Source organism: Rhodamnia argentea, chromosome 2 (genome assembly GCF_020921035.1).
Source record: "Rhodamnia argentea isolate NSW1041297 chromosome 2, ASM2092103v1, whole genome shotgun sequence".
NCBI lineage: Eukaryota > Viridiplantae > Streptophyta > Magnoliopsida > Myrtales > Myrtaceae > Rhodamnia > Rhodamnia argentea.
In genome coordinates, this window is record NC_063151.1 from 21466782 (window position 1) to 21606868 (window position 140087).

Sequence of the window (140087 nt, forward strand, 5' to 3'; positions counted from 1 at the left end):
GTGAGCTTGCCCCATGGCTTTCATTTTTTTAACATGCTTGTATGGTCGGTTGGCTATTTGGTGCTTTTGATTATACATCATCCGATATTTTTCTCTGTTTCTAATCTTCATTTTTTGAGATATTTTCTTGATGTTCAGCTTTCTGTGACTTCTCACAGTTCAATTGGTTCTATACTAGTTTTTGGTGCTGTTATGTCCTTCACATTCTACTTGAAACATAATATTGTGAATGAACAGCCATGCTTCGCATCGCAAGATAAGCCTTGATTCTGATTAGATGAATGTGCTAAATACCTGATACACTAAAATAAATAGCTCTCTGATTTATTAAAAGCAAACCTACATATGGTTTTATATGTAAATGAACACTCTCCATCTGCAAACATGAAGTATCTTGATTTTGAGTGCATATTGCGTTGATGGCGTGGTATTGCACTTTAACAATAGTTTGCTTTCCTGTCTCTATTCAAATTGAGCTAGTAATGCTATCTAATCTTGACTCTATTTCTCCATCGAGTTTTTTGGCGTGCTCTTTCAATTGTTTGACATTTTCTTTAGAAGTTGAAGTTGATCAGTGGGGCAGGGAACAAGAGACTGAGCGAACTTCCTTCTAAAATCTCTATGCCAAATCCATCTCCAATTGAAACCAGCCCTTCTTGTTTGATTGCTCCACTCCATTACCGACCCCGCCTTCAGCTGAATTATGACAGGGATGAGTTATCAACATAGAGGGGCTTGTGTATTCTTACATCGTTAAGTACATGTACCAGCTTTATCTGGGGTCGAAATCTTTCATGTGCATCTGAAATGCGAGCTCATATTTAAGTTCAGCAAAATGGTGGGGTGAAGCTTGGATTGATTCTTTTCATATTTTTGGTTCTCATATTACAATCTCTATATTTATGTATCACGTTTTTCTCTTATTCCTGCACCTGTTGATTAAGTTAACAGCGAGATTGCTACCGTTTTATGAGATTGCCTACGTGTTCTTTTATGAGCTTTGGTTAATTTTACGCTTGCCTCCTTCACATGAATAGTGACCATTTCATGTTGAACTCATGTCTATCTTTTGTCTTCCTTAATGAACCGTGACTACTTGCTGTACCTTGTCTTCAAAGTCCCATTATCTTCCTAACAAATATTTTCACTCATGGGGAAGATCTCCTTCAAAAGGATGAAGGAAGGAGGAGAAGAAATCTTCTTTCTGCTTGGAGTATTCATGTCTAGACAAGTTCATATCTGGTTATATAGTGCATGGAAGCTTTGCTTTTATCTGATTTGAGTTGCTGTTAGTATTACAGATCAATTATGTTATGTTATGACGAGCTAGCAGATCTTACGTTTTCAATATGGCTTTCTCCAGTGGCCGGAATGTTTGGTGATGATGATTGTGCAGGGCTGTTTCCTTTTAAAAATGAATGGCCATTTCAATGTCCATTGGCAGACGGTGGCAAGAAATTTACTTTCAATTCAAAGCTCTAGATTTTGGTTCCCGGGAAAAGAAGAAAAGAAACCACAAAATTTCAAGGGAAGTTTGGCGGCTTAGGCTTAAAGATTTTATTCAATTATGTGACATGGGAGTTAGTTGTTGTTTGGGTTTAGAGAAAGATGATTATTATTATTTGTTAACAAAGGATTACACTTATATTTAAAAGACCAATTGACTCAAATGACTATTTTACCCTTATTCTAACACTCCCCCTCAAGTTGGGATGTAAATATCAAATAATCCCAACTTGTTACATAAAAAACTCACTCTACTCCCTCTAAGAGATTTAGTAAAGGCATTTGCAAGTTGATTTTCCGTTCTTGTATGTTGAAGAATAATCTCCCTTTTCTGAACTTTCCCTCGTACAAAGTGACAGTTAACTTCAATATGTTTAGTTCGCTCATGCAAGACAAGATTATTTGTAATATGAATAGCCGATTGATTATCACAATATAATACCGATGGATCCGATGTAGGCAAACCCATTTCTAATAATAACATCCTCAACCAGAGCAATTCACACGTCACATGTGCCATAGCTCTATATTCCGCTTCAACAATTGATCGAGAAACCACATGTTGTTTCTTACTTTTCCAGGAAATTATATTACCTCCAAGGAACACACAATAACCCGATGTTGATCTCCTATCGGTAGGACATCCAGCCCGGTCTGCATCGGAGAAACCTATAGTGCCTAGATGTTCGTAATTCTTGAAAAGTAGCCCTTTACCTGACGCTCCCTTTAAGTACTTGATAATTCCAAGTACAACATCCCGATGAGTAGTATGGGGAGAACTCATGAACCGACTAACTACACTGACAGCAAATGATATGTCAAGCTTTGTGACAAGAAGATAGTTCAACTTTCCCACTAATCTTCTATACTTCCACGAATCACATAACAAATCTCCATGTTTTGGATCAAGTTTCACATTGGGTTCCATAGGAGTATCTACCGGCTTTGCTCCAAGAAATCCAACCTCATCAAGAATATCAAATACATATTTTTTTTGTGATAAATTGATACCGCCTTGTGAATATACAACTTCAATACCAAGAAAATAACGTAGATGTCCCAAATCCTTGGCATTAAATTCTGTATGCAGAAACTACTTAAGTCGTTGAATACTATCTGAATCACTGCGTGTAATGATAATATCATCCACATATACCACCAGAAGAATACAACCGGTTGGGGAGATAAAACTAAAAACCGAATGATCTATTTGACACCGTTTTGATCCGAACCCGATAACAGCATCACTAAATTTGCCAAACCAAGCATGAGGAGATTTCTTGAGTCCATACAAAGCTTTATGTAAGCGACAAACCAAATTCTCCCCCCGAGCAACGAACCCCGGTGGTTGCTCCATGTACACTTCCTCGGACAAGTCACCATGAAGGAAGGCATTTTTTACATTTAGCTGATGAAGAAGCCAACCAAAACGTGCTGCAAGGGAAATAAAGACACGAACAGATGTAATTTTGACAACGGGTGAAAAAGTGTCATCATAATTAACACCGTATGTCCGAGTATATCCCTTTGCAACCAATCAAGCCTTCAATCGATCAAGAGTGCCATCAAGATGAACTTTAACAGTGAATACCCAACGACAACCGACGGTTTGTTTCTCCGGAGGTAATGAAGTGAGTTCCCAAGTGCGGTTATCAATGAGCGCCTTCATTTCATCTTCCACGGCTTGTCGCTATCCAAGATGAGCAAGAGCTTCAGCAACACCTGCTAGGCACGAAACAAAAGACAAGGATGATACAAATGTAGATAAACTAGGAGATAAACGGTCATATGACAAGAAATTTGAAATAGGATGACGAGTGCGAAGACAATTAGAAAGATTAGAATAAGGAGTATAACGATCCATAGGGCGATCAACATAAGAATGTGTACCTTTTCGAGCAACTATGGTCACATCGGGATCGGAGGATGGTGCAGCAACCGATGAGGGAACAGAGGAATCATGTGTTGGTGAAGTTTGTACCACTGTAGTAGGAGCTGCACCACACCGATGATATGTGCGGTCAGCAAATTGAAATTCTATTGATGGTTCCGAAGGAAGTAGGAGTAGGGGAAGTATCGGTGGGACACATTCATTGCTCTCGGGAGTAGCTATAGGTTCCATCTGAGTAATATAATATGGCTGATCTTCAAAAAATGTTACATCTGCCAACACGAGCACAAGACGGCGTCTACGACTATAACATTTATAGCCTTTCTAAGTTCGAGAGTATCCTACAAAGATACATTTCTCCGCACGAGGATCCAACTTATCAAGACCTGGAGTAAATTATGCACAAAACAAATACAGCCAAGACACGTAGAGGTAATGCAAAGGAAGAATGATTTGGATGTAATATAGAAAACGGTGTAGCCCCAAAAGACAAAAGTAGGAAGCCGATTAATCAAAAAATAGGCTGTAAGAACAGCATGTCCCCAAAAGGTTTTAGGTAGATGCATGTGAAACATGATGCAACGGGCAATGTCAAGAAGATGGCGATTTTTACGCTCAGCAACACCATTTTGCTGAGGAGTATATGAACAAGAAGTCTGATGGATAATGCCATGAGAATCAAGAAAAGACTCAAAACCTGAAGTGACAGCAATATGCTCTTTAGCATTATCTGAATGTAAAGTTTTAATAGAAGTATCGTACTGATTTAGTTTTCAAAATAGAACAAGCGAAAGTAGTGAAAAATCTCAGTACAATCTTTTATTAAGAATAACCAAGTCATTCAGGAAAATCATCTACGAATGTGACAAAATATTTGAAACCAGAAATATCAGAAACACGACACGAACCCCAAACATCCGAGTGTACCAACTCAAAAGGACTTAACACTCGACTCTAAATACAAGAAGGAAAAGAAACCCTATGATATTTACCAAACCGACAAGCCTCACACTGAAAAGAACTCATAGACTCAAAGTCAGGAAACAAATGCCGAAGGGAGTTCGGGTGATGATTATGATAACACTTTTTCACTTTTTGCCAAAATTCCATATGTTCGTGTCTTTATTTCCCTTGCAGCACGTTTTGGTTGGCTTCTTCATCAGCTAGATGTAAAAAATGTCTTCTTTCATGGTGACATGCCCGAATAAGTGTACATGGAGCAACCATCGGGGTTTGTTGCTCGGGGGGAGAATTTGGTATGTTGCTTACATAAAGCTTTGTATTGACTTAAACAATCTCCTCGTGCTTGGTTTGGCAAATTTAGTGATGTTATTATCGGGTTCGGATTAAAACAGTGTCAAATAAATCATTCAGTTTTTAGTTCTATCTCCCCAGTCAATTGTATTCTTCTAGTGGTATATGTGGATGATATTATCATTATTGGCAGTGATTCATATGGTATCCAACGACGTAAAACGTTTACGCATACGAAATTTAACACCAAGGATCCGGAACGTCTACGTTATTTTCTTGGTATTGAAGTTGCATATTCACAGGCACGTATCAATTTATCATAGCAAAAATATGTACTTGACATTCTTGATGATGTTGGATTTCTTGGAGCAAAGCTAGTAGATATTCCTATGGAACCCAATGTGAAACTTGATCCAGAACATGGAGAATTGTTATGTGATCCAGGGAAGTATAGAAGATTAGTAGGAAAATTGAACTATCTTACTGTCACAAGGCCCGACATATCATTTGCTATCGGTGTAGTTAGTCGGTTCATGAGTTCTCCCCGTACTACTCATTGGGATGCCGTATTTAGAATTATTGAGTACTTAAAGGGAGCGCCGGGTAAAGGGCTACTTTTCAAGAATTACGAACATCCGGACACTATAGGTTTCTCCGATGCGGATCGGGCTGGATGTCCTACCGATAGGAGATCTACATCGGGTTATTGTGTGTTCCTTGGAGGTAATTTAATTTCCTTGAAAAGTAAGAAACATGTGGTTTCTCGATCAAGCTTTGAAGCAAAATATAGAGCTATGACACATGTGACATGTGAATTACTGCGGTTGAGGATGTTATTATCAAAAATGGGTTTGCCTACATCGGATCCATCGGTATTATATTGTGATAATCAATCGGCTATTCACATTACAAATAATCTTGTCTTGCATGAGCGAACTAAACATATTGAAGTTGATTGTCACTTTGTACGGGAGAAAGTTCGGAAAGGGGTGATTATTCTTTAACATACAAGAACGGAGAATCAGCTTGCGGATGTCTTTACTAAATCTCTTAGAGGGAGTAGAGTGAGTTTTTTATGTAACAAATTGGGATTATTTGATATTTACATCCCAGCTTGAGGGGAAGTGCTAGAATAAGGGTAAAATAGTCATTTGAGTCAATTGGTCCTTTATATATAAGTGTAATCCTTTGTTAATGAATATTAATCATCTTTCTCTAAACCTAAACATGCTATCAGAGCTCTAAACACCTTACTACGCCTGCGTCAGTAAATCACCCATCCTTGGTCACCCAAAATCTGACTTCATCGGCCATCATCTTGACCAAGCGACCAAGAGTTGGCGTCGTCTGACGTCGCCCGAGGCCGGTGAGCCCGGATCCAAGGTCGGGCGAAGTTATCTATTTAATGTAAAATGTTTTCTAGATATCATGTAAAAAAGAGCTCATTCTTAGAGCATATTGCCCATTAATGATTTCACTTAGTCATTTTATTAAATCGTTCTTTCGTTATGACAGGTACAATTTGTTAGGAAATGTAAAAACCTGGTGATGGTTTATTTAGTTTTTATTGCAATAACCTTTTCAAATGTAGCGTCTTATCCCATCACCATGGTGGTCGGTCAAGTGATCCAAGTCGCAAGCCAAGATTACAGGTTCGATTCCCCAAGCTATTATCAATATCAGAAAACCTCGATCAGTCTGCGAAGAAAGAACTTGGGCTTGGTACATCGCCGATCTTGGGCTTCCTACTTGCATTGGTGCGGCATGGATGACAAGCTCGCTCGGTAGCGGGACGTGAGCAAAATTTGTGGGGTCTTAAACTAAACCTTCCCCTGCTGGTGATTTTTTTGCCTTTTGTCTCACAAAATGTAGTATCTTATCGCGATTAAAAAAAAAACTCCACGTTAAATTACTTTAAAGGAAAGTTTTAAGTATATTTCTAAGTTTTGATTCACTTGAGATTGAATCTAGGATTAACCTTTTTCATGGTTGGAGTAGGACGCGAAGTTCCTTTTTTTTGTGCTTTATCTTTGGTTAACATTTAGATATGATACAAAGATAAACATGTTTTATGTTTCATCATACTTCTAACAAATGTACCTTTTCCATATATTTTTTTTTAACGAAAAGTACTTACTAGAAGTTTCTAATCTTCTAAATGGCTTTTGTGATTGAGAATATGGGACCATAAATTAAGATGACAACCTCCTCTTAAGTAAAGTGATAAGAGAATGCAGAATAAGATGAATCTTGTGGGGGTGAAATGAGGCATTTCTACTGTGAAACTGATGAGAGAGGGAACAACAAATTGAAGGGAGAGAAGCGTATATCAGTAAGTTAACCGAAGAAAATGAGCGTCTCAACCAAAATGGTGGTGTGGAAGACTGGAAGTAACCCCGCCATTGATCAGATCATAAAAGGAGAAAGGAATTTCATAGAAGTGTTGGTGAGTTTCTACACGAGTTACGGATAGAAAACTCACTGGTTTCTTTTTCTTTGTGACAAATTTTTCTTGACACATCAAAGAAATTGACGTCTTTTAACAAAGAACGGTAAAATTAATTCTGCTTAGTCCTGGAACTAGGAAATTGAGTCCCACTAAGGCACCCAAGAACCCGAAGTAGGCATACTACGTTTCACGGAAAACATTACTTGAAGTCTTCCTTTTCTTTTTGGATCACTACTGTCTACTGGTGCCCACAGAGTATGCTTGTTTTCATCTCCAGATTTAGTTGGAGCTAAATCTCCCGGTCCAGGGTTCAAAATCGCAATTCTGGCTTGGAACAAGATCGAGTACATTAACAATGTACAACAAATCATTACTTTCGTTAGGTGAAAAATAAATGATTCGATAACAGTTATGGAACAGCAATTACAATGACTCGGCGATTACATTCCCGCTATGATGGCCCGATACAATACATGCGCTTCTGCCATCTAGTACCTGACGAACTAATGAAGGTGCTAAACAATGGACTTATACGGAGTTCCATCTATTCCGGTTTATTAGATAGAAATCACCGGCAAATTCGATGCATCTTAAACCCCCTTGCTGTTGGTCCAAAAAAAAACCCCCTTGTTGACTGAATAAACTTCATATTAGCCACTTCAAATCTCTGTCGCTTCAAGGGCAATAAGATCCAGATAGAGAAGCAAACTATCATGCTCCATGGGTGAGAGTGAAGCGGGAACAATTTCAAACACTTCCCCGCCCCCCAACCCCACCCACCGCCCCCGCCCCGGGGTTGCAAATTACATAGTGACCGACTGCATAGATACAGATACATTTCCACGTACGCAGCATATGACAAAATTATAGAACAATATGTTGAACCTATCAGCATCCCCTCACCCGATGCTTTGTGGACATGATTCTTTCGGAATGGGACACCTCGTAAACCCTAAAAAAATTTCAAAAGATAAACTATAGAGTCCGAGAAACTAAGCAACCTCGGTCCAAAACGGCCACTGCTGCATCAGCATCTGCAGAAAGACTCGAGGTTGATATTCACATGTACTGGACTTCGACTAGCTTCTTCAGTTCCTCTAACTTCTCAATGATTTTTGGGTTCATCAACTCCCTAGCTTCCTTTATAAGAGTACCTTCCCGACTGAAACGGTATGCGTCTATCACCGTCCTTATCCATGTGTGAAGCTTCTCTGGAGTCCTGCAGATTGGAAATTAAACAATTATGACGTATCTAACGCAAAATAACTACTTCAAATAGTTGGAATATGCCACAACACAATGCCACTCAAGGAGTTTACGATGGTCCATTCCTCATATGATTTATTTTGTATAGTTCCCTCTCCTCTTTCTAGATGTTTCTGTAGGTCATATTAACATCAGATAAAACTCCCGCCTAACGCATTTCCTATTTGAAACTCACAATGCCCGTGCAATGCAATGGCAAACATGCAATTCCTGACTTGTTCCTGTACGTACGTGTAGAGGCAGTCTACATCATTCCCTTCAAGTTCTTCTCCCGGTGTAAATGCATCTTTCAAGGCAGAAACTTTCTCCTCAGGATCCTCAATGGTAAGGAGATATTTCAGTATCCTTATCTCTTTTGGCATCAGTCTTTGAAGGTTGCCTCTTGCAGTCATATACAAATGATACAGTATATCCTTGACCTGGAAAGAACAAGAAACCATGAACAACTAAAACAAGCATTTTAGAAAATTCCACTAAACTCATTCCCAATTCGACGAGACAGGATTTGGAGGTAGCATTTCATAAACTTGAAGCTGAGGGACTGCAGCTTTATTCCATAGCAAAATATGAAGAAGTAAATTCAACTGTGAGACACCCATTTGCATATACAAATTCAGTGAAATATAGCAGGAAAACAAAGAGAGACTTTCCCTGGTTTTCCCCCAAAAAGAAGGGGAGCGCATTGACCCATCAAAATGCATAGTAAAAGAACACTATGAACAAGAATTTAAACTGCCATTACCATAGTACCGTGAAATGTTAACTAAAAAACTGCTATATTGAGATTGAGATAGTCGAATTTAGTATTACTAATTACCATGAGGTTCTAGTACCATAGATTAAAAGAACTACAATAAGTGAACTCATCATGGAAAAGATCCTCTGGTCTCCCCTAGTTCATAGAATCAATTTTCCTTTCATCACCCCTTCCTCCTAAATGCCACTTTTGACACACAAACGCATTCCCAATCAAGCGACAGTAAATAAAAGTTAGATAATCGACCCAAAAGAAAAAAAAAAGTTAGACTAAGAACTGTTGTACCTCATCTTTCATCATGTTTGATTCCTTGGCTGCTGACCATGCTTTTGTAATCATCAACACCAATGCCGAATCAAGTTCATTTTTGGCTGCTAGATTGTCTATTTTTCTACAAGCAGCATCTATCGAGGGAGAGTTGATAATATCTTGAAACTTCAACTCTGCCGTATTCAATGCTTCAATGCTTTCAGTTGCAGTATCATAAGCTTGTACCGCAGCCAAACACATGTTCCCAAGCTTCGCAACAGCTATGATACAGAAATCAAAAGAGATCTTGTCAATGCTCAAAGTGGAACAAAGGTCTGCTCCAGGGCTTAAAATCATGAAATTTCCATATGATTAAGTCACCATGAAGATACTTTTATTACATAGCACAGTGTACACCAATTACTAGATTTGCCTACCAGTAGGTGCATCACAATAGCACAGAAAACAACTTGGCACGCATAAAATTAGGGTTGCCCTGTTGGCAGTTCGCTGAAACTGACCGCTGTTGCTTCTTATTGTATACATTGAGCAAGGGAGATTACAATCCACCACATTAATCCATTACAAGCAGGTTAGAGAAAATATACTAAGTCTCACCATTTTGCTCAGATGGGTTGTCATAGTAGGATTCAGCTACAGTGTGAACATGTACGAAAAATTCTTTAGTAAAATCTTTCCGGCGTCTTGCAACTACCTCATTTATCTCTGATGGAGCACTTTTTATCAATTCAAGAAGCTCGTTGTGCCTTTGCACATCTTCATCTACCTGCAGAAAAAAACCAAAGGGAATCCACCAAATAAAGTCCGAAATAGTACACTTTGACTTTTCTTTTAATCTCAAGCACCTGAAATTTCATAATGCATGATAGGGACAAAGAGATTGACATATAAGATCTTCATAATTTCTTAAAATTTGAATAATACTAAATTTTGGCGAGAAAGCAAAAAAGTTACCTTTTACTTTTGAGAAGTCTAAACAAACAAGTAATAACATTTTTTTCAGAGAAGGCTATAATTTATAAAGACGGACCATAGCAAAGTAATCAAGAGATGCAACAATTCATCAGAATGACATTTGAAGCTGCAATACAAAGGATACAGGTGCAGGCTACCTTTCATTCCTTCAAAATCGTTAATATACTGAACCTGTATAACCTATTGATAAGTAAAATCTCATATCCAATGTAGTATTCAGAGAATGAATTGCAAACGCCACCTCTTTGAGCTTCCGACCAAGCCGAAGCAGCTTGTGTTTCATGCCCGGGTTGTCTTCGTTATCAGCTCGCTCTTGACAATGCCTGAAGAAATGAGGACGGATATGGCTCCATTCCTTGCTAAAAGCTAATAATCTTCTCCAGTCAGTAGGAGTGGGCTTATCAACTAAGAAAACCTCTATCAGCTTGTCACATACGCGAACCATTTTATCCTCATCCAGGCTCAGATCACTACTTTTATCTTTTTCATTTCCATCAGTAGCTGGGGGGTTATCGTGACTACATTCAGATTCAGGCATATCATGCGCTGTTGATCTTTCCGGTACAACAGTTGTATCATCAGTCATAGCAGCAAGGAAGAAGTTCTGGCATCTGACGTGATTGGCTAGCATTTGGCTTCCTGAGAACTTTTTCAAAAGATTTGAGTCACAAAATAGTAAATAATTCTTCCTTTTTCTCTATCTGCAACTGAATCTCTGTTGCAACTTCAAAAAGAAGACCATCACAGATAATCAAGTGGAAGTTACATGTAAAATGAAAAACAATGAGGAATTAAAGAGAAAGGACAAAGAAGGTGACTCAAGCTTTCACTACATTATCAAGGAAATTAATCATGGGAAAACAGTTGTTGATGGGAAAGCAGAACTTTCATCTGTTGTTTGTTGGCTAGCCATAAGTGACGACACGCATCAACAGAAGATACAAATGAAGAGATTTAAAATGATTTTGTACTCAAACGGGAGCTTTGCGCTTTAGAAGTGGCACTTTATATGTTGGGAGTATTGCAATTTTATTTCGCTTCAAATGCTCTCACTTTAAGATACAACTATTAAATTAGTCATGAGGGAAGCACTTCCCTCCTACAACCATAAATTTCTCTACATCTAAAAAGCAATTTTCCATCAAAAGTTGAGAATTTGAGGCATCTCAAATGATGTGCGAGTGTCAAACTGGAAGCAGAAGTACACAAGTAAAGACAGCTAGTTTCATAGGTAGACTGATAGCCATTCCAAATGATCGCCACAGATATATCAAATTGAAGAAAACAAAACAAGAGCTGTGAATGTAGGAAACCATCCCAAGAATTGGCCAGTTTGAGAAAATTCTCCACAGTAAAGTTCCATATTAATTATAGTACCATACAGGCACAGACCATTTTTCATATCAAGTTCCTCTAAAGAGATGGCAATTCCATCTTGAAGCAACTATAAGTTTTTCAATATTTAGAACAACGTTATTCTGATTTTTTAGTTTGTTTGACTCCTGCATGTTTCACAAACTAGAGCTAAAACAGAGCAGCATATTGTGATCATGTGGACTACCCCACTACATTTTAATCTTAAATGAGTATGGCAGCATAACATACAAGCACCAGCTTCAGCGTTGAATATAACTTCTCAGAACTCATGCCTTGAACATTGATATATTGATCAAATAAAACAGAAGTGCAAATCCTTATTGCACCACACTCAAGCCTTGTACCTGGAGGAGGCCAACTAAACCTACCGCCCACTAGTTTTGATGATTTTCGAGGCACAATGGTTAGACATCCCAACATCCCATACCATAACCCCTAACACTTTCGAAGAACAGAGTGTCGTCCTTCTATGAACCTCTGTCTTGTTTAATAGAACCATTACGACACTTCTTGAGACTTAAAACATCACATACCCGATATTCAAATGCTTAGGGAGAACAACCGACAGAACTGATATAAATTCAGATGTACTGGAGCTGACAGCTCATCGCATAAAAAGCAGGGCAAAGAGAAGAAGCATACGAACGATTTCGGGGCGTCGCGGGAAGAAGCGAGAGAAAACCCGACACGCTGCCTGCTCTTGCTCGCTCGAATTGGGCGCAACTTGGGAGACGAAAAGCCCGCGCGCGCGCACTCTCCGCCGAGGGTTGAACTGCCTCGGAACGTGCGGAGGGAGCCGGAATCCATAGCTTTGGAGGGTACCGAAGCAGAGAGGTGAGGAAGAGGAAGGAAGAGAGCGTAGTTGCCGTAGCTGGAGACGGAGATGGAAGCCGCCATGGCTTGCTGTCGAAAGGCTTCGAACCCAAAGAGCAAAAACGCTCCGTAGCTGCACTAGTACTAGCAGTCGCTGAATGGAATGGAAGCCAGCGGAAGGAAAGCTGAGAAGAGGCCTCAAAAAATAGCCCGGACCCGGAGGCCCCAAAACCCGAACCGGCCTTATAGAACCGGCCCGATCCTTTTGGTTAGCCATGGGACCGCTTCGTTCTTCAGGAAGCGTTTCGGACACCGGATCGGACCGGCCGGTTGAATCAATTTTAATAACTAGCTATATCGTTTAGCCTCTGCCTCTGGTTGGGTTTTTGAACCGGCTCGTCGCGCACTCCTCGGAAATCATGTTCAGTCTCGAATACGATTTTCAAATCACTAATTTCAGCCGATTGATTCCAGGGGGGATTGAAAATAGGCTAAACATTTGATTCGTGAGCGAAAATAGATTTTTCTTCTAATAAAAAGAACTCTCAAGACAAGCTCTGGTTTACTCAATTATTATGTTGATAGAAAAACAGAGTAATTCTTAGAAGTGCTTTTCAAAGAGTTCAATTAAGAGATTTTCAAGAAGCTATTGCCAACGAAGAGGCTGAATTGTAAACTTAAAGCGCGTTTGTTTTGCAAAAACATAAATATTTTTTAAAATATTTTTCTAAAAATAATCGATGATATTGCTTGCAAAAGATTATATTCCTACATAAATCGTGACCGATTATGAAAATAATTTCTTATTAACTAATTAGATGCTAGTGATCATTTAAAAAAAAAATATTTTTCGAATCATTCATTTTTCGTGAAACAAATGAATCTTTAATCAACTTTAATGCCTATTTTGTAATGAGACCAACTTTAGAAAAGTCTTCTAATCTTATGTCTTTTATCGAACAGCCAATGAAGCGTCGAACAAGTTGATGAGACACCCGAACCTTAGACAGTTAAACTAATAAGATCCCGGGTTCGACTCCCAACGATCACGTCTTGAGAAACTTACCTAGTGGTATTGGCAAAAACTCCCACCACCTTGTTTCATCCAGTGGACAATAGTCCGTTGCACATGGAAAACCTCGGTTAAAATTAAATAAATAAATAAATAAACATTTGAGGAATTTGCCCATCCCAGGAAGGAGTAAGGACAGCTTCACCTTGTTTCATCTTTATTTTTTCTTCCTTACCTTTATGATAAATAGTTTTTACGATATCTTTCTTTTCCTCTCAACTCCCAAGGTCTATGCAATATTTTTTTCTTCACGAGTTACCCCGACGGCAGATCGAAATTTATGAGTACAGCGGAAGAACAAGCTACATCTACTTTTTCTTGGGAAAGTCACGTACAAAAAACCGGAGGGGGTTTCTTTGCAGAGATCCTCAAGGAACCGATTCCCTGCTGCACTGCATTGTACCCAAGTTCATTCTTATGGTATTCCAACATAAGGTTTAGTACCCAAATGAACACATACCCGTCGATTGAGAGACCATAGAAATGCCTCAGTTTGCAAATCCATGCTCGACAACTACTGTAAAGAACACAGCAAAAAGGAGATTATAGTAGCAAACAATGCAAATGGCAGCTTTGAACAGTTGATTGGAAAACATCAAACATCAGTCTATCAGCACTTCTAAAATGTCTGAAAACCGACACTACCACACTGGGCTTTACACTAATACTTTGCACTCATCGGATGAGAGTGCCATGGAGTTTTTTCACTACCTAAAGCAAGAGGATGGGCTTCTGCTTCCCCGTGACAAAACTCGTTGGTCGAGTCAAGTTCCTGAAAAAAGATCCACCTGCCAAAAAGCAAAAGGAGTCACAGAAACTTGAATGAAGTGGAGATGATCAACTGTAAACTCACAATGATGACACAAAGCAATATACGAGGCCTATCACCTGAAATTGTTAGTTCAACAACCGTTTTCCCACACAAAATAAAAGGCGTATGCACGAGGTCAAAAACCTACACACTTTGAATAAATTCGATGCTGCTGCCTATTCAGTTGCTTGTACACTAGTCGCACTGATAAACATGACCCCAGGCTCCAGATTTTCTTTATTTCATCTTTAGCTTATTGCCGATACCAAGCTACAGAATAAGAAGCCAATATGTCATTCTTGTCGTCTACGTTCATTTCAATGGAGAATCTTGTCCACAGTGCAGTTCCGGTAATTTCACAGTGATAGTTCGCCGTGGGCTTTGTGCAAAATGACATCTAGGGTGTAAACATGAAGGAATAATCACCAATAAACAGAAAATAGGTACTTGTTTAAATGTGGCATCCAGAGCGCCATTGCAATTGGTTAAGAGGATACACATTCTTAACTCATCAGATGTAGAATAGTACAGGTGGCCAAAGTGAACTTTGCTGCCTAAAAAGAAAATAGCTACCAGCTCTAGCCAAACTTCCAGTTCATTTCCAATCTCCTCTTAAGATATTGGGAAAATTAATATAAGAACTCTAAATCTTTTAACAATCAGCGGGGGTGCCATATCAATCATTCAGCCACATAAATTTCTCAGTTGCTGAATGAAATAAGAAGGGTGTATATATTGGAGAGAACATACCTGTACACCTACATATCTGCAAGCCATAGCCTGAACCTCACACTCACAGAAGAAAAGTTTTAACAACTGAGGCTCTGACACTGGTCACCGTGCCTTCAGGCAGGTCAAAGAAAGATCCGGTGGTATGCTCACATATCCAGCTTCACCAGGCCTTTTGGAGCCATCATCCGGTGGGCTAACAACACTGTTTAAATTGCTATCGGCAGGATTCTTTGCATGAATAGTCTTACCAAATAGCTGGATTGAAGAAACACCGCCAATCTTTGAAGTATTGCAGAGTTGATTTCCAGAAATTTCTAGGCCAAAGGAATGCCCACTACTCGGGCTATCAGTTGATAAGGTTTCAGAGGCTGAACTACCAATATTGAGATCAGTGCAGATAGCTTTTGGCTTTGGCACCATATTGTCGCCAAAGATATTACAGGTGTACATAGGGGCATTTTCATCCACGTAGTTCACTAAACTAAATGCTCTAGACGCATCTTGCCTGGCTCCCTGTATGCCAATGGGAGTGTTATAGTTGAAAAATGGTGAACTGTAGGGCACCATAGAATTAGTAAATCCAGCCATATCGAAAAAGTGACTGGTTTCTCCTTCAGTTCCCAAAGCAGATCTGAGAGGAACTCTCAATTTCTTAACTGGAGGATACACAGAATCAAGGGGCGATCCAGGTCCAATGGATTCGACCTGCCAAGGGCTCACAGACCTCTTGTCCTGCATAGCTTCAGGTTCATCCCATGTAACCTGTAACAGAATAATCGGTAACTTTACAGACTTCTTTTCTGGATAGTACCCCCATAGTTTGTTGAATAAGAATAGCACTTGTGTCTAGTGCTACTTTTTCTGCTATGATGCTCGTCAGCAATAGCGAAGAAACCACTACAGAGCTTTATTAACCAATGACACTAATACTAACTACATTTCCGCATGCAAAGGACCGAAAGCTTGACCCCATATTCATTTTAGTTTGTGTTGTCAATATCTGCGCGATTTAAGACAAACTAGAGACAGGCCAAACCAGATATGCAACTCAGTGAGAAGTAGTTTCAGTGGTCTGACCAGTTTCAAAGAAGATCCAATACTACCATCAAAGCAGAGATATAACATAAAAAACCACTAATCATACCATAGCCCATTCAAGGCAACGCTAGCAATTAAACTATCATACTACTTTAACAGAACATACCTATTTCAACATGTTTTATGGGGAAAAAATCTACAGAGTACGGCTGTTGTGATTTGGTAGCAGAAGATAATGCAGAATCAAGGATGACCCTAATTAAGTAGATACAGAAGAGTCTGGAGTTCAAAGAAGGCAAGCCCATGACTATAAAAGACCAATTTCCAGAACCTTAAAGTCGTAGCATTCCAATCTAAAACATAACACATCATGTTTTAATGCGTTCCAATCTCAAAAGTTAACACATCATGTTTTAATGAGAAGTTCAGATGTGTACATTAAATGCCTTACCAATTTTAAGGCATATCACGGCACAACTCAAAAGCAAGGCAGGTCATGCGGACAAATGGCCTGAAAGAACAGGTGATACCGAAGAGTACATAAAAACAACGGGGTTGACCATACATACACACCTGAAGCATTCGCCATGGCGAACCCCGCCACAGCCCATTCTCATTAACACCGACGGAGGAAACCACCCCGTGGTGCCACGTCATCCTAGAGCAGTCCTCGGCCTCTACTGCCATCTTAATTCTCATCCCAGCCGTCCAAAGTGACTTCAGCGCCTCCTCCACCCTCTCTGCCTTCACAACAAAGTCCGAGCACTCTGTCCTCGGATAATAAACCACCTCAAATGGCAGTCCCCGAGCCGCCGTCTCAACTGCATTCACCACCACCTCCATCGACACCCTCCCTCGGCCATTCCTTGAGAATCCATCTCTCGGAGCACTCTCTTCCTCTACCTTCAGCCTTCCACCACCAATCTGCTCCCTCCACCTGGCGCATTCCACGCCGGTGTTCCTCACCGCCCTCCGTATCCCAACGAACATTTCTCCCTTCGAGTTCTTCATGAACACCACCGAATCGCCGGCCACGAGTTTCTTATTGTTGACGAACTTGCTCCACCCGGTGGTCAGCAAATGCCGCCGCGGTGTGCCCCTGTAGATGTGCCGGAAGTTCCACACGCAGCCGTGGACGTCCCTCACCGATAGCTGCTGCACCGGGGGATCCACGTTGAAATTCAACGGAGGAAATATCGTATCCGCACAGAACCTGGGGACCGAAAAGCCTCCCCCGTTGTTCGCATCCGACGGCGTCAGCGTCTTGGCGAAGGACACAATCTTCTCCTCCGGCTCATTGCCAGCAGAAGCCAGGTTCTCCGGCTGCAGAGGAGCGCTAGGGTTCACCACAGGCCGGAGGAGGAACTTGGCGGTGACTTCATCGGTGAGAGGGTCGGCGAAGTAGTGGACCGCCCCAACGAGGCACGGCACGAAGGTCCTCGAGATGGCGAGAGGGGAGAGGATAGGCGGGGATTGGGCCGGCGAATGCTCGAGGTGGCCCTGGGGGAAGTAGTAAACCCTAGAGTGGACGGAGGGGATCTGGACGCACGCGCCGGCGCACGCGCGCCAGATGCTAGGGTCCACCGAGCGGAGCTCTCGCGCGGGAGCACCAGTGGCAGCAGAAGACGACGAAGAGGAAGAAGACATCTAGGGTTTCAGCGGAGAGCGAGGAGGATTCGGAGAGGCGAGGGCGAGGGCCGAGGGTTTTGCCTTGACATGTAAGAGAGAAGTTTCGAATTCGAAGCTCTCTCTCTCTCTCTCTCTCTCTCTCTCTCCCTATTCGAGCTCAATCGGACACTGCTCGGTTTAGTGAGAGAAACAGAAAAGAGAGGAATAGAAAGAGAGAGAGAGACGTATGGGGGGCGGAGGACAGGCAAAGCGAAGTGGGCCAGATAGGTACCCTCCAATTCCCCCAGAAATTACATCATTTGCCACTGACAGCATAACTTCCCTCCCGTCAGAATCTGATAGTGCAGGGGAGGACTACTTCCCGGGTTACGGCGCGTGTGATGCAACTCCCCCTCGAATTTCGCTCGCTAAAAGCTAATCCTTCTTACTTACTTTCGTTCGTTCAAGCCTTCTCTTTAACATTCATATCCGTTCAAGATTTATGACATGTCATTTGCAATTTAAAAAAAAAAAAAAACCTTATCCGATTGTGTAATGTCAAATAACTAAGATTTTTCTTGGATATTTTTTTTATTTCCCGAGTTTTCACAACAAGAAGATATTTTCGCTATTTTTTCGATTTACTAGTTGGTCTTAATAAAGTTATACGGATAAAACTCTAACGTTTTATAGCACATTTGTCGTTTTTCTTTTTTGGATTTGGGTACAGACACATCCGAATAAAGCGTTCCTTTTTATGAATTCAACAGTGTCATGACAAGGAACGGTAAACCCAACAAATGATTGGAGAAAATCAAGTGTACTTACGTAGGAATGTGTTTCCTTATTGTCGGAGATCGATTACATCTAGAACTCCAGCAATCGAGAATGTCCGGAGATTTATGTGACCGAGGTCACACGTGCCGAACAATCCGTTCATCGGTTACCCAATACGATCAAAGTTAAACCACATATGCATCGATCAATTAAAGCCAATAGGTAAAAAATTCATGTCTTGGATTATCTAAACCACCATTAAAATCCGAACAAAGCATGGATCTAGCAAAACTGCAAAGAAACCCGTGCAGTAACTAACGAACAGATGTGCTAAAATTTAGAATTTGAACTTGTTAGGAAATCAAATGTTATCCATTCAAATCTCTCCGGGTCTAATCACAAAAAAAATAAAAATAAAAAATCTCCTCAGCTACATTCAAACTATACTCTCAGTAAATGTTTATTTGAATCACCCAGATTATCTACATTTTCACATGTGAGATAAATACTACATATTCAATATGCTAGCATAATTAACTATACCAATTGTTCTTTTTTTCCTAATTAATCGTTGATTAATGATAGTTACTTTCTTTTAGAAGCAGGAGAGAGAGGAGGAGACATGACGGATCCGTGGCAGGCACTGCACTGTTCGCACTATGCCAAAATCATAACTGCCCCCCCAGGCCCAGGGCAAAGTCAGATTCTGACTGCCTACCTCCCAGGGAACACCCGCGAAATGACCCAATCGCCCCTGGGAGTCAAACCGATCTAGAGCCGTTAAATGGGCGGATCGAATTGAAATCGGCCAAATCATATTGACTCATTTAACTTATTTTGATCTATTTCATGCTATACAAATTTAGCGACCCGATTCGTATTGTTAAATCGCTTCAATATTAAAATTCAGTCTATAGAAATTTATTTTTTTATACATTTTCCAAGATATATACACATATGTATTGCTAAAAGTAAAATTTTATAGTTTTAAAAAAATCTGATTTTTTTTTTATTTTTTTAATTCTATGACCGGTGAGGGTCGCCGGTCGTTGCACCTGCGGCAAGATCGGCGAAAAAAATTATCAAATTAATTTTATATTTAATCCAATTTTGGAAAATTTACTTCTTATAAATTCTTAGAAAATATATTACTAATGTATTGCGGGCAAATTTTATAATTTTAACAAAAACAGAATTTCTTACTTTTTTATTTTATTTTCTATTTTTTTTTTTTTCGTTCTTCATCCCTCGCTAGTCGGTCATCGGGCCACGGCAAAAGCAAGCATCTTAGCAACCGGGTGTGTGGCGAGCACGAGCTCGCTCAAGGCCGGTGAACTCGAGGCTCTCCGGTGGTCGCTACCAGCCACTCGCGATGGAGGTAGGGGGAAAAAAGAAGAAAGAAAAAGGATGTATAAAATAAATAAAATAATAAATTATTTAAAAAATAAATTTTTATTTACGACTCACTTGAGATAGTTATCTTAACCGACCCACTTATAATTTATTTAGAACCTATTAAGTTTTTGAATAATCTATTTATGATCAATTTAGTTTGTTTTTAACTATCCATTTATGACATTCGACAAAAAAGAAACACTCATTTATGATCAACTACCGTTAAATATAAATCAAATAAGATTTTAGACCTTTATAGCTACCTCCAGAAAATTTTTTTTTTTTTTTGGTCGAAAGCTACCTCTAGTCTCTAGTCTCTAGATCAATCGGGCGATTATGGGAAGGATTTCTTGCCAGCGCCACGCGCATGAGGGCGCGTGCTGGAGAGCCGAGAAACTTGATTTACAACCCCAATTTCCCTCTTTGAGGATTTTATAGTAAATAATAAATATCAACACTGCTTTGCACAATTTATCAAAGGCGGGGTGCTTGTTAAACCGTCAAGAATCTCCAAATATAACCCCCGTAACATATTTATCTTAAAAATAAAAAAGTTTTGACACTAAAACTTTCAAACCCGATATATTTATCTTCTGTCAAAATTCCGTCAACGAGGATCGTTACAAATCAATCTACACGAACGACGAAAAGGCAAATGACGTTGGCATAGCGCCAACGTGTTTCTAAAGTAAAATGAGAATAACCGTCGTTTTCGCTGGAATATCATCTGACAAAACTTTAACGAATTTCGGGAAAAAAAAAAACTTTAACGAATGATAAATGGATCACATCGATACAAATTTTGGGTGTTCAATATTACAAGAAAAAGCTTAAGAGTAAATTGTCATAATGAGCATGATTTAAGGTTTTTGATTTCAAAAAAAAAATTAAGATAAATGTGTTATAATAGACATTTTTCGAATATCTTTGTGTATGATATCTAATTTTTCGGATTTAAAATTCGAATTTTACCTGTTCGAAGAACCTAAATTTTTTTTTTTTTGTTTTTAAAGCATGCGAACTAATAGTCTAATACCACTTGACCTGTCGCGCCATTAAATTTTCTCGTAATATCTTCTCCAAAAGCCGATAATATCTGCAATGATTTTCCCTTGAGCATGAAACCACCCCGAGAAAACATGCTGAAACCGTACGGAAACGACGAGAATGTGCCCCTTTGAATCGGATCGTCGATCGGCGAACCAGCGACGTCGGACGATCGGTGCCTCCTCAAGTCGCGCCTTGTCGAGTTGTCCATGGAAAGCGTCGTCGTTTCTCGCGATTATTATTTTTTTTTCACTCTCTTTTTTCTGAAATAAGAGTTCGGAAGAAAGACAAATTAAAGGAAAGATGCGACGGAGAATTTGTGACGTGGAAAAGAAAATAAAGAAAATGAAAAAGGAAAAAAAAATATAGGGAGTTTGTTAGAGCGAATTCCTAGAAAAGAGGGGTTGGAACAGGTTGGAGTGGAGCTAGTGTCGGGATCGGTTGAGTGCAGACAACGACCGTCTTCGTTTTGGTGTTTTTTTCTGTTTAGTGGTCCGTCTATCACCGACTTTCATCAATTTTCCGAAAATAATAAGTGGCAACACGAAAAAATAAATTAAAAAAAAGTCTCGTTCAAAATGATTGACTGTCGTGTCAATTCATTCGTAAAAAAAAGAATGAACGAAAGATATTTCCATTGCCCACGAAATTGTTTAGACGTAAATTATTGTAGACGATGGAGATTCTTTTCATTGGCCGGTTATTTCGAGCGATAGACGTGATTATTTGTTAGGAAAAATGTATTTCAAACCGTGCATTTCCCTGTGAAGAAAATTATAAAAAAAAAACTGTACATTTGCCGAGGCACAAACGGACGAAACTATAGGAATTCGATTTGAAGATGAGAGATGGTTAGCGCCCTCATTAAAATAACCACGATCACGAGGCGAACGGTCTTTCTGGATTGTGTAATCTCTCGGGGACCTACCGATACACACGCGACTAGAAGACGACTGGGTGAAATAATTACGGACTTTGGTCGATTGGGATGTTTCGATGAATGACAAGAAAAAGGTGAGATGACCGCCTTCTGCCGACAAGACGACCGCCGACTCTCCCTCTCTCATTTCGTCCAGAATGTTCCTTGCCCCCTCTAGATTTTTTTTTTTTTCCCTTAGAAGGCATAGAAAAATCTGCCAGCTTGAGCAAGTTGGCAACTTGCCTTGGAAAAAACAAACGTAGAAGGGCGTGTGGGGAGGAGACTTTCCTCTACCGAGTCAGCACTAAGCATTAAGATAAGACCAGCCCCTCTCTCATTTGTTCCGCGTTGCGAGTGGCATTGAGTGTCATATAAAATAGTATCTGGTTGGTGTTCCGTACGGGGTTAATATCACGAAAAATTTCGAATTGATATGCTTGCGGCTCTTGGATGCTTATATTGTTGTAGCCGCGAAAATCTGCCGGATTCATGCGAGCATTTGCGAGTGGCGTGGAGTGTAGAGAAAAGAGTGTGGAGAGAAAAGTAGAATTAGCATCCGTCTTTTGTTACCCCGCGAAGGAGCGGGGTACGCGTGTCGTCATTTCTCGTGATTTTTTTTTTTTTTTTGCTCTCTTCTTTCGAAATAAGAGTTGGAAAAAAGACGAAGTATAAAGATAAAGATGCGATCGAGAATTTGTGACGTGGAAAAGAAAATGAAGAAAATGAAAAATAAAAATAAATTGGGGTGGTTTGTTAGAGCGAATTTCTAGAAAAGAGGGGTTGGAATAAGTTGGGGTGGAGCTACTATCGGGGATTGGTTGCGTGCAGACAACGACTATCTTCGATTGCAGGATTTTTTTTTTTTTTTAATGTTGTGGTGTGTTTGTCACTGACTTTTATCGTTTTTTCCGAAAATGATAAATGGCAACAAGAAAAATAAATAAAAAAATCTCATTCAAAATGAATGACTGAGGAGTCGATTAATTCGAAACAAACCCAATCACAAAAGTGGAAAAGCAAAAAAAAAATTGAAAATTAGTACTATAAAAAAACTCAAATTGATACATGTGTTACAAATTCACCCAAAATTATTTTCTAGACCACAAAAATCTCAAATTGATACACCTAAGCTAATTTTTTTGCCATAAAAAATCTCAAACCAGTAAACTTGTGACAAATTCACCCTCTGTTTGTTTTCAATGAATTTTATAGTCGAATTGCTGAGTTAAATAGCACGTGACAGTTGACGGATGTACAAGTTTAGGATTTTTACTTTCAATTTGTCACGGATGCATTAGTTTAGAAATTTTCGTGGTATAAACTCAATTTAATGGCAACTAACGAAAGGTAAATTTGTTATAAGTGTACCGGTTTAGATTTTTTTGTAGTAAAAAAAATAGTTTGGGGTAAATTTGTCATAGGTGTACCAATTTGAGGCTTTTTATGATAAAAAAATAGTTTGAGAAAAATTTATCATATATATATCGATTTGGAGCTTTGTGTGATCAAACAATTAGTTTGGAGTATCATAGGTATATCAGTTTGAGATTTTTATAATAATAAAAGATAAGTGTTTATCGAACTCAACAAGTGGCACCAGAGACGCGTCTTCGAAGTTCAACATCTTCCCACCATTTTCGAACCAGTTAACCCATCATGGATTGCTTTCAACTTACTTGCAGATATATGAAGCTATACTTTCGAATTATAGATGAAATGGTTTAGGAAGATATCACTTCATTATTAGGATTTCAAGCAAAAGAAATGTAGGGAGATAATATTTTGGCTAGATGTTGTAGATGTAAAAGTATTTTGAAATGCTTGGCCCAGAAAATGAACAGACTCGATATTCTTGTCTTACCTTTCCAGTTGAAAACCCACTTTCGCCCATTCGAATGTCAAATCGCCGAAGCATTCCGGAATAATCTACGCCACAATCCTAACTGGGATTTTGTTTTTCTGAATAATCTACTCCACATTAGCAAGGCTCAACACAACTCAAGAATACCTAGACTTGTCCTGCAAATTTCTCAGGGAAATGCGTCGGTACATGATTTGGGAATAGACAAGTGATACTTCGGTATAGGACGTGATAATGGCGCTGATCTGCTTCCATACTTGACTAAGAAAGCGTAATAATGCACATAAGCAATCACATGTCATCGCAATTAGATCGAGTCGTAAGATCTTCCGATCGTCCTCAATGATGTCCTTAATGATTTGATGGGAAGAAGAGTGGATCAAAAGGAAGGAACCAAATGAGAACTGAGAAACTGAAAAAAGCAAAGAAAAAGGGAAGACCAATGATATTAGGAAAATTACGCCTGCTTTGCAATTTTAGAAAAGTAAGCAAATTCCAAGCACATCAAACAAATCGAGGCCCCCGCAACCTGATGATAGACAAGATTATTCGCGTAGTAAAGCCGAGACTTTGTTGCACAAGTTCCAGCAACGTCTCTGATACAAAATAAAGCTGAGAAGACAAATGCCATGAGATACTACAGCCTACAGCTAACTTAGAAATAAACCTGAGCGCATTTCTATCAAGCAGAATTCTTGAAGACACTAGGAAGTAGGAATTCAACAGGAAACAATGGTTCCTGCCGATCACTGACAAACCCACTGAATACAAATGAGTACGACCATCGGTCTAGTCGATGATATTCCACAAAACTACTAAATCAAACGCCAGAGGTATTAGACCGTGAGGTCAGCTACTTCAGAAACATGGGCTTATTTGACTTAGATACTAAAAACTGCATTTTGTACAAACTGTGTAATGATACAAGCCAAAGGAAATACCTATCCTAACTCGCCAGTTATTATCAACCTTGTTCTCTGTATGGAGTCCAGATCAGTTTGCTGACATCAACCTCAAGGCCACCTCGTCCAGCAGCTTTCAGATGACGATCCAAGACTTTCGGGTCGGCACATATGACGTGCTGCCCTTTTCTATACTGAATTAAGTCTAAGCTCTGAAGGGTGTTCAAAATATCATCAGCCTTTATCGCCGTCATGTCACTGAGCTCCTGCAGAGGCAGGGTAAACACAGAAGAATTGATGACTATTAGTCCACCCAACTGGAGCTTTTGTCACTTAGATCCTAATGGCTGCTCCTACATTACATGAAATAGCAGGAAAGACTAACCGACTACTCTAATACCTACTTTCCCCGTCTTCAGGAGTTTTAAAGGACAATAAGAGACAATTTTGAATATGAAATCCCCGTAACAAGAAAATAAGAGAATTGCAAAATAAACGTACTACATAGTGGAACTATATATTATACGAAAACGGAAGCACATGGAGTAATATTAGTACTCCACACCACTTTTTTGGTCAATTGATAAGATGGCAACATTAGAGTTCTTTTCTCCTTTCACATTAATGAGCACATAGTTATCTTTTCCTTCTTCAACTATCTTCATTATTTCATATCTTTATTTGTAACTCCTCACTTTAACATTTTTTTTTTTTTTGTATATGAAAAATTATAAAGGACTCAAGTAGTGGAGGAAGCAAACGTACTTGAGGTATACAAAAGAGTATTCAAAACATTGCTAGAAAATATAAACAAAATGAAATATCACTTAACATTCATTTATACACTGGTTTCTCTAAACACTAAGCAGTAAATCTATATTATATGTAATGTCGTATTATATTTTGTAGAAAAGCCTGCGCTAGTGCCTATACGAATTTCCAAGTGTAGCATTTCTCTAGTGACATCTCATGATTACAATTGATCTTCCATCCCAAAAGCAAACAATGTTTCCATGAACACAAACATTAAGTAAAAGAATGCCCTGACCAGTACACAGAACCTTACCTTGATAGAAATATTTCCTTTATGCTTTTTTAAAATGTCCAAGAGAACCCTTGTCCAGTATCCTTTGTAGCTCAACAGCCCAAGATCAGAGAGAGGCCTCTCTGGCGTGCCGACTTTACCTTCTTTTTTGGAAAGTTCATATGCTGTTCCACAGAGAAAATTACATTTTAAAACAGCATTCCTGAATATCACAATCAACAATGTTGAAAGCTCAACTTTCCCTAACAACACCCCAACCCCCCTTCTTTTCAATCAAATAGAAAGAACCATAAGAGAAGGTAAGAAAATATATGAAATGAAAAGCACATAAACAAAAGAACAACTTACAAAAAGCTATTAAGAACTTTCCATAGCCTTTCCTCTGATATGGTGGGAGTGTGAGGATGCATGCCAAATTGTAGGATTCCTCAGAATGCTTCTCCTGAACATGGAAACATAGTCATATTCCACTATGAATAAATCCGAGCTCAGTACGCCAAAAAGTGCAGAACTCAAAGCTATATGACACTTATAATCAAGACACGTACAAGTGAGCTAAGTAAAAGCGAGGATAAACATCAATGCTGATTAGTGACCGCCACGAAACCGCTTGCTAAGAGTTCTCATATTTGATAGACTGTGTCTATTGTATCTAGTTTCGCACATGGACACTAAACTCTTTGTACCCTTTCAGTGAACTCTCTTTTCAATATTGGAAAAACATTCTCTGTCCAGCATTTTTCCAACACTCATATACCCCGAAAGCGTTAGTTAGAAACTATGAATTAAGAAAGTCAGCATCAAGGAAATTTAGGAAATAGCTGATAAGAGGCTCACATATCACAACTCCAAGAGACCCCGACAACCTAAATTTCTACTTTTTACTAGAACAGGAGCTTTTAGATGCATTAAAGTAATTCTTAAATCACAGGAAGGACCACGTGCAATTAGATGCACAATATACCCTCAGTCTTTTCACAGCATATGCGCCAACATACCAAAATCCAAATAATAATTAGCAATCCTACATACAACTAACATCACAGTCAAGTGTATCCAAAGATATGTAACATAAATCTTAAATCAGCTTCAAACATCATGTTGTTGCATTGCAGTACTAAATAAGCTGACTAAACTATAACTAGTACCTTGGAGAAATATCCAACCATGTGGCAACCTCGATCATCACATTCACACAAGACATAAAATAGAAAAAGATCCACATCATAATAGAGAGTCTTGTGATCTAGAAAGAGCTTTGCCAAATAGCAAAGATTCTGCCCGTAAACCTTATTCTTCTTGCCATCAACCTGCATCGAAACCATATATTCAAGGTAGGGTGAGTAATCATAACTAAGAAACAAAAAATGCACAGACAAGATTTCAGGAAAGAGAAGAATTACAATAACGATCTCATCTAAACAAGAAAGCATTCTTCAAAAAACTTATCATGAAAGGCACTTGGGGACTTTAAACAATCAATAAGATAGTGAAAATAATATCTCTCATAAGAACTATGACCGCAAAAGGGAAAAAAAAAGTTTTCAAACAAATCAAATTATGGCAAAAATGTTTCAAGAAACCAAAAGAAAATTAACAAATATACGGGGGCCAAGCTAAATGCAATAGAATCCGATGGGTGATAATATGCCTCAAACATATACAACTACGTTGAGATAATTTCCAACAATTGAACGACTGTGCACCTCAAACATCGATAATGTACCGCTCCTGTATATCTCATCTCCAGGAGGATGTTTTAGATCACACTTCTTCTGCAAATAGTTCAAATGAAGAGACAAAATCATTCAGAGAGTTACACTAATCTTGGAAATTAGAGAGAGCCAAAAATGTAGACTTTTGAATGATTAAGCTTGCAAAGACACCTATCCATTAAAAACGTAAAAGCAGAGGCCCAGGAGATATTTGCACTTCGACAGTGATTAAAGACAAAGTTAAACACGTTGTAGTCTTCTGAAGAGAACTAAGCAATCCAAACAATGAGCTGAACACATACCGTAGAGTCGATTCAACTGAGAAACCAACAGATTCCAAACGATGCAACGCCAAAAAATCAGCCAATAATCCAGTCACATACACAATTACTGCTGCCTCTAACTGCAGTCACCTCAATAAAGCTCCAGCACAAATATTTAATTTTTTTCACTTTCCTTATTTATGTTTTTTGTGACATCCTTTTCTTTCTTTTATTTCTTCTTACTTCCTTTTTTCAAAGATTTCTGATTTCTTTTTGCTGGGAGCAGAGGAAGGGGAGGAAGGAGGAGGGAGAGGGGAAAAGAGAGAAGGGAGAATGAGGTTGATAACTAAAAACAATTGTCCCCCACCCACCAGTACACCTAATTGCTTATCCCAGTATCACATAACTAACATTACTTCACTCTCCTCACTAGTTCAAGCACAGATTAAAGAGGTTTTCCTTTGATTGCTAATAGCATACAGATTAAAACAAATTCAACAACTACAGCTCTGAAGTGCTTGCTCAAATATGCTTTCAGCACACACGAAACCAATATCAGGCCTTCCTTGCTTAACTACCTCGGGTACAAAAATGCAAAGAAAGTTACAGAAATGAAGCACTACGATCAAATAAATGCTCACCATGTGCCTTTGAAGCTGTTCCTTGCGCTTCATGAAATTGAGGCAAAACTCACAAAAGTAGAGCTTCGAACAATCATTGTATTCTGGTGGAAATGGAGAGAAGTACCATGTCTCGATCTCGTATCTTCCAAGCTCAATGGTTGCGATATTCTTCACTTTGGTGAATTCTTCATGTTCACGCAAACTGGCAGCATCAAGCTCCTCATGCCCCTATTCGTTGTAAATATCTTTGGATTACAATCCAATAGTGAGGTAGTTACCCATGTATTAAGCCCATTGCAGATTTGCCAAGAGCCCATCAAATGCAATTTTTTAACTTCAATTGCTTGTTCCATAAATTAAAGCAGATGTTCAAGTCTCTATCATTTCTGTTGCACTATTTATTTTAACATACTCTATATAAAGTCTATGGTTTGTACAAGTAGGCTCCATTTGGACATACAATAGACTGACTTTCCTGTTGTATTATAAAATATCCCCTACTGACAGCAGATATACCCTTCAGCAAGGCAGCAGGGTATCTATACGGACAAGCTGCCCTGCAGTACCTTCTTTCTTTTCCAATCCTAGTTGGAAGAAAAAAGCCTATGTCAAAGAAACATGATAAGAAAGGCCAGATCAAGCTTACCTCTACATGCGTCTCATCAATCTTCCGCTTTTGGTGACGTGTCATTTTTAATCCCGTCACCTGGTAAATCGTAGGAAACTAAGGTTGTCAGTGAAAGCAGAAGGGAAACCTCTCCCAATTTAAGCAAACTTACACATTACCTTGTCCTCCACTTTCTCATCTACAACAGTCTCTACAGAATCAAGATCAAGCTGTTCAAGTTTCACCCATTCATCGAGCCTCCTGTTGACTGTCAGAAAGAATAACAATCAAACTGAAGAAGCAATAAGTAGACAAGCAGCATCAAAGTTCCATAATTTTTTAGAATAGCTGGCTCCAATATCGCAAACATAAGGTGTCAGTCCTCCATTCCCTTTCTACTAAATTTTCATTCGATAGTTCTTCCAAAATAAGATTGGCATGCAAGAGAAACCGAGACTAACACAGCCTTTTAACAAAGAAGCAGTTCCTTCCACAATTTTAAGGTGTTGTCCACCTCGGTATCCACAACCACTCATACCAACTATAACGGGAGAAAGAATTCTCTTAAAATGATTCATCTCCATTATTGCATACGCTGCTCTTAACTAGCAGTCACATAGCTACAGCCACAATTTCCTCGTTAATTGTCACTCCTACGCTATCTGAGCACCTTGGAAAGGACTTCTTAATACAAGGATCGACTTTTTTTCAGCATTATTAGATACAACAGGATCAAAGTAGATTAAACTAGCAAACCCTAATTTTGCTCCACGACTCTCGTCCTTCAACGACAACAGTTTCTCGCTACAGTGCTCCAAACACGAATATCAAACTCAAAACACGGAATTAAACCGTCAATTCACAGCAGAAACCCTAAAAACGGAGAGGAGACTGGGAATTCTCACATTCGGTGTAATGAACATAGTACTCGTAGTCGTTAGGATCTCCGGGATTCAACTTCCGTCGCTCGATGACCTTCACGGGGTGATACTTCCCGTCTCGCCAACGACACATCACGCGCGTGCCCACCTCGAGAGGAAGCACGCTCATCCTCCTCCTCTTCGTCGGGGCGTCGGGCTCCGCCGCGGTTCCATTGGAGTGTTTAACCGCCGCCGGCGGTGGCATGGCGCCTCCTGCGGCGGGCTTCTGGTCGGGGTCGGCGACGACGGCGGACGCAGTGCCGTTCTGTTCGGCTCTTGGCGGGTCAATCGAACCCATGGGTTTGGCTGAGAGAGAGAGCTCCGACACGGTCGGGTCTTGACGAGGACGAAAATGGGATAAATAATTTAGGAACTGCTTTTCCCCTCGCACTTTTGGGGTCACTTGCTAATAGGCCCTAATAATTCTGATATTTCCACATACGCCACAACTAGTAAGTTTCTTTGCAAATAAGCCCCTTTTCTTAATGTTCTTTTGAAACCGTATTTCAATACTTTCACACAACCCGCTGAAATAATTCGAGAGTTTCTTTTTTAACCATTCATTAAAAGGGAAAATGACTGGTAAAATCATGTGAAAAATTAAAAAGCGTCTACTATTCCATTGATGATAAAACATTGAAAAAACATTCTCGTCGAATTATTGCCCCATTATTGTCAAGCATTGAGTTCGTAAAATTGGTTTATTTAGTGATTAAGGAATGGGTCGATTTGTATCGATTATAGATTTGATTTCCATATAATCAAACACTTAATTTTCATATAATCCCCAAATAGCATAGAACACTTCTTGGACAAACTTAAGCTCGAGCAAAGCTCAAATAAACCCGGACATCTTAATATACATCTTCATGTAAAAATCAATAGTACGTCCCCGATAAGTCGGTTTAAAGATATTATGCGAAGCACAAGTCGACGATGCAAAAGCCCAAGCTCCTATGATTCATCCCAAGCGCGGGACGTTATTATACGATCCTACTCGGCGGTAGCCATCCAAAGATGAGGTGGAATCTGCCATCCCCACCATTTTCCCTTTTAAGTTGAGAAAAAATACTTTTTTTCCACTCATCCTAAGGAGTGCTCTCGAATTTTAAGTCCCGAAGTTCAAACGAAACCGCTTAAAGACTTTAATCAAGTCCAAAACATCTTAATATACATGGGACAAAATATTAACCTGACTTTGAGACTTGCGCAAGATTGATCTCTAATTATCAACGTATTCAATCGTGGGGTTTTTCCCCCCTCAAAAGAGAGAATAATTAGCCATAGCCAATAACAATTTAAGTTTAGACATTTTCGTGGACGATTAACGTATCTTTTGTCTATACATTTTTGCATGATATATAAGCGATCAGTTGTATATAAAATGTTTTTTTAAATTATTAATTTTCTGCAGAACAAGAAGCGGCGCCTAAATATAAATTCAGATATCCTATCGTATCATAAACCCAATTAATTTTGACTTTTCTCGGTCTCGCCAATTAAAGACAAAGAGACTCAGTAAAAAAAAAAAAAATCACCCGCAGTAAAGTTCCAGACGGGAAGTTGTACAGAGCTCGTGTTCGTCTTTGTGTGCTGAAAACGTTAGCGCTACCATCTCGATTTCTCTCTTCCCCTCTCCCTCTCCCTCTCCCTTTTACCTAAGTTGGAATCAATCCGATTTCGCGTTCGATCTCTGAAATCCCCGGAGCCTTCGCATGGATTTGGCCGAACTGTGGGCGATCTTCGGGCCGGGCGTCGCCGGCGCCGTCTTCGGCGCCGGATGGTGGTTCTGGGTCGACGCCGTCGTGTGCAGCTCCGTCACAGTCTCCTTCGTCGACTATCTCCCCGGTACGTGTGCTCGCTTCATCTCTATGTGTGTATGAGCTTCCGGGGGATTTTGATTCCCTTTCGTGACTTCGATGTTTGGGGCTTTGCTTTCGCCGCGTGCGTGTGCATAGAGCGCGCGATTGACGGATTTGATTTGCCTTTTGAAGGTATCTTTGCTTCTCTCGCTGCGCTGATGTTCAATTGCGTGAGGAAGGATGATATCGACTACTCTCCTTACGATGAAGGCGAGTGGAGGTCAGCCTTCTGTTGTTCCTCCTTTTGTTTGCTTCAACGATGTGTTATTTCGCTCAGTGGTAGTTACTCTTTTCAGCTTTTGCAAGGAAATTAAGACTTGTTGGAGAATGTTGGAACCTCTGCAGGATTGTCTTTTAGACAGAGTCCGTGCGTATGTAGTGTTTTAGAAGGTCCGAAAATCGAACTTTGTCCTTTTGAGAACTACAACAAGTGGGATACTGGAACGTGATGCTACTTGGCTACCTTTGGATCTCAGAAATAGAGTAAGGGCGCTGACTGACGGCTCGACTGAAAGGGGAGGAGGGGAACGAGAGGGGAATAGCACCATCTTCTCTCTTTCATGACTTTCTTGATGATTGAGACCTCTATTGATTATTGACTGCCGACTTCCCTCCCTTTAGAGCTGTGAAAGAAAAATGTCCAGTTTCATTCGATCTAGAGTGAAGTAGCTCTTCTTCCTTGTTCACAAGAACCTTCTAAAGAGCAAGAGCAGCTTTTGTCACCAAGGGTCACTGTTTTCGACACTATTCTTCCTATCTCAAGTCGGTTGTTTGCTATTAGGGCTTTTTGAAGAGGCATGGCTGCACTATTTATTCGTTTTCATGACTGAAAGGCAACCCCCATTTTCTTGCTTCTTTCAAAGTTCTTGTCTTCTCGCGATGCTTGAGATAGTGTTACTGGGAGACTAGCATACAAGAAAAGCAATTTCTTTTTCCTTGGTGCAGTGCTGCTGTTGCCTGGATGATCGGTCTTTTGAATTTGCAATACTTGCTTGAAAAAATATATAGACTGGAGAGTGTTTGTCTGTGATAATGGAGGAGTTTACGAGGTTAAATTTAAGAAGTTCAAAATACCTTAGGATAGTCCAGGTTGAAGTACCAAAAATGGCTCCATTTAGTGGTCAATCTTGTGTATTCTCTGTTTTGATCATCGGGATAGCGAGGTCACTGTGCCATACTAAAGAGTGGACGGAGCTTTTGTTTCGCTGTTAGTATATGTTTGCAAAGGTTGGCTTTAGTGGAGTATATATCAGCAGATGAAAAATATACAAGAGCAACACAAGAGGGAACTTTTTCTGATCAATATGAGAATGACTTTCTAAGCCATTACATTGAATACTAAAAGAGAGTGGACGGAGCTTTTGTTCCGCTGTTAGTATAGGCTTGCAAAGGTTGGTGATCTTCTTGGAGCATATATCAGCAGATGAAAAATATACAAGAGCAGTGTAAAATGTCACTACTGCCATCTTGTTACCATTTACAGGCTCTAAAGATTGGTTTAAGGTGTTTATATATCAAATCACATAGTCATTTATTTATTGATGCTAGGTTGCATTCATGCCTGTGGAATCAAATTGGACTTTATAATCTCTCGACTTGGAATCTTGTCTTTATACTTTTTTGAGCAGTTATTCCTCGTCTCTTGTGATGAGTAGCTAGACCGGTTGGAGTCATTTGGTTCCTAAGAGATAAGTGCTCGGTGAGAGAGAGAGAGAGCCACAGATTTCTGCCATGCATGATGCACCCTCATTTTCTGGAGTAATCGCACATTTACCACATAAACCGTGCTGTGAGCTTTGAAAACATTCGGTAACCTTTAAGAGAATGCTGACATGCCCCTTTACATCAGCTATCTGGGCTTCCAGTGGAATTACTCTAAATTGATATCCATGATTCACTTGCTTTGGATGTATTATTATGTGGTTTATGCTTGAGCATCCAATGCCTGTCCCGTCACTGATTGCTTTTATTGCTATAAGCATTGTGAATGGTGCATTGTGCTGTTCTTAAAATTGGATCCTCATTCTGAGGTGACGATCCTATGCTCTAAAATTTTTATTCTTGCTATACCATGTTCTGCTGCTTCCAATGACGATGATACCAAATGATGGGGCTGAAAATTGGCCCTCTGCAGCTGTCGTAATAGTTACTATTGAACTTCACCAGCCTGCAGTTGCTTGTGTTTTCCTTGAGGATGACACTTTGCATGCGTTTGATGCTTTAAATAGCTGTAGCATTTGCATGTTCTCCTTCAAGTTGAAATAGATGAGGGGGTTCCTGGCTGATCCTCTTGGGCAATGATTGATAATTCTCTCCTCAATGTAACAGGTTGAAGCTTTGGCTTTTCTTTGCCTATGTTGTTTCATTTGTCTCTCTGGCAGCATCTGTGGGCCTTTTAATTCAAGATTCACTCGAGACCTCTGCACCTTCAGTCTGGACAGGAGTTGCGGGTGTCTTGCAATGCGTGTTTGTGTTGATCAGGTACCTCATGCATTCGACACTGAATTTTCTTTGATATACATTGGTTCTCTCTCTCGGCCTCATTGGATTGTGTGGTATCCATGATATAAGCATGGTGTTTGTTCTATTAAAGAAGAAGCACAATTTTACATGGAATCTGTTCATGATCAGGCAAAGCTTTCTATACATGGGCTTCTTTTAGCCTTAGTCTCTCTCACAAATGGAAAATTCAATTTCTATTCAACCTTCGCATACGAGTACAACAGTAGTACATGGCCGCATGATTATTAGTAATCAGTGACTTAAGATATTATCATTATTTGCTAAATTTAAGTGCAGTACACCACTGCAAATCTAATTCAACTAAAATTGGCTTTCTTGCAGTGGACTAATTTATTGGACATCACACTCGGAGTGAGGCCTTGATCTGCAGCGATGTACTTTGTAAACATATTGAGATGGAGCACTCTGTAGAGTGACTAAAATGATCATTTGGATGCAGGGAGCAAGCTTCGACATCGCGGAGAAGATACTGTATAACTGAGTTTTATTGTTCTCTGAGTAAGTAAAGGAGGGGCTGTTTAACTCAAAGCAATAGCTTTTGTGGGGAACCCATTCGACTAGGTCTATTTGCGGTGCGAGTGTTCAACTGAGTTTGATTTCCACTGTGCCACCGGTTTTCTGCTGCAAAACCATTGATACATCATAGGCAAAACCATTGATACATCATAACCGGCACGGTGCTTGTGGCCGTGCATTATAAACTTAGCATGTCTCTTGTGAATACAAATCGGAAAATGAGTATCAGCTGCAACGAGTAGGAAAATTTGGAACTGAAGGAGAGCGTAATTTCTTCTATGTTCTTTTTCGTGAGTGGGCTGAAATGGGGATCAAGTTCCTGGTGTGAGGAAGGCACGTCCTTACCCATAACGCTTAGGCCGAATCCCCAAAAACAGCCTAATCTTTTGGGCCTAAGCTAAGAAGCTAAGAATAACGCTAACCATTCCAATGTTTTCGAAAATGTGATTTTACGTCTGACTACAGGCGGGATTAGTAATGTTGCAAATTTTAGCCTTAGTCTTCAACACTCGGTATTGTTGGGACAGCCAGGTCAAGTTCTTCTACAGCGGTCGAGAGGCTCCGAGGAACTCCCTGCCGCTGGTCAGCAGCATGCGTTTGCTAGCCCACATTGCGGACACTTCATCGTCTGATGCGGTCCCCTGCAAAAAGCAGCGAGCTGAAGCATAGATGAGAAGGCCTCAGCTTGACTCGATTGAACAGATGGAATGTGTAGCTTGTCTTATTGTCTAGTCAAGGATTTCGTCTCCCTTTTCATTAAACCTTCGTCTTTTATGCCGACGACAGAGAAGCTTTGCACTAGAAAGTAGAAATGCGTTAATACAGGGCATTCGGCCAGGTGATGGGTGAACTAGTCCACACACGATTCGACCTGTCTAGCTAGTGAGATCCACCAAAAACCATGGTCGAAATATGAGAAAAGGAAGGCGAGAGGAAAGTGGTTTGGTCAGCTCTGCACTAGAAATGAGACTTTTGTTGCCGGTGGGCGGTCCTTCCACATCAGGGGTAGATTACTCGTCGAATCATCCCACGAGTAGGTCACCAATTACCATGAGGCAACAGTCTTGTCGACTTAAAACGATTATGGAATCAAATTTGTTAAGGGTACTGAAGAAGCAGATAGCCAAGTGTCTGCACTCCGATCTTGATAGGAGTTAGTCCAGATATCACGGGCTAGATTTTGCCTGCACTGGCAACGAGCAGAGAAACCGACCGAATCGAACAATTGCTACTACGGCGCTTGACCCAGACATCGTCCTATTTGCAACCAGTGGCCTCTTCCCTTTGGGCATTGCGCTAACTGTTTACGACTTCAAGATCAAAAGCGCATCTTTGCTTTGTCCCCTAAGTGGAAGGACAAGAAAGACATTGTTGGCCGAGCCAATGCCCCTAAATCCATCGTACGACAGCTAGCAATTGGGGATATTCTACCAGTTCAAGAGAAACGTCGATCTAAAACGGAGCTATAGAAAGGTAATATACAATCGAAAGGAGTAAAAAATCCTATAATCTAGTTGGTTTCGATCGTACACATCAATCACTACGAAGACAGCATGCGGAGAAGCTCTATTCATCGATAATATTTGCAATAGAAATCCTTACTTTCTCTGTCGAAAACCGCTCTATCAACTAGTGAAAAACCTACTAGATATTTTATATATATGATAGAAACAATGTGTGATGGGCATGTTTGAGCGGTATTAAGTTTCATTGATTTGATCAAACTATTTTCACACCCAAATGAACTATGGCAAATCATGTACACAAACGAGTCTCGTGTCAAATCATGTCAATATCAAGTCAACTATATCTGTTCCATGTCAAATTCAAGTTTCTCCCCACAAGCTGTGTTTTGAGCGCGCTATTGGCACGTGTTGGGAACTAATGCCCCGACTAGAACCTGCTCTCAACGGGCAAGGTGCATTCTCAAGAGAGGAAAGACCAAATTGGCTCGTAACCGAGGTAACATATACTACTTGGCCTATGTCGCTGGAGTCGGAGATAAACTCACAATATGAACCTGCGCAAGCAACAGAGGAACCAAAATGTTGAACTTCCTTTTTCTTTTTACCTTTTTCAGTCGAAAAATGAAAAGAAACACCAGAAGCATTTCTTCCTAAAGATCAGAACCCTCTTCAAGGGGAAGGAAAATAAAGGACCGAAATACCCCAAAAGATGCTAGCTCCCTCAGCACCTCCTCCGAAACAGTAAACCCTCTATCTATCCTGAAACAAAATTCCCTAAGATCCTCTTTCTTTTTCCACAAGCAAACATGAAAGCTCCAACTTATTGAACTATTTGTAAAATCCCCACAGGACCTATCCTCCTGCATACCCCAAGATTGGTGTCCCTTCAAAAACAAAGGACCGTCCGGCCAGCAAAATTTGGACTTCCAGAGCTGGTAAATCAAGCTTTGAATCCCGAATCAGATGGAATGATCTCCGCAGAGGCTCCACCAATACTACCTATGCGAGTTTCAGACAGTTTCGAGAGGATTGGCTCCACGCCTCGGCACATTCGAAGATGGCCCCAGATTTGTGTACTGCACCACAAATAATATCCACATGTTAAATAATTTCCACCAAAACCAGAAAAGTAAAATTGAATTCTCAATCCTCAATCGTAGGCACACTCACACTCTGTAAAACTCCTATTGAAACTTATAATTTACATCGTCAACAGATGATGCTTTTAGTTTAATTGAAAAAAAAATGAAATGATGACAAAGGTCCTCTATATTCGACATATCCATAGCCCCCCTCCGTCATCTTGTTTATCATTTACCCACAACTCTTCTCATGCCTCATTTGTGTGTGAGTATTCATGGAACACTCTGGACATCAGTCCCGAAGCACCACCTAAGTATACATGCTTGTGTTACTCATGAGAGAAAGAGTTGAAACAAAAATTTTACAAGGTCCAACCAGATCAACCCACCCCAGAAAAGCATACGAGCAACCCATTCCAGCCAAAACCAGCTACAGTATGCCACCAACTGTATACATGCATCCTCTAAATCTCCCAATTGAAGTTTCACACATGACTACTACCAAAGGTAAGTAGGCAAAATGCCTGCCAAAAGGAGAAAATTCGACTGGTATCCGATTTGCTCGCCGGCACCAGTGGAAAGCACTTTAGGTGGGTCTTGGCATGCATCTGATCTGGGGGTCCTGATTAGGGCTTATGACAGCTAGCTCAATTTCTCCCTTTCTTTCCTTTTCATGCGTGAGTAAGAAGAGATAGCATAACAGGGTTTAGCAGCCACAAGGGCAAAATGTACTTACAATTATTCTAATGCATCTCCATAAACATGTGCCACCTTATTTGGACATCCAACTATTGCTACAGATGAGGTCATTTGTCGTTAAAATGAAACATCAAGATTAAAAGTGAAAAGTTGGAAACATGGAGATGTAACATGTAATAACATCAAAGATGCAAGGTACAAAGAATAATTTTCCCATTTGGGAAGGTCTACCTGGCAACCGAAGAATACGTAATCATCATCACGCTAACATAACAAGACATCAAGAATTCAAACCAATTCTAACAGCACGTAAGCAGGCAGCAATTTACCTCTCGATAAAAAGCATTGATCTCCTCTTCTGTGAGACCTTCATCTTCACCAGCATTCTCATCCCAACCAAGGGAACGAAGAAAAGCAACCTCTTCCTCATTTGGATAAACTGCCGCTGTGAGACTCATATCACCATCGTCATCATTAGGAAGTCTCAGAGCTTCTAAAGAGCTGCCACCACTGCTACATATCTCACCACCATTGTCAGCAACAGGACTTCCAGGGGCATTGACTGATTGCTCAATCATTTGACAAGAATTTTCTCTGCTTGGAGATGAGATTACAGGGCCTGACTCTAAGAGAACAGAAGAACCTTTTGTTGAGTTTTTCCTTTTAATGAGATTGAAAAACTCACTTCGGCTTTGTGCATGAGATGAGGAAGGTCTCTTCTCCAAAACTGTAGCAGGGTTCAGAAAGGAGACAGCAGACTTGTCTTCCAAAGAGGAATGCGTCGGGTTGTTCGCATTCCTTGAAGGAGCAGGAGCTGCAGAACTAGCAACGGTCGGCTGGCTGCTTAATGATTTGCTGCCACTAACACTGGTTGGACTTCCCATATCCTTTGGAGCATGAGAAACACCATTCTCCCTGGTGGGCTTGAGAACTAAAAACTTCCCAGCATGAGGTGACTGTGGTGAATCTAATTTAGTATGTCCACCCCGAAGAAGCTGATTAGCAGATAAAGAGAGTTGCTGTTGCCCACTCCTGACAGCAGAAATTCTCTCCCCATTTCTTACAGCTGCTTTTGACTTGGATTTTTCAGATGAATTAAGCACCTTAAAACAAAATATAATAAACAATTGTCATACATATTTTCTAGACAGAGACAAAAAAAAAGTTTCTTCAAAAGTAGCACCCTACATTCAGTTTAACAGCACCCCACCATCATCCTCCACACGGAAAAAAAAAAAAAAAACTCATATGTTTTAGTTGTGTAAAATAAATGAAGTAGCAACAAAGTGAACTACAAGCTCAAGAATAAGCTGGGAAAACAACTAGCAATCATGCAGCCATTCGGAAAAAACTCGCGTGTCTCACCATGTCTTGATGCAGGACTGCTTTTTGGAAATGACCACATTAAAGGATACAAATTCCCCAGCACACCACAAAGATTGTGATATCGAAAAAAAGAAGCAGGAAAAAAAGAAAAAAGAAAACCTGGAAATCCAAAGTAGTCCAAGCAGCTACTTGAGGAGACAAATTGCTTTAAAAAAAAAAAAACCTGAAAAGGCATATAAGACCACTCCAAAGTACTGTCTAGTGTATTATCTAATAAAACTATAGTTTACCACACACAGGCACGAACGCAACAGAAAGATGTATCCAAAATCACCGGAAATCTCCAAAACAAATAATTTTAAAAACTGCTGCAACATGATACTCTGGTCAATCCCAAACATTGGAAGCTCCACTATCCTATACTTCAAAAACAAATCCCAGTTCTATGCAACCATATAATCCAATCTGTGCCCAATTAGCTATTTGATTATTCACATTCATACTGGAAAAAAGCATCACTTCATTGTTACAGTGTTGTTCACAAGCAGAAATAATAGAAACTTTCACGGCGGAGAATGTTGCTGCAAGTAGTTGATTTAAACACATGATGCGTACATCAAGGGAAAAGAAAAACCAAAATGAAGGTGCAGGATAGCAGAACAAGCTCATAAATCTTCTTACCGAAGTCTTAGGACCAGACGGGGTCACTGGTATAAGCTGCCTTGATTGCTTAATGGCCAACTCCTCAAGCCTCTGTGTCTTCACTGACAACTGCAAGAGAGAAGCAACAATTAGATTTGCCACGGAAATTATAGAAAAGTCTGGAAGATACCACAACAAGTGCTCCTACCTGGGGAGCAGTTTTTGCTCGCAGCGGAGCCTGTGCTAAAGCTTCAGCCATTTTAAGACCAGTCGTTGCCATTGCAGTCCCACATACCGGAGCAGCAACTGTATTTTGTTGATGAGATGACGATTGTAAGCCATTAGTAGGAGAGAGGCTCGGTACCTGTGCCAGGGCTGATGTCCATCCTTCACTGCTAGCTAAAGCTGAACTAGCACCTGGCAAACAATTGATGTTGGAAGGCAAACCAGGTGATGAGGCTCTTCCTTTATCTGCCATTCCTTGCCTTTCTTCAGCTCCAAGCAATGGGAAATCCTTCTCAGAAACAGCATGGTGAATGGTACTAACCCCAGAAATTGGACCATTCTTAGCAATGTTATTTTGTGCATCATTGCTTCCATTTTTTACCTCTGGAACCACACGACGGGGTAATAGTTCACCATGCCTTCTTGGAATCATGGAATGGGAATGCCTCAATGGATCTTTCTCAATCCGACTATTTAAGACACATCCCAGGGAATCAGAGCCATCAAGGTCCCAGTAGTCATCATAGTTCGACCGTCCTCTTTCCCTGTCGTGGTGACTCCTATTGAAACTACTGTACGCATTCTTTAAGAGACCATTATTACCAGAACTCCCCCGTAAATTAAGTGAAGATGTGCGATCTAATGCTGAGTGGCGGCCATCAAAGTCATTCCCGCCCTTGGAAGTTTTACTTCTCCTACGAGATCCCGATGAAGGAGGTTCTAGATAATAAAGGAACCCGGTTAACAAGAATACAAAACGTCACAATTAAAGCAGCACTCCAGTTCACATAAACAAAAATCGTCACAATTAAAGCAGCGCTAATACCAGCTACAAGTGCGTATCAACTGTGTATGCGGTGTGCATTATAGCCAATGCAAATCTCAGAATGACTGATCTGTTGACCAAAACAATATGGCATTACAAAAGTTAAAAAGGAGCAGAATTAGCAAGAGCAAACTACCTGAATGAGAAGAGTGGCTGGCTGAGCTACTGACTCCTGAAGTACCTCCGCCGCCAGAATTCCTCAGCCACTCTGGAACTAAAGTGGGTTCACTTCTTTCCATGGGGAGCAATGCACATCCTCAGAGAATATTAAGAGCACAAATCGAACAACTAAACTTCGCCACCCCTTCCCATCTGTTCAGAATCGCAGAAACCTTATCCGAAAAATGAACGTCTCTTCCTAATCAAAAGATGGCGCGTCGCAATCCCCTCAAAGGGCCATTAGCGGCTTCCAACTAGTAAAGCACCAGCAATTAACTAGGCAGGTCTATCAGAAGAACAGAATCCCAATGCAAGTGCGAAGCCAGAGTGCAAGCATGAAGGCAATGACAATCAGAAGACACGTTACCCCTAAACAAGCACAATGATGAGAAGCGGACTCCCTCTAGACCTCCATTCCCAATGAAAATGCGAATTTCACACAACAAAGCAAGGTCAGGCGACCCTCATTACGCAAAAGCACACACCCGAATTCCCACAAGCGGCCACTTCCGCGGCAGCCTTGGAATTCCGACTGCCCCAAAATTAAATCCAAATGAGAGCACTCAAATCAGAAACTCCGCACGGGTCCAATGCCCGAATAACCACCCCCAACCCAACCCTAAGACGCGAGAACCTGATAGGAGGAGCTCGTAACCAACTTCCGGCGCCTAGGGTTCGAAGAGGCGGCGGCGGCGAAGGAATTCCGTCCGAGGGATGAGGAGAAAGAACCCACCCCCACTACAATCGATTCCGGAGCGACAAAACCAAAGCTCCGCGAGCACGAGGCCCAAGAAACCGGCGTCCTCAATCCGAGCAACGAGTCCCAGCAACGAAACGGAAGCGCGCGTGCAATCTTGGGAGGATTCGGGAGGGAGGCACGGCAAAAGGGACGGAGAAGAGACACGAAGATTAGGGTTTCACAGTGGCGATTTTCAGGGGCAGAGAAGAGAGAGAGAGAGAGAGATTGTGTGAATTGCTAATATTAAGTTTGGGCGTTCAGTTTTTTTTTTTTTTTTTGGGGGGCGACACTTTGAATGAAACGTATGAAGAACAGACAGAGCCTCGCTTTCTCTCTCTCTCTCTCCCTCTCTTTCTTCTTCTTCTTCCCACACAGCAGAAGACAATCACCCAATTTCTCTCTCCTTCTCTTTCTCTTTCTCTCTCTAGCTTTGATTTTCAGTTTTATATCTCGACGCACGTGCTTTGCGCGTGTCGGAGGTTGGGTTGGGTACCACGCCTCGTGAGAGCCGCAAAGGACGGTTTCTACCCTCCCCGCTCCTCACGGCGACGGGATGTCGCCGTCGCCGTCGCCGCCGCCGCCGCCGCCGCCGCGTGCCGTGAGGAGCTGCTCCCGCCCCTGCATCTCACTCTCTCTCTCTCTCAAACCCGACCCGACTTTCCATTGGCACGAGCCGCATCTCCGAAGTCATGCCGTTTCCGTTTTGTATTTTGGAGATTCCCCATTTGATAACCTCATAAAAGCGTCGAAGTTAACTTCCGGTGCATTAACTCCTTCGAAATCTATCTAGAATTTCATAAGATCCAATTTATTAATTCCATAACGCATCTCCTTTTGTATGAGCACAAACTCTCTAAATCGGTGGCACTTCCATATTAAATCCACGTGTATCAAGCACAAGCTATCGAATCATCTAAGAATAGTGCTAAAGAAGGTAACTGCCGCGACATTAACTGCTATGAAATCTATCGAGAATTTCATAAGATCCAGTTAATTAATTCCGTAACGCATCTCCTTTTATACGAGCATAAACTATATGAATTGGTGGTATTTCCAAATAATATTCCCGAGTATTGAGCACAAGCCATCGAATCATCTAAGAGTTGTGGTAACTTGAACGTGCCTGGATCTAACCTAGATTGTTTTAGCACAAGCCATCGAATCATTTAGCGTATGACTTTCCCTCTATTAAGGCGATGTCAATGAGGTTTTTGTTCATTTATCAAACGTAATTGAATTGTCCACACATATTTCTCTAGGGTGGTTGGCGCATGATTCACATTTTTTGTCTTGTGTTAACCTTAGGCCATCCTATCAAATTCGCAAGAAACCATTTAATTATCCAATAACATATTTATCCAATGTTATGAAATTCTTGATAATTAGTGATAAAATTATTGCGGCCATATTTCTTTAAGATTAAAAGTTGCATCGAATATAATCCTTAAATAGGCATCTAAGATTGAGAGAATGAGCCATATACAATGGAATGAAATTGTTAATAGTATCTGCCTGCAAATATTTGGTACTTTGCAAAAATCTATTATTAAAGTACTTCAAAAACCCCACTTGCTTAAAATAATAATGTACATATAGGAAATAGCTAGCTCATAATCCTTTATAGAGAAAATCACTTTTTATGTGGCGAGTTCAGAAATACATAAATGACTTGAAAGATACCAAAGTAAACATAAAATAAGCCGATACGATTTTGATACTAATACAATTATTGTATAACACGGTTTGTTAGTAAAAGTCTAGTGTGACTAGACCTGTCAAAATGGGTCCAAAATCCATTTAGTAACCCATAAACATTTAAATGGGTCATAATAAACTTGGCAAGCCAGTATAATGAGTCTACAAAATAAAGAGGCCACAACAAAGGATCCATTGTAAACCCATTTACAACCAACTTAGGAGGCCTCTATCCTCTGGACTTAACCCATTTAAGAGACCCAACAATTAATAGATTTTTTTTTCTAATTTTTTGAATTGCTTCATAAATTTTTATTTTCTTATTTTCTTTTTCTTTCTTTCCTTATTCTTTTTTTCCGACGAAGGCCGACCCTCGTTGGGCACAACGAGGGACGCTAGCCACCCCTCGCTTGTCATAGGCAAGGGCCGCCGACCCTTGCCGCCACCAGGCAAGGGCCTCGAGGGCTCCTCTCTCCCTTCTTCATTCCAACCTTCTCTCTCTCGCTTCTTCGTTCCAACCTCCGCGGCGATTGCTGCGGGGGCGATGGGGAGCGTGGTGGAGAGGCGGAGCTGAAAGAGGTGTTCAACATGTTCAACAGTGTTGGGGATTGGGTGATCCCGATGGAGCCTGGAGGAGCTGGGGCGGGTATTGTCGTTGTTGAGGACGAGCGCAGGGAAGAGGGCTGAGGTGTAGGAGGAGATGATAAAAACCAAATAATAAAAAAATAAAGATAAATAGATAAATCATTTTATATATATATATATATATATATATATATATATATATATATATATATATATATATATATAAGTAGTCCATTAAATTTGTATTGGAAGTATTTTAGAAATTACAAATCATAGGTTTTCCTAAATCGAGACAAATATGGAAATATATTAATAATATGGGTCGGATATGGATTATGAAATTTACATTACGAATTAATGGGTCAATTTGGATAGAATTATCTATGACCCGACCCAAAATCCGATCCGACTCACTCCTTTGACAGGTTTAAGCGTGACACACACACACCCAAACACAATTACTATAAACTCAAATTCATTTAAGTTTACATTAGAATCAAGTTGAATACTCATATATGTTATCGTGTCAATTACTGTCATGGACATAGAAAATAGAACTTTTTAGACTGTTGCATAAAACTAAAGGAAAAATTACATAAAAAAGTCTCTTATAAAGAACCTTGAAATGCTTCTGTCTCATATGTGGTCAAGAAAAAGTCAACCTACTAATTTTGATGCATTAATGTCTGTACTCCATGACTCATCGCAGGAATGAGATTGTCGCCGATATTCACCGTGACGACTTCTCTGCTTTCTCTGCAATGCACAATTACAAGCTGAATGTGATCGTATATGAATTGGACTCTCTCTCTCTCTCTCTCTCAATTGATAGAGATGGCAGAAATGAGAGAGCTTTGGCGCGAAAGTTGGATCCCAATCGACCTTAGAAGAATAAGTCCTAAGAAATTAGAAGCACCCTAAGTGTTCGTCGGAAGAAATTTCTGCAAACACTTTCTAGCAACATTGCACCTAGGGGTGAGCAAAAAGACCGCCCGGACCGGACCGAGACCGATGGTTTGGTTCCCGATTTTAGGGGGATCCGGTCCGGTTCCCGGTTCCTAAAATTGGAACCGGTGACCGGGCGATCCGATTCCCGGTTCCCGGTTCCAGGGCCTAGGACCGGGCCGGACTGCTCGGACCGGACCGGTCCTTTTTTTTTTTTTTTTTTTTTTTAAAAAAACAAACCTAACATTTACTTGTTGTTTAAGTTTAGGTCATTTAAAGTTCGATCCGGTCCGGTTCCCGGTTCCTAAAATTGGAACCGGTGACCGGGCGATTCGGTTCCGGGGCCTAAGACCGGACCGGACCGCTCGGACCGGACCAGTCCTTTTTTTTATTTTATTTTTTTTAAAAAACAAACCTAACGTTTATTTATTGTTTAGGTTTAGGTCATTTAGAGTTCGATCCGGAGCTGCCAATTGAAGAGGCCTTGACTCCGCCGAGCTCGTGGTACACCAACCCTTGTTTCATTGACCTTGAGCTCGACCACGTCTTCTATCAAAGTGTGCATACACTTTTCGAATCAACGGACCGGAAACCCTTAGAACCGCCCGAGAACCGGACCGGACCGACGGTCCGGTCCGGTTCTCGGTCCGGTTCCGAGGGTGGCCGGTCCGGTCCGTTGTTCCGAAAAGTGGGAACTGGGACCACCGGTCCGATTCCCGGTTTTGTATGGGAACCGGACCGGACCGGGAATCACTCGCCCCTAATTGCGCCTCCCCACAACTTTTGAGACGCACCCGACAATCCACACAAACATCGCCACAGATCGTTGCATCAATACTTCCTTAATGTATAGACGTTATCGATGTGGATCACAATTGAAGAAGAAATGTTGCATTCTGATTCCAATAACAAAGGCAAAAAAGGGAGCACTTAAATGCAACAGAGTAAGCAAGTTTCTTTTCCTTTTTCGCATCCCGCCTTTTCTGAGGAGTCAAATCCAAATTTCACATACGAACCTTTGTCCAGAAGCGCAACAAGCATCACCTTAAAACACTACAACCCCCGCCGGTACTCTAGTTGTTTGGTATTCTCGCTCAAAACCTGCAACAGAAAAATGTGTATGTGAAGCTCCGGAAGCATGGCTTAGGAAACAAGGAAATCAAGGGGAAACTTCACATCAGAACATCAGAAGAAGTTCTTCCATTTTCAAATGTAAAGTAACTTCTTACTTCTCGAATGTAATCTGCAATTGCTTTGCAGCCTTCCACCGCAAGTTGCATGACATTTTCAAAGATATCGAGAGGTAATTTAGCGTCCATCTGCAGAAGAAAACAGCCAATCCAAAGTGAATTGCAGATATCACAAAATTGCCAAGACGTGAAAAAAGCTTGACAAATAATACGATCACTCAGGACCTGCAGAAGGGTCACTTTGTCCAGTTTTGGTAGAATTCCAACTGTAACATCAGGGCCTCCTGCACTATCTTCTACATAATTCAAATCTGTCCAGGTTACAAGGAGAGACAAAATTAGCTCTGAATTATAATATGCAACATTGGTTCTATATCGTCGTTTAATTCACCAGTTGAACTTAAGGAAGTGAGACAACTTATATATACACTAACCGAGAAGTGGTGTACTATTAAGATACCCAGCACTGCATGATGTAACAAAATCACGCATTGGTATACCAGCATCAGCAAGGGCCAAAGTGGCAGCATTGATGCATGCAGACCGAGTTCCTGTGTAAAATTGCCAATCAAGTTTTATTGGCCGTAAAAATATACATGACAGATAAAGACAATCTAAGTGTTTCATTGTTAGCAATAGAGTGCCAATGTATGTAGCCGTAAGTAAGAAGAGAAGGGTGTTGAGTGCCTGCCATTGCCACTCACTTCTCTCAAGATGCCATGACCCTTAAAGCTACCATTGCATGGCATGGCATGACTAACGCAGCTTATGAAGATGAAAAAAATGTTTACTACAGTCAGTTTACAGAAGGATTATCAATAAAAAATTGACATTTATCTGGACAAAGCATATGTATTTTTTAACAGTGAAGAGAGGTAATCAAAGACATCATGGGGCAGTGACCAGCCTCATGGAACAAAGAAAGAAAGCATCTGAGAAATTGAGAGAACGGTACAAACATGAAGGAGAATGCATCTAGGTTTACTATCTGGCTGTCCTTACCTCCATCTGCTTGAAGAACTTGGACGTATATATCTATCTGTGACAATTAAGAAGAAAAGCATTTAGAAAGAAAAAGTACGCACATACGAAAAAGATATGAAAATGCTGTTACATAACCTGAGATCGAGGCATAAGCTGAGTCAATATGCATGCTTCCATTGTCTGTCGAATAACAAGAGATATCTCTGTTGACCGTCTGAACAAGAATATACGTGGGAATCAGACGAGAAACACCAGTAGCCATAATAAGCAGTTTCAAGGCAGGATTTTGGAGCCTTGGCTAGTATATATATAAATAACATGTGGCCATGGAGACAGGTTTCCATGTCAAATCACCTAAAGACATTCACGTAGTGAGAAGACTCCCCCCAAAAAAAAAGTCTGATGCAGGTAGACCTAGAATTGTTCTTTTAAAAATTTTCTCTGCCTCAACATAAGCTTTGGCTACTCTCAATAACCATTTCAGGTACTTGGTTGTACGTCCAGCTCTGAACTATGTTCTCTTTCCGTATAGCTCTAGGGTTTTTTAAGCTTCGTGTAATCCACTCAAGTAACATTTTGAAAGCTTAAGTTACGTCAGATCCAATATCTTCGGATGATCTTTTATGTGATTGGCAGAGTAATTCAGCTTCCTATTTATATTAAAGGAAAAAACAAACTCTGGAACAAGATCCAGAACTTCCCCACATTCAGTCATCCGTGCTTTGCAAGAGAAGATCAAAATATGGCTCGTAAATACATGTGTTTCATAGGCATGGTATTAATCATGACCACATTTTTGTAGCAAGGCATTTAGCATTCACCAAGAGATTGAAATGACCGATGCCTAAATATGTAATCATGCAACTCTTGGATATGCATATAGCAAAGAGTAATTGGCAGATTAACTGTCTAGCCAATCAAGAGATTACCCTTCTTCCTTATTTCTTTCTTTTGATCACTGGCCTTGTAGAGAGCAAAAAAGGCAATTTTGCTAAGTGCATAAGCTATCATGTTGGGTGATATAAGAGGCTTTTAATTATAGGTACTGCTTAAGTATATAGTCATTCAATGTCATATATAACTACCAAAGAGACTGCTCTAATGATTGCTTATCCAGCTATAAGAGCCCTAATAGCATTTGAAACAGCTCCAAGAAGCACCTATTACCACGTTTCACTGCTTATTCTATATTGGATGCATAAGAGCAGTGCACAATTAGTCTATCAAGCACGATTGATGTGGGGCATGGAAGAAGGTTAATGTAACACTACTGCAATTTCACATTTCCCACAAGGGAGAAAAGGAAAGAAAGATTCACAAACAAATATTAGAGTAAAGGGCAGTCCAGTGTACGAAGCTCCCGATATGCGTGAGGTCCGGGGAAGGATCGGACCTCTTTGGTCTAATGTACGCAGCGTCAATAGCAACCCATTTCTGTGAGTCAAACCCGTGACAACCAGGTTACATGGCAACAACTGAACTGTTGAGCCAAGGATCCCCTTCACAAACGTGTAATTTTAAAAAAAGGAACTCATGGATATAGGATCTTTTAATCGTTCGATTTTTTTCCACTAACAAGGTATTCAACGTAGTGATCACATGACAAAAATCTCTATCAAATCCTTAGTTCTAATATCTTAAGAAAGACATACAGATTAGCAGAAACTGGAAATGGACCAGAACTTCTAAACAAAAGATAGTGGTAATGGCATTCTTTAGGGGTTATACCCCTTTCATACCTTTACAATGAAGGTTAGTCAACTTTCAAGAAAAGGTCAACATGCAAAGCAAAACCACCTCACCAACAGAATATTAAAAAACGTTTTTTTGATACCCATGATCATGCATGTGAAAATACACCCCGAGAATGTACAAAAATTACAACTGCGTCAAATTTTTTTCCTACTAATCAAAATAATATGTCAAGTGAAGAACCAACCTGTCACCCTTAGGTTTTCTCATTCGATCTCCAGTACTAAAATTAGCCATGCTGTACTCACAGCGTACCTACAAGATATAAAACTGATCGATATAAAAAAAATACTTCTCGTCCTTGCTATTTATCATGGAGCGGGGATGGAACAAAGTTGCTACCGAATACACAAGATATGCAAATGAATGAAGTTTACCAGAGCCTGATCACTCAGTTGTTGGCTCCTGTTTTGCACCTGAATAAGAGCATAAAATCCATTAAATTGTGTATTACGTTCAGATTATATAACAACCTTTTTTTAATATAAGCAAATAAAGATATGCCTGTTAGTAGTTGAAAAAGCTTTAACAGTAGCAATTCAATATCTGCAGAAAGGAACCATGAAATCACCACTCATGCATTTTACCTACAAGAATTCCTTCCTCAAGATAGATGGCATTTACTTATGGTAGAAAATTTCCCTTTATAATTCTCAACATAAAATTTTGCGGCTTTAACTTCAAACCAGTAACATTTCTTGCAGAGAGAAAACAACAGCCACCGTGCAATTAATGGATAAAATTGACCGTGTTAAGCCCACTAAAGCTGCTTTTGCCCAGAAATTTACAGCATTAATGGAAATGACATTCAGGCTTAAGCAGCCTAGACTCACATAAGAATAGAAAGCGGAAATGGTCCCTCTCACTAGTCTGTGCATCCTTAGCCATTGAAGCTCAGATAACTCATTTGCTGGTGGTGTCAACATAAATTTTAAGATTCATATGATGCAAAATTGGACCGCTATCATTGTAAGATTCTAGGATAGTAACAAGTCAGTGCATGAAATAATTAAAGCTGGTTAGCATTATCCAAACGAATAGACTCATCCCCAAAAGCAAAAACAGGCTAGATTTCCCAAGTGCTTTGATGTGATGGATTGAAGCAGATAAAGAAACTCCCACTAAAAACTTCAAGGAAAATTACATGCAAAAGCAAATTATCTTCTGATGGCTACCTCTCTCGGACCATAAACAGCAGCAATGACTTTGGTGTTGCCCATCTCAAAAACAGCAGAACTGTAGCAAAGTTAGTCCAGTCAATCCATATGGACTGCTGATGTTCAATTGGTTGAATATAGAGAGAGAATCAGTAAACAAGAAGATTACTGCCAAACCGTTGTTTAGCATACCCGTCAGCCTTGGCGACAACCCCAATCTCTGCTTGAAGTTTCCTCATCTAAGGTCAAAAGAGATGGAAAAGGAAGCAACAAAATTAAGCACAAACTTGTTCACGGATTTATTTGTGTACCATAAACCCTTGTATGCTTGAGAGAGAGAGAGAGAGAGAGATTACTTCCATGGGCCGTCGACCATCAATGCGGAGTCCTTCAGGGCTAACGTACTCCATCTCTTGTGAAAGCACCGGGATTCTTAGAAAACTGCTTCAATCACTGTCTTAACAACCAAAGGTAAGCCAATATCTTGATGATTCAGTAGTGTAAGAAGTTGTAGTTGTTGACAATGCAAGATAGAGAGTAGACTTGTCAAATGGGTGGGCGGCTTGGGTTATAAATGGCCCGACCCAAATTAACCCATTTAACCCGTTTATGACACATTTATCTGAATATATTGATTGAAGACGGTTTAATAACACATTATTTGATCCAACATTTTCTGATTTCAATTACAGATATGCAGTTCTAATATCCATACAGAAGTGCACAAATATATAGCAACAAAGTCATAATCATACCAATAAAATTCATAAAAAGTAAAGCAAATGTGAAAAAGAAACAACCTGATACGGCATCAGGTAAAATAACACAAGACCTCGCTATAATACTTCAAGAAAATGTTGAACAATGGTATCAAAAGGGCACTAAATCACTAAGCCGAGAAGAAATTCGCCATCTATTACAACATTCCCATGAACCAAACACTAGAACCTCACAAACCACTAACGGAAAATCATCACTCAAAAGAAATTAACAAAAAAATAAAAAAGAAGTTTCCAAAACTGAAGCAGAGGACGGCGAACCAACAAATTTCACCGCTAGAAAGCCAGGGGTTTCACGCACAAAACTGGTTCGAGACTCAGTGAGGGGTCAAAATCTTGAGGACATGGGATTCAAGAACGACCGTAAAATTTGAGCACGAAAGAACCAAGAACCGAAGTGGGTCAAAATCTCACAAGTAAACGGCTGGGGCTTTGGTGCCCCGCCCCGTCGCGGGCGAAATTCCAGCCATAAGTTTCCCGAAGTTTCAACACACGCTCCACAAACTGAGAGAACCGGCCAACTCACCAACACTAGACATAGAGAGAGAACGACGAGATAGGGCACGAGAAAGAGAGACGATCGGATTGCTTGGGTACCTGAGGTCCGGCGACGACGACGCTGCTCGTTGGGAGTTCATCGACGGTGGCAAGAAAAGCCGTGAGCGACGGAGCGAGTCATCGTTGAAGCGGCGTTCACTTGGGCGGAAGCAGAAACCTGAAAGCTTAGACGCCTCTTTTCTTTAACACTTCTTCGTGGGTTGTAAACCAGCCAAATTATCAGATTCGCTTAATCTCATTGGCCATTAGGTGTTGAGATTCTAAATTTCCGTATTTGATTGGATTATCGAACAACAAGATCAGAAAACAACAAACAAACAAAAAAAAATTTCACCGAACAATTAAATTAATTCATAATATTACAAAATAATATCTTATTAATGATTGTCTCGAATACTTTTCATATATAATTAATTTGAGAGATCGTTCAAGATTTTGAAGCACTAATTGTTTCAAGGAAAGCCAATGCACTATGATGTAAACTATACAATTTCCTTAATTGATTACTTATCGGTATTCATGGGGATTCGTTAGAAAAATCCTCTAAGGCTGCGTTTAGTGATACGAATTTGAATTATAATAAGATGAGATAAGATAAAGTGGGATTAAAAAGTCTTCAAATATTCTTCCGATTGTAGGAAAATTTCATAACTTGTTTGTTGCAATTCGTGATAGGATTAATTTTTTGAAGATTAAAAGAACCCAAAAGAACATAAGAAGATTTACCTAATAGGCAATTAATTTCTCATCTATAAACTTTTATGGTGAAATCGAAATTAAACCGCAAATAATGGACAAAGATAGAGTGCCTTCGGATTTTATCACTTATTTAGTTCAAACTCGAAATAAAGATATATAAATTAAATAAAGCATCTTTAAATATCTTCTTAATTGATAATGTGTCCTTGCTAAAAAATAATTAACTTTAAATTATTCAAATTTCTTAAGCACTAATTGTGCTTGCATAATTTCCTTAATTGATTACTTTTTAATAGTCACGGGGCATTATCCAAGAAAAGAAAATGACTAATAAAAGATTATATATTTTAATGGATCTAAATCTCCCGAAATTAGGCCCAATATCTCCGTGAGCCCAACGAAATTCCACCAGGCGAAGAAACCGAAGAGCTCTTCCTCTCCTTCTTTCTTGCTCAAGAAGTTGCAGGGTTAGGGCACAAAAGTCCAGAATCGCTCTCTCGCTCCTCCGCTCTGCTCCTTTCTAGGGTGGAGGAATTTCGAATTCTGGGGGGCACCAGAATCGTGCGCTTCATTCAGGTCTCTCCCCCACCTCCTCCGCACCATCTCGATCGAATTCGCGCTTCCTTCCGTGAGTTTCTCTTCTTTTTACTATGGCTTGTTTTATGTTCAAGCTCGAGTTCGACCTTTCGTTTCGCCTTGCAATTGAGGTTGATGCTGATTATGAGGCTCAGCACTTCACTTGTGTTGTCAAGGGCTCATTCCGCGCGCTTTTTTCTGTCTGCTGGAGTTGTCCGTTCTGTGTTTCTCTTTTCTTTCGAGTCCAATCACCCGCGGATTGTTTTGACGTCTTCGTCTCTTTCTTCCCCGTGATTTCCCGCATAAGGGTATTTTTGGTGAACGGAGATCCTCGGGTTTCCTGTTTTGAAGCTTTATCTCTGCCAAGTACCGAGTGTGGAACGTGATCAAAATGCAGTTTTTTTTTTTGCTGAGGTGTTGGATTATGAGATTGCTTTGATCAGTTAGGTGAGAATTCTGACGATGTGCCCTGGCATCTTTGGTTGATCTCTCTGTGTTTTTGAGCTCCTCGAGTGTGTGTCTTCTTGCCTTAGATATGCGAAAGGCTGAACTTTTAGGATGTTTGAGAAGAGGCCCGGGGACAATGAGCTATCTTGATGGCTTCTTAAGGTAAATATTTGGGTTGTTATTGAATATAGTGAATATCACGATTGGGCAATGATTTGGCATATCAATACGTTAGGTCCTGCAATCCTTAGTCGCTCTTTCCCGTTTTCCAAGGCGTTAAGGTCAAAAGATCTTTAACTAGAATCCTGATCTTTTCTATTATTTGTTTTATGGTTCTGTACTAGTGTCAACGAGATTACTCCTGGTTACCCCCTTAATTGCCCCTGTTAGGAGAGGTTCCTTGATTGACTGTTTAGCCTATTTCTCGCTTGGTCTCTTTCGGTGGGGTTGGTTTATAGGTTATTCCTGATCACGAGATTTCGCATCCTTGTCATGTATCTTTCTCTTACCTGAAATAGGACGTAAAGGAACCTCCTTGAAAAAGGTGACTTGTCATGATACCCATGGAGTTGAACTTTTCTTCCTTGAGGGTGTGCTTTTCTGCTGCTGCTTATGGTCTAGTAGGAGTGGATTCTCTTTTCGCTTCCGATACAATCTTAATTCCATGAAACTTGCTCCATTTTTACTTTAGAAAGTTGTCAATCGAATGGCGCGCAATAAGTGAGACTTATGCAGTAGCAGATTGTATCTAGCAATTTCTGAAATCATGTGCTCTTGGCCTTTTTTCCAGGTTTAAAATGGCAAAAATTAAGAAGATTGTGGAGGGAATCCAGTTCCCAGCTACCCAGGATTCCTTGTGCATATTGGGATCTGGCACATTAAAGGCATCCAAAGTCAGACAATCTAAGAAGAAGAAGAAGAAGCATTGCGATACGTTTGAAAAGGAGTGGGACCAAGCTACCTGCTCAGTGTGTATGGAGTACCCTCACAATGCTGTACTTCTGCTATGTTCTTCCTATGACAAAGGTTGTCGACCATACATGTGTGCAACTGGGCGTCGCTATTCAAATTGTCTCGAGCAATACAAGAAGGCTTACACAAAAGTGACGGAAGTACCAAACACACGCGAGGGGAATGGATCGATCCCATGTGCTAGTATCATTTGTGGGCAGACTAATGAAAAGATAGAAATTTCTGAGCTTTTGTGCCCGCTTTGCCGGGGACAGGTGAAAGGCTGGACAGTGGTGGAACAGGCACGCAAGTATCTCAACAGAAAGAAGAGGACCTGCATGCAAGATAAGTGCACCTTTCTTGGCAGCTATAGGCAAATATGTAAGCATGTCAAGAAGGAGCATCCATCAGCACAGCCGCGGGCTGTGGACCCTTTGCTTAAGGAGAAGTGGAAGGTGCTTGAGCAGCAAAGAGAGAGGAATGATGTGATTAGTACAATTATGTCATCAACACCAGGTGCTGTAATGGTTGGGGATTATGTGCTGGAGCCAAACCATCGCGACTCTTTCTCTGATTATAGCTCAGAAGAATATTCAGATCGCGATATGTTTCGTTTCGAGTCTTTTGGAAGAAATTATATCTCGCAAGCTCGTAGAATGCATGGGAATGAATATGACTCATTGAGAGGGAACGATATCGGTTCTTGTCCTTCCTTTCGGTCCGGTCGTATCTCTCGCAGGGTAGTATCAACTAGTCGATCAAGAAGGCAGCGAAGGAATAGAATGTTTTAATTGAAGTAGGTGAAGTATATTAGGTAGAGTGGTGAGAAGTGGCATGATCTAATCTTTTCTCTAGTTACTTCCTTACTGCAAATGCTTTTGTGCGCCGTTGGCTAGGGTTTATTCATTTTGGTATTACTGGATGATTTTGTTCATAACATTGGGTAGGTGGGACAGCCAAGAAAACCGTTTTTTTTATCTGGAGGAGAAAGCCATTTTTTATCTGAAGGATAGTGTGTGGTGCTTGTTCATTTGCATAATCAGTGACCAACTAACAGATTTATTTAAGGTTTGCGTTTTCCCCTTCCTAAGAGATATTCTATTGTTAATATGTGACTCTAAGCTGTAATTATTTTTGCTGGAATCTAGATCTGCTAGACGGCTGCGACTATTCTGGTCATTTATGTTATATAGTCATTCGTTATAAGTGGTCCTCGGATTCACAAAGCATCTTTCGCATTAATTTATTTCTTTTTGGCCTATGGACTTGGATATTTTACAGCTCCGAGTTTGTTTTGGATGTAGATATTGACTTCGTACTTGCGAGGATCTTTGTCATAGGGGCAGGGAAAGCATATGATCGACATTGCTGTTCATGATTGTGACTTGTAAGAATAACTCTTGAATGTGGACTCATTTTGTATACAGAGAAAGAAAGGTTGGCAATTAATTATGCCAAAACGAATTTGTGGCATTTTCTTATAGTCGATATGTTCCTTCTAGCGTGGTATGGTACTTTTTGCATGTAAAACCGCCCTGATCCGACGTGTTTTAACAGTTGTACTGAGATGAGTGACCGTTTATATTCTTTTTATCGACGAAGTTTTGTTGGTTGCACTGCACATTGCAGTGCGAAGCCTCATTGCCTTTCTTGATGTGTTCAGCTGTAGTCCCTAATTGCCTGAATGGAATAGGAATAAGTGTTTTCGGCAGATGTGGAGAGTTGCTAGTAGTCATGCTTGGATTTGAGTAGGGTTTTTCTTTTCTTGTTCTTTGGTTGGGCTTGGTTCATACATATGCCTTCTTACTTCTCACTCTCTGTAAAAGGCAGCGCTCAAATCGCATTACAGAAGCTGATTATTGCATTATCCACAGAAAGAGGTCGTGAACCTGTTTCTCTTTGGGGTAGCGAACCAGTGATTTGACTCTCAAACGGAACTGCAGGTTTCTCTTTACGATTCGCCACAGTCACCTGGATGGATGGCCATCGGTCATGTGCCTCTGAAATGCTTTCTTGTTTTCCTACTCGTTTCTGTTTGAGCCAGGTTTCATTCAAGTTCTATTGCAACAGCATGTGTGACGAGAATTTGTGCAAACAAGAACTCGGAGGAGATTGCTCATCTCCATACCAAGCCGAATAGATATAACCAATCACGGTGCAGCTACTTAGAGCTTGATATTTGTCGCGCTAGTTCCACATTGATCTGGTCTGTTTGCCAAGTCTTCCTACTCATGTTCTGTTCTTAGTACAGATAAATAGTCTCTCTCTGTTGTACAGTTGGTCTAAAGGCGGCATTGGCAGGGTGGCACCCGACATGCGATTTAAATCAGCCAGTTATGGTAAAATTGATAAGCATATCGATAGTTTAATGATTTTTTTATTTGCAATTTGTCCATAGATGGCATGTTAGCTATTACATACACTTTAAACTATACAAACATCGAATAACTTTCTATGATTAGTCTAATATAAGGGATTACAAAAAGCTAGTGATTCTTGAACATATAGGTAGTGGCCGCCCGAAAAAAGGATAGAAAGAAACCCCAATGCCATGCAAGCTTTCGCATTAGTGAGCTCGAGATGATCGTATGTGTTAGATGTATGGAGCAAGAGTAATCTTAGGTGATATGTCAATATGACACTGGAAGTCCTAAAAAGTGCAAGGGAGACTTGTAGTTTTTTAAAAAAAAAAATGCATATGAGTCCTAAAACTTATCAAATTGGTGTAGTTAAGTCTTTATGTTAATTCTGACAAAAAAAAAATTCTTTCTGTTGATATCGTCCAATTTAATTAATGAAAAATGCCGACTGTGTCTTCTTTTATATTATTCTCTCAAATGTGATGACCACATGTCATCAATTTATAAAAGAGTAGTGACTAAATTGTAATAAGACCTAGCATTACTCTTTTTATATGGACAAAATACGGACTCTCTCGTTCTCATATATGCTCTTGACCGGATAGGATGGAGCACCGGCAATAGTTAGAAGCCATGGGTCCAAAAATCTAAAGAGGGCCAAATTGAAATCTAGCTTTGCCTATTTAGTACCTACATGGTAACCATTTTCATTCTCTAATTCTGATTCTGGGAACAAAAAATGATGAGAATTGCGTTTGGTAATGCAAATAAATTTGATTCTGATTATGTTCCCGGAATCGGTTTTAGAGAATTAAAATCCGTTTTAGAGTAATATTCAGAACAAAAAAAAAGTTAGTTACGAAAAAAAGAATCACTTTTGAGAATCACAAAACGAAATGAAGTCACACATCTCTCACATTTTCCTTTTAGTTCTCTTGTCACTTTCCCTCAACCTAATAAAAATAAAATAAAAATAAAAATAAAAAATTTCAAAAAAAAAATTGAATTTTTTTTTTAAAAATCACCAAAAAATTTAGAAAATCCCTAAAAATAGAATAAGCTTATATTAGGCTAGTTTGACCTCATTTTCATAAATTTGGGCCTAAATTTTCTAGATTTCATGGATTTCACTCTTCTACAAAAAATGTCATAGAAGATGATAGCATCCAACATATGAATGATAACATATATACTCGTAGCCGTGCGTCACAAAATGTAAATATCTGCACGTGGAGCTAAAGTTAAACACCCACTTGGATTTAGGATAGAAGATGCAAAATGATAGTGAAGGACTTGTACTTCGTATCAAGGAGGATAATTTGCTTTTGTTTTTTCGTCGGTGGATAATTTGATTATTTGGCTATTATGTTTGTATGTATTTTAGTCAACACAACATTTAAAAAAAAAAATGAATTCTTAATATGGGAACTGTCCCATACTTCAATCGAACTTCAAACGTAATGTATTAAAATTTGTGTTTCATTTATGATATGCTAAAAAAATAATGTATTTTAAATTATTTTAGTGTGCATTGAAAATTAGTCTTCAATTTAGGATGAAATTTTACAAAGTAATTACATAGTTATTTTACTTAAATGAAAAAAATTAGGAAGAGAAACAGTTTTTTGAAATAGAAATTTTGTGTAGTTATCAAACGCGTTTCTATTCTAGGAATAGAAATTTTGGACAGTTATCAAACACGTTCTGATTCTCTAAAATTTATCCAGGAACGGAATCAGAAAAAGTCATTTTAATCAGAGTCGGTTTTCCGGAATAGAATAGTTACCATGCGCAGCATTAGGTTCCCAACAAGAACTGGAAGAGACTAGTAGCTCCTCTGTTATTTGGTTAGGAACGGGGTTATTCATCTGAAACTCCACGACGTTTTTGAGCAAACCACACTTCATCATTTGGTCTTGCATTTTGACTGGAAGAAGAGTAATGGATTAGCTAAAAGTTGCCCCCCTCAATCAATCTGTGGACTTGTGTTGTCGCTTTGGGAAAGAACCCTTTTTTGTCCTGGACTTTGACAGGGTATGGGTCGATCTCTGGTAGAGTAACGTTTGCAGCTCGCTCCAGGCGCACGACACAAGCTTAATTCTGCTTCTGCAATCTGGAATTCTATGGAGGGAGAGAGAGAGGAGACAGTGGCCTTTAGGAAAAGCAGGGAGAAACATCATGGTCCTTTGTATAAACAACATCTGAAAACAACTTCGAGTAACTTAGATTACAAGATCGATGAAAAGAAGAAGAACAAGAAGAAAGAACCAGCATCAGCTCTGAGATGTGCGGTTGTTATGAACTTCCTTTAGCTTGAGATTGAATGCAAGGATCAATACCTCTCTCTCTCTCTGAGGTCAAGACGCGCAATTCCGTCATTAAAACTGCACTCATTTCCTCAGAGAACATCCTGGCTGTGCCGATGGAATCATGATCAATGCCGGCTTGGATTGCACAGAAGAGCTTATTCCATCCACTCCAATAAAGCGAAGAGGCTTCTCGAGGATTACTGGATTGGCGAGCTTGTGAACAGGCGTTTAGCCACCAGCTCTTACTCTTGGGCTACGCACCAGGCATCCATCCTGTCACGCCTAGAGCCGATCAACCTGCCAATGAGGGTGGTCATGGCGGCACCAGTCCCTGGCGAGAAGACACCGCCCACCCTCATGCAGAGAATGTCCATATCACACGACACGCCGCATTTTAACAGATTTGCGGGGGGCTCTCGATCCACTGGGAGTGCAAGTTTGCCAAGAGATTGGCGATGTTAGCCGGAGGCACCAGAATCACCCGGATCTATCAAATAATGCGGGCGATCCTGAAGGATCCCAGAGACAAAATCAAGATCTAGTGGTGTACGCCAACTGGACCAGGGACGACATTAGTCAGACGATGCCCTCGTGATGGCTTGCAGGCCCGCTGCCAATGATATTCCAGTTCGTCGTGTAGCCGAATTCGGTGAAAATGAAGTATGATCTCTTGTCTATCGGTTGTCTTTGATGTTTCGCGATCATGACATGAGATTCTCAGAAATCCCAATTCATCTATCATCTTATCCTCCAATGGAGCTGAGGAATCCTGAGGCAGGACCAGAGTCCAAAGCATTAGGCATAGAAGCTGGCCAAGTGCAAAGAAGATCAGATTCGATTCGTTCAAGTAGCCACCTTGGATTCTGCAAGAAAAGGACCAAAAAGAAGAACCTAGTGTAGCTAGTTTCACAGGACTTGCATATATTCTTTATGCTACTGATGGGCATAGGGATAACGAGAATCAAGAATCTTACCTTCATCTTGTTCTTGCTTTATGACAGCACCAAGGAATCAACTCAAACCAACCATCCTTTCTGCCTGCAGTATATATTTGGACGTGAATCCGGACTCTGCAACTATAAGTTTGTACCTCTAAAATTTGAATGGCTCACTCGGAAAACGAGACTCTGAACCAAGTCCTCGCGCTTGTCGAGGCGTTCAGAGCGTTCGACAGCGACGACGACGGGCAAATCACCGCCGTCGAGCTCGGCGGGATCATGAGGTCGCTGGGCTACAACGTCTCGGCCCAAGAGGTGGACGCCATGATGGGGGAGGCGGACGCCAATAGGGACGGAATGCTGAGCGTGGCCGAGTTCCTGGAGATGACCACCAAGGATATGGATCTCGGGGAGCTCGCGAGCTTCCTCGGGACCACGTTGATCCCTTCCATGGTTGGCGCGGATGGGGAAGTTGCTGTCGAAGTCGAGGACTTGAGATTGATAGTCCAGTGCCTTCTTTAGGCACAGGAATGAGCTCTGGGAAACCTATAGAAGAAGCAACAGCCTTGTGAGCTCTTTAGGGTATATCCTAGACTTAAGGCGTTCAAGGGACTTTCAGGTTCGCGAATATTATCAGCTATGTGGTGAATAGGTGGTGACGATACTAACGTCCTTAATGGCGATGATAATGAATAATGGATTTTAGAGTTACACAGCTTGGCTCTGTTTCCCTAAGCGCTTTTACATTGAACATTTCGTGTCCGAAAAGAAGCTTTGATTAAGGTACAGAGACACTGTAGAGATCCGCAAAGGAACTTACTTCCTTCCTGAACAGAGAGTCTCGTGAGATTACTACACCATACACCAAGAATTATGCTTCCTCTGGCACAAAGTTTCGATCGATTTATCAACCCGGCCGCTTTCGTGTATGTGAATCGAATTCATCTCGTCGATCCAAGAAAGATGACATGCGAATTCTCAAGGGGCCTGAACGTGTAGCCTATCTGCCTTAGAACTTGTCCCTCAGGTCAATAGAAGAATCCACCCACTAGTTCTGGTAGACTCATTTTGTATTCTTCCAGAGCTTGTTGAATGGTTTCTCTGGTAGACTAGCAAGAAGTACGGCTCCTCCCTAAATGGCAAGACGATGAAGGCGTCTTTCCTTTCTTTAGCCAAAAAAGAAAGTAATTCACCGTTAACGGGTTTGGCTTACATGGTAAAAAAAGTTTGCTCCTTTGTCTTAGGTACAAATCTTGTTGGGAGCACTTTAGGAGTAAAATCCCAAATGCACCATATTGACGTGGGAGAGCGTGCTCTTAAGATCGCCCTGAGAGGTGGACTAGTCGAGATATGCGAAAATGGACTCGAATCAGAAACGTAATAGATCTGGGAAGAAGAAGACAGAGGCACGTCGACGTCGATTCTTAAATTAACCGCAAACTTTGATTGAATGCAGATGTCTATGTGAGCTAACCCCATTAACATTAGAAGTCTCTCAATATCATCGTACTTGCATGCATCATTAACCATTGAAATTAGAGAGCAGGTACTACAATTTCGGATTGATGCATTCGGTTAAAAAGTCCGGAAGTAACAAAGCCTCGAATAAACTAGTACTTGGCGCGATTTTTACGGTTAAATGATTTTTTTTTTAATGTTTTTTAAAATACGGAACCATATGCATGATGGAGAAACTCCATGAAATAAAAATTAATGATTCTTATAATTCACTTTAACGGGGAAATGTCCTGAACAAATCCAACGAGTGACTAATAATCTAATCGATCGGGATTTTATTTATATCGAATTTCGATTAACACCGGTATCTATAAACAAAATCTTACCTAAAAAGATTTTCTTAGTAAAAGCATTTTTTTTGTAATTATTATTTACAGATAGAGGAATTCGAGAACATAGGGATGAGGTAGAGGATGATCGATCGCACGATCTCGCTAACGGGAGCGATGCGCTTAACCATTTATGCCATGCCTCTTTCTCTTTTGCAATAGTCTTCATTAAGTAGTCATTCAATTCAATAAAAAAAGAAAGTCGTTCCTTATCATCTCAACTTTGAATTAACGACTTCTATCGAGTGAGAAATTCTTTTTTTCGGTGGTACAAATTTCTTATGCCGCTAGAAAGGCGAGACCAACTTTAGAACAATGATGCGTGGGTTTGTTTAACCAATAATGAATGTCTTAAAAAAATATTTTCTTGAAAATAATCTCTTCTAGCATTTACAAAAATTATTATTCGCGAAAATATATATACATCAATTGTTCGATAAAATTAAAACATTTATCATTTAATCAATTGTTTTTTTTGGTAAGGTGATAAAAAAAAATTTTTTGGTAAGGTCATTTAACCAATTGTTTCAAGCTATATAAACGATTATTCTAGAAAAATATTTTTCAAATTGTTCTTTTTTCATGAAAGAGACGGAGTCCGGATATACACCTCTAAATTAATGTGGACTTTTTTTGTATAAAAGGAAAAATCTCAAATAAAGATCGGAAATGCCATCATTTTCTTAAATAAAGACATGAAGTGGACGTTATTTCGAATAATGGCTTGAAGTACCCTTATTTTCTCAAACAAAAGGTCTGAAGTTTATATTGTTTTAAATAAGGGTGTGAAGTTACCATGCCAGTCTAAAAAAAGGGTCTGACCTCATCAACTAGTCGAGGGCATTTTCCCCATTTTATTTTTTTAGTTTTTTCTTTCTTTTTCCTTTTTCTTCCTTTTCTTCCTAAAAAAAGAAAAAAAAAATCTAAAACTTTAAAAACCACAAAAAAAAACTTCGGCAGGATGACTAGGCCCTAGGATCGCCACTCCACCACCGATAGGGCGACGCCGAGGGCTGGCGACTCTCGCTCGGATCTTAGAGAGGGTCACGGCCCTCTTCTGATTTTGGCAATAGGGGTGTCAAAAAAGCTCGAGCCGGCATGACCCGACCGGTCCCGGCCCGAAAATTAACCAAATTTTCGGGTAGGGCTTAGATACTTTCCACGTAAAGCTCGGGATGGGCCGACTTCGACTTTTTTGACACCCACATTTTATTTTAAATTTATTTTCTTTTCGTTTTTTTATATTCTTTCATTCCACGAGTTTGTCAAGTGCTTTTAATTCTGAAAAAAAAAAAAGAAAAAAAAAGAATCTGACCTGGCTCGAAAAGTTGGGACATATGTAATTCGGGCTTGGGCCAGGCCAAGCTAGGTATTGTTTAGTTTCCGGCCGGGCCGAGAACCGGCCCGTTGACACTCCTATTTGGCAAGGGCCAGGTCCTTGCCGACACCCCACCAATAGTGAGGAGGAAAAAATGACAAAAATACCCTGTAATCGTGAGGTGAGGTTAGGCTCTTTTTTTTTAGACCGACATGGCCACTTTATATTCTTATTTGAAATGATGTCCACTTCAAGCTCTAACTTGAGAAAATAAGGCACATCACGATCTTATTTGAAACAAAGTTCATTTCAGAACTTTATTTGAGAAAATGAGAACACTTTTTATCTTTATGTGAAATTATCTCTCACACTAAGAAATATGATAATACAAAAGTGATAGCAAGAATTAAGAATTGGGTGAAGCAATAATAGTATCCTTCCAACTTAATCGAACAATCGTACACCCTCATTTTTTTTCATTTAAAGGTTCAAATAAAAAATCATACTTTGCTTTAAGCTTCGTTTGTTTCATGAAAAATATCTTTTCGAAAAACCTTTCCCTCATTTTCCTGCATTTGGGGTGTGAAAAATTAGCGGTCAAAAGAAAATATTTTCCGTTCAATGAAAAATATCCTTTTAAAATTGAAGAAAATGATTTCGAAATCATTTTTCTATCTCACGCGTCCTCCCATTCTCTTCCTCAACAACGAAATCTCTCCTCCACCGTCTCTCTCTCTCTCTCTCTCTCTCTCCAATCAGAAAACAATCACACTTCCCTCATGCGACCTCCGCTCTGACTTCTTTGATCTCGTCGATCGTGGACTCCGGTCCCTCCTCCAACGATCGCCGCATCGTCTCCTGCGTGGAAGCTCATCCCTCGCCGAGAATCGCCTCCAAGTCCTCGTCCCCCTACTACTCCGGGGAACAACAAGATGATGGCCGCGGAAGCCCAAAAGAGCACGAGCAGGAGGGCCCAATCGCCGATGAACCGAAGGGGGAAATGCCAGTGTTATCTGATGGCGTTCGGATTGGCGAGGTTCCTGACGGAGATGGCGCCGAGGTAGACGAGCAACGTCAAGAAGAGGGATCGTGCGACGGCGCCGCCGACGAGATATTGAGGAGCGGGCGACTGCAGCAACAAGAGCAAAGCGAAAGGGATTGTTTGGAATGTCGAAGGCCCAGGGATTGGGCCACCGTCGTCACGGCGATGCTCGGTCAAGGGGTTCGTTGGGCTGCGTATGGGCTTGGAATGTTTAATGGGAAATCCTTTCGCGAATTTGGTTTGGAATGTTCGACTGGGAAAATGACGTAACCAACGAAAAAAAATATTTTTCTTTTCAAACGTCGAAAAACATTTTTCAATTTATTTTTTAAATTTCGGCCGAAGACATAAAAGGAAAAATTCTAAAAAAACCGAAGAGGAGAATAATGCCTGGAAGATGAGGAGTTCTTGAAACAGAGTCCCGCCCATCTACGAAACGTAAAGAAAGATGAATGAAGACAAAACGAACGGCAGCTGAGTTTTGGTTGCAAATGATTGATGGATGGGGGGAGAAGGACGTGGACGGTGGAGGAGCAGAGAGAGAGATAGAGAGAGGCTGAGAAGAGTCAAAGGCGAAGGAAGAGGAGCAGCAGCTTTTTGCTTTCCTCGTGCAGAGACTCGTTTTGGATTCGATCTGGTGGCGATGGCAGAGGCGTGCCCCGATTGACTGGAACTGCTCCGGATCGATCCATCGATCGTTCGTACCTTCCTTCCCACAGCGATGCGATGCGATGCACGAGCACGCCGACGACGACACGCTCGGTACACGACAAAAGGGAAGGATTTTTATCTGCGATATACTAAAGATCGAATGTATTTGTAGAGAGATTTTGTTAACGGGGCTGGGCGTATTAGTTTCAGCATTTTAAAATACAGATCATACATATTGCCATGATAATTATTACTTGTGGAAGTTACTGCACTTTTGTTAGGTATGGATTTTAATTATGACGCCCTTGTGGTACAAACTCGTAATGAGCCACGTTATGATGGTATTGAGCCACGCAAAATGTTTCGTGAACTTCTTTGAATGTCGTTATCTTCCCACCTCTTCCATCGATCGCAATACTTTTAGTGTCATGTTCAGAGGTGAAGGATTTCTTGTCAATGTGGCACATTTTCATTTTACGATAAATACAACACACGTACCATACATGTACATGTATACCTTTCCTATTTTTTGGCCAAGTTTATTAATAGTTAGTTAATCGGGGGTAACCGACTCGACAACTTGAAAGAGCGATCGTCGTGAGATTCAAGAATTGCGCTAGCAATGTCGCATAAGTATGTACCTCCAAACTCAATAATCCATCAGAAGTGATCGAAATCATGATGATCATCGTAAGTATTCTGATTATGCGGACATGGGTCACGACAAATTTCGAAATGATTACTTAATTTACCAAGGATTTTAGAAATTCGGGTTATCATATAAGAGATTTGGGTTAAGTTGACCAAGTACTTCTCGTGCTCCTTGCGTGTGTATATGTATAGTGTGTGTGTGTGTGTGTGTGTGTGTGTGTGTTTTGTCTTATCTCTCTTATTTCCCCTCACTTGGTCCTTTTTCGCCTAACTTTTCAAATGAGCTCTCTCTCTCTCTCTCTGAGTCCCTCTTCTACATATGAAGACAAAAGTGTGAAGAAACGCTCTTGGACACTTAATAAATTAGCAATCTTCTACATGTGAAGACAAAAGTGTGAAGAAACGCTCTTGGACACTTGATAAATTAGCAATCGTTAGAGAGAGGGAGAGAGAGAGAGAGAGAGATCATACAGGATGGAGAAGAAGAGATGGGAGTCAGAGGGAGAGGTGAGGTTCTTCGAGAGCAGCGAAGAGCTGTCCACGGGCTTGGCCGACTATGTTCATCACGTCTCTGAATCTGCCCTCAGCGAGAGATCTTCCTTCTCTCTCGCCCTTTCTGGAGGAGACATTCCCGAGCGCTTAGGGTTTACCCAACATTAACATTCTCTCCCCGTTTCTTCTTCTTTCGACTCCATTCGTCGTTTGGTTGATGAAACGCAGTCATGTGTAACTTAAGAGACATGAAAAATGCAGGAAGCTTGCGAGGCTGCCATACTTGAGGACGGTGGAGTGGTCCAAGTGGCATCTGTTTTGGGCTGAAGAGAACGTCGTCCCCAAAAGACACCCCGATAGCTTCTACATGCAAGCCAAACACCACTTCATCTCCAAGGTCCTCTCTCTCTCTCTTCTTCTTCTTCTTCTTCTTCTTCCTGATGAGTCTGCTGTTTCCGGGAGGCATCGTGTTCGTCTTTTGACCTGTATAAAATGTCGAGTCAGCCGGTTTTGGAGTCTTTGACTGACTGAATCTCTCTGTATGTGAATGTGAACGGGAAGGGAAAGGAAATGAACTGGGTAATCACCAAGGTCTGAGCTCGTCTGAACGTAGACGTGAACTGGCTTGTGGAGTTTATCTTATGTTTTAGCTTCTAGATTCCCTGTTTGTCCCTATTCCCTATGATAGATTTCCTTTTCCTTCCACTGTTACCGGCTTTAAGGTCCTCCAACTTTAGCTCTTATCTTAATTTTACTTTATGCCTCCCAAGAAACCTCTAACAGGTGGAATCTCAATTCTATCATAAATTCTTTTCGTCTCGTAAGAAAATATCGATTTAGGTCTAGATTCGATTGACTCTAACTATTTTTGTCGCATAAAAGCTCACCAGCTTTTACTTGAGTCCTGAATTTATCTCTGCTAAATTCTCCATCAAAATCGCCATGAGTCATTTGGCACTCGATATTCAGTCTTTCGTGCTTGAGAGTGTTCCATCTCTCGCGGATGAAGACCTCGTGGTCCGGAGGCTCGAATAACTCGTGTTTGTGAGTTTTTCATTTCTCGGTTGTCAACAAGAAATTTTGGACGGAAGGTCAATGAGGACAGAGTTGTGACTCGAGTAAAATTTTTCGTTTATTTGTAAGTAAGACTTCAAAAGTTGGGAGTTCTTCACGGGACAAAACAAAAAAAAAAGAGTCTAGGACAGGTTTAGGACATGATCTAAAAGTTGAGAGTTTTTATAGAAAAAAAATGTTTAAGACAGAATTGAGAGCGGGGATTTTTTATGATAAAAAAGGTAAAATCGAGACAAGAGATAAAGTTTGAGGTTTTTTAGTAGAATGCGTCATATCATGAATTTCCAACTTAGAAGTTATTTTCGAAGCGAGTCCTTCGTGGACGGCCGTCTTATTTTCATAAATCTCTAGCATTGCTCGTGATTAGCGGTTCAATAGCAACCCGAAGACTCTTGTTAACAAAGTCTGTTGGTCGGTCGAGCGATCGTAAAAGCAAAGAGGCATTCTTGCTCATCGGTTTATTTTTTGACAATGCTGATGCATCATGCGTTTCCGAGGACAGAAAAGCTCTACTTCGCCCCCCCCACCCGCCTGCCTCGTTCCATTAAGGTTTGGACCAACCGACCAACGACCTCACCATCGTCATAACTCGCTTTTGGTCCCTTTCTTTGGAATCAGGTTCCGATACAGCCAGCCCACGTTGTCCCGGCGTGCCACGAGACACCAGGCGAGGCGGCCGCCGACCGCTACGAGTTCTCCATCCGCCAGCAGGTGAAGGATCGAACGGTCCCGGCCTCTCCGTCCTCCGACTGCCCCCGGTTTGACCTCGTCCTCCTCAGCCTCGGGCCCCGCTCCCAAGTGTCCTCCCTCCACACCGACCACCCCGTCCTCCTGGAGGGCTCCCAGTGGGTCGCCCCAGTCTCAGTGCCCGGCGAGCAGAGGGAGCGCCTGACCTTCACGCTCCCCGTGATCAATGCCGCAGCCAACGTGGCTATCGTGGCCTCCGGGAGCGACGTGGCTAGCGCCTTCCGCGAGGCCATGGTGGACCAAAGTCCCATGGCGTCGAGCCCAGCCCGAATGATTCGGCCCGCCGACGGGAAGCTCGTTTGGTTCGTCGATGCCGGCGCCGCCTCACTGTTTTCCTGTGGCGGGACGACGGCTTCCGCCTCGGGTGAGAGCGATTTGATGCGATCTGCATGTATGTAGGGGTTGGCGGAGTGTTTCTTGCATGTCTAGCAACTTCTTATAATGTTTTTATGTACACACCCTTGGTAACACCTTGATCGTGGTCCTTATTGCTTTAAGTGTTCTGTCTTTGTTACTTGGCTACATTCTACTGCCAAGTATCAATCGTCAACTAGTCGCCATCGATTATAATCATCAATAATAACGGGGATCGGTGAACCTTCTTTTCTATCGACAACTCTTCGATATCATAGTTTCATGGCACTTTGAGTTTTATATCGGCCTCATGTCGATTTTCAATAGTTGTAGTTATCAACAAACCTCTCTTGACTTATTAATTACAGAAAAATTACCAAAACTGTCTTAAGCCTATTGAACTTGGAGAGAAGTGTAAAAAAAGTCCTAAACTTATTGCATTAATATCAATTCAGTCATAAACCTTTTTTTGATGCCAATTGAGTCCTAAACCTTTTGCATTTGTGCCAATTAAGTCATAAACCTTTTGTTGGTACTAATTTAGTTCTAAATCTTCCGTATTGTTGCCAATTCAGTCCTAAATCTTTTATATTTATACCAATTAAGTTAATCCGGCCAATTTTGACAGAAAATTGCCGACATGGATATCGATTATCCTACATGGCATGGCTAGCTCTAACTTGGACATTTTCTAAAATTATTTTAATATTTTAAATAATTTTTTTCATTTTTTTCAAAATTATTTTTAAAATTTATTTAAAATATCAAAAAAATATTTAAAAAATATCCATGTTAGCGCTAACCGTGCCACGTAGGATAATTGACGTCCATGCTAGTAATTTTCAATCAAAATTAGCCGAATTGACTCAATTGGCATAAATGTAAAATTTTTAGGACTAAACTAACACTATTGTAAAATGTTTAAGACTGAATTGGTACTAATAAAAGGTTTAGGACTTAATTGACACCAATACAAAATGTTTAGAACTGAATTGGTACCAAAAAAAGGTTTAGGACTCAATTGGCACTAATGCAATATGTTTAGAACTTTTTTGACACTTTTCCCATTGAACTTGTACAAATTTAATTCTAAATTTTTTGACAATTTGTCAATTGAGTCTTTTCGATTCAGTTTTAGCTTAAAATCGCTAGCGTGAATGCCTGTTATCTTATGTTGCATGGCAGGCGCTGATATGTATAATTTTTTAATTTGGTTTCGACTTTTTTTCTTTTCCTTTTCTTTTGCTTTTTTTCCCCACCCGACCGGATCACCGACAACCCTCGCTGGCACAAGGAAACAAACCAAAGAAAAAAAAATAAAATGAATAAATTAAAGATATTACAAAAATTGCACGCGGTAGTGTTGGCCATGCCGCGTAAGACAACCGATGTCCAAATTAGTGATTTTTATCAAAATTAGCCAAAAGGACTCAATTGATAAACTGTTAAAAATTTTAAAATTAAATTGATCAAATTGAAATGTTTATGACTCAAGTGGCACAATTGGAATTAGATTTAGGATTTTTTTATTGGTAATTTCTCCTATTGACTACTTAGCACCAAGTCATGCCGATTTATAATACTTGGTCAAATTTGAATAAACAATAAGAAGTATTTATGAGATTTAGTTTCTTTTAATTGGAAACTATTTTTGTTGTTTGGCTTCCTAAAAGTATTAATTTTATGTAAAACCCACAAAAGAATTGAACAGTAAATGATCAAATAATTCTTTGTAAGTCACTTCAAAACAAAACAATTAGATTATTCAGCTCCTAAAGTTTTTTTTTAATTGAAGTACCGATTAAGAATATCATCACAAACACAAATTTTAAAAAGAAATTACAGAAATATACATTTAAAATAAAAATATTTAATTATTGAAGAAGGTGTTTTTGCACCCAAAAAAAAAAAAACCCATGAAGAGGCAATATATAACACTTACATGCATTTATAGCGACAGAATTTCACCAGTTTGATCTTCGAATTTCTTGTTTATAAAAGCTTGAGTCCATCCATAGCATTTTCAACAACAAAAAAATAAAAGATAAAGCTTTGAATTTCTACAAGCTTGATATTGTGTGGTGGAATGTTAGTGAGAAAAACAAACTGAATATATATGATCGGAGAGGAATGTACGCAAATGATAGTATGTTTCCATTTAAGCATGGGAGTTCTTATGTAATAGCAGGGAACAGTAGGGGAATAAATGCTTTTTTATTATTAATTCTTTTAAGATTAAAAGCTATCTTTATCCGAGTATAAAAGTGAGTTATCATGAAATAAATATCATATTTGCTTTCTTGTTATACAAGGGCATGTGAAAGCATTAGAGTAAACACTTAGGTTGCATTAGTCATTTGGATTTCTAATCGGGATAGGACTGGATATGATAGAATAAGAAATCCAAGATTTTGTCATAACTTATCTATTGTTTGATGAACTATAGATTTAAAATCGAAAAAACAGAGGCAAGACGCCGCTGAGATCAACTGTATTTTACTGAAACATGAGGATGGTTTAGAAATTATTGAGTGATGAGTTCTTATGAGTGAGTTATTATTAAACAGAGATTTGTGCCGTCTGAATTTTAGCACAACATCGACGAAGCGGACCTCGTGGAATCGGGGTCTTGATTTGGAGTCAAATCCATTGAAAATGACCCGCTAGTCTTGCTCATTGTCTTATCGTGGGAGTAAAAAAGTGCTTAACAATATAATATTATGCTTCTTTTCACAAGTTGATGATGCACTCGTACAAGTCATCCAAGAGAGCTATCTTGAAAGTTGATGATTAACCTCGAGTTTTTCATAACATGTCGAAAGCCCTTTCGAATGTTGAAAATGTTCAAGCGATTAAAAAATGAGAGATGTGATCTCATATTTCACCAAACAATTGATTAAAGAATAAGGTTGTGAAGATACTTGGGTTTGTGGCCGGGAACTGTTAGATGTATGCCCTAAAGTAACTATGTAATGGTCACATATTAGGAATTTCAGTTGTACTTTTAATTTCTTATTTAATTAATGGCAAAGATATGTTGATTCATTTGCCCAATTATTTATATATATGAATAATTTCATAAGATCGGTTGTGATTGAATCTATTCTTGAGACGTCAAGAATATGAGTAACATGTTGAGACCATTGTGTTCTTAACTTCACTGTTAAGTATTGGTCACTAAGAGAATGGCGAGTCAAGAGTCATTAGGTATTGTGATCCCCGAGTTAGAACACATGTGCTTGTATGAGGCAATTTCATTGAACGTGACACGCATCAAACTTATAGCGTGATCAATGTCTAATGGTTCATGCTTTGATCTTGTGTAAATATTTCTTAGACCCGAGACACAATATTGACTTGTGTGTTGGATGGTTATGGTTCACAAGTGCGCATATTGGGGGTTCGTTGACCCATTTCTACACTTAATGGTCATAGTTCATTCACATACGAAGTTACTCGTGGACGCAAAATGGAACCCGTCTCCTTGTTGCGAGCAAGGTAAAATAACGATGTCCTATGCGATCTAATCGTGACATTGTATTGAAACCCTTGGTTGGGTTATGACCAAGAATAAAATGTTTATCTTATATAAATGCATGTCAATTGGATTTGTGCATATGATCGAATTAGTAGCTTGACAAATATTTCACGATTTTTGTTCGATCGGGACATAGTAAGACAGATGGATTAAATTACACCGTAACCAAAGTTGACAGGTTAATTATGTTATTAAAGCATTCACACCATTTGGACAACCATGACATATTACTAGATGTTAATCATGGCTTGTAGGACCTAGAGGTTAATTGGGACATTCAATTTTCTTGGGAGCACTAATGTGATAGTACAAGTCTTTCTACCAACTTAGTGATAAACTTAGGAATGTCACCCATTCAAGATGACGTTGAATGGGAAAAATAATATTGCAAATATATTGTTTGCAATTACGACGGCCGAATTGAGTCGGGTTGAAATTAAATTAAATATAAATTAATTTAATTCTCTTTTTTTGTCATAGACGTACGTGCGTATGATGCATACGCATACCCAAAGTGGATACATATAGATGTGTCTAAAATGCACGCGTATGGTCGCACTTTTATTTTTTGATTATAGTGTAAATAACCAAAATTAGAGTTGCACACACCTCTCATGTGCGTGCGACCCACATGGTTAGCACATTTAATTTATGTGCTGACCATGTGTTGTTTAACATGTGCACCCACACGGTCGGCTAGACATGGCCACGGGCTTTTCGCCGCCGGTTCCGGTTCATGGACCGGCAGTTCCGGTTTGTGGCCATGCTTGAACCAGAATTGGCCTTTGAAGGGGCGGTCCCGGTTCTAGTTCGAAACCACCGATTCTAGGCCTATTACGGGCCGGTTCCGGTTCGGCCCAATTTTGGACCGTTTGGGGGGGGGGGGAAGAGTCGTTCCCCCCCCCCCCTCCCCTTTGTTTGACGGTTTGGAACCTGTTCAGAACCGCCGGTTCCGAATTTTTTTAAACCGTAACCAGCCCATGAGAGGCCGGGTCGGTTCCGATTCGAACCTGGCGATCCCGATCAACGAGGCCGGTTCGATTATTCCACGGGCTGGTTCCGGGCCCAAATCAGCATGTGGCCATGTCTACGATCAGCTATGGTCCTGTGCACTTTGTGCACATTTACTTGTGTTTTTGAAAACACAAAATAAGTAGAGTGCGAAGGGTAACAGGGTGTGCATTGAGCGAAAGAGAGAGCAGAAAAGTTTTTCTTTGTCATTGCTCTTGTGATCAAAAGATTATGAGCATGGATAGTCATCTTCACAAGATTGCTAGCACGATCAAAGTGTGGTGATTATCCATGACGTCTATCTATCATTTGACGAACGATTGGTGATGTGTATGAAAAAGAGGTCCGACGATTGTGGCGCTCAAACTGAAATACATCCGAACCAAATCGTTTCAAGCACCTCCTTTGCGTTTTTGATTCAACCAACTCTTCAACTTTCCGCGAAAAAAGAAATAAAAAAAAATAAGAAGTAAAACAACAAAGTAATATTTAGGTATATTTTGAATCGAATTTGATTCAATGTACATTGCTTCATTAAAAGATCTTGTATGATTTTCTTGCCCTAGACATATTTTTGTTCTCACAATATTATTTTTAAATGGAATTGGAGACTAAACAGGAATTTTACTGAGGTTGAATCTACTTTTTTATTTCTCTTTCCTCCTTTCTTTATTATACTTCTACTTATTATATTGTATCGAATTCTATTTTGTCTATAAAAAAAAGGAGGGCGAGGGGAGGGATTAGTCACAAATCTTTTGATTCTATCCCTAATCTTTTCGAGAGGTAACTCGTTTAACCCTATTCGTTTAGTTTGATTTTTGATTGAGACCCATGAACAACGTCTCTAGAGATAGATGTATGGGTTTTATTTCCGTTGCGTTTATGATTATTTTGTTTATGTGTGTTACGTGTATCCCAATAGAAACTCTAGTTTGGCACTGCCAAAGAGGTGGCCACATTGACGATCATCGCCGTTGCCAAAGAGGCAGCCCAATGCAAAGAAGAGGCGGTGGTTGTGGGAAAAAACCTGATTCTCCTCATGTTTATTCTCTTGAAAAATCCTATCATGATCTATCCTAGATCCTCCCTTAGGATTTTTTTATCCATACCATATCCTCATATGCCTTCCTCCTATCTTGGACAGCTAACAAACAGAAGATCCTATTTTGGCTTAGATCTTGACGAACATAGCCTTAGCTTCTATTATGTTATAATATAATTATATAGTGATATTATGTTAACTAAATATTTAGGGATATATTTAGTAGAAGTTCTAAAATTTATCACGAAAGTGCAATTGAGTTCTAAAACTTTTAAAAAGTACAATCGAATCCTAAAACTTATCAAATTGGTGCAATCCCGATCTATCCATATCTAAAGCTCTCCTCGTGTTTATTCTCTTGAGAAATCATATCCTAATCTATCACAGTCCCTCTCATAAGAATTTTTTTATTTGGGCTATATCCCCCTATATCCTCATATATCCTATTTTGGACTACTACCAAGCAGAGGATCATATCCCGACTTATATCATGACGAACACAACCTTAATTTTTATTATGTTATAATATTATTATCTAGTGATATTATTTTATATTATAACTAAGTATCTAGGAATATGTTTGCTGGAAGTCCTAAAACTTATCACGAAAGTACAATTGAGTCCTAAAACTTGTCACGAAAGTGCAATCGAGTCCTTAAACTTACAAAAAATGCAATCAAGTTTTAACATTTGTCAAATTGATGCAATAAGGATATATCCATGCCCAAAACTCTCGTCATGTCTTTTTTCTTGAGAAATCTTATCCCGATTTATTCCAGTCCCTCCTGTAAATTTTGTTTATCGGAGCCATATCCTTTTATATTTTCATATATCCTATTCTGAACATCTACCAAATAGAAAATCCTATCTTGCCTTGTGACAAACGCAACCTTAGTTTTCATTATGTTAGAATATAATTATCTAGTGATATTATGTTACGTTATAACTAAATATTTATCCAGATATGGATCCTTACAATGCTTTGGCTAAGCCCTACGACGGCTCCTTGTAACACCAGCGCCCGGCTGCAACAGTTCCCAGTAATGTTCGCGTTACGCGCTTCAGCTCGAAGATCCGCCGATGCCGGTCGGCGACTCCTCCAAAACGCCCAGGTGATTCTTGCTCATCCTGAACCATTTTCATTTTCTTCTGCTTTCGCTGAACAGTGATTTTCATGGCGCGACTGTGAGCGATCCGATGAGGGTTTTAGGCTGAATCGGATGGACCTCCTATCACCTCAAATCTGGTTCTCTCTCAAAGGGCGTTGTTGGAATCGCGCGACTCGCTTTTCTTGAGTTAAAGTTTAGATTTTGAAACACTAATGGGGTTGGATGCGCGACACTTGATCACTCGAATTAGGTTTGGCCCCTGGGCTAAGAAATGATTGCTGTCGTATTGTGGGAAGTCTGATGCATCCTGCCCATTCGCGAGCAGGGCGTTCGAGGAATTCGCATCGGGAACACGGAGGTTCCTGATGATAAGAAGCTGGCATATTCTCTCCAACATATAAAAGGAATTGGCCGCTCCACTGCTCGCCAAATACTGTGTGAGCTCCAGATCGAGAACAAGCCGACCAGGGAATTGTCGGGGATAGAGCTCGAGTTGCTCCGTGACGAGGTCCTCAACTACAACATTGGACATAATGTGGTATTGCTCTCTGTTATTCTGACTGTATGCCGAGGTTTTGGTTTTACAATCATCAGTACTAGATCAAGACTTAGGGAAGACAGTACTCGTTTTTCTACCTCCATGTTACTAGTTTTTGTTGCTTGGAGCCTCTCAGGCAATGAAACAAAACATGGATAAAATTGTGTTTATGAGGTTAACACTGGTCTAGTCAGTTTCTTCGTCCATTCGAATTTCAGTAGAGCCAACATGTGGGAATTAGGCGTCCTTCCTCCTCTGTTGAGCCGCAGAATTGTGGTGATTCTATGATATACTGCTTCGAATCTGTCATAGCACAAGCTGCGGCTCCTTATTTAAGCAGGAGGTATAAAAGTTTAGGTTTGTAACTGTCTCGGGTTGTTGCAGGACCAAGAGACTGCCAGCTGCATTAAGAGACTGGTTGCAATACAAAGCTACAGGGGAATCAGGCACGTAGCTGGTTTGCCATGCAGAGGGCAGCGCACGAGCACGAATGCCCGTACCAGGAAGAACAGGGGAACTCCTTTTGCTGCATTTAAGATGACTTCCCATAGGTAGACTGGACGTATACCTGAGTTGGAGATGAAGTGTATACCTGAGTTGGAGATGAAGTGGGTTTTTTTGCATTCGTTAGGGATGAAGTCCCAAATGCTTAGTTAATAGGAGTTGTGCTTTTGTCGAGCTGAAGAAAAGAAAATAACAAGAGATTGGTTTTGCTCTGACCGGTAAGGTTCAAATTCTTAATTACTGATTATGGCTGAATTTTTCCCGCCTAAGGTGGTCATCTTTTCGTCGTTATGCTCTGCTAATCGTGATTGAAATGCGACAGCCAGTTGCAAATAAGCTGAATCAGGGACTTTCATGTTCTTTTTCCTACAATCGAACGTTGGTTTATTTTGAACACAGGGTTGCTGAAATGTGCTTGTACAAAAGCACGAATGACTTGCGGCAAAACCCATTACTGTATGGAATGGAGACGGCATGTCACAGGAATGTGTCCCGCCTTCTATCCCTGTAAGAACCTGAGAATGGTAGGGATGGAGTTCTTCGTGGGTAGTATTTTCTCTCGATAAATACAATTTCCTAAAGGAAAATGCGTTCCATGAGTACTATTCAAAAAAATTTGTTCCAAAGAGTCATAAGCTCAATGTATGACCGATAAATCAGTCATAAACTAGTCACATTGGTCAATGTAGTCCTAATTGTTAAGAAGATTTTTCAATTTAGTATATTCAACTAATTTTACTTGAAAATCACTGATATGATGGCTCAATCAGCGTCGTCTTAAGTGGCGTGGCTTTTGAAATGATGTTGGGACTAAATGGACGGACCGCACAACAGGTTTAGGACTTCTTGGGCATTTTCCCAATACTATTCCTCTTTGTTGATACAATCTCTTCATGGAAGTTGTATTCAAGATGTCGCTAGGTTGATCTACCGACACAAAACACGTAGTGTTGGTGTAGCACCGCAGTACTACTGTCCTGCACACGTACTTGAGATCTGATTCAGTAAACATGTTCTCTTTTTCACGCCCTATCCAATCCAGTGCATCTTGCCTGAAGTTTTAATGTATAAAATCTTCCCGAGCCATGGGTCCATTGACCCAAAATAGTAAAGAAAATGATGCATTTTTCAGGTGAGAACATCCACCAATAAACCTGTCCTTGTTCCTCTCACTTTGTATAATTTGTTTGTAGGAAAATTCGTACGTACATGGCAGCGACATCCTCATTGAATTAAGGAAACTAATACGAAGAGAAAAGGTTGCACTTTACATGAAACAGTAAGAAGGAAAAAGAAAAAAGAAAGGGAAAAGAGAAGTTACAATGGACGACTCAATAGACGACATTAGATGGAAGGGGCATCCAATGGATGTCGAGCAACCCAATCAACTAGCAAATGCTGATACAATCTAAAACTAGAAATCAAGTGCTTCTTTCTTGGCATGGTAAAATCACAATGCTAGAAGCAGTTCACCGCTAGTGGTGCTCGATTATCGGCATAATGGATAGCCTCTTGCTGCTTTCTCTTATTAGCACCTAACCTCAAGCACTCACATGGGCCACAAAACTGTTGTCCAAACTTGTCAATTGCCAGCCATTGAGAAAACTTGAGAAAGAATCAACGATTTGAGAGAGAGAGAGAGAGAGAGAGAGAGAGAGCTCTCTTATTCTAGTTGCTCTGCAGGAACTTGACCAAAGATATCGGGACACGATTCCCAATTCCCATGCTCTCTAGTCTCCCAATACCCGCCAATGTACTTGTACGTATCAGTTGCCTTGTCCTTCACAAACCACCGTGGTTTCCAGCCCCTCTCTTGCATCTTCCGAGCCTGATTCAGTTGTCTCATTGTCAACTACTTCTCATAAAAATTGGCAAACATATATCTGAGTTTTGCATAAGAGCTAGGCAAGTCCGAAACAAAAAAAAGACTTCCATGCTATGCTCTTCAATAGTTATCTCACATACCAATCTGCATTACTTGCTTTCCAAGGCCAAGAAGCACCACCAGCGCACCGAATTGAATTTTACATTTCCGAAGCAAATGAAACTGAATAAATTGATAAACCTTTCTTATCCTAACTTTCCACTGTCTTACTTTGAAAAAAAATTAAAATTGGCAGCAGAGGCAACGGAAGATGCTCTGCATTCTTTAACAGACAATTGGCCTAAAAAATATTAGGATGAAGTGTAACTGCGTAGAAGTTCCTCAATGCTCAAGCTCGGATAAGCACCCAATTGTCATATAACTACATATCTAAGAAAAATTTGCACCTAATGCACAATTTTCAACAGGCATCTCCATTTTCAAGAAGCACAGCATTCATACTAAGTCAAAAACATCTCCATAGTAGATGCAAATATGGATTAACAATCAATTGTAATTAAAGACGGAGTCAGGACCCCTTCTCCTTCTCAAGGTTGTTACATCCTGTCAGGCACATTAAGCTCACTACTTATTTAGGTGCGCACTCATTATTTAGGTGCACTCATTTTACAGACTATACGATCATGATTCCACCACTTCTTCATTATAAACCGCAACATAACTCTGGCAAATAGTGGACAAGATTCTCTTCTCAATGTGATCCCTATTATACTTATAAACACTTATTGACCAGTGGCCTCAATCAGTTGTAGCATGTCTTGCCTTTTATTTTCTTCTCTTTTTTAGTGTGGTTGACAATTCGGTCTACGCCTTCCAAACTGAAAAGTCCACGTCAAAAGCACTCGTATTCACCCACCTAGTATGTCCAACTGTACATAGGAAGTCACATGTTTCCTACAACCACTAGCATATTTACTCATACACACTAAGCGGACTCTGAGTTCATGGTCAGTTCATCATTAAGCTGACGATAATACCTCGTGTTTAGTCGAACAGGCCATTGCTAACTTAGCTAATCTCTTTTATGTGAATATCTACTTTGAAGTCCCCTAGACTCAGTAGAGAACCATTTCATAACATAAACATGCCCGCACCCCACCCCCTCCCCCAACAACCAAAAACCACAAAAAAACCGAACAAACAGAAATCCATAATCGGAATAAAATTAAAAAAACCTCCACAGGACTAATAAGATGGGACACTATTTACCTGCCGTTGACGCTGCTCAAGCCTCAACTTCTCTGAATTTGCCATTTCATACTCCCCATTCTCCAAATATCTCTGATCAGGTCTAAGCCTTGAGTCTGTTGGTGGCAACTTCTCCTGCAAACATATTTTCTTAGATATAAATGTCTCAAAAAAAGAACACCAGACAATAATCAAGATAGCAGCAATGAACAAGCAGAAATGAAACCCCCCCTTCCCCCTCCTCCTGGGGAGCCCCAAACAAAAAAAAAAGCAGAAATGAAGTACACAAATCTAACGACTAAATTAAATGACAAGTACCTAAAGAGATTAGCGGTTACTTATGAGGACAATACATTTCAGACACACAGACGAAAAAGTCCTATGTATAGTACATTTAAATCTAAATTTTCAGTAGTATTTTTTGTACAATTTTAGTCTTAAAAAAAATCCAGAACAAATTAAGTTGAAGGATAAACAAATATTGAAGTCGTATAGAAATCTAACAAATAATCCAATAAAGGTAGGCCCAAGCTGTCTTTAACGGACACTCTCTCTCTCTCTCTCTCTCTCACGCACAAACACACACACATGGCAAATTTTTCCTTTTGGTTTTATATTGGCAGGAGGGGAAATTAGGGAATTCAGACACCACCTTGAGCCCAGGGGTAACAAATTAAGTTAAAGCTTAACAAATATCGAAGTCCTATAGAAATCTAACAAATAATCGAGCAAAGGCAGGCCCAAGCTTTCTTTAATGGACAGTCTCATATTCCAAGAATCTCTCTCTCTCTCTCAAACACACACACATGCACGCACACGCGCACACACACTGCAAATTTTTCCTTTTGGGTTTATATTGGCAGGAGGGGAATTATGGAATTCAGACATCACCTTGAGTCTTGGGGTAAGCTCATTCAGTGTTATGGCAAAGCGTGTTAAGTTGTATCTTGTGGGATATTTAGGAGGCTTGCTACGTTTCCATAGTAGACAGGCTTCAGATAACGAGTCAGATCCTTTCTTCATCCCAGAGCAGTCTCCAATTACATAATGCATGCTTTCATCCCATTTCCCAAATAAAGTTGCCACGGTCTTCCCATTCTTATCTTGAACTATACCATGTACCTGTAAAGACAGAATGTATTTCTTCCTCATGAAGCTGAATTGCTGTACTGCTAAAGGAACACAATACATCTCCAACATTTTTCTCCATCATAAATAAGTTATCCAGGCCAGAAGAGATAAATATGTCAAACAGCTGATGTATTACTGTGAAAATTCAGTCAATGCATCAGGTGATATCATCTAATGGAATGAAGCTCTGAATCAGTCATGAGTGAAAAACAAGTCATAGATCAACAGCACAAGCGTTTTTGATTCCTCAGGAAAGACCTCACCCTCCATCACTTTCACCCAAATCCATATGCAACCAATCAGTATCTGGTCACACATGAGTTTCTGCATCAACTAACCTTGAATACACTATTGTTCGCTTTACACTGAACAAAGAAGCACATGAGCAAGAAAACTTCTATTCATTCTTCAAATTTTTCAGGACCAGTTCATTACAGAAAAGGGGATTTTTTTTTTCACAATATGGATAATTATCACAACGTTGGCCTTTTGATATCAACATTCAATACCTAAGGTTTTCCACGCTCAAGTTCATTAGATTTTATGCAAACCTAACAACCCAAGAAAACACAAACGAAGTTTGAAACCACTCACTAACCAAAAAAATACCATTGAAGTTACAAGATACTTCTACGCCACAGCTTGTGGGGGTAAGCATAGACGTGAGTACGTGTGTCAGACAGAGAGAAAGAGAGAGAACCTGGTGAGGATTTCTGTCGATGATAGACTGCTCCTTGAATTTCAACTTACACGAATAATCACGATTGCCTTGTATGCGCATAGTTCCATAATGGTCACAATAAAGTTTTCCCAATATGAGATTGTATATGGATGTTGTCACCTGCCAGATAAAGTTATCTCAATAACACGAACTTAAACACTATGATTATCATCCAATGATCGAACTTTTACCTTACTCCATTGGAAAACTTCACCGTCGTCAAATTGCAAAGTTAAAATACCAACAGGATCAAGCTGTATTGAACGGCCCCAGAATTTACTTTTCAGATTACTATCTCCCCAGAATTTCCAGCCAGTACCCTCACAATGACATGCAACAATCATGGGATGATGACTGACCTGACATGAAATTTGTAAATTCCGGTTTTAACAAGTTAGCACACCCACTGACTTCCAAAAAGATCTGTAGATAAGCTATTTCATGGAAGTAAAATGCGAATTTCATCTGAATAAATGCCAAAAAGAAAATGTGGCTGGCATAAAGAATTACGGTGACACACACTGCTCTTCTTCGTAGTCCTAATGGCTGGTGGTTTCAGGTTCATTTCTAGACAATGAAGCGTGACAAGAAACACAATTCTTCCACTTTGCTGCCACAACAATATTCAATAGCAAATTATTAGCATCCCCCCACCCCTCCCCCCCCCCACAACCACAAAAACCGCCCCTGATTGTAAGCGTTTTGGCACAAAGAAGATAAAACCTCAACAATGGTCAGAGATAAGGAGTGCATGTATTTCCGGGAAACTGGTAGAAAGAAAACATATAACCTCGTGACAACTAGAGCAATCATGCGGCAGCATCAAGGTTCAAGTAGCTAAAACTTACCCCGGAAAAGAGTTACCAAAGCTATATCTACTTTTATTCCAACTCATCTTCAAAAAAAGAGAAATTGTATCATAATTGATGGGATCTTAAGTTTTTGAGGCGTTACCTTCTCTGAGAAGAAGCGTAGGCCTTTATCCGGATAGTCAGCCTCATATGTTTCCCCTAATAATGGGTTAAACGGCTTGCAAATTCTTCCTTCAGTGGAAGAATATCCGGACACAGCAAAAGCAGCCACATTAAGAATCCTCATAAGGCTATTACCCTGAATTTTGGCAAAAAACAACAGATATAAGACACTGAAAATTTGGAACAATGGTTATGAGCAAAAAAGTAAACAAACAAATAAACCACAGGGAAAAATTGCTATCATAAAATAGTTTATCTTATGATAGAAATAAAATAATTTTCCATACTATTTAAGTCTTGATCAGCAATGTGCTTGTCTGTATTTAACGTAAAGGATCCTTTATATCCACCTAAAGAGATATTATGAGAAAGTTCATCCACCATACAAAGACAAAAGATGCAGAATATGAGAAACCCAGGCACCACAAGTTCCTAACGAAAGAATTCAAGCTCCTAAGATGATTGAATGTAAGAGAATTATAGAAAGAGCCAAGTCATTAGTATAAAACAAAGGATAGATGGCTGAAAACTTCACATTTCCGCACTATACACTGAACAGATGAATATCACGCAACAAATAGAGAGGGGGGACTTTCTTGTTTCCATAATTAGAGGAGAAACTTAGACTAAAATACAAGAGAGTATAATCATCATAACACATTAATAGCATTGGTAGAATGCCAATAACATTCATGGGCTCTAGACCCAACAGAACAGAGAAATCTCATCAAACTGCATACCTTCTTCCCCCACTCATTTGCTCGGTCAATGAGATAAGAATATTCCATATCTTCACAACATTTCTGTAAAGAAGAAAGAGGCTCATTGAAGTAAACAGGAAGACAGACTTTCGTGAGGTCCTTCCCTATGTTATCCTTTATCATAGACCAAAGACTGATGCCCTTCTCTGTCTCAGCGGGATCAGGCAATTTCCTACGTCGCTTCACATATGGAAAACTCAACCCGGCTGATCTTATAGAAGGATCGATATCATTATCATCTTCAGATTCAGCAATGTAGAGGCCTTCATTGTCTGAAGAAGATGATCTGTACAAATCAGACGCACTACTCTTGAAAGAACTAGATGACAAAAAATCCTGAGTATCAAAGAAGGCATTGTCCTCATCCTCTGTTTCTTCTTCCGCAGCATCTGCTCTTTCATTATCATCATCAGATTCACTTGCACTTGCCTCTGTTTTTAAAGATAACCGCAACAATTATTAGAATGCTATTGCTAGAAGAAAATGCAAAAGCCATCCAAGAGTCACACCATCAACACATACAAAGACAACCACAAGAATAATCAAAGCGGAAATTTTGCCTATCATAAATAGAAAAATAAGCAATTTATGTTCCAGCAAAAGATAAGGATGAACCTATCCTTCCTAACCTATGCACTCCAGTAGTCATTATATCACAACAGGTATTCTGCAGGCCCATAAATGTCTAACAAAAAATGGATCAAATAAACCAAAACTATCAGCACAGAACTTTTGCTCCTTTGCAATGCAGATAATACATAAATAGCTAACGAATGTATTTGTATCATATTAGCTCACCACTGGAATTGTTTTGCCTCAAAGAAGAAGCCTTGTGATCATTCAACTGTCTTTGGCTCTCATCGACTACTGTGTTCTCCAGATCAACTTTTTCTGTCTACAAAAACCACAACATCATTCCAGTTTCTCATTTTAACACCAGAAAATAAGGAAAAAAGCCCACGAGAAGGATAATATACTTTTTAACTGAATTAAAACATCAGAAAACTAGCACTTTAAGCACTTGGAGGATGTCAAAGTAGACTATCCTATAAATCCATCAGGGATTTGCAGCCAAATCCAATTTATTACAATAAGATGGAAACATTCATGAGAATACAACAAAATGAAATAATTAACAAACGAGCCACTGCTAATATCTACCTTGGGGGTTAGGGAAAGGATAATTTTCTGATGATCTGCGTTTAATAACTTCATTGCAAGTAATAAATTCATTTAGAAGAAAAGGCAAAGGTTAAAGTGAAAAATACCAACATTTGCAACTTGTTTATTATGGGTGGAAAATCAAAAGGCTGTTATACTTTGGAAAAAAAAAAGGAACGCGAAATCCCTATCGTAGAACAGAAAATAGAAGCTCACTTTAGAGGCAGAAAAAAAGTCACAAGCACAATAAGAGCCTTCAAAACACTTTACCTCCTCCTCTTTCAGCATTAAATAAAACGACATTTGGGAGATTACCGACTAGTGAAGATATGTTTCAAGAAGAAGATTTCAATCGAACCATTAGAGATACACATGCTGCTTATCTCACCCAATAAGCCCAACACACACCAACAACCCCCCACCCCCAGGGCGCCCCCAAAAAAAAAAACAAGAAGCCCTTCCCTTCCTCTCTCTTCTTCTTTCCAAATGACACAATCAGCCTCCTAAACATGCCCAACAAGATGAACATCACTAAAGGGTGGACAATCTCACACCAAAAGCTTCTCAACTTTGCTAGCAGACTCTCTCTGCCAATTGAACGTCCAAACTGGTCAATAGATAATAATAATGGTGTTGAATCAGCAACAAAATGTGGCCAACCCCAGAAAAATAAATTCACTGAGAACACAATGATCTTGCATGCTTAGTACAAGGTGGAGATAGTGGATAGCATCACTTGAAGTTTATCCTCCACTGTTGAATAGTATCAGAGCACGTTTACAAGAGAGAAAGTGAAGAGTTAGGAATACAGAAGCCGGCAGAGTTATGATGACCAGAACGGCATGCTCAATATTAATTAAGATAGTGGATAACACCAATTGAGTTTATCCTACATTCTCCTATAATATACAGCTTGTTTACAAGAGAGAGCAAAATAATAGGAAAATAAAACCCGACAAAAAATAAGGAATGAACAAAGTGGATTGTAATGAAGCTGCAGAGAGAACAAAGCATTATCCAGCCAGGCACATTTTGATCACTTTTATCAGCAAAACACACAAAATTAAAGGCTTGCTGCAAAAAGTTCTCCATATAGCAACGGCACTTTTACGTCAATAATGACAGGTCCTAACGTATACAATATAAAAGGAGCAGAATGTACCTACCATTTATTTAACTTTCAGTTTTTCTATATTCCCCATGTACTAAGGCCTTACTACCAACAGAGTTTCTTTCTTACTAATGGGGGGAAAAAGCTTGCAATGACTAAGCAAACTGTCAGAAAGAGTAATGGCTATTACAAACATCATCTCGATATTGAAGTACGCAAAATCATATAGTCTCAAAATAGTGTTTCAAACTTTTGTTGAAAAATAATTAAGTCAACTCACCCCTGCCAATGCCACATACTATCATTACTTTCCAAGTGGTCGCTACCCAGTCATGCCAATGCCACTACTACCAAGAATGTACTTCCAAGGTCACAAACTTCCCAAATCTGCATGACCATAATCTGTTGACCACTCCTGCCCTTCCAAGAGTACCACAATGACTCATTTTGTGAAATCTTCTTATAAAATGGAAAAACAAAAACTGCATTCAACTGCTTGAATGCTATAAAAATTATAGAAAATACAGCTATCTATAAGTATCAACTAAAGGAAGAAGGGATAGGCTACTGGTGGAGGCCTCTCACCCCATTGGGTCCTCAGGGGTCCCATCACTAAAAAAGAATATCCACCAGCAAGGTAGTGGCGAATTGCATCACTCAAAATGAGTAAATACACTAATAAGCACATGGAAAACTTTCAACATTTCTCACTTCTCAGAGGAGTTGAGTTTCAAGGAATACAGATAGACACATAAGATTGATGCAAAGAAATTTGATTTACGATTGTGATGACTCCCATATGCCATTATACAAGCCTATTGTGCGCAGCGCACAATTAATCCATCATTATAATAAATCCAAGTAATAGCATGCAAAAATATCCAAGCCTCCATGTTACGATAAAAAGAAAAGGTCGCATTAAATGGCTCCCATCAGACCCAGAAAAGACTAAGACGCAGCCTGAAAGATAAGTCATAGCTAAGATCATATCGAGAGATCCAAAGGAAATGCTAACCTACTACCCAAAGTTTCAATAGGAGCAGTCCAACAGTTGATTCGCAGCTAAGCAGAACACAGACGTTAGCAGACAGACCACCCAGAGTCCCGAACTAAAAGGTAAGAAAAGGAAAGAGGAGGAGCATGGCCCAAAAGCAATTGATTGCAATACTATGGCTGCTCCACTGAATATTAATTAGAACTGAAACAAAACAACCAATATGTAATGGGATTAAATAAGAAAATTCATGAGCATTCAGAGAAAACAACGTGTCTATAGTATATAAAAGAATTGATTACAAATGGACCAGATACAAAGAAGAGCAGACAGAGAGCCTGCATCTAGGAAATTTATGCAAAGAATCAAAATTTGGTTGAATGTGCAGTATTCTGAGGAGTAGTCGGACTAACTGAAGAGGAATTCCGACTGGCACGATGTTTTCTAAGTTGCATAACATGTACCTCTAACTGCCGGAGAGTGTCGATTAGTAGCCACTGCTTCTGCTTGAGAAGCAACACCTGATTCTGCATAGCTGCAGCTTCATTCCTCATGATCTGTTCACATTCCTGGATTAAAGCTTCACGGACACCCTCTTCCTGAAGATGATGTCTCAACTTTTCGGTTGAAACAATTGCATTATCCATTGGGGCCATGAGCTCACTGTTAGACATTCGAGGAAACATGTCCTTGACAGCCTGCAGTGCTTCCAACCACGCAAGTCGATCTTCTCGAGTTTCTGCTCTTAAATGTAGCCTCTTTGTTCCAGTAAATATTGAAAACCTCTTGTCATCCGATCTGCTTTCGCGGATAGATGAGACCTGCACATGACAAGTCAAGCATTGAACCAAGGTCTTACTATCACGCAATCCATGAAATCATTATACATTATCTCGAACATCACTATAAAGTCCTTAATATGAGAAAAAGTCAAAGAGGATGCACAAAGATGTAGAATCAACTTTAAGCAGGATGAGTCCGTATATCTACACTAAGCCTTAAGTGACGTGCCATAACTTGATCTGCATCCAGCCATCAATTTGTTAGTCACATAAAAAACTTAGCTTAATCTTGCACGGGAATTTAGTTTTTGGTTTTGGGCAACATTGCACCAGAATTAGTTGACATGTAAATAAGCCATTGATTTGTATGAACAGACCATCTCAAATGGTAACAGTAAGGATCGTGCATATCACAAGTTTTTTATTCGAGTAAAAAATTTAAGCATGAAGCGAAAGCTTATGTACCGACTAAAGTTACAAAGAAGGATAGAATTGTCAGAGAGTCCAATTTGCTAAGAACACTGGAAAATGGAAAGCATAGCCATGAAAATACAATGAACATGCATTGACAAATGTCTGTGAAAAACCAACCAAAAAAATAAGAAACATTAGCACCGGCGGTGCAGAGTGAGGTAGAGAATCTCGCACTAGTGCTAGTTAAACAAACAATTAAACTCCGCGACGATTGAATAAACCCAAGACCTTCATAGCGCTCTCCATATAAACAAAACAAAGTAGAAGTGTGCCAGGTCGTAATGGAAATCAATACCTTGAGATGGACTTCACCGACCGGCTTGCGCTGAAGCTGCGATTGCCCAGAAGTCGACGGCCGAGAGATCCGCCTCAAGGACTCCTCACCAATAACTTTCGATCCTTTCTCGGTCTCTTGATTAACGACGATCCTATCAGGCCCATGGATCTTATAATACGACAACACGCCGTCTTGCAACACAAACCACCTCGGCCTCCATCCCTTGCCGTAATTCACCCATTTGTTCAGTATCCCCGATATCCCGTTCCCTACGATGTCGTTTATCTTCACGTCCACCGCCGGCTGCTCCCTCGCGGACGTGGCGGCGGCGTCGGGCCGGTGCTCACCGTTGCGGTGGTTGTCGACGTGGACGTGGTTGGCGGATCGCGCGGGCGGATCGGGCCTGGTTTGGCCGGCGCCGGCGGCCATGGAGAAATGGGAGGACAGAGCAGGGGAAGCCTTTTGATCGAAGATCGGGCAGACGCAGCAGCAAGGATGCATGTGGGAAAAAAAAAATATCCAGAAAGTCAAGCCAGATCGGAGGAGAGAAAGCTGGCGGTGGTGCGGCGGAGGACGGCGGTGTCAGAGGAACTAGAGAGAAGGAGGTTCATCCAGATAGAGAGAGAAAGAGAGCGGTATTTCCGATTCCGAGATTTGCGTGCGATTGGATGTTCGAATTTAGAGAAATGACGATCTATATGGAAAGAGAGGGAGAGAGAAAGAGAAGAATCGGTTGGTAATTGGAAGAGGTGGTGTCGAGAAATCCGGAAGCCGTGGATTGAAACGGTGGGAGAGGAATATCGCGGCGGGACTGCCACGGCGATCGGCCGGCGGAAGGAACAACGATCGAATTTTTCTTTTCTTTTCTTTTCTTTTTTTCCGGTCCGGAAATGTGTACGAAAGGAGAGACTTTTTTTTTTTTTTTGGCCCTTTTACCAGTTGGAAGTTGGAACAGGGTTGTTGGAGAATGGGATTCTCTGCGACCATACGTACGGTAGATAAGGGTGCGCAGGCTTCCAGAAATGACACGTGGGGACTTGAAGTGGGGACACGTGGAGACAGTACGGTTTCCCTGTTGACACGTCGGGCGAGAAGTTGGAAGAAACCGGTCGCCTGCGGTGCTGGAGCGAATTCGCGTCTTTCACGACCGAGAGCGCGTGGCTGTCACGTTTGCGATTCCCCGGGACCACGTGAGTCTCGCATGATTGAGTGGCCGAGATTCACGTGCGCTCGCGTGCTAATGTCTCTTATCGGGATTCTCTTGGATAATGATAAAATTAGTTTTTGAATTTTGATTAAATTTGTAATATTGTTCATAAATTTTAAAATTATTCAATATGATTCATTGAGTTAAATTATCATCAAAATAATTTTCAAAAGAATTTCCTATTTTATCAAAATCGGGATCATCTCTTACGGAATCTCTCTTTTTTTCTAAATTGAAGTCATTTCATGTCCGAAAATTATAAATTTGGAGACAACTCTTTATGTCCAAAAGGTTGTTTATTCTAACACAACTCTTCATGTCTTTGTATGAAAGGACAATATTTAATACTTATATACGGTCTAGGGACTAAAGTGAGCATGTAACGAAAATTCGGGGATGACATTACACGTTGAACTAAAATTCATGGACTATATTGAACAAACTTAAAGTTCAAGGATCACATTACACGTTGAATTAAAGTTCATTGGCCATTTGTGTTATTTCTTGTGCACTTTTTTTTTAGCCTTCTTGCTCGGCAATCACTGTACCCACCTTTGTCGCATTAGCCGATGCCTATTCTATCGAGCCGTGCGTCTACTAGCGGCGTTTGTGATCCGTTCGATTAAGTTCTAAACAAAATATTACAATAGGGTACTAAACTTTTCAATCAAGCTCTAAACTTGTTCAAAACTGCAATTCAAGGATGCCATACCGAAAATTTCAGGTGTTGTTTGTGGAAATGACTTGATTTGATTTTTTTAAAGCATGTTTATGATTTAATAGGATTAATAAAAAAGTTCAGAACTTAGTTATGTCCCGTACATTGGAGTTTCGGTACACCATTCCTTCCCTATCAGATAGGGGATTTGGGGCTGTTACTTTATAACAATTGAATGTTCTTTTCAAAATTGCTTCTATGTTGGAAGTCACAAAAACTCCCGACATGGACAATTGAAGGCCAAATTGGTTTTATTTGGTCGTTTAGAGCAGCCATTACTTTGAATTAATCAGATTCATGATATTTCAAGTTTCACATCGATTGAGAAAGGCCCTATCGAGTGAATTATTAGTCAATGCCTGCCTTCAAATGGCCCCCATGAAAAGAGCCGGGTCGTTACAACTTTTGTGGATGCCGCGGCCCATGTGCGGCGACTTTTTTCGGCATGACATGTCCAGATTGCACCTCAAAATACACATGGGTATGCAGAACCACAAAAGTCAAGCTTTGCTTGCAGGATTATAATCCTTCTGTCTTCCTAAATATGAATAAAAGCCAAGGCTGTGGATGCTACCTGGCCCAATTGAACTCGACTCTAAGCAGCCTAAAAGAAGGCTCAAAGATAGATCAAAATAACAGAAGCCCAGCAATCCATAGGGCAGTCTCACGAAACTAAAATTTTCGCAGAACGCGTGTGGACTCAGAATTCGTTTCATGTGGAGTTGTTTTGCTTATATAATTCAATTGTTGGGCTCGGTGGGCCCAAAACCGTTGTCCGAGAGCTAAAGGCGAGCATGATCCAAATTGGTCCTGTTTCCTTATGGCACCCACGGTGATCCCACGCTCCATCTCATCCTTCAGGACTCTGCTAGTGTGACAATAAATGCCGAGATCTCATCAACTTAGAAAAACTTGCTGGTTAAAGAAGACTGTAAGTGAAATGCTAACCCAACTAAAGGAGTTTCAAGTCATTTATGCTCCTCGTGAAGCAAATCGGTGTGCTGATTGGATCGCCAAGGCGAATATATTCGAGTCTCCCTCCCGACTAGCTATCGAAGCCCACTCAATCCCTTTGGGATTTATTATGCTTTGATGCTAGTAATGCTACTTTTTCTAGAGCCAAAAGTTAACGAAAGCTTGATCCTTTTGAGCCAAAAAAGAAAAGGCGAGGCTTCTAGATACCATCCAAGATTTTAAATTGATGATTCAAGCCAAGGAAGAGATACAGCAGGATGAGTTCGCTATGGCATCCGGTGGAAAGGTGCTCGCAAAGGACTGGACCCTCGCCTCACTCAACTTGCTGCCAGGGCCACCATTTCATTTGGTTTTCCACGAGTAACACATTCACTCCAATCACATTAATACAACTTTAGGGTTTTTGGTTACACGAGAAAAAATTTAGGGTAAATGTGTTACATTGATATAAGTTTGGGTAAAAGTATCACATGAGTAAGAGTTTATGATTTTTTGTAATAAAAAAAATTTGGGATAAATGTGCCGTAGGTGACATAATTTCCGATTTTTTGTGGCTTTTTCCGTGAAGAAAACCTACCATCTTCCCTATGCTATGACAAATTTTTTTTTTTTTTTTTGCAATTATTTTCCGTGTAATTGGCAACGGAAATCCAACCAGTTTAGGCAAAGATTCTTTTTCAAATGTCTGGACTCCGAAAGAGTCATTGAGTTGACGGGTTTGATTAGGTTTCAGCGGGGAAGGCGGCATGTGCTCATGTCCATGTGAAATGGAAGGGAAAAGTTGGACCAGAAATTGACGCCAACTGATTACGACCTAAAAGGGAACCAAAAGAATTCCAATTCCATGGCTCTCGCATCTCTCCTTTCAAAGACACTTTATACCGATCGAGGGCGACGTGGGGAAATCAATGTCTGTCGTAATAGAATCGAATAGACCCTCTCGATGTGTCGGAAAAAGGTTTAGGGTTTTTTTCGATGGACCACTGGGCATGGGCCGCGACCGTGTCTGGCGAAGCTGCTCATGCGCATGATGGATCTCGCGATCAAGCTAGTTCGGACCCTCCACGCGGTCCACGCTTGCAATTCAGTGCACAGCAATCTGTTTCTAGTGTTTTGTCTGTATCATGACGACTATATACATTAAGCTATTTTGAATCCACGGGCGAAATACGAACAAAAGACTAGAAACAGTTTGTTGTGCACTGACCATAGATGAATATTTCAAAAAAAAAAAAAAAGATTATTGATCTGGTTTCCCTTCTAATTGGGAATCAGTTCGGTACGGGTGATTTCCGATTTGATTGGACCATAATTTTTTCTTTTTGGTCGAATGGTTGATCCATTTTGCTCAACCCTACTAAGCGCGCTAGTGCAATGAGTTGGGCAAGCTTGTCGGCCCGTGATCGGGTGTACAATGCTTTGAGATGCAAGTGTAGAGTGATGTTAGAACAACACATTTCGCGCGGAAGAAAAATATCTGAACTATCAATAATTGTGTATGGCGCTCATTCTAATGTTAAAAGCTTTTTTTGGATCGCTTAAATGTTAAATATTTTGAAAAACGATTTTTTAGTGCCAACTTCGATTTGTTTGGTAGGAATCTTACTTGGCCTTTTTTTAATTTATATCTTAAGCCTACTTGGCTCGACGGAGGCCCAATCGATAATAAAAAAGCTAAAAATTCAAAAAAAATATTTAAAATAAAAAAAATAGTTAGATTAAATAAATAAAAAAGCTAAAAGTTGAAAAGGAAAATAATTCACCAACGTGGTGGACGCCGCCGACGGAGGTCGCCCGAGCCTCTTTGATGCCGGGGGGCCGGTGAGGGCGTGATGGCCCGGATCTAGGGCTGGGCGCAACCCTCCCCCATATCTGAGAGAGGGTCGCCGGTGAGGCATTGCCCAAGGTTCCCCGTCGTCACTGATTTTCAACGACTTCTTCTTGCCATTCGAACCGGGTGAGCTCCTCGGCACACCCTATTTTTCCCGAGTATGAAGCACTAAATTAGGTGATGAATTTCTAAGCAAATTTTGTTGAACTGAGATCAATTTGTGACAAGTAACTTTGAATTAGAGCTTTATATGTCAAGTTTTGGCTGAAACATCGCAGAAAAACTGAAATCTAAAGTTCGTATATTGAATGCATATAACGTGTTCGACGTTTGGCTTGAATGAAATCTGAGCCATCGAGGCACTTACCGGGGCTGACGATGGTTGTTGGGCATCGGGGAGGCTCAAGCGACCTCTATTGGCCCTTCCTGGCAAGCGTGGCGGCAGCCAATGGCAAGGCGTAACCAAGCCAAAGTTTGTTTGTTTATTTTTTTTGCTTGAGTTTGTCTTTTTTTAAGTTTATTTTTCCAAATTATCTTTTAATATTTTTATGCGAAGTCGGATTGAAATTTTGATTATAAATGCCACGTAATATATATTCATGCCAAGTCATATTAAAATTTTAACTATAAAAGCCACGTAATTATTTTGATCGGAAATTCTCACCGTGGGTTCTTAAGTGATTGTTTTTTCTCCGATTTAGTTTTTAAGTGAGCTAGCAAAAACTTTTGACACTAAAATGAGCATCGTGCACAATTTTTGATACTTTTAGTGTTCTTCTCCCCATGTCCCACTATAGAACCTATGGAACAGGTGAGTTGGGTCGAAACTGGATCAAACTAAAATCAACACATTTTTAATTGGATATAATTTTAGATATGGACCTAACCAATACCCGACCCAATCCATATTACTAAAAAAAAATATGTATTTAACACAACCAATCATTTAACCCACTTTAAGCTCTTCGTGTGAATTTGTTACTTGGATAAAATTTCACATCAAATTAAAAGGCAAATTAACAAAATAAGAAGATGTTAGCAAGGCCTTAACATGAGCATTTCGCATTTGTATTTGGGCGACTTTTGTCACTTATAGTATGGCCTTAGTTATGCACTCCCAGAGGGCTCAAAAAAGATAATCGTCGACTTGGATTACAAGAACAATTTTTTTTTTCTGAATTTTATTAATTTTTTCCTTTTCTTTTCTTTCCTTTTTTTTTTTTTTCCTTATTCCCCTCCTCGGCTGCGGTTGGTAGAGGTGGCGGACTAAAGGCGAGGGCTGCAATACCCTCATCGGCCCGTAGTGAAAAAAATAAATAAAGAAAACACATTAAAAAAATTATAAAAATTGAAAAAATTGTTCAAGTCAATGCTAATCATGCCACATACGATGGCTGACATTCACATCAACAATTTTGTGCCAAAGTTAGTTGGAATGTGTATTGACAAGTGGTCAAAAAGTTTCGAACTAAATTGGTCAAATTAAAAAGTTTAAAACTGAATTGGGTACCATACAATAAGTTTAAAACTTTCAAGTAATTTTCACCGGGCATCGGCTATCTGCATTTTTGAGTAAATGGATTCAAAATGGCTATGTTGTAGAGCCATTAAACAGTTGGGCTTTCATACTCTAGCCTATGAGCACTTTTTTTTTTTAATTTTAACTAACAAACACATTGATTAGTCCGCTAAGTATAAATTAAAAAATGGGCATCTGTCTCATTTTGCCACCTCTAATCACGTATCATGTCTGATAAAAAAAAAAAAAAGTCACGTACCATGAAGCTAGAGCATAATGTGTAATTTTTCAGAATCCCTTTATTTCGAAATCATTAGTCACTAATCGTTGTAATCACCAATGATAAAAGCCTAATTCTTCATTTCCCTTGATGGGGAACCCCATGTCAAAATCAGAGTGGCGACCAGATAACGGCGACTGGCAATGTCACGAGGTTGAATTGAAAGCTCTACGATGATGAAGGCGTCAAGATCAGCATCATGAAAAGAATGGTTTCAGGTCGTTCGTTCTCATGCACCACTCACGTTCGTTTCAATCTTTGCCGGATGAGACTTTTTGGTTTACGTCACCGTCAAGCTCACGCAACGTTGGGGTCTTTGTCCCCCCTTTTTCTCATGACCACATATGATTCTGGAAAATTTGCCGAAAAAATCATCTGTGCAGATACCAATTCAATTCTAAATATTTTAATTTGATCAATTTAGTTATAAACCTCTTGAGTATTTGTCTATTTGGACCACTACGCAGACAATTCACACACTTTTTTTTATAAAATATTTTCGTTTTAAAAAAGGAAAAAATGAAAATGAAAAAAGGAAAAAAAAAGAAAGAAAAAATTCACAATTTTTTTTAAATTACAAAAACTATCCAAATCAGCATCGACCATGTTGCATTGGACAGCCGCTATTCATGTCAGCAATTTTGAGTCAAAATTGATCGGAAAAACTATATTTGACAAATCATCAAAATATTTACGACTAAATTGGCTAAATTGATATCCATGCAATTAATTTATGACTTTCTTTCAGCAATTATCCCCTAAATTGTGTGTACTAGGTTTTTTTTTTTTATGGTCCAATATTGTGTGTACTAGGTTGACACGTCTCCATTTGCTATCAAATCATATATATGTACGTGCATATGTTGCCCTAGCTTCTTTTGGACGATTTCGTGCACCGCTAAACACCTTTTCGTGCAGTCGCGCTTCTTCTCTTTTATGTTACACCTTTTCAATCAATCAACAGAGAAAAAAATTAATAGATATATCACGAAATCTGAGTGAATTTTTCCACCATATAAACTTGTAATCTACACGTACAGTTTACTTTGGATAAATTAATGCATTTCATTTTTCAATCTTTTTTTTTGTAAAACCATATACCATCTTATTGTTTAGATGTTAATTTCAAGTTCATTTTTTTTTTATCTTAAAAGAAAGCTTTATATTAAGCTTTAATTTGAATATGATTTCACTTAGGTGCTAAATATTAATTTATTAACTTTTTAAAAATAGTTCCATGCTCCCATTGGTATTGCATTGCATGATATATCACAAATCCATATCCGTCACCGGATGCGAGAATAAGACTCTGTTTGATTCGACAAAAATGAATGATTGGAAAAATATTTTCCTAATAATGATTGGTTATACTGCTTAATAAAAAAATGAAGAAATAGTCTTTTTTAAGTGTGTTGTAGGTTTCAAGAGTCAAAGTTCAAGTCTCTAGGTGTTTCCATGCATTTTCTAGGTCCCACCTCTTTAATGTTGGGTAGTTCCCATGTTATTAATGCTTAGTCTATTTTCTATCTAATAGTTTACTCATGCTTGGAGGGTTGTTCCGCGCTCATCTATATAAGCATGCTATGATAGATAAAATGTAAGACTTGTTTGATTCATAATTTATTGGAGCCTGTGGGCTTGAGAACAAGAAGTTCTTCTTGTTTAATTTTTATCCCTTAAGTAGATTCCTACTGATGGCGAGCGACCTATCCATTTTAGTACTCACTTGTATTACGTCCTAGTTTTCTACACTCTCTCCGACATCAAGTAATGAGAACATTTTTCATTGATTAATAATTTTAAGCAATACAAATTAGGAAAATGTTTTTTAAATTATTGGTTTTTCGTGAAACAAATAGAGCCTAAGTAATCGATTTCCCATCCTTTATTCAACCATGTCATGCGTTAACAATATCGTAGTTGGTGCTTGGTGGATGGACATGCATTATTATCGACGATAAATCAAAATTCATGTGTGGTTTAATCACTTCGAAGAAGTTGAACGTGTTACACCTGACAGCCAGCGACAACTACTCCCATGATTTTCTTAGCAATTCTGCCGCTAGTCCTAGTGTAATTCTGTAAAACCTCATTTTCTCACTTGATTTTTGACCAAGTGATCGGAAAACATCATGATCCAACCCAAAAATAAGTAAATGAAGGTACCCATCTTTTAAACCAAAAAAGAAGCTTAAAAATTGAGAAATGAAAGTACTATCTTATATCGAATATGTCAAGGGAAAATCATGCAAATCCAAATTAAACAAGTTCATGTAAGTACTATTTTCACATAAATTACTCATATGGAGATTTTATCAGCGTAGAATCAAACACGAAATCCAAGTTAGTACCTTATTTTCATGGGTACAAGTGTCATAATTTTCATGTCCGAGGGCGCTAGTATTAACCGAGGGGAACGAGGGGTTTCCTTCCTTTCATTATATGTAGGATTATGTCAACGGGTGTTTCGAGAACACTTGTTAAGCAACTAATGATGGAAACTTTACAATACTCAATACACTGATTGTCCTCATGTTATGCATAATGAGTACCTTACAGATCGTATAATTCCAACCTCATATCATTATTCAAAAATGAAATCCAAAGTTGTTCACAAATAGGTAGTCGCAAATGGTTAGCAATCCGCTTATTAAAAAAAAAACATTCTAATATTCTCATTATCCAATACAAAGTTTTTAAATCTCAATAAATAAATAGTTTAATGAAAAGCATGGCAATTATTGTAGGCAAATGAATTTTTTTTACCATTTGGAAGAAAAAAAAAGCAACGAGGAGAGGTAACGCTAGTCGAAGTAATATCATGCGGACGCCGTGATACTGACTCGTATAATGAATGGTCAAAACAACTAACAGTGTCAACCACGATGTGAACCGATTATATGATGAGAGAATTAAATGAACTATGTGCCCGATAGAAATCGTTTATTATATAGTTTTTTATATAAATGCATTAGCAATACTACAAGAAAAAGGTGGAACCCTTACGTAAAATTATGTCTCGTCGTTGCGGCCGCCTCGTCAAGTCAAAGACACGAGATTTGAAACTCGTCGAAGGATGAGAGGCCACTCAGCACCGCCCACGTGGCACAATGCAGACATCAACCGACCTCCCCCGCTCTCTCACAATTTATATCGTCGCTGGCACGTCGAAGAAGCCGCCATTGTTGCACCTGGGGAGAGCTCCTGCAATCTGCCTCGTCTGACTAAAAATAGTCGCGTAAGACTTTTCGGCCGCGTCCTGGAAGACAAGCAGTTCGCCGGAGCTCCGTCGCGAAGGACTGCTTCTCGTCGCGATTCTCGACCAATTTTGGCTCTCAGATTCTTCGTTCATCGTGATCTCGACGAGCGTGAGAAGCTTCTTATTCACATACACACGCACTCTCTCTCTCTCTCGCGAGGAGTCTTCGCCCTCCGTCGTTCGTTCTTCATTTTCAAAATTTTCTTTCTGTCAAAAAGCTCGGAGAGGACGACGGCGCGGCGTGAGTTGCGTGCGGGACACGGTGGCGGTTCTTCGCTGGGGCGGGGTTCGCAATTTGTGTGCTCGGGTTTGAACCGGATCGGATTGGTCTTTCTAGGAAAGTCATTTGTTACGTCCGGTACGATCTCTCTCTCTCTCTCTCTCTCTCTCTCTATTTTCTAATAGGAAAAGAGCACTAAAAGAACCTCATTGAAGATTGCGTTCGAATATGCGAAACGAAGTTGCTTGTCAAAGTTTTGGAACTTTTGGGATTCTGTAGATGTCCATTCTCAATTGCACTCCGATGTCGGCTATCATCAAACATAAACAAAATGGCATCGGGAATGCTCAGTCTATCATCGTGGGACACGGTTTTGTTAACATCTTGTGAAGATGTCAATTCGCGGATCTTGAGGCCAGTTGGAAGCGACGCAACTTCGATCCGACGATTTGATTGCCCAAAATTACTCCTCATCTGGCGTGCGCCAAATTTGTTTCGTCTCGTATATCTCACCTTTCAAGTGATTGGACAAAAGGGCATTAACGGTGCACTTTAATCGAATTAAAATAAGCGCAAACTGTCCAACTCGACACCTTACCAGCTAGAGTTGGTCAGAGATTGCTGATTATATAAGCTTATCTAGAGATCTACTCAATTCTAAGTGTCGTCAACAACGTTCGTTATTTTAATGGGATGTCGATGGAACTGTTAATGGCAACTTTGGTGAAGAGGAGTGATTGGTTCATCGGCAGAATAGTTCAATCTGCTGAGCTGATTATTAGAATCACCATCTTTGAGTTATTATAGTCGAGCACGTTACTTAGCTTGTGCCTGGGATTGTGATCGGTCGTCCTCCTGCCATATCTAAACACATGAGGAGTTTATATGGCAGGAATCGTGTGGGCGCTGTGGGACCAAACTTGTGACACGAACGACTTTATATCTGCATTTGTGGTGAGAAAACAGCCAGGATGAGCTCACAGATTGCGCCAGAGTCTCTTTTTAGATGGGAAACTTCACTTTTGTGCATTAATTTTTTTGTTCATGGTTAAATATGGGCTATATTGAGTGCCTCATGCTTTCCACTTCATATATGTAGTGTTGAGTTACCTTCTCCATCATTTCTCATGTAGGTAACTATTCATTTTCTGTATTTGACATGACATCGTTACTTTTAGTGATGTATCACACTCTGATAGTGCATTTCATTTAGAACTATTTAGATGATTATTGTCAATGCGGTGGGATCCTGGGAGGCGATCCATCAGTCTGATATGTTTGTAAAGTGACCTCTCCTAGCAAATCTCTCCCTCCTTAATCTCTGTAATGGTTTGGTTGCCATTTTTTCCTTTTGAAATGTTCCCTTTTTTGTATGTCTCGCTACCTTTTATTTGGATTATGTAAAGGTGGAGCTGTTGAATAATCTTTCGTTTAGAAAAGTAGATGCGGACATTACTGTGAGTGGCCCTATGATGTCCATTTCTTGTGAAATCTCGGGAAGTGCTGTTAAATATTTGTCCTGCCGATTCTGCAGCCATTGAAAAATCTTTTGATAGTCCATAGCTCAGCTGGTGGGGCATGGAACTCGAGAATGATGACCGGAGACGCAGACGAAGCATGTCTCACGGCAGGACAAGCAGCAATGGTTCTTCATTGAGACGAGGCTCGTTGAGTTTGTCAAGTGTGTTCCCAAATCAGATGGATGATGACATTGAAAGTGAGAGGGTTTCAGAGGCTGGCGATATTGGGGATCGTGCTCTTAGCAGTAAGCGGTACAGTGAAAGTGGCAGTTTGCGTTTCTCTGCAGATCATGCTATAGACAATGGAATAGTTTTTCCAACTCAAGAGGACACCCTGCTGTATCCTATTGGTTTTTGGTCTCGCGATCTGTCGACTTTGAATTCCGTCTCCCCTTTATCACCCTTGGTGGAAGAGATCATATCCCCTCTATCAACTGATGGAATCTTGAGGCCCGTAGACAAAAAGGCGAGTTCAAGAGCTTATCTATTTATGTTTCTGTTCATATCTCAACATCGACATCTCTCATATGCCTTTACAGTAAAGTAATGTCTCTCATCTCTGTATTTTTGTGCAGGATGAAGAGAAAGTGTTGCCTCAGTCATTGGAGTACATATCATGTCTTGTTCATCTTGCTGTTTTTGGGATTCTAGGGGTAATGTGCTGCTTCAACTTTGGAAATTTTGGACTAACCTTGAAAGAATGTTTTAACTTTCTAATCCTGGATCGATCCAAATGATACGAGTATTTCCATGTGATAAACGATGATACTTCCTGTGCTTCCATGCGCAAAATCAATACTTTCTAGGAACAATTCGGGGAGATTTCTCGTGTGTCACCAGCTAAAATTCTTGCTGTTGGAAGGAAGTATATCATTCAAGAGCACTGCCCAATAACTGTCAAATGCGTTAGAACTTCCATTGGCTTAGGGATAAATAAACATGGTATTTCCATCTAAATACAAAAAAGTCCAGTTCCAGCTCAGGAATTAGAGGATCTAGTCCCCAACTCAGCCTTGAAAATGACTTGTCAAAAACTCGCTTCTAAGGGAAGTCACTAATAGTCTAATGTTTCTAGGTGAGCAACAAAAATCTTATCTGCAAAAGCTCCTGATGCATTGTTCTGTTTGCTGAATTGAACTAAAGATAGTTTTACTAGACATTGTGAGTGTCTTCATCCCAAGATGTTTCCACTCGCTCTATGATAATGTCCTTTCAGGATTGAGAGTGCTTCGCATTGTCTTTAGGCGTGTCCCTTTCCTTGACATGTCAGTCAACTATACACATCAGAGTTCACGTCAGTACATTTGGTATTGGCTCTGTCCTTAATTTCGGAATGATACTTCTTTATCATCAACAATCTTACTAGTACCCTGCACTAAATTACTGAATTGATAGGTGATGATGTGATTAAAAAGATCATGTCTTATAGATTTAAGTTTGTGGCTACTCCTCTCTTTGGAATGACTAGGCTTTTTGCCTGCAGCGATCATCATTACAGCAAGTCTGCATACACCATTGAGGATCCGAAATACAATTGACCTACGACGAGAGAGAGAGAGAGAGAGAGAGGCCAGTGTGGATGCTTGCGTGAATTGTTAATTATCAGCAAAGAAAACAAATTATGTCTTAGCAGTAGCATTTACCACTGAGTTTAGTAAGTTATCACCAAGCTAGTAGGGAAGACTGTAAAAGACTGACTTTCTAAATAGTAGAATCAGAATCGATTCTGAAAACATGTAGAGCCCATTATTTATGATTATTCGTATCAGCATTTATTTATTATTCATGAGAGTCATTTGGTCCTTTTTGTTTCTGTTCGTCATGTCTGTTCTCTCAGGTATTGTTTGTTAAATATTGCTGTCTTGACTTGCAACTTTAAATTATGCAAAGAAGACAGAGACTTACATTTCATGAGTCGTGACTTACAGGTCTTAACAAGGTATTTACTTCAAAAGCTATTTGGCCCTGCAGTTGCTGGAGTGACAAGTGATACAACTATATTATACCTTGATCTTCCTTCAAACATGGTCACATCTCTCTCTCTCTCTCTCTCTCTCTCAGTTGCCTGCCCTGCCCACACAGATGAACAGAAAACTGTATGCGTATACTTCATGAATGCGATGAGATCATGCACATGGCATACGGAGTTTTTGTGATTAAGTTCGCATGTGATCTGAAACATGCTTATTGGGACGTGTTCATGAGGTGTGTGCTAGGATAAGATGAGATTACTTGGATGACTTTGAATTAGTATTTCGGCAATATGCTGTAGCTATGTCATTGGAACCGAAACATACCCGAAAAATTGTCACTCGATTTCGCATGGTGATTGATCCTTGATGTTGATTGTACCTATCTTTCCTTCGACTTGATACTTCATTTCAGGTTGGTTCTTTTCTGATGGGGTGGATTGGTGTTGTTTTCAAGCGAGATATATCCGAAGTCTCTGATTTTCTAGCAATTGGATTGTCAACTGGTTATTTGGGAAGCCTTACAACTTTTAGTGGTTGGGATCAGAAGATGCTTGACCTTAGTGTAGATGGCAAGTGGCTGTTTTCAGTCCTCGGATATCTAATTGGTATGTACTCATTGGAAGACTTCTATGTTAGTGTTATGCACGAAGCAAACATTTTCAGTTTAGTTGGATGGGCTTTGTCATGGTCGATCCTTGGTACCAAGAGAGGTGTTCTGATTCCGTCGACATGGAATGACTAGCCTTATTATCTATGATTTTTTTGCAGGATTGTTTCTTGCAGCCTATTCAATTGAATTCGGGGTGGAGACAGCGAAGGGCTTCCGATGGTTAATGGAGAAGCACCCTGCAAATTCTAGCAACGACCTATCTGCAAAGAGCTGGAGAGTAAACTGCTGTAAGCATCACTTGGCTATGATTCTGGTGATGGTACTGTTGTTGGGGTCATTATGGGCTCTCAGTGCGATAATGCTGAAACGTGAGTTTGGAAAAGGAGGCAGTGATGCTCAACTGTGGTTGGGTTGCGTCGTCGGGCCAGTCGGTGTTTGGATCCGGTGGTTCGTAGCACGACTGAATGGGCGTGGGCTAGGAAAGACTGGTCTTTTGAAATGGGTTCCATTTGGGACTCTGATTGCCAATGTCTCTGCAGCTTGTGTCATGGCAGCTCTCTCTACTATGAAGAAAGCAGTAAGTCCACAAACTAATTTCAAGTTGCTGAATATCTGGACTCACACATCTTAAAAGCCCCACTAGATTTGCTTGAATGTCATGTACACTGTTAAGCGAAGTGGTACTTCCTTATCTGTTCGTCTCATATGAGATGAAGCAGTTAGACATTTGTTCAGGTTATGAAGAAACGTACAGTTTGGTGAGCGTACTTTAACTGTGCCGGTTTGTGTACATTGTAGAAACAAAAGTGATCTCTAATATCTTGGGAATCCGTTATTTGCTTATTCTTTGGTTATATCCATGTTAATGCGACAGTTATCAGCAGCACTAGTTATATCAATTTGGGTCCTGATCATCTTAAACATTTTTTTGAAGGTGAATACCAAGAATTGTGACACGGTTGCTACGGGCATCCAATTTGGACTTCTAGGCTGTCTGAGTACTGTGTCGACGTTCATGGCCGAGTTCAATGCAATGAGGCAGAGCAAGCACCCTTGGCGAGCTTATGCATATGCGATTGCTACAATAACCGTCTCCTTCGGCTTGGGAATCCTGATATACAATCTCCCTGTTTGGATAAAAGGATATGAGTAAGCATGTCGAGATGGCCTCCTCCTACTTTACTTCGGACAACGCTTGAGGAACTTGAGAGGAGACCAGACCTGTGCATAGACAAGACGAGAGAACTCCTCTGAGTTACACCACCTAAGAGTTTTTTCATGGTGCTTTGAGGCAAGCTCCATTATACGGAAGCATGCATTTTACCCACCATGGTCAAGTTTAGACCCTGCATATGTTTCAGCAGATAGCAAATTACAACTTACACGAAACCGAGGAGTTGTACTTCTCACTTGTAATATTTATGGGAAGACTTTTGCCTATGATCCTTGAGAAGTAAGTCCTCCTAACAACATCCGAAAGAAAAAGCTTAATGTTGACGTAATGTTCGAACTTTTTTTCTTTAACCTTCTTTGGCTTATGTTTCCTAAAGCGCCTTTGAATCTTGTTGCCATTCAAAACCCTCCCGTCGGCGTCAACAAATCGAACTAGAAAGCGAAAGACATTCCTCTCTCAAATGCTACATGTGTAAGCTCCTCGTCTTTGAAAACCTGAGGAATCTATCGATCTGGTTAGAACTCAACATGATACTACCATTTGACGCAATGACAAGCTCGAGTCTTAGCAAATTTGGTCCCTAAGTCTCCCCGGTAGCTATGCTATGCCGTATCGTCGGAGCGCATTGACATTTGCATATGTGCATTTGAAGATTGAAGCACATAATGGGTCAGAATACTTTCTGGGTCCAGCTGCTTTCAAGGACTGTTTTTTTTTTTTTGGGGTCAGATTGCAAGGACTGTTTAGGAGGGGTGAAATAGAACAGAGTCTTCATGCCTAAGAGTAGCAAGGAATAAGCAGAAATGGAAGAAGAGTTTTGAGTGAGTTATGGTTCAGGGGACATCCTGGCACGTTAAGCGTCCATCTCAGAGATCATGCTTGGCAGGATGCAAGATGGGCGATTGGTGACCTACAAGTCCCACCTTGAGATTTTCCATTAATCTGTCTGATCCACAGGCTTTCATGGCCCAACCATTTACAAATCCAATCACATACACCAGACGCGTCAAGTAACCTTTCCAAATCAAGCAACTAAGCCATGGAAGGCTAACGAGATAACGGCTGTGTACTTGCCGAACTTAGCTACCGAGAGCTCGAGATATTGTCGCGAGAGAAGCCGGGCGCAAGCGAAAACGGCAAACTTTTCTTATTTGATTACTTAACTGCAGCTGCGCGGGCACTGTCGAACAAGATAACATCGAAACAGATGCTAGCTTGGCTGTGATGCATTTATGGCTTGGAGGATTAACAGTCTCCATCTGGCAATGGCCCTTGGATCTTTATTCACATGAGATTTTGGATGAAGATCTTCCCCTTATCTTTGCCTCTGAAGAATGTCTACTCTCCATACGGCATTCTAATCTGCATTGTCTTCATCGGATAAGTAAGCGAGGTTCGAGTGCTTTTAACTCACCGCCGGAACCCGCATCGGCGTCTATCTCTTCTAGGGCCGAGTGTACCAAAACTCGAGTATTTCAGCATGGAAATTTAACGGATCGTATGAATTGGGCGTATGCAGGCTCATTCGGAAAAAAAAAAAAAAAGGAAACTTAATAAGTTACTTGTCATTTTTTTATCCATGATTCTTCGATTCCATTTTTCGAGCTCAGAAACTTGATTCACGGCGGTTTGTTCATGGCAATGGCAATTGCGACTCGACTCACTTCGTCAAACTCTGCCACCATCTCTGCTCTCTATTCTCCTCTGCAGCAAACTCCAGCGAAACGCTCCCTTAGGATCTCCCCGGATACGAAGCCTGTCGGGGTAATTGAGATGCTTGTGAGTATGCACCGGGAGCTCGATTCCGCGCCCTTCGTGTTCGATTTGTTGATTGAGTATTGCTTGAAAGAGAAGAAGGTCGATGCCACTCTAGAAATCTCGAGGTTGTTGAGACCGCCCTTCGTGAAATCACGTGGTTTCGCTCGGGCCTGGCAAGGCTCGAGCTCATCCTTTGCTTGTGGCCGATCATCGGCTATCGCCGTGACAGGCGAAAGGCAGAGGAAGAAAGGCAACAGCTTTTGAATTTTTTTTTTTAAATTTACAAAAATTGTCTATGTTAGCGTTGGCCGTACCACACGCGGGACGGCTCGATCCACGTCCGCCATTTTCAACCAAACGAGGACGTAGAAAAATCAAATGAGATTTTCCTTACCAAACGACGGATAATATTTTTCAGTTTATTTGCAAGTCTTAGCCGAACACCAAAAAATATCATCATTTTCTTAGAAAATGATTTTTAGAAAAATATTTTCCAAAATATCAAACAAATGGAGCCTGGATATATGCATGTTCATTGACGGTTCCGGATTGTAAAATCACCCATACTAAAGAATGATGATAATTCATAAACTTAGGGTTCTCTCGATCTTGGTCAACTTTAGGGTCACGTTGGGTTGGGTTTGCGGTTCTAGGGTTTATCTATTTTATTTTATTTTGGCACAGTTATTTTGGATTCCAATCTGCAAAATTCTTGGCACTTAGGATGGGTTTGGTTTAGCATTTCCAAGAGGCTTTTAGCCCTCAAAGCCCATTAGGAGAATGGTGAAGCATTTGGTTCAGCTTTAAGCCGGCATTTGACCAAATGCTGGCCTTGGAAAAGCTGAAAGCTTAATGTTGGTAGCTTTCCCAATGCCGGTAGAGACCAGCATTGAGCTTTCAGCATTTGGCTAAATGCTAAGAAATTTTTTTTCTTCCAAAACTAACTTCATCAATTTCCTATATTTTCAATTTTGCCCCCCTTTTTTTACTGTTTATCTTCTTCACCGGTTTGACAAGTGGGTAATTTTTTAATTAAAATTGCATTCAAAGCCTATTTGGAATGTTATTTTTACCAAACACCATTCAATCCAAAGCCCATTTTCAAATGAAGTTTTACCAAAGACAATTAGCATTTTCCTAAACTCCTTTAAGTTGAAGGCATTTGCATTTTTTCAAAATTCATTTCAAATATTGAACCAAACCCACCCTTAATATCTAGGTCAAGCTGACCTTTCTTGAGTCAGCAGTTGGTTGATTGTCACCTTACAATGAACCCCGAATTCACCTATAGAACGACGTGCCACGTTTCTTCACTCCCCAATCCATCTCTTAAAGTGTTGCTTTCTTGGGCACAAAATCTTCTTATTGCCGCAGTGTTGAGAAAGAAAAATGACAACTTGTATGGAAAAATTCAAGAGGCGCTGAAGAAACCTCAAGGTCCGGCGACAATACTGGCAATCGGCACGGCCAATCCTCCCAACATCATCTATCGGGCCGATTATCGGGATTACTATTTCCAAGTCACCAACAACGAGCACATGACCCTTTGGAAAGACAAGTTCAGGCGTATATGTAAGTACCAAATGAAGATTGTGATTGCTGCCACATTTATTAAGAACAATCGGGAAAAGGATCATAATTTCCTCTAACTCCATATAAGTACATAAAGAAATTTACAATATAAATCGCATTTCGCGATGTATTGGGGATGAGATTTACATGGTGTGTTATAAGTTGTCGGGGAATCTTTATGTTTGTGCTTTGGGTTATTACAAAAAAAAAAAAAAAATTACGTGTGCAATAACTGTACTATATTCATCGGGATGTTCGTGTAGTCGCCTATAAGTGTACGTATATGTAGAGTAATGTTGATTGACAAATCTGAAACCAAATGCAAATGTGTAATCCGAATGTAAAGGAATGATCCGAGCCCAACGAAATGACGTTGTGTCCTTAAGATAAATTTGTCCCCTTAATCGATACCCAAGGTTCTTAGACAATTGCCTTTCGGGACGTAACATATCGCCTTTTCCTCTAAAGCGGTACTTCTTCGGATGAAACCTTCGAACCCACTTTGTAGAATAATCGTACAAATGATGAATAATGAAGTATGAATGACGAAAATAGCAGTAGTCTTTTAATGCGACGGTCAATGCCTTATTTATAGATAATGATGCAAAGGGTCACGAACTAAAGGTTGAGAACGAAAAGTCACTAATCCGAACAGTTCTCTTTCAAATGAATGAAGAGTTACGAAACCGAATGGACATCTTCCAATAGAATGAAGAGTCACGAAATGACAGTGAAGAGGTTACGCTATGAAGAGTCACGGGTCCGAACAGATCTCTTTCAATGAACATGTTTGTTCAAAGAAGAATTTCGGACAAACGTGTCCGTTCGAACCATGTCTGTTCAAACAAAACACGAAAAGGTTTCCATGTACATGCCTGTTTGAAAAAATAAAATAAAAAATAATAAAACTGATGAGTAAAAAAAAAAAATAAGAGCATGCGGGCTCGGGCTCCAATTGAGCGGCGGCGGCGCGCGCGTGGGCCGACCCAGCTTTGCGTAGGTCCTCTCCCTTCTACAAAAGTGGGGTGCTCTTTGGGGCCCAAATCCATTTGTGAAGTTTCAATATTTAAACCCATCTCTCCACTTCTATTTTTCCTACGTGGAACTCTACATTCTTCACTCTCATTCAGCTCTTATGGGACTTAGAGTTCAAAGTCCCAACAGTTCTATCAAGAATCTATCAAGCATATCATAAATTTGTCGGGTACCATGTCTTGGTAATGTGTTGTTATGGCAACTTCGTACTTGAAGGCGAGAAAACAATGATCAGGAAAAGGCACATGCACATCACCGAAGACATCCTCAAGCAGAACCCCAGCATGTGCACTTATGGCGTCCCGTCCCGTCCCTGAATGCCCGCCAAGACATAGTGGTCCCCAGCGTTTCGGAGCTTGGCGCTGAAGCTGCAGTGAAGGCGATCGAAGAATGGGGCCGACCGGGATCGAAGATCACGCATGTGATATTCAATTCGACCTCCGGATGGCACATGCCCGGCGCGGATTTTTCTTTGGCGAAGTTGCTCGGTCTTGAGCCGTCCGTGAAGAGGATCATGATGTACCAGCAAGGGTGCTATGTTGGCGGCACGATCCTGCGCATGGCCAAGGACATAGCCGAGAACAATCCTGGGTTGAGGGTCCCCGTCGTGTGCTCCGAGATCACCCTCGGCTCATTCAATGGCCCTTCCGAGGTTGACCCAGAATTTCTTGTGAGCCAGGCATTCATCGGGGACGGAGCGGCGGCCCTGATCATTGGCACCGACCTAGACGCATTGATTGAGCGGCCCTTGTTCCAGGTAATATAGTCCTCTGAGACGATCATCCCTGGGTCGGAGGGCGTGATCAAGGGCCCTCTGCGGGAGATGGGCCTCACGATCAGCCTCTCACGGAGCGTCACGACGTTGGTGTCCGACAACATGGAGGAGCACCTGAAGGAAGCGCTTCGCACTCTGGGGATCGCCAGCGATTGGAACTCATTGTTTTGGGTGGTTCACACTGGCGGGAGGGCGACCCTCGACAAGATCGAGACGAAGCTTAGGCTCAACCCCGACAGGCTCGGGGCGACAAGGCACGTGTTGAGCGAGTTCGGGAACATGGCGAGCTCGTCTGTCTTCTTCGTTCTTGATGAGGTGAGGAAGAGACCGACGGAGAAAGGCGAAGGAAGAGAGTGGGGAGTTCTCTTTGCGTATGGAGCTGGTCTTACGTTGGACTCCGTTGTGCTTCGTAGCGTGATCACAGATCCCGCCTTTTAGTTCCATTACTCGTTCAAGTCGATTGATTTTGCTAGTGCAAGTAAATAAATGTCGGTCTGAAATAATTTGATTAAATAAGAGAATCCATCCTGGATTTTATTTTCAAGGGTCGATCATTTTGGAGAAGAGTCGATATCGAATGGATTTGTTTTCATTTGGCAATATCCATTAAGCTAATTATATAGCAAGTGCGACAACTATTTTTTTTCATCGTTGTTCAACATATTGTATCTTTTCCTTTCTCGACATAATGTCCGAACTTCAAAAAATTAGTTCCGTATAGTTTTTTTTTCATAAAATGGCATGATACATCAAGCATTTTGATTGCCGTGAAGTGTCACCTTAGCAATGACCAGACACAACTAGCCATGTGGATTGCCTCCTAATCTCTATCACCAACTTATTATTTTTCTCCATCTCCGATCATCATAACAAAGTCGTCGGTGCCGTCGAAGACCCGCCTCGTTGCTCTCTCTCTCTCTCTCTCTCTCTCTCTCTCTCTCTCTCTCTCTCTCTCTCTCTCTCTCTCTCTCTGTGTATGCGCGCGATCAACTGTTTCAGACAATTCTTCAAGAGGTTGCACGATCATCATTCAAGGCAACACGACCATAATTCAAGTCTCATGACCTCAAAGTGAAAGTCCGACCATAGAAAATCCGAACGCAACATAAGGTCCGAGAACTACGCCCGACAAATAGAAACCGATTTTAGGAGTGACTGCACAATGATGAAAGGTTTCAAAAGGAGAACATGTGGTATTATCAAAGTTTGCATCGGCAATTCCCCAAGTATTCTCCCCGACATTTCCATTGAAGTTCTACATTTCCCATCTAAAGACAATAATTAATAATTTTATCTAGAAAACGATGAACTGATTAGAATATTTAATAAATGTGCATGGTGCTTATGTCATAAGAGTATTCATCCTCGAGCTAATGAATATATTTGTGTTAGAAATAAGGAAGAATTGTGAGATTCGTCGTTTCTTTTTAAATAAAAGAAAGCCCCAAAAGAGATTATTTCTAGAGGCCTAAAAGCCCATGATGAAGAAGAATCCCATCTTCTAACTTTGACCATAGTCCTAGGGCCCACACTCAGCATTTCACTCCCAACAATAAGAAAAGTCAAAGCCAATGGGCTACACTGACAAGGCCCAATAATCAAATCCCTTGATGTAAACTACTTGGTGACCCTCACGGTCAACGTATGGTCAACCCATTTTAGGACCTATTTTTCCAAAGCAGATTAACAGAAGATTGGGGAACCATCTGTGGGGTTAAGCCACAACCTAATCAAGATTGGAATCGCGCTCTGTAACTAAAATAAAATGAATTACTTATTTAATAGGAAAAAAAGTCACCGGAAATTTCAAGCTTTGCCTGCCCACTACAAAATGTTTACCCTAAACTTTTCTCCGTGATACTAAAAAAGTCAAACTTATCATTGTGTGACACATTTACCCTACGTTAAAATTCCTTCGATGGATGCCGTTAAAAATCCGCCTCCATAGATAGCAGAAGGCAAATGATATTTACATGGTGCCCTCGTGGCTTAAGTCAAATAAAAACCTCGGTTTGGTTGGAAATCATCCGACGGAACCTTGACGAAGGGTAAATACGTCACATAAATACAAGTTTAGCATTTTGGATGTCATTGGAAAACAGTATAAAGCAAACGGGTCACAGTGGACGTAATTTTAGATTTCTGATGACACAAAAATAGTTCGAGAATAAATGCATCACAATGAACATAGTTTATGATTTTGGTGGCTTTTTTCCCCATTTGTTATGGTAAGACTCCATTTTCGGTCAACCTTTTTTTTTTTTTTTCAAGGTCACAGAGGAACTAGAGAGAAGAAGGTTCATCCAGATAGAGAGAGAGAGAACGGTATTTCCGATTCCGAGATTTGCGTGCGATTGGATGTTCAAATTTAGGGCTTGGCCCCCATGAAAAGAGGCGGGTTGTTAACAAGCTTTGCTTACAGGAATATAATTCTTCTGTCTTCCTAAATATGAATGAAAGCCAAGGCTGTGGATGCTACCCGGCCCAATTGAACTCGACTCTAAGCATCCTAAAAGAAGGCACAAAGATAGATCAAAATAACATAAGCCCAGCAATCCACAGAGCAGTCTCATGAAACTAAAATTTTCGCAGAACGCGTGTGGATTTAGAGTTCGTTTCATGTCACGTTGTTTTGCTTATATAATGCAATTGTTGGGCTGGGTGGGCCCAAATTCGTTGTCCAAGCGCTAAGGGTGAGCATGGTCCGGTTACTTTTTGGATCGGGGCCCGAAGATCGAACAAACCGGCCCGTAAGGACTTTTCAATTGGATTATGGCATCCACGGTGACCCCACGCTCCATCTCATCCTTCAGGACTCTGCTAGTATGATAATAAATGTCGAGATCTCATCGACTCAGAAAAACTTACTGGTTAGAAAAGACTGTAAATGAAATGCTAACCCAACTAAAGGAGGTTCAAGTCATTTATGCTCCTCGTGAAGCAAATCAGTGTGCTGACCGGATCGCCAAGGTGCATATATTCGGGTCTCTGTCCCGAGCCCACTCAATCCCTTCGAGATTTGTTATGTTTTGATGCTAGTAGTGCTACTTTTTTGTAGAGCCGAAAGTCAACAAAAGTATGATCTTTTCGACCCCAAAAAACGAAAAGGTGAGGCTTCTGGATACCGTTCAAGCCAAGGAAGAGTTACAGCCGGACGAGTTCGCACGGGGGAAACGTGCTCGCAAAGGACGGGGACCCTCGCCTCGCTCAACTTGCTGCCAGGGCCAGTTGGCGAACATCTAAGTGGCGGCTGCTTTTTATCTTTGAAAGGTTATTCTGGGCGAGACTGGGGGAACACAAAAAGGCATTAAGTTCTTTTTATTTTATTTTTTCACTAAAAAGAAAGTTTCCAATTTACAAGATGTTGTTTTAGCAATTTGTCCGGTGTCCTGAGAATCTTGATAGCTCTACGAACGATGAAAGGGATATGATGTATTAAAGTTTCACCAACTTTTTTTTTTTGGTCCAATAAAGTTTCACCAACTTGAAAAGAACACTTTGCATAAAATTAAAATTATTGAACTAGTTTCCCGTTCTAATTGGGAACCGGTCCGGTTTGGTTCGGGTGGTTTCCGATTTAGTTGGTCTATAATTTTTTTTTTTTTTTGGGGTCGAATGGTTGATCCATTTTGCTCAACCCTACTGAGTGCGCTAGTGCAATGAGTGCAATGAGTTGGGCAAGCTTGTTGGCCCATGATCGGGTGTACAATGCTTTGAGATGCAAGTGCAGAGTGATGTTAGAACAACACATTTCGCGTGGAAGAAAAATATTTGAACTGTCAATAGTTGTGTATGTCACTCATTATAATGTCAAAAGCTTTTTTTGGATTACTTAAATGTTAAATTTTTTTAAAAACGATTTTTAAGTGCCAACTTCGATTTGTTTGGTAGGAAATCCTACGTGGCCTTTTTATTTATTTATTTATATCTTAAGCCTACTTGGCTCGCCGAAGGCCCAGTCAACAATGAAAAAAGCTAAAAGTTCAAAAAAAAATATTTAAAATAAAAAATTAATTAGATTAAATAAATAAATAAAGCTAAAAGTTGAAAAGAAAAATAACTCACCAACGTGGTGGACGCTACCGACGAAGGTCGCCCGAGCCTCTTTGATGCTTGGGGGCCGGTGAGGGCCTGATGGCCCGGATCTAGGGCTGGGTGCAACCCTCTCCCCAACCCTCTCTCCATATTTGGGCGACGGTCGCCGGCGAGGCATCGCCCAAGGTTCCCCATCGTCACCGACTTTCAATGACTTCTTCTTGCCATTCGAACTAGGTGAGCTCCTTGGTACACCCTATTTTTGCCGAGTATGAAGCACGAAATTAGGTGATGAATTTCTGAGCAAATTTGTTGAACCGAGATCAATTTGTGACGAGTAATTTTGAGTTAGAGCTTTATATGTCAAGTTTTATTTGAAACATTATAGAAAAACTCAAATCTAAAGTTCGTATATTAAATGCATATAACGGGTTCGACGTTTGGCTTGAATGAAATCGAGTCATCGAGGCACTCACCGGGGGCCGACGATGGTCATCGGGCATCGACGAGGCTCAAGCAACCTCTGTTGTCCCTTCCCAGCCAGCGTGGCGGCAGCCAATGGCAAGGTGCAGCCAAGCCACAGTTTGTTTGTTTATTTATTTTTATTTTTTGCTTGTGTTTGTCTTTTTTTAAGTTTATCTTTCCAAATAATCTTTTAATATTTTTTATGCGAAGTTAGATTGAAATTTTGATTATAAATGCCACATAATATATATTTATGCCAAGTCATATTAAAATTTTAACTATAAATGCCACATAATCATTTTGATCGGGAATTCTTACCGCGGGCTCTTAAGTGATCATTTTTTCTCCGATTTGGTATTTAAGTGAGCTGGCAAAACTTTTGTCACTAAATGAGCAGCGTATAGAATTTTTGATACTTTTAATGTTCTTTTGCCCATGTCCTTCTGTAGGACCCGTAGAACAGGAGAGTCGGATCGAAACTGGATCAAACCAAAATCGACACATTTTTAATTGGATATAATTTTAGATATGGACCTAACTAATACCCGACTCAATCCATATTACTAAAACAAATATGTATTTAACACAATCAATCATTTAACCCACTTTAAGCTCTTCATGTGAATTTGTTACTTGGATAAAATTTCACATCAAATTAAAAGGGTAAATTAACAAAATAAGAAGATGTTAGCAAGGCCTTAATGAGCATTTCGCATTTGTATTTGGGCTGCTTTTGTCGCTTATAATATGGCCTTAGCTATGCACTCCCAGAGGGCTAAAAAAAGATAGTCGTCGACTTGGATTACAAGAACAATTTTTTTTTTTCTGAATTTTATTAATTTTTTCCTTTTCTTTTCTTTCCTTTTTTTTTTTCTTATTCCCCTCCTCGGCTGCGGTTGGTAGAGGTGGAGGACCAAAGGCGAGGGCCGCAATACCCTCACCGGCCCATAGTGAAAAAAATAAATAAAGAAAAGACATTAAAATATTTAAAAAAAATTGAAAAAATTGTTCAAATCCATGCCAATCATGCCACATACGATGACTGGTGTCCACATCAATAATTTTGTGCCAAAGTTAGTTGGAATGATTGTATTGGCAAGTGATAAAAAAGTTTAGAATTGAATTGGCCACCGTACAATAGGTCTAAAACTTTCGAGTAATTTTAGTTGGGCATCAATTTTCTGCATTTTTGAGTGGATTCAAAATGGTTATGTTGTAGAGCCATTAAACAGTTGGGCTTTCATACTCTAACCTATGAGCACCTTTTTTTTTTTTTTTTTGAAATTTTAACTAACAAACACATTGATTAGTCCGCTAAGTATAAATTAAAAAAATGGGTATTTGTCTCATTTTACCACCTCAAATCTCGTATCATGTCTGACCAAAAAACAAAAAATCACGTACCGTAAAGTTAGAGCATGAAGCATAACTTTTCAGAATCCCTTTATTTCGAAATCATTAGTCACTAATGATAAAAACCTAATTCTTCATTTCCTTTGATGGGGTACGTCATGTCAAAAGCGGAGTAGCGACCAGACAATGGCGATTGGCAATGTGACGAGGTTGAAAGCTCTATGATGATGACTGCGACAAGATCAGCATCGTGAAAAGAATGGTTTGAGTTCGTTCAATCTCATGCACCACTCACGTTCCTTTCATTCTTTGCCGGCTGAGAATCATAAGAGTTTTTGGTTTACGTGACCGCCACGCTCACGCAATGTTGGGGTCTTTGTCTCCTTTTCTCGTGACCACATATGATTCCACTCTATTGATGAAAAATTTGCCGAAAAAATTATCTATACATATATTAATTTAGTCCTAAATATTTTAATTTGATCGATTTAATCATAAATCTCTTGAGTATTTATCTATTTGGACCACTAAGCGGACAATTCATGCACTTTTTTTATAAAAAAAATACAAAAACTATCCAAATTAGCATTAACCATGCTGCGTAGGACATTTGGTATTCATGTCGATAATTTTGAGCCAAAATTGATCGGAAGAGCTATATTTGACAAATCATCAAAATATTTACGACTAAATTGGCTAAATTGAAACTTTTAAGACTGAATTAACATCCATGCATTTGATTTATGACTTTCTTTTTCAGCAATTATCCCCTAAATTGTGTGTACTAAGTTGACACGTCTCCATTTGCTATCAAACCATATATATGTACGTGCCTATATTGCCCTAGCTTCTTTCGGACAATTTCGTGCACTGCTACACCTATTTGTGCAGTCACGCCTCTTCTCTTTTATGTTACACCTTTTCAATCAATCATTAGAGAAAAAAATTAATAGATATATCACGAAATCTGAGTGAATTTTTCCACCATATAAACTTGTAATCTACATGTACAGTTTACTTTGGATAAATTAATGCATTTCATTTTTCAATCTTTTCTTTGTAAAACCATATACAATCTCATTGTTTAGATGTTAATTTCAAGTTCATTTTTTTTAATCTTAAAAGAAAGCTTTATATTAAACTTTAATTTGAATATGATTTCTCATAGGTGCTAAATATTAATTTATCAACTTTTTAAAAATAGCTCCATGCTCTCTTTGGAATTGCATTGCATGATACGTCACAAATCCAGATCCATCACCGGATGCGAGAATAAGGCTCTGTTTCATTCGACAAAAATGAATGATTTGAAAAATATTTTCCTAATAATATTTGGTTATACTGCCTAATAAAAAAAATGAAGAAACGGAAAATATTTTCATAGTTGGCGACATAAATTGCTATTGATAATGATGCGGGAGCTTTGTGTTCTTGTCGATCAACTCTGTGAAGATGTCGACTCTACGTAACGATACGCATGAATGATTACTGATTAAAGCTATCGATTAAAGAGTTGATGATTCTTCCATTGCCAACCAGGTCATATGTTAACGATTCACCAGGCCGGTTGCCAATTTCAAGGCCAATCAACAACATATTGATGGGAGACTATTCTGATCAATTTGCTTGGATATTTGTTGATCTTTTGAGATGGTTATTTTATGTCAAAGTTGGTGAACAAATTTAGCGTCTAAGTTTAATAATTTTGCATCTGGTAAAATGTCATTAGTCCTAGTTTTTATGGGTCTTTTTCAAGTGTGTCGTAGATTTCAAGAGTCAAAGTTCAATTCTCTAGGTGTTTCAATGCATTTTCTAGGTCCCGCCTCTTTAATGTTGGGCAATTCCCATGTTATTAACGCTCAACAGCCAGCCACAACTACTCTGATGATTTTCTCAGCAATTCTGCCGCTAATCCTAGTGTAATTCTATAAAACCTCATTTTCTCACTTGATTTTTGACCAAGTGATTGGAAAATATCGTGAGCCAACCCGAAAATAAGTGAATGAAGGTACCCATCTTTTAAATCAAAAAAGAAACTTAAAAAATGAGAAATGAAAGTAATATCTTATATTGAATAGGTCAAGGGAAAGTCATGCAAATCAAAATTAACCAAGTTCATGTAAGTACTATTTTCACATAAATTACTCATATGGAGATTTTATCAGTGTAGAATCAAACACGAAATCCGAGTTAGTACCTTATTTTCACGAGTACAAATGTCATAATTTTCATGTCCGAGGGCACTAGTATTAACCGAGGGGGACAAGGGGTTTCCTTCTTTTCATTATATGTAGGATTACGTCAACAGGTGATCCGGGAACATTTGTTAAGCAACTAATGATGGAACTTTACAATACTCAATACACTGATTGTCCTCATGTTATGCATAATGAGTACCTTACGGATCGTATAATTCCAACCTCATATCGTTATTCAAAAATGAAATCCAAAGTTGATCGCAAATAGGTAGTCGCAAATGGTTAGTGATATGCTTATTTAAAAAAAGCACATTCTAATATTCTTATTACGCAATGCAAATTTTTTAAATCTCAATAAATAAATAGTTGAATGAAAAGCATGGCGATAATTGCACGTAAATGAATTTTTTTGTACCATTTGGAAGGAAAAAAAAGCAACGAGGGGAGGTAATACTAGTCGAAGTAATATCATGCGGACATTGTGATACAAACTCATATAATGAATAGTCGAAACAACTAGCTGTGTCAACCATGGTGCGAACCGATTATAGGATGAGAGAGTTAAATGAGCTATGTGCCTAATAGAAATCGTATATTATATATTTTTTTTAATAAATGCATTAGCAATAGTAAAAGAAAAAGGTGGAACCTTTACGTAAAATTAGGGAAAAATCCAAAAATGGGCCCGAAGTCCTCATGTTTTTTCAAATAAGGGCCCCGAGTTAACACTGTTTCAAAAAGTGGCACAAAGTCCTCATGTTTTCTCAAACAAGGACCCCAAGTGAACACTACTTCAAATAAAGGCTTGAAATGACCATAAAATCTCAAAAAAGGGCCTGATTTAATGGCATTTTAGTCTTTTTACTTATTTAATTTTTTTTCTTTTTTATTTGAGTTTTTGTAAACTGTTTCCTAAAAAAAAAAAAAAGAAGGAAGTATACGTTCACGGGCGAGAGGGGCGACCCTCCCGCTTGTGGCCACCGCCGGAGGGAGGTAGGCGGGGGTGGCACAGGCTGGCGGGGTCGTCGGCGCCTTGGCGAGGGCCTCTGGCCCTTGCCAAAACCGGGAGAGGGTCGAGCCCTCTGACCCTTTCCCAAATCTGGGTGAGGCCGGCGGTCCTCGCCCGGATCGGGGGGTCACCGGCCATTGCCTAGGATCGAGTTGGGGTCGCCTTGACCGGGCGACCCCCCACTAGCGACGGGGCGATGGCCGGCGGCCCCATATCCGGGCGGGGACCGCCGGCCTCACCTGCATCCGGGAAAGGGCCCGACCCTTTCTCGGTTTTGGTGAGGGCCAGAGGCCCTCACCTCTGACCGACGGGGTCGCCGGCCATCGCCGCGCTCGTCGACCCCCCACCGGCGGTGGGTCGGCGGCCACGGGCGGGAGGGGCAGCCCTCCCGCCTGTGCAAAGCCTTTTTTTTTTTTTTTAAATTAGGAAAAAAAATTAAAATGTGAAATAACGAAAACGCCCTTCAGATTAGACCCTTTTTTGAAACATTATAACCACTTCGGGCCCTCAATTGAAACGTACTATGTTACTTTGGACCTTTATTTGAAACATAATTCACTTTGAGCCATTATTTGAAAAAATAAGAGGACTTCCGGCCATTTTTTGGATTTGTCCCGTAAAATTATGTCTCGTCGTTGCGGCCGCTTTGTAAAGTCAAAGACACTAGATCTGAAACTCGTCGAAGGATGAGAGGCCACTCAGCACCGCCCACGTGGCACAATGCAGACATCAACCGACCTCCCCCCGCGCTCTCACAATTTATATCGTCGCTGGCACGTCCATGAAGCCGCCATTGTTGCACCTGGGGAGAGCTCCTGCAATAAGCCTTGTCTGATTAAAATTGCTCCCGTAAGACTTTTCGGCCGCGTCCTGGAAGACAAGCAGTTCGCCGGAGCTCCGTCGCGAAGGACTGCTTCTCGTCGCGATTCTCGACCAATTTTGGCTCTCAGATTCTTCGTTCATCGTGATCTCGACGAGCGTGAGAAGCTTCTTATTGACATACACCCGCACTCTCTCTCTCTCGCGAGGAGTCTTTGCCCTCCGTCGTTGGTTCTTCATTTTCAAAATTTCCTTTCGGTCAAAAAGCTCGAAGAGGACGACGGCACCGCGTGGGTTGCGTGCGGGACAAGGTGGCGGTTCTTCGCTGGGGCGGCGTTCGCAATTTCTGTGCTAGGGTTTGAACCGGATCTCATTGGCCTTTCTAGGAAAGTCATTTGTTACGTACGGTACGATCTCTCTCTCTCTCTCTCTCTCTCTCTCTCTCTCTCTCTCTATTTTCTAATAGGAAAAGACCACTAAAAGTTACCGACTTCTTGTTCGTCTGAAAGATTCTCTCGCTTTCTAAGGAAATCGATGCAGCGTCATCACTGAACAGTCTTGAATCGCTTCAATAAGAACCTCATTGAAGATTGCGTTTGAATATGTGAAACGAAGTTGCTTGTCAAAATTTTGGAACTTTTGGGATTCTGTAGATGTCCATTCTCAATTGCACTCCAATGTCGGCAATCATCAAACATAAACAAAATGGCATCAGGAATGCTCAGTCTATCATCGTGGGACACGGTTTTGTTAACATCTTGTGAAGATGTCAATTCGCGGATCTTGACGCCAGTTGGAAGCGACACAACTTCGATCCCACGATTTGATTGCCCAAAATTACTCCTCATCTGGCGTGCGCCAAATTTGTTTCGTCTTGTATATCTCACCTTTGAAGTGATTGGAGAAAAGGGCATTAACGGTGCACTTTAATCGAATTAAAATATGAGCAAACTGTCCAACTCGACATCTAACCAGCTAGAGTTGGTCAGAGATTGCTGATTATATAAGCTTATCCAGAGATCTACTCAATTCTAAGTGTCGTCAACGAAGTTCGTTATTTTAATGGGATGTCGATGGAACTGTTAATGGCAACTTTGGTGAAGAGAAGAGTGATTGGAGCATCGGCAGAATAGTTCAATCTGCTGAGCTGATTATTAGAATCACCATCTTTGAGTTATTATAGTCGAGCACGTTACTTAGCTTGTGCCTGGGATTGTGATCGGTCGTCCTCCCGCCATATAAGGAGTTTATATGGCAGGAATCGTGTGAGCGCTGTGGGACCAAGCTTGTGACACGAAGGACTTTATATCTGCATATGTGGTGAGAAAACAGCCAGGATGAGCTCACAGATTGCGCCAGGGTCTCTTTTTAGATGGGAAACTTCACTTTGTGCATTAAATTGTTTGTTCATGGTTAAATATGGGCTATATTGAGTGCCTGATGCTTTCCACTTCATATATGTGGTGTTGAGTTACCTTCTCCATAGTTTCTCATGTAGGTAACTATTCATTTTCTGTATTTGACATGACATCATTACTTTTAGTGATGTATCACACTCTGATTGTGCATTTCATTTAGAGCTATTTAGATGATTACTGTCAGTGTGGTGGGACCCTGGGAGGCGATCCATCAGTCTGATATGTTTGTAAAGTGACCTCTCCTAGCAAATCTCTCCCTCCTTAATCTCTGTAATGGTTTGGTTGCCATTTTTTCCTTTTGAAATGTTCCCTTTTTTGTATGTCTCGCTACCTTTTATTTGGATTATGTAAAGGTGGAGCTGTTGAATAATCTTTAGTTTAGAAAAGTAGATGCGGACATTACTGTGAGTGGTGGCCCTGTGATGTCCATTTCTTGTGAAATCTCAGGAAGTGCTGTTAAATATTTGTCCTGCCGATTCTGCAGCCATTGAAAAATCTTTTGATAGTCCATAGCTCAGCTGGTGGGGCATGGAACTCGAGAATGATGACCGGGAACCCAGACGAAGAATGTCTTACGGCAGGACAAGCAGCAATGGTTCTTCATTGAGACGAGGCTCGTTGAGTTTGTCAAGTGTGTTCCCAAATCAGATGGATGATGACATTGAAAGTGAGAGGGTTTCAGAGGCTGGCGATATCGGGGATCGTGCTCTTAACAGTAAGAGGTACAGTGAAAGTGGCAGTTTGCGTTTATCTGCAGATCATTCTATAGAGAATGGAATAGTTATTCGAACTCAAGAGGACACCCTGCTGCATCCTATTGGTTTTTGGTCTCGCGATCTGTCGACTTTGAATTCCATCTCCCCTGTATCACCCTTGGTGGAAGAGATCATATCCCCTCTATCAACTGATGGAATCTTGAGGCCCATAGACGAAAAGAAGGTGAGTTCAAGAGCTTATCTATTTATATTTCTGTTTATATCTCAACATCGACATATCTCATATGCCTTTACAGTAAAGTAGTGTTGCTCATCTCTGTATTTTTGCGCAGGATGAAGAGAAAGTGTTGCCTCGGTCATTGGAGTACATATCATGTCTTGTTCATCTTGCTGTTTTTGGGATTCTAGGGGTAATGTGCTGCTTCAACTTTGGAAATTTTGTATTAACCTTGAAAGAATGTTTTAACTTTCTAATCCTGGATCGATCCAAATGATATGAGTATTTCCATGTGATAAACGATGATACTTCCTGTGCTTCCATGTGCAAAATCGATACTTTCTAGGAACAATTTGGGGAGATTTCTCATGTGTCACCTGCTAAAATTCTTGATATTGGAAGGAAGTATATCATTCAAGAGCACTGCCCAATAACTGTCAAATGCGTTAGAAGTTCCATTGGCTTAGGGATAAATAAACATGGTATTTCCATCTAAATACAAAAAAGTCCAGTTCTAGCTGAGGAATTAGAGGATCTAGTCCCCAACTCAGCCTTGAAAATGACTTGTCAAAAACTCGCTTCTAAGGGAAGTCACTAATAGTCTCATGTTTCTAGGTGAGCAACAAAAATCTTATCCGCAAAAGCTCCTGATGCATTGTTCTGTTTGCTGGATTGAACTAAAGATAGTTTTACCAGACATCGCGAGTGTCTTCATCCCAAGATGTTTCCACTAGCTCTATGATAATGTGCTTTCAGGATTGAGAGTGCTTTGCATTGTCTTTAAGCCTGACCCTTTCCTTGACATGTCAGTCAACTATACACATCAGAGTTCACGTCAGTACATTTGGTATCGGCTCTGTCCTTAATTTCGGAATGATACTTCTTTATCATCAAGAATCTTACTCGTACCCTGCACTAAATTACTGAATTGATAGGTGATGACGTGATTAAAAAGATCATGTCTTATAGATTTAAGTTTGTGGCTACTCCTCTCTTTGGAATGACTAGGCTTTTTGCCTGCAGCGATCATCATTGCAGCAAGTCTGCATACACCATTGAGGATCCGAAATTCAACTGACCTACATCTCGATCGAGAGAGAGAGAGAGAGAGAGAGGGAGGCCAGTGTGGATGCTTGCGTGAATTGTTAATTATCAGCAAAGATAACAAATTATGTCTTAGCAGTAGCATTTACGACTGAGTTTAGTAAGTTATCACCAAGCTAGTAGGGAAGACTGTAAAAGACTGACTTTCTAAATAGCAGAATCAGAGTCGATTCTGAAAACATGTAGAGCCCATTATTTATTATTATTCATATCAGCATTTATTTATTATTCATGATAGTCATTTGGTCCTTTTTGTTTCTGTTCGTCATGTCTGTTCTCTCAGGTATTGTTTGTTAAATACTGCTGTCTTGACTTGCAACTTTAAATTATGCACAGAAGACAGAGACTTACATTTCATGAGTCGTGACTTACAGGTCTTAACGAGGTATTTACTTCAAAAGCTATTTGGGCCTGCAGTTGCTGGAGTGACAAGTGATACAACTATATTATACCTTGATCTTCCTTCAAACATGGTCACATCTCTCTCTCTCTCTCTCTCTCTCTCAGTTGCCTGCCCACACAGATGAACAGAAAACTGTATGCATATACTTCATGAATGCGATGAGATCATGCACATGGCATACAGAGTTTTTGTGACTAAGTTCGCATGTGATCTGAAACATGCTTATTGGGACGTGTTCATGAGGTGTGTGCTAGGATAAGATGAGATTACTTGGATGACTTTGAATTAGTATTTCGGCAATATGTTGTAGCTATGTCATTGGAACCGAAATATACCCGAAAAATTGTCACTCGATTCGCATGGTGATTGATCGTTGATGTTGATTGTACCTATCTTTCCTTCGACTTGATACGTCATTTCAGGTTGGTTCTTTTCTGATGGGATGGATTGGTGTTGTTTTCAAGCGAGATATATCCGAAGTCTCTGATTTTCTAGCAATTGGATTGTCAACTGGTTATTTGGGTAGCCTTACAACTTTTAGTGGTTGGAATCAGAAGATGCTCGACCTTAGTGTGGATGGCAAGTGGCTGTTTTCAGTCCTCGGATATCTAATTGGTATGTACTCATTGGAAGACTTCTATGTTAGTGTTATGCACGAAGCAAACATTTTCAGTTTAGTTGGATGGGCTTTGTCATGGTCGATCCTTGGTACCAAGAGAGGTGTTCTGATTCCGTCAACATGGAATGACTAGCCTTATTATCTATGATTTTTTTGCAGGATTGTTTCTTGCAGCCTATTCAATTGAATTCGGGGTGGATACAGCGAAGGGCTTCCGATGGTTAATGGAGAAGCACCGTGCAAATTCTAGCAACGACCTATCTGCAAAGAGCTGGAGAGTAAACAGCCGTAAGCATCACTTGTGTATGATTCTGATGATGGCACTGTTGTTGGGGTCATTATGGGCTCTCAGTGCGATAATGCTGAAACGTGAGTTTGGAAATGGAGGCAGTGATGCTCAACTGTGGTTGGGTTGCGTCATCGGGCCAGTAGGTGTTTGGATCCGGTGGTTCCTAGCACGACTGAATGGGCGTGGGCTAGGAAAGACTGGTCTTTTGAAATGGGTTCCATTTGGGACTCTGATTGCCAATGTCTCTGCAGATTGTGTCATGGCAGCTCTCTCTACTACGAAGAAAGCAGTAAGTCCACAAACTAATTTCAAGTTGCTGAATATCTGGACTCACACATCTTAAAAGCCCCACCTGATTTGCTTGAATGTCATGTACACTGTTGAGCGAAATGGTACTTCCATATCTGTTCGTCTCATATGAGATGAAGAAGTTAGACATTTGTTCGGATTACGAAGAAACGTACACTTTGGTGACCGTTCTTTAACGGTGCCGGTTTGTGTACATTGTAGAAACAAAAGTGATCTCTAATATCTTGGGAATCTGTTATTTGCATATTCTTTTGTTATATCCACGTTTAATGCGACAGTTATCAGCAGCACTAGTTATATCAATTTGTGTCCTGATCATCTAAAACTTTTTTTTTTAAGGTGAATACCAAGAATTGTGACACGGTTGTTACGGGCATCCAATTTGGACTTCTAGGCTGTCTGAGTACTGTGTCGACATTCATGGCCGAGTTCAATGCGATGAGACAAAGCAAGCACCCTTGGCGAGCTTATGCATACGCAATTGCTACAATAGCTGTCTCCTTCGGTTTGGGAATCCTGATATACAACCTCCCTGTTTGGATAAAAGGATATGAGTAAGCATGTCGAGATGGCCTCCTCCTACTTTACTTCGGACAACGCTTGAGGTACTTGAGCGGAGACCAGACCTGTGCATAGACAAGACGAGAGAACTCTGCCGAGTTACACCACCTAAGAGTTTTTTCATGGTGCTTTGAGGCAAGCTCCATTATACGGAAGCATGCATTTTACCCACCATGGTCAAGTTTCGACCCTGCATATGTTTCAGCAGATAGCAAATTACAACTTACACGAAACCGTGGAGTTGTACTTCTCACTTGTAATATGTATTGGAAGACCTTTGCCTATGTTCCTTGAGAAGTAAGTCCTCGTAACAACATCCGAAAGAAAAAGCTTAATGTTGACGTAATGTTCGAACTTTTTTTCTTTAACCTTTGGCTTATGTTTCCTAAAGCGCCTTTGAATCTTGTTGCCATTCAAAACCCTCCCGTCGGCGTCAACAAATCGAACTAGAAAGCGAAAGACATTCCTCTCTTAACTGCTACATGTGTAAGCTCCTCGTCTTTGAAAACCTGAGGAATCTATCGATCTGGTTGGAACTCAAGATGATACTACCATTTGACGCAATGACAAGCTCGAGTCTTAGCAAATTTGGTCCCTAAGTCTTTCCGGTAGCTATGCTATGCCGTATCGTCGGAGCGCATTGACCTTTGCATATATGCATTTGAAGATTGAAGCACATAATGGGTCAGAATACTTTCTGGGTCCAGCTGCTTGCAAGGACTGTTTTTTTTTTATTTTTTTATTTTGTGGTCAGATTGCAAGGACTGTTTAGGAGGGGTGAAATAGAACAGAGTCTTCATGCCTAAAAGTAGCAAGGAATAAGCAGAAATGGAAGAAGAGTTTTGAGTGAGTTATGGTTCAGGGGACATCCTGGCATGTTAAGCGTCCATCTCAGAGATCATGCTTGGCAGGATGCAAGATGGGCGATTGGTGACCTACAAGTCCCACCTTTTGATTTTCCATTAATCTGTCTGATCCACAGGCTTTCATGGCCCAACCATTTACAAATCCAATCACATACACCAGACGCGTCAAGTAACCTTTCCAAATCGAGCAACTAAGCCATGGAAGGCTAACGAGATAACGGCTGTTTACTTGCCGAACTTAGCGACCGAGAGCTCGAGATATCGTCGCGAGAGAAGCCGGGCGCAAGCGAAAACGGCAAACTTTTCTTATTTGATTACTTAACTGCAGCTGCGCGGGCACTCTCGAACAAGATAACATCGAAACAGATACTAGCTTGGCTGTGATGCATTTATGGCTTGGAGGATTAACAGTCTCCATCTGGCAATGGCCCTTGGATCTTTATTCACATGAGATTTTGGATAAAGATCTTCCCCTTATCTTTGCCTCTGAAGAATGTCTACTCTCCATACGGCATTCTAATCTGCATCGTCTTCATCGGATAAGTAAGCGAGGTTCGAGTGCTTTTAACTCACCGCGGGAACCCGCATCGGCGTCTCTCTCTTCTAGGGCCGAGTGTACCAAAACTCGAGTATTTCAGCATGGAAATTTAACGGATCGTATGAATACAAGACCCCCACAAGCTCTGCAAAAAGCCACCAGCTAAGTTTGCATGTCAATGATATCCATAACTTGTGGCCTGCCTATCTAAACATTTGATGGGAGAAGTTTCCTGTAAAAAAAAAAAAAAATACAATCCTACTGAGGTTCCGTTTATTTTATGGAAAATAACTTTCAGGAAATTTTTCTTTTGAATTTTCTGGCCTTTGGTTTATGGCAAATAAACTAGTCAAAGAAAAAATTTCCCGCTAATGAAAGAAACATCTCTAAAAATTGAGGAAGTAATTTCCTATTTTTGAAAAGAGTAAATCAATTTTCCTCCTTTTTTTTCCGTATACTCTTTCACCTTCCTTTTTTGTAATTATTTTGTAATTTCTCTTTTTAATTTTCTAACCTTTTAATAATCTTTTTTTCTTTTTCTTTTTTTCTCCTGCCAATCACCAACCACGGCGACTGGCCACAAGCGAGAGATGAGCTCGCCTGTGGCAGCGAGCTCAAGCCTTGCCAGCCTCACTTGATGGGAACGTGGTCGATCGTTTTTTCTTCTCAAACTCGATCCTAATTCTCAACTCCAACTTCGCAAATCGAGTCATTTTTCGAGCTCAGAAACTTGATTCACTGTGGTCTGTTCATGGCAATGGCAATTGCGACTCGATTCACGTTCGTCAAACTCTGCCACCATCTCTACTCTCTATTCTCCTCTGCAGCAAACTCCAGCGAAACGTCCCTTAGGATCTCCCCAGATATGAAGCCTATCGGGGTAATTGAGATGCTTGCGAGGATGCACCGGGAGCTCGATTCCTCGCCCTTCGTGTTCGATTTGTTGATCGAGTGTTGCTTGGAAGAGAAGAAGGTCGATGCCACTCTGGAAATCTTGAGGTTGTTGAGGCCGCCCTTCGTGAAATCACTTGGTTTTGCTCGGGGCTGGCAAGGCTCAAAGCTCATCCTTTGCTTGTGGCCGATCATCAGCTGTCGCCGTGATGGGCGATAGGTAGAGGAAGAAAGAAAAAAAAAAAATGAAAAGTTCAACAACTTTTGAATTTTTTTTTTGAAAATTACAAAAATTGTCTACGTTAGCATTGGCCGTACCACACGCAGGACGGCTAGGTCCATGTGCGCCATTTTCAACCAAACGAGGACGTAGAAAAATCAAATGAGATTTCTCTTACCAAACGACGGATAATATTTTTCAGTTTATTTGCAAGTCTTAGCCGAACACCAGAAAATATCGTCATTTTCCTAGAAAATGACATTCAGAAGAATGTTTTCAAAAATATCAAACAAATGGAGCCTGGATGTATGCGTGTACATTGACTGTTCCGGATTGTAAAATCACCCATGCTAAAGAATGATGATAATTCATAAAATTAGGGTTCTCTAGATCTTAGTCAACTTTAGGGTCACGTTGGGTCGGCTTTGTCGTTCTAGGGTTTATCTATTTAATTTTTTTTGGCGCAGTTATTTTGGATTCCAATCTGTAAAATTCTTGGCACTTAGGGTGGGTTTGGTTCAGCATTTTCAAGGGGCTTTCAGCCCCCAAAGCCTATTGGGAGAATACTGAAATATTTGGTTCAGCTTTAAGCCAACATCTGACCAAATGCTAGCCTTGAGAAAGCTGAAAGTCCAATGCTGGTAGCTTTCCCAATACTGGTAAGGACCAGCATTGAACTTTCAGCATTTGACCAAATGCTAAGAGATTTTTTTCTTCCAAAAATAACCTCATCAATTTCTTATATTTTCAATTTTGCCCCCTTTTTTTTACTGTTTATCTTCTTCGCCGGTTTGGCAAGGGGGTAATTTTTTAATTAAAATTGCATTCAAAGCTCCTTTGGGATGTTGTTTTTATCAAAGCCCATTCAACCCAAAACCCATTTTCAAATGAGATTTTACCAAATGCAATTAGCATTTTCCTAAACTCCTAGATTGATGGCATTTGCATTTCTCCAAAACTCATTTCAAATGTTGAACCAAACTCACCCTTAATATCTAAGTCAAACTTACCTTTCTTGAGTCAGCAGTTGGTTGATTGTCACCTTACATTGAACACCGAATTCGCCTATAAAACGTGCCACGTTTCTTCACTTCCCAATCCTTCTCTTAAAGCATTGCTTTCTTGGGCACAAAATCTTCTCATTGCCGCAGTGTTGAGAAAGAAAAATGGTAAGTTCGTATGGAAAAATTTAGGAGGCACTGAAGAAACCTCAAGGTCTGGCGACGATACCGGCAATCGGCACAGCCAATCGTCCCAACATCATCTACCGGGCCAATTATCCGGATTACTATTTCTGAGTCACCAACAGCGAGCACATGGCCCTTTGGAAAGATAAGTTCGAGCATATATGTAAGTACCAAATGAAAATCATGACTGATGCCACATTTATTAAGAACGACCGAGAAAAGGATCATAATTTCCTCTTAACTCCATATAAGTATGTAAAGAAATTTACAATATAAATCGCTTTTCACGAAGTATTGGGGATGAGATTTACATGGTGTGTTATAAGCTGTCGGGTAATTGAGAGTGGGTTTGGTTCAACATTCTCAAGGGGATTTCAGCCTCCAAAGCCCATTGGGAGAATGCTGAAGCATTTAGCTCATCTTTAAACCAGCATTTGATCAAATGTTGGCATTGGGAAAGCTGAAAACCCAATGCTGGTAGGGACCAGCATTGGACTTTCAATATTTGGCCCAATGCTAAGAGATTTTTTTTCTTTCCAAACCCAATGCTAGGATTATGGCGTCCCGTCCCTGAATGCCCGCCAAGACATATTGGTCCCCAGCGTTTTGGAGCTCGGCGCTGAGGCCGCGGTGAAGGCGATCGAAGAATGGGGCCAACCGCAATCGAAGATCACGCATGTGATATTCAATTCGACCTCCGGATGGCACATGCCCGGCGCAGATTTTTCTTTGGTAAAGTTGCTTGGTCTCGAGCCGTCCGTGAAGAGGATCATGATGTACCAGCAAGGATGTTATGTGGGCGGCACCATCCTGCCCATGGCCAAGGACAAAGCCGAGAACAATCCTGGGTCGAGAGTCCTCGTGGTGTGCTCCGAGATCACCCTCGGCTCGTTCAATGGCCCTTCTGAGGCCGACCCAGAATTTCTTGTGAGCCAGGCGTTCATCGGGGATGGAGCGGCGGCCCTGATCATTGGCGCCGACCCGGACGCATTGATCAAGCGGCCCTTGTTCCAAGTAATATCGTCCCCCGAGACAATCATCCCTGGGTAAGAGGGCGTGATCGAGGGTCCTCTGCGGAAGATGGGCCTCACGATCAGCCTCTCACGGAGTGTCGCGGTATTGGTGTCCGGCAACATGGAGGAGCACCTGAAGGAAGCGCTTCGCCCTCTGGGGATCACCAACAATTGGAACTCATTGTTTTGGGTAGTTCACACCGGCGGGAGGGCGACCTTCGACAAGATTGAGACGAAGCTCAGGCTCAACGCCGACAGGCTCGGGACGATGCGGCACGTGTTGAGCGGGTTCAGGAACATGGCAAGCTCGTCCGTCCTCTTCGTTCTTGATGAGGTGAGGAAGAGACTGACGGAGAAAGGCGAAGGAAGAGAGTGGGGAGTTCTCTTTGCGTACGAAGCTGGTCTTACGTTGGACTTCGTTGTGCTTCGTAGCGTGATCACAGATCCCGCCCTTTAATTCCATTACTCGTTCAAGTGGATTGATTCTGCTAGTGCAAGTAAATAAATGCCGGTCTGGAATAATTTGATTAAATAAGAGAATCGATCCTGGATTTTATTTTTTTCAAGGGTGGATCATTTTGGAGAAGAGTCGATATCGAATGGACTTATTTTCATTTGGCAATATCCATTAAGCTAATCATATAGCAAGTTCGACAACTATTTTTTTTTTCCTCGTTGCTCAACATAATGTATTTTTTCCTTTCTCAACATAATGTCCGAACTTCAGAAAATTAGTTCCGTATAGTTTTTTTTTTTTTTTTCATAAAATGGCATGAAACATCAAGTATTTTGATTGCCGTGAAGTGTCACCTTAGTAATGACCAGGCACAACTAGCCATGTGGATTGCCTCCTAATCTCTATCACCATCTTATTATTTTTCTCCATCTCCGATCATCATAACAAAGTCGTCGGTGCCGTCGAAGACCCGCCTCGTCGCTCTCTCTCTCTCTCTGTACGCGCGCAATCAACTGTTTGAGACAATGCTTCAAGAGGTTGCACGATCATGATTCAAGGCAACACGACCATAATTCAAGTCTCATAACCTCAAAGTGAAAGTCCGACCATAGAAAATCCGAACGCAACATAAGGTCCGAGAACTACGCTTGAAAAATAGAAACTGGTTTTAGGAGTGACTGCACAATGATGAAAGGTTTCAAAAGGAGAACATGTGGTATTATCAAAATTTGCATCGGTGATGCCACAAGTATTCTCCCCGGCATTTCCCCTTAAGGTCTACATTTCCCATCTAGAGACAGTAATTAATAATTTTATCTCGAAAAAGACGAGCTGATCAGAATATTTAATAAATGTGCATGGTGCTTATGTCATAAGAGGATTCATCCTCGAGTCAATGAATATAGTTGTGTTAGAAACAAGGAAGAAATTGTGAGACTCGTCTCTTTTTAATTAAAAGAAAACCCTAAAAGAGATTATTTCTAGAGGCCTAAAAACCCATGATGAAGAAGAAGCCCATCTTCTAACTTTGACCATAGTCCTAGGGCCCACACTCAGCATTTCACCCCAACAATAAGACGCCAATGGGCTATACTGATAAGGCCCAATAATCAAATCCCTTAATGTAAATTACTTGGGCTCTGTTTGACAGTAATTCTGCTCCCAAAAAATGATTCTGATCAAATCACTTTTTTTGATTCTGTTCCCCGAATGATTTTTTGAGAATCAAAACGCGTTTGATAACTGTTTAAAATTTTTGTTCTTAGAACGTAAATGCGTTTGGTAGTTTCACAAAATTTCCGTTCCCAATTTGTCATTTAAATCAAATAATTATATAATCACATTTGATAACAAAGAATAGGGAAAATAATCAAATAGTGATTATGGAGCAAAAAAAAAAAAAAGAAGAAGAAAAAGCAACAAAATTTTCATTCCCAATTCGTTTGTCGATTTGTCATGAGTATGCAATCATTTATATTGTTTGAAAAGTAATTCGTATTACATTTACAAAATTTGTCTAAATCATTTGTTTGTTATTATTTCTTGTGACTTTTAGATTGATTACCAAAAAAAAAAAAAAAAACTCCTCATTGTGCAACCGCCTATAGTTTTGCATTCTTGTAATTACACATCGTACAAGCTTACGGGACCTGCAACTCAACTACATTGATTTTTTTTTTCACCCGACTCAACAAATTTTTTGTGCGGCTCGAAAAATAGAGAAAAAATGGAGATTTAGTTCGCGACGCGGAGGGTTGGGTCCAGTCTTTAATAAAAAAAAAGATAAAAGTTGAAAAAACATAATAGGAAATAAAAAAAATGCAAACTTAATTAGAATAAAAAATAAAATAGCTAAAAATTCGAAAAAAAAACATGCGTATTAGAGGTCGTTTAATATAAAAAAAATAAATTAGATTTAAAAATTTTCTAAAAACTAATTTTATTAAATATAAATATAAATATAAATTGAATGTAAAAATAGGCTTAAAATTTTACAAAAAAAAAAAGGGGAGGGGAAGAATCTGGTGACGAGAAATTTTTTTCAAAATTTTAGCTTTTTTCAATCTTAATTTTTTTATTTTTAAATTATTAAATTAAAAATCTAAATATTTTTTATTTCCCCCATTTCATAAATTTTTAAATTTTTTTATTGAATTTACCATAAATAAAATTTTTAATTTAGGAAAATTAGTTTTTCCAATTTTTAAAATTGAATTTTAATTTATGTAAAGTTAAAAATCCACGTGGACTATTTTTTTTTTAAATAATACCATTTTATATTAAAATTTTAATTATAAGTATGAGGGATAAATCATAAATATATCGTGCAAAAAGGTGATTCCCAAAAGTGTTCCAAAACACCGTAATCATCTTTTTTTTGCTTCTGAAAAGTGGTCCAAAAGTGTTCCCGAGATCGGAATTAAAATCATTTTTTTTTCATTACCAAACATGTTTCTGATCCTTTTTTTGTTTCCGGGAACGGAAATAGAGGATCAGAATTATTGCCAAACAGTGCCTTGGTGACCCTCTCGGTCGGCGTATGGTCAACCCATTTTAGGACCAATTTTTCCAAAGCAGATTAACAGGAGATTGGGGAACCATCTGTGGGGTTAGGCCATAACCTAATCAAGACTGGAATCGCGCTCCGTAACTAAAATAAAATGAATTACTTATTTAATAGGAAAAAAGTCACCGGAAATTTCAAGCTTTGCCTACCCACTACAATATGTTTACCCTAAGCTTTTCTCTATGATACTAAAAAAGTCAAACTTATCCTTGTGTGACACATTTACCCTACGTTAAAATTCCTTCAATGGATGCTGTTAAAAATCTGCCTCCATAGACAGCAGAAGGCGAACGATATTGACATGGCGCCCTCGTGGCGTGAGTCAAATAAAAACCTCGGTTCGGTTGGAAATCATCCGATGGAACCTTAACGAAGGGTAAATATACAAGTTTAGAATTTTGGATGTCATTAGAAAATAGTTTAAGGCAAACGTGTCACAGTGGACGTAATTTTAGATTTCTGATAACAAGAAAAATAGTTCGAGGATAAATTCATCACAATGAACATATTTTACAATTTTGGCGGCATTTTCCCCCATTTGTTATGGTAAGACTCCATTTTCGGTCAACCATTTGTTTTTTTTTTTCTGGGTCTCGACACTGTTGGTGACACAATACATGGCCTATATAGCAGTCGAGAAATACGGAAGCGGTGGTAACAATGATGTTACACGTGGAACCTAGCGAAATGGGGGCCCTTCACGCGCATTATATAAATTGGTGCGGCGGAGGACGGCGGTGTCAGAGGAACTACAGAGAAGAAGGTTCATCCAGATAGAGAGAGAAAGAGAGCGGTATTTCCGATTCCGAGATTTGCGTGCGATTAGATATTCAAATTTAGGGCTTGGCCCACACGAAAAGAGGCGGGTTGTTAACAAGCTTTGCTTACATGAATATAATTCTTCTGTCTTCCTAAATATGAATGAAAGCCAAGGCTGTGGATGCTACCCGGCCCAATTGAACTCGACTCGAAGCAGCCTAAAAGAAGGCACAAAGATAGATCAAAATAACATAAGCCCAGCAATCCATAGAGCAGTCTCATGAAACCAAATTTTTCGCAGAACGCGTGTGGACTCAGAATTCGTTTCATGTCACGTTGTTTTGCTTATATAATGCAGTTATTGGGCTCGTTGGGCCCAAATACGTTGTCCAAGCGCTAAGGGTGAGCATGGTCCGGATTGGTCCGGTTACTTTCGGGACCGGGGCCCGAACATCGGACAAACTGGTCCATAAGGACTTTTCAATTGGATTATGGCATCCATGGTGACCCCACGCTCCATCTCATCCTTCAGGACTCTGCTAGTGTAACAATAAATATCGAGATCTCATCGACTCGGAAAAACTTGGTGGTTAAAGAAGAATGTAAGTGAAATGCTAACTCAACTAAAGGAGGTTCGAGTCATTTATGCTCCTCGTGACGCAAATTAGTGTCTTGATTGGATCGCCAAGGCCCATATATTCGGGTCTCCCTCCCGACTAGCTGTCGAAGCCCACTCAATCCCTTTGGGATTTATTATGTTTTCATGCTAGTAGTGCTACTTTTTCTAGAGCCGAAAGTTAACGAAAGTTTGATCTTTTTGACCCCCCAATAAAACAGGTGAGGCTTATGTATTACAGCATCCATGGTGACCCCACGCTCCATCTCATCCTTCCGAACTCTTCTAGTGTGACAATACATGTCGAGATCTCATCGACTCGGAAAAACTTGTTAGTTAAAGAAGACCGTAAGTGAAATGCTAACGCCACCAAAGGAGGTTCAAGTCACTTATGATGCTCCTCGTGAAGCAAATCAGTGTGTTGATTGGATTGCCAAGGCGCATGTATTCGGGTCTCCTTCCCGACCGGCTATTGAAGCCCACTCAATCCCTTTGGGATTTATTATGTTTTGATGCTAGTAGTGCTACTTTTTCTAGGGCCGAAAGTTAACGAAAGTTCGATTTTTTTGACACCCAAAAAAAAAAAAAAAAGGTGAGGCTTATGCTCCTCGTGAAGCAAATTAGTGTGCTGATTGGATCGCCAAGGCCCATATATTCGGGTCTCCCCCCCGACTAGCTATCGAAGCCCACTCAATCCCTTTGGGATTTATTATGTTTTGATGCTAGTAGTGCTACTTTTTCTAGAGCCAAAAGTTAACAAAAGTTTGATCTTTTTGACCCCCCAATAAAACAGGTGAGGCCTCCGGATTACGACATCCACGATGACCCCACGCTCTATCTCATCCTTCAGGACTCTTCTAGTGTGATAATACATGTCGAGATCTCATCGACTCGGAAAAACTTGTTGGTTAAAGAAGACCGTAAGTGAAATGCTAACCCCACCAAAGGAGGTTCAAGTCACTTATGATGCTCCTCGTGAAGCAAATTAGTGTGTTGATTGGATCGCCAAGGCGCATATATTCGGGTCTCCTTCCCGACCGGTTATTGAAGCCCACTCAATCCCTTTGGGATTTATTATGTTTTGATGCTAGTAGTGCTACTTTTTCTAGGGCTGAAAGTTAACGAAAGTTCGATTTTTTTGACACCCAAAAAAAAAAAAAAGGTGAGGCTTATGCTCCTCGTGAAGCAAATTAGTGTGCTGATTGGATCGCCAAGGCCCATATATTCGGGTCTCCCTCCCGACCGGCTATTGAAGCCCACTCAATCCCTTTGGGATTTATTATGTTTTGATGCTAGTAATGCTACTTTTTCTAGAGCCGAAAGTTAATGAAAATTTGATCTTTTTGGCCCAAAAAAAAAAAAAAGATGAGGCTTCTGGATACCATCCAAAATTTTAAATTGATGATTCAAGCCAAGGAAGAGATACGATCGGGTGAGTTCGCTCTGGCATCCATATTGGTTTGGTTTCCTTAGGGATCGGGGATCGAAGATCGGACCAATCGGTCCGTAAGGACCTTTCCATTGGATTATGGCATCCACGGTGACCCCACGCTCCATCTCATCCTTTAGGACTCTGCTAGTGTGACAACAAATGTCAAGATCTCATCGACTCGGAAAAACTTGATGGTTAAAGAAGACCGTAAGTGAAATGCTAACCCAACAAAAGGAGGTTCAAGTCATTTATGCTCGTCGTGAAGCGAATCGGCGTGCTGATTGGATCGCCAAGTCCCATATATTCGGGTCTCCCTCTTCACTAGCTATCGAAGCCCACTCAATCCCTTTGGGATTTATTATGTTTTGATCCTAGTAGTGCTACTTTTTCTAGTGGTGAAAGTTAACAAAAGTATCATCTTTTTGACCCCAAAAAAAGAAAAGGTGAGGCTTCTATATGACGTCCAAAATTTTAAATTGATGATTCAAGCCAAGGAAGAGATACAGCCGGACGAGTTCGCCCTGGCATTCGGGGGAAACGTGCTCGCCAAGGACGGGGACCCTCGCCCTCGCTCAACTTGCCGTCGGGGCCAGTTGGCGAACGTTTAAGTGGCAGCTGCTTTTTATCTTCGAATGGAAAGAAAACTGATCCGTTTTCCATTTTTTTTTTTTTTTGAGAGGTATTGCAAACCTCGTACATCACATCTTTTTTTATTTTATATTCTTCTCAATACAGTGTAACATTCGAACATTGGCACAATTACACACCACGTCCTCCTCATGTTCCATAAAACAAGAGCCACATTAGTCATAAAAAGGTTTCTGTTACGTTTAATAACGATAGAAAGTATTCATACATGGGAAAAACTAATATAACGTGAATGCTTGTGGCATGCTTGTGTTAAGCATAATTAATACAGGAACACGAAATGAATTAGAGTGTATTGCAAATTAGGAAAATGACGGAGATACGAGTGACCGGGTTGCCTCCCTCCACCGTATTTTTTTCCTTTTTTTTTCTTTTTTTTCATGGAAATTGAACAAACAATTTCTCCGGTTTCCCGAGAATCCCGATAGCTTTGCGAACGATGAAAGGGATAGGATGTATTAAAATTTCACCAGCTTGAAAAAAACACTTTGCATAAAATTAAAATTATTGATCTGGTTTCCCCTTCTAATTGGGAACCGGTTCGGTCCGGGTGATTTCCGATTTTGTTGTGTTGAAATATAAAGCGGAAGTGACCAAGATCTTGCAAATAACTCAATGCGAAAAGCCCGGAGAAATAACGATGAATAATAAAGGACACCGGAGATTACGTGATTCGGTCCAAATATCGGTACCTACATCCACGGGGAGAGCCAGCAAGAACAATCAACTATAATCGAATAATTAAATTTTCAATCGTTCAATACGGTCGTATTTCCCGCACCTAATTATACAAAAATTCTAAGTGTTTATAAATAAAATAACTCATAAGTGGATATAATAAAACACACCAAACACAGGACCTTTCGGGCATCCGTTGATCCTGTCGTGGCGAAGAAATCAGGAAGAACGACGTGTTCTTCTGTTTTTTCTTTATTCCTCCCGGAGCGGCTTTCTTACTGTTTTGTGCGGCTTCGTCAGGGAAGGAAGAGACCCACGAAGACCCACCCTTTTCTTTTATACGGCTTATATTGCACAGAGAAGTAAAAGCAAACCCTTCTTTTCTTTTCTTTTCTTTTCTTTTTATTCCTCCATGGGCCCCACAATATTATATATTATATGTGAGCCCTTCCCTTTTGTCCTGTAGCGCCAATATCCATTCTGCAGTAGGACTCGTCCAATGCATAAGGTGAATCTTCTTCCAACAAAAACAAATCTCCACTCATGTGTGTGTATATGTATGTATATATAAAAGAAATTCTAAGCGCAATTAGAATTCTTGGATTTATTTCTTAGCAGATTCAGATTGGTTCCATAAACGATTTAAAACTCGAGACACATTTAATAGGTTGGTCTATAATTTTTTTTTTTTGGTGGAATGGTTGATCCATTTTGCTCAACCCTACTAAGTGCGCTAGTGCAATGAGTTGGGCAAGCTTGTTGGCCCATGATCGGGTGTACAATGCTTTGAGATGCAAGTGCAGAGTGATGTTAGAACAACACATTTCGAGCGGAAGAAAAATATCCGAACAGTCAATAGTTGTGTATGGCGCTCATTCTAATGTCAAAAGCTTTTTTTGGACTACTTAAATGTTAAATTTTTTGAAAAATGATTTTTTAGTGCCAACTTCGATCTGTTTGATAGGAAATCCTACGTGGCTTTTTTTTATTATTATTTATATCTTAAGCAGACTTGGCTCTTTGGAGGCCCAGTCAGCAATAAAAAAAGCTAAAAGTTCAAAAAAAATATAGTTAAAATAAAAAATTAATTAGATCAAATAAATAAAAAAAGTGAAAATTTGAAAAGGAAAATAAATCACCAACATGGTGGACGCTGCCGACGGAGGTCGCATGAGCCTCTTTGATGCTTGGGGGCCAATGAGGGCCTGATGGCCCAGATCTAGGGTTGGGTGCAACCCTCTCCCAAACCCTTTCCCCATATTTGAGCGAGGGTCGCCGGTGAGGCATTGCCTAAGGTTGCCCGTTGTCACCGGCTTTCAACGACTTCTTGCCATTCGATCCAAGTGAGCTCCTCGGTACACCCTATTCTTGCCAAGTATGAAGCACTAAATTAGGTGATGAATTTCTGAGCAAATTTTGTTGAATGAAGATCAATTTGTGACGAGCAATTTTGAGTTAGAGCTTTATATGTCAAGTTTTGGCTGAAACATTGCAGAAAAACTGAAATCTAAAGTTAGTATATTGAATGCATATAATGTGGTTTGACGTTTGGCTTGAATGAAATCCGAGCCATCGGGCACTCACCGGGGGCCGAAGATGGTCATCGGGCATCAAGGAGGCTCAACCGACCTCTATCGGCCCTTCCCGGCAACCGTGGCAAGAGCCAATGGCAAGGCGTAGCCAAGCCAAAGTTTGTTTGTTTATTTATTTATTTTTTTGCTTCAATTTGTCTTTTTTTAAGTTTATCTTTCCAAATTATCTTTTAATATTGTTACGCGAAGTCGGATTGAAATTTTGATTATAAATGCCACGTAATATATATTTATGCCAAGTCATATTAAAATTTTAACTATAAATGCCACGTAGTCATTTTCATCGGGAATTTTCACCGTGGGCTCTTAAGTGATCATTTTTTTTTTCCGATTTGGTATTTAAGTGAGCTGGCAAAAATTTTTGGCACTAAAATGAGCGGCGTACACAATTTTTGATACTTTTAGTGTTCTTCTCCCCATGTCCCTCTATAGAACCCCGTGGAACAGTGAGTCGGGTCGAAACCGGGTCAAACGAAAATCGACACATTTTTATTTGGATATGATTTTAGATATGGACCTAATCAATACCCGATCCAATCCATATGACTAAAACAAATATGTATTTAACACAACCAATCATTTAACCCGCTTTAAGCTCTTTTGTGTGAATTTGTTACTTGGATAAAATTTCACATCAAATTAAAAAGGTAAATTAACAAAAATAAGAAGATGTTAGCAAGGCCTTAACATGAGCATTTCGCATTTGTATTTGGGCGACTTTCGTCACTTATAGTATGGCTTTAGCTATGCATTCCCAGAGGGCTCAAAATAGATGGTCGTCGACTTGGATTACAAGAACAATTTTTTTTTTTCTGAATTTTATTAATTTTTTCCTTTTTCTTTTCTTTCCTTTTTTTTTTTTCTTATTCCCCTCCTCGGCTGCGGTTGGTAGAGGTGGCGGACCAAAGGGGAGGGCCGCAATACCCTCACCGGCCCATAGTGAAAAAAATAAAATAAAGAAAATACATTAAAAAATATATAAAAATTTAAAAAATTGTTCAAGTCAATGCCAATCATGCCACATATGATGACTGGCGTCCACATCAATAATTTTGTGACAAAGTTAGTTGGAATGACTGTATTGGGAAGTGGTAAAAAAGTTTCGAATTAAATTTGCCAAATTAAAAAATTTAGAACTGAATTGGCCACCGCATAATAAATTTAAAACTTTCGAGTAATTTTCACCGGGCATCGGTTATCTGCATTTTTGAGTAAAGGGATTCAAAATGGTTATGTTGTAGAGCCATTAAACAGTTGGGCTTTCATACTCTAACCTATGAGCATCTTTTTAAAAAAAAATAAAATAATAACTAACAAACACATCGATTAGTTCGCTAAGTATAAATTAAAAAATGGGTATCTGTCTCATTTTGCCATCTCTAATCACATATCATGTCTGACCAAAAACAGAAAAATCACATACCATGAAACTAGAGCATGATGCATAACTTTTCAGAATCCCTTTATTTCGAAATCATTAGTCACTAATGATAAAAACCAAATTCTTCACTTCCCTTGATGGGGAACATCGTGTCAAAGTCAGAGTAGCCACCACATAATGGCGATTGGCAATGTCACGAGCTTGAAAGCTCTATGATGATGAAGGCAACGAGATCAGCATCATGAAAAGAATGGTTTCAGTTCGTTCAATCTCATGCATCACTGACGTTCCTTTCAATCTTTGCCGGACGAGAGTTTTTGGTTTACGTCATCGCCACGCTCACGCAACGTTGGGGTCTTTGTCCCCTTTTCTCATGACCACAGATGATTCCACTCGATTGACGGTAAATTTACCTAAAAAACCATCCGTATAGTTATTAATTTAGTTCTAAATATTTAATTTAATCAATTTAATCATAAATATCTTGAGTATTTATCTATTTCGACCACTACGTGGACAATTCATGCATTTAAAAAAAAAATATTTTCATTTTAAAAAATGAAAAAAGGAAAAAAAAAAAAGAAAAAAATTCACATTTTAAAAAAAAAAATTACAAAAACTATCCAAATCAGTATTGACCATGTTGCGTAGGACAGCCGGTATTCATTTCAGCAATTTTGACCCAAAATTGATCAGGAGAACTATATTTGACAAATCATCAAAATATTTACGACTAAATTGGCTAAATTGAAATTTTTAAGACTTAATTGACATTCATGCAATTGATTTATGACTTTCTTTCAGCAATTATCCCCTAAATTGTGTGTACTAGGTTGACACGTCTCCATTTGCTATCAAACCATATATATGTACATGCATATGTTGGCCTAGCTTCTTTCCGGCGATTTCATGCACCGTTACACCTATTTGTGCAGTCACGCTTCTTCTCTTTTATGTTACACCTTTTCAATCAATCATTAGAGAAAAAAAATTAAGAGATATATCACGAAATCTGAGTGAATTTTTCCACCATATAAACTTGTTTTCTACACGTACGGTTTACTGTGGATAAATTAAGGCATTTCATTTTTCAATCTTTTCTTTGTAAAACCATATACAATCTTATTGTTTAGATGTTAATTTCAAGTTCATTTTTTTAATCTTAAAAGAAAGCTTTATATTAAGCTTTAATTTGAATATGATTTCTCATAGGTGCTAAATATTAATTTATTAACTTTTTAAAAATATTTCCATGCTCCCTTTGGTATTGCATTGCATGATACATCACAAATCCAAATCCGTCACCGGATGCGAGAATAAGGCTTTGTTTGATTTGACAAAAATGAATGATTTGAAAAAAAATTTCCTAATAATGATTGGTTATACCGCTTAATAAAAAAAATGAAGAAAAGGAAAATATTTTCATAGTTGGCGATATAAATTGCTATTGATAATGATGCGGAAGCATTGTGTTCTTGTCGATCAACTCTGTGAAGATGTTGACTCTACGTAACGATGCCCATGAATGATTTCTGATTGAAGCTATCGATTAAAGAGTTGATAATTCTTCCATTGCCGATCAAGTTATATGTTAACGATTCACCAGGCCAGTTGCCGATTTCAAAGCCAATCAGCAACATATTGATGGGAGACTATTCTGATCAATTTTCTTGGATATTTGTTGATCTTTTGAGATGGTTATTTTACGTCAAGGCTAGTGAACAAATTTAGCGTCTAAGTTTAATAATTTTGCATCAGGTAAAATGTCATTAGTCCTAGTTTTTATGGGTCTTTTTTAAGTGTGTTGTAGATTTCAAGAGGCAAAGTTCAAGTCTCTAGGTGTTTCAATGCATTTTCTAGGCCCCGCCTCTTTAATGTTGGGTAGTTCCCACGTTATTAATGCTTAGTCTATTTTCTTTCTAATGGTTTACTCATGCTTGGAGGGTTGTTCCATGCTTATCTATATAAGCATGCTATGACAGATAAAATGTAAGACTTGCTTGATTCATAATTTATTGGAGCCTGTGGGCTTGAGAACA

The 140087-nt window shown here is 40.0% G+C and overlaps 13 protein-coding genes, 2 long non-coding RNA genes and 2 pseudogenes across 22 annotated transcripts; 10 read left to right on the forward strand and 7 right to left on the reverse strand.

Annotated features, from left to right (window-relative positions):
- Nucleotides 1-7896: 7896 nt before the first annotated feature.
- On the reverse strand, nucleotides 7897-12723 carry LOC115751470 (uncharacterized protein At4g37920). 2 transcript variants are annotated; one of them, XM_030689390.2, is made up of 6 exons: nucleotides 12388-12723; nucleotides 10610-11014; nucleotides 9991-10159; nucleotides 9409-9653; nucleotides 8598-8785; nucleotides 7897-8319 (listed from the first exon to the last, which is right to left on the reverse strand). In XM_030689390.2, exons 1-6 carry the CDS (start codon nucleotides 12640-12642, stop codon nucleotides 8160-8162), a joined length of 1422 nt encoding a protein of 473 aa, XP_030545250.1. In that variant the 5' UTR covers nucleotides 12643-12723; the 3' UTR covers nucleotides 7897-8159. The 2 variants fall into 2 exon arrangements, with proteins under 2 accessions (XP_030545250.1, XP_048130847.1); XM_048274890.1 differs by having other exon boundaries at nucleotides 10610-11007; nucleotides 12392-12522.
- A 1453-nt stretch (nucleotides 12724-14176) lies between these two features.
- Nucleotides 14177-18062, reverse strand: LOC115751450 (auxin response factor 17). Of its 2 annotated transcripts, XR_004016625.2 has the most exons (3): nucleotides 16785-18061; nucleotides 15192-15935; nucleotides 14177-14418 (listed from the first exon to the last, which is right to left on the reverse strand). XR_004016625.2 is itself a non-coding variant. In XM_030689363.2 (2 exons), exons 1-2 carry the CDS (start codon nucleotides 17856-17858, stop codon nucleotides 15276-15278), a joined length of 1734 nt encoding a protein of 577 aa, XP_030545223.1. In that variant the 5' UTR covers nucleotides 17859-18062; the 3' UTR covers nucleotides 14177-15275. The 2 variants fall into 2 exon arrangements, 1 of the variants encoding a protein (XP_030545223.1); XM_030689363.2 differs by having other exon boundaries at nucleotides 14177-15935; nucleotides 16785-18062.
- A 6468-nt stretch (nucleotides 18063-24530) lies between these two features.
- On the reverse strand, nucleotides 24531-30239 carry LOC115751451 (histone acetyltransferase of the MYST family 1-like). Its single transcript, XM_030689364.2, has 9 exons — nucleotides 29879-30239; nucleotides 29153-29241; nucleotides 29013-29072; nucleotides 28385-28594; nucleotides 27472-27540; nucleotides 26914-27075; nucleotides 26114-26207; nucleotides 25787-25929; nucleotides 24531-24986 (listed from the first exon to the last, which is right to left on the reverse strand). Exons 1-9 carry the CDS (start codon nucleotides 30189-30191, stop codon nucleotides 24783-24785), a joined length of 1344 nt encoding a protein of 447 aa, XP_030545224.1. The 5' UTR covers nucleotides 30192-30239; the 3' UTR covers nucleotides 24531-24782.
- A 1237-nt stretch (nucleotides 30240-31476) lies between these two features.
- On the forward strand, nucleotides 31477-34659 carry LOC115751454 (transmembrane protein 50 homolog). The gene is made up of 4 exons (XM_030689370.2): nucleotides 31477-31741; nucleotides 31888-31975; nucleotides 34084-34236; nucleotides 34600-34659. Exons 1-4 carry the CDS (start codon nucleotides 31609-31611, stop codon nucleotides 34631-34633), a joined length of 408 nt encoding a protein of 135 aa, XP_030545230.1. The 5' UTR covers nucleotides 31477-31608; the 3' UTR covers nucleotides 34634-34659.
- A 2169-nt stretch (nucleotides 34660-36828) lies between these two features.
- On the reverse strand, nucleotides 36829-42391 carry LOC115751449. Its single transcript, XM_030689362.2, has 5 exons — nucleotides 41197-42391; nucleotides 40218-40954; nucleotides 40049-40138; nucleotides 38371-39144; nucleotides 36829-37336 (listed from the first exon to the last, which is right to left on the reverse strand). The coding sequence occupies exons 1-5, from the start codon at nucleotides 41297-41299 to the stop codon at nucleotides 37271-37273; spliced, it is 1770 nt and encodes a 589-aa protein (XP_030545222.1). The 5' UTR covers nucleotides 41300-42391; the 3' UTR covers nucleotides 36829-37270.
- Nucleotides 42392-46116: 3725 nt separating this feature from the next.
- Nucleotides 46117-51716, reverse strand: LOC115751453 (exosome complex component RRP41 homolog). Of its 2 annotated transcripts, none has more exons than XM_030689367.2 (12): nucleotides 51643-51716; nucleotides 50623-50719; nucleotides 50459-50505; nucleotides 50285-50345; nucleotides 49487-49525; nucleotides 49297-49364; nucleotides 47493-47571; nucleotides 47376-47412; nucleotides 46808-46924; nucleotides 46599-46684; nucleotides 46413-46502; nucleotides 46117-46284 (listed from the first exon to the last, which is right to left on the reverse strand). In XM_030689367.2, the coding sequence occupies exons 2-12, from the start codon at nucleotides 50674-50676 to the stop codon at nucleotides 46237-46239; spliced, it is 726 nt and encodes a 241-aa protein (XP_030545227.1). In that variant the 5' UTR covers nucleotides 50677-50719; nucleotides 51643-51716; the 3' UTR covers nucleotides 46117-46236. The 2 variants fall into 2 exon arrangements, with proteins under 2 accessions (XP_030545227.1, XP_030545226.1); XM_030689366.2 differs by having other exon boundaries at nucleotides 50623-50723.
- Nucleotides 51717-52721: 1005 nt separating this feature from the next.
- Nucleotides 52722-55502, forward strand: LOC115751452. Of its 2 annotated transcripts, none has more exons than XM_030689365.2 (2): nucleotides 52722-52930; nucleotides 54116-55502. In XM_030689365.2, the coding sequence occupies exon 2, from the start codon at nucleotides 54123-54125 to the stop codon at nucleotides 55065-55067; it is 945 nt and encodes a 314-aa protein (XP_030545225.1). In that variant the 5' UTR covers nucleotides 52722-52930; nucleotides 54116-54122; the 3' UTR covers nucleotides 55068-55502. The 2 variants fall into 2 exon arrangements, with proteins under 2 accessions (XP_030545225.1, XP_048130968.1); XM_048275011.1 differs by lacking the exon at nucleotides 52722-52930 and adding an exon at nucleotides 52972-53325.
- A 4473-nt stretch (nucleotides 55503-59975) lies between these two features.
- On the forward strand, nucleotides 59976-60425 carry LOC115751455 (probable calcium-binding protein CML29). The gene has a single exon (XM_030689371.2). The coding sequence runs from the start codon at nucleotides 60049-60051 to the stop codon at nucleotides 60403-60405; it is 357 nt and encodes a 118-aa protein (XP_030545231.1). The 5' UTR covers nucleotides 59976-60048; the 3' UTR covers nucleotides 60406-60425.
- Nucleotides 60426-60866: 441 nt separating this feature from the next.
- Nucleotides 60867-61082, reverse strand: LOC125313933. The gene is made up of 2 exons (XR_007197647.1): nucleotides 60947-61082; nucleotides 60867-60898 (listed from the first exon to the last, which is right to left on the reverse strand). It is a non-coding gene; the product is annotated as an uncharacterized LOC125313933 (long non-coding RNA).
- A 4703-nt stretch (nucleotides 61083-65785) lies between these two features.
- Nucleotides 65786-68104, forward strand: LOC115751423 (probable 6-phosphogluconolactonase 1). Its single transcript, XM_030689332.2, has 3 exons — nucleotides 65786-66036; nucleotides 66146-66281; nucleotides 67577-68104. Exons 1-3 carry the CDS (start codon nucleotides 65867-65869, stop codon nucleotides 68102-68104), a joined length of 834 nt encoding a protein of 277 aa, XP_030545192.1. The 5' UTR covers nucleotides 65786-65866.
- A 4582-nt stretch (nucleotides 68105-72686) lies between these two features.
- LOC125313859 lies at nucleotides 72687-82554 on the forward strand. The gene is made up of 3 exons (XR_007197539.1): nucleotides 72687-72699; nucleotides 76432-76446; nucleotides 82342-82554. It is a non-coding gene; the product is annotated as an uncharacterized LOC125313859 (long non-coding RNA).
- On the forward strand, nucleotides 74631-75882 carry LOC115751407 (small ribosomal subunit protein S13, mitochondrial-like). Its single transcript, XM_030689315.2, has 3 exons — nucleotides 74631-74765; nucleotides 75088-75300; nucleotides 75685-75882. Exons 1-3 carry the CDS (start codon nucleotides 74631-74633, stop codon nucleotides 75853-75855), a joined length of 519 nt encoding a protein of 172 aa, XP_030545175.1. The 3' UTR covers nucleotides 75856-75882.
- LOC115751406 (oxysterol-binding protein-related protein 1C-like) lies at nucleotides 77011-88134 on the reverse strand. 2 transcript variants are annotated; one of them, XM_030689313.2, is made up of 10 exons: nucleotides 87282-88134; nucleotides 86195-86551; nucleotides 83263-83359; nucleotides 82444-82895; nucleotides 81684-81839; nucleotides 80921-81088; nucleotides 80709-80849; nucleotides 79769-79999; nucleotides 78899-79012; nucleotides 77011-77632 (listed from the first exon to the last, which is right to left on the reverse strand). In XM_030689313.2, the coding sequence occupies exons 1-10, from the start codon at nucleotides 87762-87764 to the stop codon at nucleotides 77468-77470; spliced, it is 2364 nt and encodes a 787-aa protein (XP_030545173.1). In that variant the 5' UTR covers nucleotides 87765-88134; the 3' UTR covers nucleotides 77011-77467. The 2 variants fall into 2 exon arrangements, with proteins under 2 accessions (XP_030545173.1, XP_030545172.1); XM_030689312.2 differs by having other exon boundaries at nucleotides 82444-82898.
- An 8660-nt stretch (nucleotides 88135-96794) lies between these two features.
- LOC115732797 (fluoride export protein 1-like) lies at nucleotides 96795-102878 on the forward strand. Of its 3 annotated transcripts, none has more exons than XR_007197538.1 (8): nucleotides 96795-97410; nucleotides 98807-99258; nucleotides 99368-99445; nucleotides 100721-100819; nucleotides 101178-101370; nucleotides 101534-101952; nucleotides 102310-102616; nucleotides 102656-102878. XR_007197538.1 is itself a non-coding variant. In XM_048274629.1 (8 exons), the coding sequence occupies exons 2-7, from the start codon at nucleotides 98851-98853 to the stop codon at nucleotides 102526-102528; spliced, it is 1416 nt and encodes a 471-aa protein (XP_048130586.1). In that variant the 5' UTR covers nucleotides 96795-97410; nucleotides 98807-98850; the 3' UTR covers nucleotides 102529-102568; nucleotides 102612-102878. The 3 variants fall into 3 exon arrangements, 2 of the variants coding, with proteins under 2 accessions (XP_048130586.1, XP_048130585.1); XM_048274629.1 differs by having other exon boundaries at nucleotides 102310-102568; nucleotides 102612-102878; XM_048274628.1 differs by having other exon boundaries at nucleotides 102310-102878.
- A 2952-nt stretch (nucleotides 102879-105830) lies between these two features.
- LOC115731561 lies at nucleotides 105831-108127 on the forward strand (annotated as a pseudogene).
- Nucleotides 108128-117761: 9634 nt separating this feature from the next.
- LOC115732803 (fluoride export protein 1-like) lies at nucleotides 117762-123527 on the forward strand. Its single transcript, XM_048274627.1, has 8 exons — nucleotides 117762-117975; nucleotides 119471-119925; nucleotides 120035-120112; nucleotides 121398-121496; nucleotides 121849-122041; nucleotides 122205-122623; nucleotides 122983-123241; nucleotides 123285-123527. Exons 2-7 carry the CDS (start codon nucleotides 119515-119517, stop codon nucleotides 123199-123201), a joined length of 1419 nt encoding a protein of 472 aa, XP_048130584.1. The 5' UTR covers nucleotides 117762-117975; nucleotides 119471-119514; the 3' UTR covers nucleotides 123202-123241; nucleotides 123285-123527.
- A 1838-nt stretch (nucleotides 123528-125365) lies between these two features.
- On the forward strand, nucleotides 125366-128397 carry LOC115732628 (annotated as a pseudogene).
- The last annotated feature ends 11690 nt before the right edge of the window (nucleotides 128398-140087 follow it).

Bases quoted from the DNA above. Each gene is read 5' to 3' on its own strand.
- LOC115751470 (XM_030689390.2), bottom strand. From the start codon at position 12,642: ATGGCGGCTTCCATCTCCGTCTCCAGCTACGGCAACTACGCTCTCTTC. The intron at 8,786-9,408 runs GTACAACAGTTC...TGTTCTTTCCAG, and splicing joins CAAACATGATGAAAGATGAG to GTCAAGGATATACTGTATCA. The intron at 8,320-8,597 runs GTACGTACAGGA...TCCAATCTGCAG, and splicing joins GATGTAGACTGCCTCTACAC to GACTCCAGAGAAGCTTCACA.
- LOC115751450 (XM_030689363.2), bottom strand. From the start codon at position 17,858: ATGTCTTCTTCCTCTTCGTCGTCTTCTGCTGCCACTGGTGCTCCCGCG. The intron at 15,936-16,784 runs GTGTGTATGTAT...ATTCTGTTACAG, and splicing joins CGCCATGGCGAATGCTTCAG to GTTACATGGGATGAACCTGA.
- LOC115751451 (XM_030689364.2), bottom strand. From the start codon at position 30,191: ATGGGTTCGATTGACCCGCCAAGAGCCGAACAGAACGGCACTGCGTCC. The intron at 29,073-29,152 runs GTAATGTGTAAG...ACGATTTACCAG, and splicing joins ATGAGAAAGTGGAGGACAAG to GTGACGGGATTAAAAATGAC. The intron at 27,076-27,471 runs GTGCACAGTCGT...GTTTCGATGCAG, and splicing joins GTACATTATCGATGTTTGAG to GTTGATGGCAAGAAGAATAA.
- LOC115751454 (XM_030689370.2), top strand. From the start codon at position 31,609: ATGGATTTGGCCGAACTGTGGGCGATCTTCGGGCCGGGCGTCGCCGGC. The intron at 31,976-34,083 runs GTCAGCCTTCTG...TCAATGTAACAG, and splicing joins TACGATGAAGGCGAGTGGAG to GTTGAAGCTTTGGCTTTTCT. The intron at 34,237-34,599 runs GTACCTCATGCA...GCTTTCTTGCAG, and splicing joins TGCGTGTTTGTGTTGATCAG to TGGACTAATTTATTGGACAT.
- LOC115751449 (XM_030689362.2), bottom strand. From the start codon at position 41,299: ATGGAAAGAAGTGAACCCACTTTAGTTCCAGAGTGGCTGAGGAATTCT. The intron at 40,955-41,196 runs GTAGTTTGCTCT...TTTATTATCTAG, and splicing joins CAGCCACTCTTCTCATTCAG to AACCTCCTTCATCGGGATCT. The intron at 37,337-38,370 runs GTAAATTGCTGC...TTTGTGGTGCAG, and splicing joins TCAATGCTTTTTATCGAGAG to TACACAAATCTGGGGCCATC.
- LOC115751453 (XM_030689367.2), bottom strand. From the start codon at position 50,676: ATGGAGTACGTTAGCCCTGAAGGACTCCGCATTGATGGTCGACGGCCC. The intron at 47,572-49,296 runs GTTGGTTCTTCA...ATTCTTGTTCAG, and splicing joins AGAAAACCTAAGGGTGACAG to ACGGTCAACAGAGATATCTC. The intron at 46,925-47,375 runs GTAAGGACAGCC...AATTTTACACAG, and splicing joins AGTTCTTCAAGCAGATGGAG to GAACTCGGTCTGCATGCATC.
- LOC115751452 (XM_030689365.2), top strand. From the start codon at position 54,123: ATGGCAAAAATTAAGAAGATTGTGGAGGGAATCCAGTTCCCAGCTACC.
- LOC115751455 (XM_030689371.2), top strand. From the start codon at position 60,049: ATGGCTCACTCGGAAAACGAGACTCTGAACCAAGTCCTCGCGCTTGTC.
- LOC115751423 (XM_030689332.2), top strand. From the start codon at position 65,867: ATGGAGAAGAAGAGATGGGAGTCAGAGGGAGAGGTGAGGTTCTTCGAG. The intron at 66,037-66,145 runs GTTTACCCAACA...TGAAAAATGCAG, and splicing joins GACATTCCCGAGCGCTTAGG to GAAGCTTGCGAGGCTGCCAT. The intron at 66,282-67,576 runs GTCCTCTCTCTC...CTTTGGAATCAG, and splicing joins AACACCACTTCATCTCCAAG to GTTCCGATACAGCCAGCCCA.
- LOC115751407 (XM_030689315.2), top strand. From the start codon at position 74,631: ATGCTTTGGCTAAGCCCTACGACGGCTCCTTGTAACACCAGCGCCCGG. The intron at 74,766-75,087 runs GTGATTCTTGCT...ATTCGCGAGCAG, and splicing joins GACTCCTCCAAAACGCCCAG to GGCGTTCGAGGAATTCGCAT. The intron at 75,301-75,684 runs GTATTGCTCTCT...GGGTTGTTGCAG, and splicing joins ACAACATTGGACATAATGTG to GACCAAGAGACTGCCAGCTG.
- LOC115751406 (XM_030689312.2), bottom strand. From the start codon at position 87,764: ATGCATCCTTGCTGCTGCGTCTGCCCGATCTTCGATCAAAAGGCTTCC. The intron at 82,899-83,262 runs GTGAGCTAATAT...TATCTTTAAAAA, and splicing joins GAGGCAAAACAATTCCAGTG to CAGAGGCAAGTGCAAGTGAA. The intron at 81,840-82,443 runs GTATGCAGTTTG...GCCAAAATTCAG, and splicing joins CAAATGAGTGGGGGAAGAAG to GGTAATAGCCTTATGAGGAT.
- LOC115732797 (XM_048274628.1), top strand. From the start codon at position 98,851: ATGGAACTCGAGAATGATGACCGGAGACGCAGACGAAGCATGTCTCAC. The intron at 99,259-99,367 runs GCGAGTTCAAGA...ATTTTTGTGCAG, and splicing joins TGAGGCCCGTAGACAAAAAG to GATGAAGAGAAAGTGTTGCC. The intron at 100,820-101,177 runs GTCACATCTCTC...ACTTCATTTCAG, and splicing joins TTGATCTTCCTTCAAACATG to GTTGGTTCTTTTCTGATGGG.
- LOC115732803 (XM_048274627.1), top strand. From the start codon at position 119,515: ATGGAACTCGAGAATGATGACCGGGAACCCAGACGAAGAATGTCTTAC. The intron at 120,113-121,397 runs GTAATGTGCTGC...CGTGACTTACAG, and splicing joins CTGTTTTTGGGATTCTAGGG to GTCTTAACGAGGTATTTACT. The intron at 122,624-122,982 runs GTAAGTCCACAA...TTTTTTTTTAAG, and splicing joins TCTCTACTACGAAGAAAGCA to GTGAATACCAAGAATTGTGA.